General features: G+C 33.3%; 2 protein-coding genes across 2 annotated transcripts; one reads left to right on the plus strand and one right to left on the minus strand.

Annotated features, from left to right (window-relative positions):
- Positions 1-354: 354 nt before the first annotated feature.
- Positions 355-57,649, minus strand: LOC129220648 (RING finger and SPRY domain-containing protein 1-like). Its single transcript, XM_054855077.1, has 15 exons — positions 57,536-57,649; positions 54,771-55,272; positions 47,926-48,091; positions 47,715-47,841; positions 43,539-43,597; positions 37,180-37,246; positions 35,070-35,210; positions 28,043-28,053; positions 27,573-27,677; positions 20,068-20,211; positions 12,102-12,213; positions 8,278-8,380; positions 7,834-7,989; positions 4,038-4,142; positions 355-439 (listed from the first exon to the last, which is right to left on the minus strand). The coding sequence occupies exons 2-15, from the start codon at positions 55,007-55,009 to the stop codon at positions 355-357; spliced, it is 1,620 nt and encodes a 539-aa protein (XP_054711052.1). The 5' UTR covers positions 55,010-55,272; positions 57,536-57,649.
- Positions 57,650-58,091: 442 nt separating this feature from the next.
- LOC129220650 (ribosome-releasing factor 2, mitochondrial-like) lies at positions 58,092-60,275 on the plus strand. The gene has a single exon (XM_054855078.1). The coding sequence runs from the start codon at positions 58,092-58,094 to the stop codon at positions 60,273-60,275; it is 2,184 nt and encodes a 727-aa protein (XP_054711053.1).
- The last annotated feature ends 63,321 nt before the right edge of the window (positions 60,276-123,596 follow it).

Raw genomic sequence — 123,596 nt, forward strand, 5'->3', positions numbered from 1 at the left:
TATTTCAGGGGGCAGTTTTTATAAGTTAAAAAACTCAAGCGATATTTTTATTTTCAGATAAATATAATTTTTAACCATTTATCTTGAAAAATAAAACAGAAATTTTGTTAATAAAACAGGAAAAATTGAGAGAAAAATATCAGTTTACTTTTTTAGAATACAGTCGAATCTCAACTTACACGAGGGATGCGTTCCAAATTTCGCGTTGTGGACAAAGGTATGTATACGAACTTTTTGTAAACATATCAAGTTATTTCATGCTTTAGTAAACACCTCTCAATCTGTTTTATACCATATCTTAACTATATATTACCATTTCTTATATAAAGAATAGCTGGAAAAATGAACTTGCCTTCAACCTATTTCCACCCGTTCATCAATTTTACTTCGGCACATTGGACACACTTCAAGCTGCAAGGCACACTGGGTACAAAATCCGCTGTAATAAAAATTTGAAACAATTCACTTAACAAATAAATATGCATGAATAGATACACACTATACATTCAAAAGCATCCAGCATAGCCTCTTCATTCAATATGAAACTCCACTTACTAAATTATGTGACGAGTTCCATACATTTTTGTCACTAAGCTAAAACTATGCAAACATATTTTCCATGATATACTGTATACAGGCCTTGATTTACGTACAAGCTAAGCAAGCTATAGCTTGGGGACCCCGCTTTGCTAGGGCCCCAACTCCCTAAAATTAGCATGATTCGTTTTAAAAAAAAGGGAAAGTTCTTGAAAAAATAAATTTCATTTTCTAGTGCTTGAAAATTTGGAAAGGAGTGGCTAAAAACCACAAACGGGAAGGGGTAGGGAGAAGGAGTGCCAATATGGGTCAAATTCAGCTCCTTGCTACATCCTGCACCAAAAATGTAAAGACCATGGTTCTCACGTTTCTGAAACATATTACAAATGTTTGTGACTCACGTGTTCCATATCTTGCTATTTATATAATTCCGATTGCAGTATTTTGGAAATTATTTTGTTATTGCTTACTTTTAGCTTACTTCTTCTGCATATTGTCAATTTGCTTAGCACAGAACAAAAATACACTACCTATATTCCTTTTCATTTTCTACCCACTGGCAACTGAAACGAAGTTGTTATCATCATAAATCTATAGTTTATTTTTTCTTTTAAATTTAAAATAGCTGTTTCTTACAAAGTTAGAACAGGAATGTAAAAATTTACAATCAAGTACTAAATTTTCAGAGACTGGAAAGTATAAATTAAGTGCGTTAAATTATTTTAATTGTTCTGGAGTCCTTGAAAACAATTAGATAAGTCTTTGAAAATCCTAAACAAAATGGGCTCCAATTTTATTTCTTATCAAGTGCATAAATTATGAATTGTTCAAATGGGCAGTATGTTACTCTCTTGTTACCTATTTTCTAAAACTGCACATCATTTCTTTTAATGCATTTTTTGCTATTGATCATTTTATATTTAATTCATTGCTGTATTTGTCGGGAAGTCGGAGGGGTGATTAAAAACTAATTGTACTAACTAATTGTTGCCAATGTGAGCAAGTAACGATGCATTGTCTTTTTTCTTCCCGCGCTCTTTCTCTCTGTCAACTGCCGTCATTGATTTGTCGAATCAAAAACAATTCTTTACTGTGCATTATTTTAATTTCAGTCCTGATATTTTTGTAGTTCCAACTACATCTTATAAGGCTTCAAAATGCAGAATTTTGTATGGTTTTTTCAAAATTTCCTCCGGGGGGGGGGGGGGGGGGGCGGCCCCCCTACAGTTGGGAATATTCCATACTCCACTTAAAGGGGAGTCCTGGGTCACTCTCTTGATACATTCCCCCTCTTAAGTGCAAACCAACATAGGACATCAGGAAAAACTCATTAAAAAACGATCAACAAAGTAAAAGTATTGCTGTATGTATCAGAGGAAAGAGACAAACATGGTAAAGGGGAAAAAATTGCCTCTTACACCACTGAGAGAAACGTTGTTCGAACTACAAAAGGGGTCCCATCCCAGAAATAGCTTAGGGCCCCGGTAAGTCTAAATCCGGCCCTGACAGTACACATCAATGTAGCCATAAGATCTTGAAAGAGTTGAAAAACAAAAAAGGCCGAGAAGGTAGATTTTTCCTTTTACACACGAAAATCTCAACCAAAAACAGATAACAAAATAAAAATCTATAGTAAAGAAGTAAAACCAGCGGTAAGGGGGGGTGAAAACGGGAGTCTGTCTTGAAAAACCGGACAATTGGCTGGTATGCTTTACATAAAAGCATAAGGATTTCTAGCAGTATTCGTTAATAATTTCAAGTAAATGTCCCAAAAACATAATCTTTTAAACAGGGGCCTTTTTTTAAAACTTAGATATTCTTTTTATTGCACGGTAAAGCAAAAGTTTTTGGAGTTTGTAAAAATATAACACACTATATTTCCATACAATTTTACACCATATTAGTAGGCTCCCCCCCCCCCCCCCCCAATAATTTTTCTACTACTAAGGATACTGAAAAAAAAGTTTTAATTGCAAAATTATTTTTCAAAATAAAAGAAGTTTCAAACATATAGTAATGACGATGTAAAACTACTGGTAAACAGCAAAACATTTAGGCTTGATTTTTATTTATTTATTTTTCTTTTAAATATTTTTTTAAAATAACTTTTTACAAACAAATAATGAATCTACAAGTTATTATTTTTTAAAAAAGCAAATAGTTTTCGAAAAAATCTTTGAATAGCAATAATTTAGAAATTACTAAAATTAAGTTTACAGTAAATAGAATAAATAATTAGAAAAGAATACATTAAAATAAAGTACTTAATAATTAACTTACCAGACATACAGTGGCTGCTGCTTATATGAATTTAGTTTGTTCTAAACAGTTTTGATTCCATAAAGCAACTGATTCAAAAAAGCGGCGACTTCAATAGGATCTCGTTCGGTTTTTTGACAATTTGATTCATTAAAGAGGTTGATTCAATTAACCACTGATTCAATGAAGTGGCGTCCACTGTATTACTTCCAAAGTTTTAGGATAGACCATAAATATTGAAAATAATTCTCGAATTTGTGATTTTTACAACATTTTCGGACATTTTAAAAATTTTACCTTGGCACTCCCTGATTTCTGTCTTATATCAATGTCCTAAATGTCCTCAATTAATTCTACAGACCAATTTTATTTTCTAAAATCTTCATTAACCCAAGACACCACTGAAAATTAATGATAAATTTTATGGGTCTATTGAATCAACACCGATGCAAACGACTTAAAAATTTTCGTGTCTAATAAGAGTGGCAAAATTCAAAATCTACAAGTCCATAACTAGACAATTAGACACATTAGGAGGTTTAAAAATAACAATAAACAAATCATTATAAATGTCCAAATGGTAGAATCACATAGTAAAAAAGAAGCAGATGCAATCGGATTTCAAAATGTTTGAAAAATCACGAAATGGCTAAGATGCGTAAATTTGCACCTAGTCTCTGCAATTCATTAAACATGCATGCTCTTAAACTCAAAATCCATGACCAGTTGTCAGTTTCCATAACTTTTTGGCTGTTTTTCCTAAAATTATGACATTCCATGACCATTTCCTATTATAGTCGAATCGATGACTTTCCAGGTGTGCGGACACCCTATCTATTGCAGAATGCAGTGGTTGAGCTACAGGTTTGGGGTCGGTTTGAATGCATTTTTGAGGGCATCTTTGTCTATCCCACAGCTATGTAAATCATTTATCATGAGCGTGCTTTTATGAATCCCCTTTGGGGCCCCTCATAATTGTGACATGGTAAATTTACGACAGGCAGAATGTATAAAAATTCTTCTTTAAGGAAGTTTCTGGTATAGTTGTCATACTGCGCATATTCTTTTAGTAATTTGGGGTCCTTTGGAAGATCAAGCCGCAGTCTTTCGCCTAGTTAACCTGTACGGTGATCAGGCTCTGTGTACAACATCAAGTTACATGAATATTACAATTATGCTTAGTTTTTAATTTGATCAATGTTATCAGAGCAAAATATTCATAAGACAATAACAGTACTCACGTATGATGACAAGGATCTAATCTAACAGTGGCTGAACCATCAAAACAAAGCGAGCAAGAATCTTCTCTTACACTAGCTTGCCTTAATTTTTCAAGCCTTATATGTCTACAAGAGAATGAAATTTTTTCAATGTACAACACAAAAACAATGAAATAAGAGTAAAAGCATTTTTTTTTTTAATACAGTAGAACCTCCTTTAAGGGACACCTCTGTCTCTGTTGAAGGGACATTTTTTCTCGTCCCACTCTCTTTCAATATGGACCAACATGTATTTCCCTATCATTAAGGGACACTGGATTTAAAAGGACAGTCATTGAGAAAAATTACGAAATTTTATGTATAAATACATAAAAAAATATAGAATTTACTACAGTTTAAGGTTACCTTTATGTCTAAAAATGAACTGGTAAAAGTTTGTCTTGACATTAACATGCAAAGATAAAATATATGTGCTATTCTTGCTAAGACCTACATTCATGCCCTTTTAGTTATTTATTTATACGGGTTTAGCTCTGATGGATAATGTGCCGCTCGTAAGAAGTTTCGAATGAAAAACTAGAACTGTGACACTGATATTTACAATGTATAGCATTTTGAATTGCATAACATCAACAAATCCATGTAACAAATTAATGCAAATTAATTTTATAATTTACAAAACTTTGACGCTGCTACATTTTAAAAAATATTATCTTTAAAATAATATTTTTTTAACTTCAATAACTCTGAGTTTTATTTTATATATGTGAAACACATGCACTGTTAAATGTTATTAGCTGGCATTTACTATAAAATCTACTGAGTCATAAATCTATGGTATGCATCAGTTCATATACATCTAAGCTTTTTTAAAAAGTTATTGACTAGTTGACTGGCATTTTTTGCTGTATCCACACAAGGCAACTTATTTAAATCAACTTCTCTTCCCAAAAGAAATGAGTACATAAAGAAAAAATAATTGTATGTCTCACACCACTGGACTAAGCCTAATTTATTCAAGCAGCTGCTCCACAACGCTGTTAAAGCTGAACCGAGTTGACTCAACTAGTTCACTCGTGTATAGAGCGAAAGGTTGGCAATGTCTTTTAATCGATTAACTCATCGGGATGAGAATGGTTGGAGCACATGGGCCTGGAATACTCAAGGAGTTGACTGTTATGCGAAGGATTCCTTCACTTTTCTACCTGGTTACACTTCCTGTAACAGCCAGAGTTCGAAAGTTGATTCAACTAAGTCCGAACCTAGGTGTCAAACCACGTTTTTTTGGCTAATTTTACATGAAATGAAAGAGCAATTAAAATAAGGTTAATAAATAAATAAATAAATAAAATTAGTCAAGTTAGGATAGCAAATAATAAAACACTTTAAAACTTTCTAAATAACTGAACTATTTTCAGGATGCAAAAGAATTGAAATCTCAAACTAAACACGCAATTTTCAGGCTGTGGACCTGTTTCAATGTTGGCATGTTTCCAAAACATACGTTTATAGAGAAAATTGCAGTGGATGAAGATAGATAGGGGAAAATATGAAGGGGAACCAAAAATGATAGAAAAATCAGCTTTTTCAAATTTAGAATATGGAATTTTTGCAGAAACTGCCAATTTTTTACAAATAACTTCCAACTCAAGATGGAATTTTGCACAAATTCTGAAGATTACTTCAAAGTTCAAAGTAAAAAAATCTAAAGCTCTGACTTAAAGAATTCAAAATTTTTCGTGAGCCAAATTATCATAATTTCCAAGAGTTTAAGATTTTCTTCTAATTTAAAGAAATCTGCAGAATTTGCAAAATTTTATCTTGAGTTGGAAGATATTTGCAAAAAATCTGCAGTTCTGCAGAAATCTGTAGAACCTTTGTCTGAGTTTTCCTCTCACATTTGAACAGAAATGTTCTGCAGCTCATGCATCTGTTCTGCGACGTACGTCGCAAATTTAGTAGTATTCTGCTTTGGGGCTTCCTACTATATTATTTCAAAAAGGAAATGAAAAGAAATCAACAAAAAAGAATAATTTCAAAAGAGTGAAGAGGGAAAAAGGCAAATCAGAATGCAATGTATACAAAAGAGCGGTCAGAAGTAGGGAGCGTAAAATACAAGATGAATGCAAAATAAATACAGAATATGAAGAACACTTAATGAAATTTTGGCTTAAAACAAAAATCTCACATGTTTATTAGCATCAAGATGTTACCTAGTTGTTCACTGAAAAGGCCTGAAGCAAAACCAAAAACAAATTTCCTACATTTTTTAAATATAATTAGATATTTAAAAAAACGTTTTTACTATTTACAATTAGCAATTCTAACATATTTACAAATGTTAGAATTGCTAATAGTATAAATCCTTGAAAATAAAATTGTGCTTATACTTATCAGACTACCATTTTACTGTGAGTTAAGTAAAACAAAGACATAAATGAAGAAAGGTTCCCTAAACAACTTCTGATAAGCAATAATGTTGTGCTGAAAGAACTTTATTAAATGTAATAACACATTTTATTCAATTTTATGATTAAAAAAAACTGTTCTTGTCTGCTCAAAAGAAAATGTGCAAGTTCAAGGGAACATTTTAGGCCTAAATCATCTAATTTTAAACAACTATGTCATATATAAAACTAAGTAAATCAACCAACTTCAAAAGAGCAAATATTTAGCTTATTCAAAAATGTTGATAAGTAAATGGTAAATCCAATAAATATAGAGGCAGTGGTTTTAATTCTTGTGATGCTTATTTGCAGACAACTCATTCTCTGAATATAAATGACTTATTACAAAAAAATATGGTATAGAGAATGAACAAAGAGAGAGAACAAAATTATTTTTAATGAAATGCTTCAAAGAGCACTCTTTCCTCAGGATCCAAACTTGTACTAAATTCAGGGCTGGATTTAGGGGAGGGCAGGCGGGGCTACTGCCCCAGGGCCTCCACAACAAAGTGGCCCCCACAATAAAATTTTTACAAAATATCCTAACTTTCACGGTTAGCAAATTTTACGTTTTTTCTCCCTATTAATAATATTAGTAATATAAAAAAATAAATAGCAGTAACTTCAAGATGTATTTACTATTAAAATGCTGATTGAAAATATCGGATACATACATAAAAATCAAAATATTCGGATATGTATCAAAGTATAGGATATTTTCGAAAATATGATGATCTTTTCGAACCCTGATTAGGGGCCTCCACTCCTTCGTTGCCCCGGGGACACCACACTTCCAAATCTGGCAGTGACTAAATTTCAAAGCTTCAGAGCCTCCTGAAGACAAAAATACGTCCGTCCTGTACATTTGAAAAGTTGCTCTAAATTCGCCATCTTTAATAATTTTTACTCTTTAGCTCTGGCCTTGAATTGAGTTGAGTCTAGGGCTTTTGCTAAATTAGAAACTCTTATATCTACTGTTCTAATTAGTTGAGAAAATTGGAACAAGCTCAATCTGTTGCAAAAAAAAAGTTCTTTCAACTGACATAGGATGTTAAGGTGTGGGGAAAAAATTTTCATCCTTTCAATGAGCAATTTATGAGAAATTTTAGCTTAAAAACTTAGTTCTGAAAAAAAAAACACTCTGAAGTGCAAATCCCCAGGGTTTGAAATACTTTTGTACCAAATTTCAAGGCTGTAGGTGCTACGAGGTCTCCTGGACACAGGCCCGCCATAGACAGAATTTCGCAATTTCTTTGACGTTATTTTTTTTTTAATACATAGCGATTATTGAAAAGATCAATCTTTTGAACAAGTGTCCTATTTTCTTTTGAAATCAAATTGTGATGCAACAAATTGAAAAAAAAATCTACCTTGGCAGTATAATTTTCTCTTCTTCAGATAATGTGGCACAATTATTAAAACACTGGAAGCTCGTTCGTGATGGAGGGAATTTGAATGGTGATCGTCCAAAATTGAACTCGCATTGTTGGAATGACATGAAACTAGCAGCTGCAAAGAATCCTGACCTATAAAACAGAAGAAAATAAGCAATTAGTAGATGAATGGGGGGGGGAGTATTCTTCAATCTAACATCTGTAAAATTTCTTCAAACTTTCCAAAAAAAAAAGGGGGGTTACTACTGAACACTATACACATAAAAAATGTATGGGTAATAGCAATTATTAATAAAGTTTTTTAAATGCAAATCCACACCAAAAAATGTTAAAGAATTTCTTTTAAAAAAAAGGAAAACCTTCTGAGTATAAATTTTAACAAGTAATATCAGACAAAAACAGTGTTAAGACAAAACTTACCTAGCACTTTGAAATAGTTGAGTATCAGGAGGCAAGGGCTGCCCATTCAAATAAAATATAATGCAATAATTTTCTAAGTCTAATAAAGATCCTAAAATATCTCCTAGGGAATACAAAAATATTGTCATATCACATGGAAAACTTTATTGTAAAATTAAGTAATATGTCTCACTTAACATATACGAGGTCTGTAAATTAAGTAATGAGACTGATTTTTTTTTAACTTTTTATTCAAAAAGAATTACAATTCTATATTGTCTTTTTCAAAATAACTTCCTTCCGAGGCCACACAGCGCTGGAGACATTTCTTCCACTCCTCATAGCAGTGCTGGAACTCCGATACTGGAATAACCTTCAGCTGATCGGTTACAGCCGTTTGAATGTTTTCGACTGTCCCAAAATGATTTCCCTTGAGGTGATTTTTCAACTTTGGGAAAAGAAAAAAGTCACAAGGACTCAAGTCAGGTGAATAAGGAGGCTGAGGAGCCACAGGAATGTTTTTACTGGCCAAAAACTCGTTTATTAAAATTGCTGTGTGACAAGGAGCATTATCGTGATGCAACACCCACTTGTTCTTGATGTTTGGTCTCACACGAATGACCCTTTTTCGAAGTCTTTCAAGAACCTCTCAGTAAAAGTGTCGATTGACCGTTTAACCTCGTGGTAGAAACTCTTTGTGGACGATTCCGTGAATATAAAAAAAAAAAAAATCAGCATGCATTTGATCTTTGACTTCGCCATCCTTGCCTTTTTTGACCTCGGAGAGGTTGAAGTGTGCCACTCCATGCTCTGGCGCTTGGTTTCTGGGTCGTACTCAAACACCCATGACTCGTCACCAGTAATGACACATTCCAGAAAATTGGGGTCATTTTCAATTGAATTCAAAAAGTCCAGGCACCTTTCCTTCCTGATGTTCTTCTGGTCTTGGGAAAGGTTTTTTGGAACCATTTTTGTGCAGATTTTTCTCATCCCCAATTCATTGGGGTCAAAATTTGATGAACGGTGGTGTGAGTCAAATTTAACTCTTCTCCGATCATTCTGACTGTCAACCGACGATTTGAACGTACAAGATCACGCATTCTGTCAACATTTTCATCGGTTCTTGAAGATAAAGGCCTTCCGCTTCATGGTTCATCCTCAATTGACTCTCTTCCTTCTGAAAATACCTTAAACCACCAAAAAACCTGGGCTCTTGACAAAACACTATCTCCGTAGTCCTGCTGAAGTTTAAGAAGAGTTTCCATTGCGCTGTGCCCAAGTCTGAGGCAAAACCTGATAGCACACTGTTGCTCGAAATTGATGTCATTCATTTTAGAACACAATAGAAAAAACTGTTTCAAAAAAATAATCGCTACGCACAACCAAATGACTCAAGCGAGGTCAAACTCGTACTGAAGGTGGATAACATGTTCCTCTGATGCCCCACCAAGCCCTGCGCTTCCAGTGTTGCCAGATTGAATGCAATGTTGCCAGTCTCATTACTTTATTTACAGACCTCGTATATTAGGGTCTCGATTAGAAATCTCAATCCTGTAAGATTGAGAGCATAAACCTCTAAAGCTTCAGAAATCATTCCCCGATAATTATTGTGTGCAAATGCCAAACAAAGATTGAAAGGTCCACAAAATTTGTTCCTTTGTTTCTCTCCCTAAAGGTTTTGTTTTTATTTTTAAAACTCAGTAGTTAAAACAGCAAACAATGACACACACATAAAATGAACATATATTACATACATTGAAATTTCATCTTAAACATTTCCATTGATTTACATGATACAATACTGTCCGGAAAGGTAGCAAATAATGCTTTGATGAAGAAGGAAACTAAATTATCTGATATCTTGTAGTATCAAAGTTAGTTTTCATGTGGCGCAGCTACAGCTTCTGTCGCCCTCGGCGGTTCCTCTGTTTGCAGTCCTTTCACTGAGACATATCTAACACATTAAACTATTGAAAATTATCAAACTTAAATTTGAAAACTTCATTTAAGGAAGCAAAGGGATTATTTAATCCATATTCTTTCTACAAAACGGGGGGGGGGGGGGTAGGCGGAGAAATATACTGAATTTGTATCAAAAATTGCAGTTAAAAGTAACATTTTGGAAGGGGGGTGGGTTCTCAACCGAATCTTCACCAAAACTTAAGTCAGTTTTATCCTTCGGGGAGGGAGCCAACTTTTACTCCGTAACAAAGTTCCAACAATTTGTTTTCCCCACATTAACTCAGCACTGACAAAGAAACAACTTTCACAGAAATATATTTGATATTAATATACAGAAACAGATATTATGTCACAGAAAAATACAGTAGACCCTCGCTTTATGGGTTATGTTCCACGGAAATGCCGCGTAAATCGAAACCGTATAAATTGAGATCTAAAACTAGTGTTAAAATAGGGGTTTGGTTCTGTAGATAACAAAATACTTCATTCTAGTGATGACTAATTGTAGAATAAGTTTAACGCGTACTTATATCGACTTTTATGCACAACATGCATAAAGAAAATAAAATTAATTTCGTTTCCTGTTTATAGAGAGGAGCTGACTATGATAGTCTTTTGGCACTCATTAAGAATTTTTCACTTTAATTCTTTGCAGAGCATTAACGTATATATGATCACTTGCATTATTTCCATGATAGACTCTTCCTTCAATCAGAAAAATCATTTCTATTGTCTAGGAATGGCTCAAAATTTTCAATGTGAACGTTTTTGGTTGTGTGTCACCGACATTGGTATCCTCGTTGGTTTTGGCCTCCTGTATTACTCCTAAAAGCTCTTCTTCCAGTGAGTTTTGAACTGTGTGAGTATAATAACTTTACTTCTGGAAACAGCTCTGGAACCAATCTCATAAAATGTCTCCAGTGGCCCAAGCTCGATTATTAGCACGCCAAAATGCAGTTGATTACGTGTAATCTGAAATCTTTAGGAATTTAGATTTTGAAAGTGGGAAAAATGTTATCTGTTCGCATTGCCGCATCCGCGTAAAATCGAAACTCATCTACGTAAAATAAAATAAAGGTGTCAAATCTTAAACCTCGTACAATTGAAACCGCGTAAAATAAATCCGTGTAAAACGAGGGTCTACTGTATTTGATATTATGTGAACATTTTCCGAAATTTAAAATTTTAAAATACAACTTAAGTCTGTCTTAGAGGATGTTAAGTGAATAAGGAAGCTTCAGGGGCTCACTACGGAAATATTTCAACTTCGAACATTAAAATGACCGTTCAGTCATACCAAAACCTTACATTTAAAAGGGGTTTTTTTTCTTTGCCTCCAGTAATAGATTCAAAGTAAGATTCCCTTGTATAGTTTTTTTTTTTTTTACACACATCAAAATCGCTGAATCGACACCGCAAAAAGTATGCCGCCTAGAGCGGACCGCTTCCTCCGCCCTACCCTAGCTACGTCACTATGGACACTTACTCAGATAAATAACTATTTAAAGAGAAAAAAACTGCTGAAAAGTAAATATTATAAATATCTGAATACATTATTTCATGCAAGAAATTTCAAATATTTTTCTTTTTTTTAGTGGAAATATTCCCCTTTGGAAATAAAAACTTTTTCCCCAACATTTCCATTTCTTTTTCCGACTATACTAATCTTAAATTCTGGCCTATTTTGAATTTAGTATCTTCACACAGCTAGCAGTTCTATGACCAAAAAGTTAGTCAAGGCAGAGCAGAAAAATTAGTAGAATCAAGAAATTCAACAAAAATTTTAAAAAATAAAATAAAAGCAGAGAAATTTAACAATTGAAAAAAATATACATAAAGAGTGAATTATAATAACAAAATAAATAACCAATAAAAATGATTACCAGGCTTCCAGCATGGATGTTTATGAAAATGGCTTGCTGCATTATACCAGATAAGCTGTCGACAGCCGTCATATGCTAAGGAATACTCATCATCACCAATTCCGTATCCTTCCTAAGGCAAAAATAAATTCTAGTCACAAAATTACATTAAGTTTATATTTTGCGATTTTTAAATAGTTTATAAATTATATAAAAGAAAGTCGTGTTAGTTACACTATTTATAACTCAAGAACGGCTGAACCGATTCGGCTGAAAATTGGAGAAGAGGTAGCTTAGAACGAGACCCACGTGATAACAGGCCACACAACTCCTCTCCCCCCCCCCCCCCCCCCGCTTCGTTACGCCACCAGTCGTCGATCTTTGAACTTGAAACTTTGAAAGCAGTGCAGTTTGCAGGCACACAGTAGTGCTGCTTTCTCTGGTTGAAATAGATGAAATAGGAAATATGTAACTTCGGATGCACATTCTTGAACACAATACTGTTGGATTTATCTCATCCTTTAAACGTACCGGAATGTAGAGGCAATTAAAATATATATATATATATATATATATATATATATATATATATATATATATATATATATATATATATATATAATAAGTCTTGTAAGTGTCTGAGTGTCTGCTAAGTGAAAGGGAGTCAGCGATTTGCGCTACCGAACAGCCTGCATGAGAAGAAAAAAATCGGGCGGCTCATGGAATAATTTTTAAAGTTCGGAGGTAAGTACTTTTCTCAGATAAATAAATTAACATTTTATGCTTCATGCAGTTAAGGTTACTTAACTTTTCCTCCATTACACAAACAATTGTCAGTCAGTTTCCTTTCTGATAGCTTTGTCTGTAATTTGTAATTTCAGCATACTGCTTTAATATTTGAAACGGTTAACTTGCAACTTTTTATTTCTTTATTTTTTCAACCTTGTACACGCATTTATTCGAAATGGATTTTCCAAGCTGACAATATACATGTGTCAAAATTTTCTGCGAATATACTTGTTGCTATCAGAAGCAACGTAACTTGGTATTGATATTCAGTTAATATGTAAACAAGTTTATTGAAACAGGCTTTTAACTGAACTAATCTTATATTTTCGGTTTCGATTAAATTGTTTCATACACTAGCATGTGTTATTTTGATCAAAAAACATTCCTTGATGGGCTTCCATAGTTCTGAGGTAAGAAGATTAGCTTTGAACGCCGGAGGTGGTGGGTTCGATACTCAAACATTTTCCCCCAACTACGCCCCTGCAATGTTATTCAAACAAGCTGGTTCTGTGCGCAAATTTAAAAAAAAATATGTTTTTTTTTTTGGCACTGTTGTCTTTAAGTTTTATGATATTTATGTACAAATTGTGGTTGAGTTAACGGTATTCATTATTTCTGGGCTAGCGAAAGATTACTTTTTAGCAGTAGATACAACGTGTTTTTGCCAAATGCTCTATGCTTGTTTGTTATGCTTAAAAAAGGCAAAATGTCTTGAACTATATAATTTTTGAACTCCTTGGGGTTTTCTGTTAAAAAGCTTTCAGGAACTCTGAAACTGTAACATAAATTGAATTAAGGGGCTGTCCATAAAGGATGTTGCAAAATTTTGAACAAATCCCCCCCCCCTCCTTGTTACATGTAACGCTGTTCAACATGAGCATATTGTTATAAACAACGCATGATGTCACACTTCTTGTTATCCTCTCCCTCCCCCCTGTCACAAAAATGTCACACTGAATTCCTAAAAGAGCCTACTCAGCAAATTGTTGATCTAAATTTAACATATATGAAGTTTTAAGTATTGAAGAAAGTTGATAAAATGGTCATTCTATGAGAAGTTTTTTGAAAAAGGTTACTTTGTCATCAATTAATGCTCTTTAAAATAATGAACTATTAAAGCCCCCCCCCCCCTACACAAGAATCATTAGCAGCAGAAAAAGCTGAAAATGAAAAGTAGCCTAATTCCAAATAAAAAAAAAAGGCTGCTTTGATATTGAATACATTTTTTTTTTGATGTACAACATACAGTATTCATGATGTTGTATAATTCATTCTTTAATTAACGTGTTTCAAGTCCTGTGTAACTTTTCGAGAGTGCCCACCGAAGGGGGGAGGGGTAGGAATCATAGTCTCATAATAATGATAGCTTTTCAACGGCTATAGTTATAAATAACTGTGCCCTTGAAATTTTAAGGGAGATGGGGGAGATGTTTATGGGGTATTTTTCTTGAAGTTTTCATAATTGAAGGAGGTAGGGCACCGTTTACTTTGGGGGATGGCACCCAAACATTCATGTCTTTTTAAAAGCATAAATTTGCTAAGCTAAGTTAACATTAATAATCTGGTATTATGTATCCATCTTTGAAATCATCCCAAAATCTTTGAAACATATTGCAGTTATGTTTCTCGTTTACTTTAGTAAAAATGTTTATTTATATTTTAAAATTTCATTTTATTCTTATTCAAATACAATGGTAACATTATTTTTTGTTTTGATGTAATTGTAAAATGAAATTTTACTTATTTATTTGAATACTTCTTAAGACTCAATGTTTCGAAACATATACGAATAGTTAAAATGCGATTAGTGTTAAAAAAAAAAATTCAAATGAAAAATAAAACTATGTTTATTTATCACTTTGTTTTTACAAGATTGTAAAATAAAATCGTGTTTAGTTATTTGAATAATTTGTGAGACTTATAAATGTTTTTACGTGAAATACTATGAATTAAGCTCAGTGTATTTTTTAATGTATGATTATTGGTTCCTTTTTATGTTTTCAAATGAAAAAGTAGAAGTTTTAATACTACTAAAATAGTAGAAGACAATAATAAATAAACCAAATAGTTTAATTAAACCAAAATACTAATCAAAGCGCTCACTTCCCAATATCATTGAGGATCGACGAACGATGACGTCATTTGCTAGTTGGATGGCCTTCCTATGTCGAAGGCCTCGCTTAGAACCAGGAGATGGACACAGAATACTTTCTATCCTGTTCGAACTTGTTTAGTTCTATGAATTCCTAGTAGATGGTGGGGTAGGTTAACTGGAGAGGACGCTGGCGGATAGTGTCAATAGCTACACTAATGTGGGACTGTTGTGGTCAGCGACCTGATTTTTGAATGTCTTTTTTTTTTCGATATTCAGGAACATAATTTGATTTTATAGGATTTTTTTATTGGGTTTTGTTTTCCTTATTTCTACAACCTTTTTATTATTGTACTGTTTATTTGGCAAAATATTTTAAATAGCAGGAAAAAAAACTATTTCACTTGCTAAAGGGCAGGGTTACAGTAGCGTGGTTGTTTGGCGCGCTAAGTGATGAACTATACAGTTGAAGGATTATTTTGAGTTATAAAGCTAATGTTAATCTTTTTATGTGTTTTGGCGAATAGTTTTAAATTCCAAAGAGACTCTAATAGGTTTTCGAAAATGTGTGTACCAATTTTAGTTGAAGAAAAATGATCATTTCACATCAGGAGGATGGAAGGGATCGTAAATTTTTTTTATTCAATGGACTTCCTTTAAATTCTTAGCACGGGCATCACCGTGCGGGTACAGCTAGTCTTAATATATCAAAATCTTCTGTGTGGACGTTTGTCACCATAAGGCTTTTAAACGGCTGGGTCGATTTTGATCAAAATATTTGTGTGTAATTAAGCTGTGGCAAGCATGGTTTCGAAGCGTGATGGATCGAATCGGAAATTAATTAATTTTGTTAATTAATTAATTCAAACATTGGATAGTTATATCTCCCAAATGATTAATATTTATTTTAACCTATTGTTGAGCGAGAACTGAAATAAATATTTAACCCGTTGCCAAACTACAATAAGAAAATCAGCTCTGCTTTTTGTAATGAAATTTCCTACTGTGATGAATTGAGAATAGATAAACGTAGAGAGAGAGAGAGTGAAGCATTTTCATTTCTTAAAAGCAACGATTTTAGGTCCCGAGATATATTTTAAAGTACTGGAAGGTTCCCGCAAAACATGCGTTCTGTCGTCTTAGTTGAACCATGTGACCGGATCGGTGCTTTAGGTTTTCCTAACCAAATGATCAGAAAGTAACATACCTAGCAATATTTGTTTCTCGGCTCAAATCTGAGTTTTGGCACCTATGTCAAGAATACTTTAAGGATTATCAAACTAATCAGTACAATATTAAAGGAAAAGATGATGGAATTTAAAGACAAAACAAATTTTATTTTTGTCCAGATAAATTACAACAGGGTAGTTCTGTACACAAAAGATCAGTGCAGTGGAAGATCCTTATCTTTGGTGGAAAGAACAAATTAGGCAATATATGAAGTTTTAAAACTTTTTGTTCAAAAGATCGGACCGCTAATCCGTCGGAGTTGGCTTCACTCACTGATCGGCTGGATTACAGTAACGTGGTGGCGTGGCGACTTTGGGCTACAAACAATAGAGTTGCGTGATCATTTGTTTACATTTTAAAGCTACTGTTAATGTAATTTATTGTATTTTTTGCTTATTTGGCAAAATGTTTCAAATTGCAAAGAAGTGCTTTATGTTTCTAAAGAGTTTTTAGTCATTTTAGTTGAAGAATATGTTTGTTTTACATCATGAGGGGGGGATGAGTGATTTTTGCTTATTCAGAGAACTGTTTTTACCTTTATCATATTTTTTAAACGACATCCTTTTGATTGTTTTATTCTTTTTCATATGCGGGATTTCCCATTTGTTCTAGATGGGTAGTAGTTTTTTACACTTAATATCTGGCGGCGCTTTTTATCTTTTGAGTGTGGCTGAAGGAACAAACCAAATACGGAAGAAAAAATAGTTAATAAAACAACCGCTCAGCGGGCATTAGATAAATCAAGTTGTAATAAATATATGCATTCTGACAACAAGCAGCTTAAAACATTTTCTTTTTACCTAGTTTTTTCAATGAAACGGTTCAAACATTTGATAGTTTATTGATTTTTTTAACTTTTCAATTTTCTAAGTTTGAACAGAACAACGTCTGTTGGTTCCTCTAGTAGTTTATAAAAGTGAAGTCATAAGGTGCATGCCATTTCAATAAATATTTAATGAGCAAAGTTAACTAATTTCAAAAAATTTAGCTTACAAAATTTTACACCCGGAGAACTCCCTTGCAACATCAGAAATAACAACATGATTATTAAATATTCAGAAAAATCATCAACAAAATATTTCAGAAAACTTTGCAATGTTCCTACATTTTCAGGAAATCAATGGTCAGTTTGAGTTAACTTTTTTGGCAAAAGACCTCTTCAATGTCAATAGACAGAGGAGTAAATTGGAAGTAAAATGACGCAACATAGTTAAAAGTGCTAATAAAAATGATAAATGAAGAAATATTTCCACTTCCTTGATTTAATTTGAATAGATCCATGCATCGCCAATTACATGCTGATAAGCCAAATGTAAAAAAAGTAAATCAAATCACGCTTAGTTTATTAAACTAAGCAACAAATTATGAATGGCCAAGTTAGAGAGAAAGGGGGGCCCCAAACTTTAAATTTTGGGAAGGGGACAAATTCTCAATTTATTGAATGAATATTCAAATTTTACTGAATGATAAAATATGAGCATGCACATACCTATATCTAATGATAATAGACATCATCAAAAATATAAGTAATTTTTTTTTAAAGGAATTATTGGCTATACTGCAATTTTGTCTCTAAATTTTCCAAACTATCAGACTAATTTTGCTAAATAAGGAAATTTTTTGGGAGGTCAGCCTGTGTGACCTCCCCATCAGGGGCAAACCTAGGTCAGCAATGCTGTCTTTCAATAAATTTTTGAAACTGAAATCATAAAAATTCGATTTTAAGTTATCCTAAGTGATATTAAGGAAGAATCTGGGGACCTGGAACTATCACCCGAGGAATTCCAAAATTGAGGGCTTACGCAATTTTAGACTCACTTTGGTCTTGTTATGAAGGTTATGGCTCTCTTTTGGATTGTCATTTATGGGCTACAGTTTAACTTGTTGTCCTTAGAAGTTGCTGTGACACAGATCCCAACTTGCCTCACCATAAGGAACAAGAATTAGTTTTTTTAGAAAGTTTCTAAATTATTTCTAAAAAAGTAATGAAATAACTTTTCCTTGAGATGCCTGATTTAATAATACTTTTGCAAATACATTGATATTTTCTAGAAATTACAGCAGAAAAATCTTTAGTTTGAACAAGAACTCATAGTGTTACCATTAGAAGTCTTTCAAAAGCACATGGTAAACAAGTACCACTCACCCAAGATGTTTCACTTAAACTCTCTTTCTCACTATAATGCATCGTAAAACTACAGAGGAACAGCGAATTGAATCATTATATCTGAACTCATTTCAACAAGAGAAGTAAAAATAATAAAAATATTTGGTTGTAGCACTTTTATGTTATTCTTTTAAATAATTTTCCTGAAACTGATTTTTTACAGTTCTGGAAAGAAATAGACTGAACTATATCTCTCTATCTCTAATTTTCTTAGAGAATTAGGGGGTGCATGCTTTCCTCTCTCCTCACCCCCCTCTGCCCGTACCTATGAACGATACCATGATTAGACAACAACACATACAGTCAACTCTTGACAACTTGAACTTCCAACGGACCGGCTAAAACATTTGAGTTATTGGTAATTCGAGTTTTGGGAAGTTTCCACAACAGTCTCAAGAGTTTGGGACCCGATGAAAACTTTGAGATAAAGAAATATTTGATTTATAAGTTTTGAGTTATTGAGATTCGACTGTAGTAGCTTTTTCTGCCTTCAAAACAATATTCTGCCCAAGATACATAACCTTTCAAAAATTCAAGAAACAAACATATTTTGAAAGCTTTTTTCACGAATTATTTATTTATTTAGAGATGCAATATTTTGCTAATAACGTAGGAACAATAAGTTTTGTTGGTCTTCCTCTTTTTTTAAAATTTATGTGATAACTAATTCATCTAACATAATTTTCAAAGTGCCGCTCACATTTATAATATTAGATTCACGATGATAAAGACATTGGCAGGACCTTTCTACGCAGGTTAGAGAGCATAAATAATGTCAGGTTTTTCACCGCTTTTTCTTCAGAAAAAATATTGAGCACTTTTATTAAGTTAAAGGTTTTGAGCACGTTCCATAAGCTTACATAAGCGTTCCAAAATTGCATTTAGGCTACTCCAGCGTGTTTTGCAATTTATAATACACTTTCTTATTTTTTTTCTAAAGTGCAATTTTCTGCAATTCAAATTTTAGCGATGGTTTTCAAAAACATTTGTAATTTTTACACATATTTCCAATATCTGAACAAATGAAAACTTTGAATGAGAAAACCAATGCATTGTCAGAAAAATATACTCTATTTTTATTGTGTTCTTAAATGGTAAATTCACTGTTCATCATATGCCACAAAAAGTTTTCCCGGCTCTTCTTGCAAATATACAAGGAGGATGATTCAAATTTCAGATACTGTTTGTGAAAATATTCTTTTTATAAGGGGCAAAAGTTGGAAAACGCTTTCACAGAAAATTTTTGGGGGACTGGAACTTCTGCGTGATTTTGCTCTCGATCCTGTGGGATTAATCCTGCTAAATATCATGCGGGATCACACAGGATTCAGAATCAGAGTTGCCGGATAGGAAACCCTAGCTCTTTTAATGGGTTAGTAATTTGTATCTAATTAGAGATCTGAGTTTTCTAAAAAAAATTTGAAACATAAAATTTTCTGGAAACCTTTCCAAGTCTAAACTACAATTGTTTTGTAAAATTAATGCCCTAATCATGTAAGTTCTCATGTGTTACAGGTTTCAATTAAAAATCTTTAAAAAAGACCAGTTTTTGCAAAAATGGGCAGGAATGCCAAGATAATATTCAAATGCTGTTCCATCCAGCAGCAATTTTTAATATTTTGATGAATAGCAATACAATATCAGAGGAAATAAATAATTCTAATATTTAATAAATGTAATGTAAAATTAAAATGAAAATTCACACTTACATGATTCAGGAACTTGCTATTACGGGTAGCCCACCCTATTTGCATAACCCCGGAAGTGACTATGGTGACTTCATAGTACCACACACCAGAGTCAACCTGAAACGTACTTCTAACACTTTCAAAGGATGATGCATCACAACGAGCCTAAGAGAAAAGTTTTTTCATCAACCAATTGTCAATAAATAGTAAAAGAAAGTACAACTGTCAGGGAAAAAAATCCATTTCAAAATGGAACAATTGCTCACTTTTCCAAGTGTAACAAGTTTATTCAAAAACAAAAAAAGCTGAAAGTTTTTTGCAGAATTCCTTCAACCTTAAGATATAAAATTGCTAATTAATGGGAAAGAATTTATTTTATTAATTTTTAACTGTACACAAACTAACATGTTTTAAAAGAATATCAGTTTATCACCTGATTGTTTATGAAGAATTGCTTCCTCTTAGTTTACTTTCATTATTTTGTTTAAATGATTTGGTAACTTTTTATAGGAAATATGGTACATGTAAGTCAATAGACTAAAATTTAACGAAAACATTCAGATATTGTATTTATTTAGTTTGTAGATAAAATTTAAAAGTTCGTTTAAATGAAAAAAGCCTGATTTGTGGGTAAGATGCAGATATACTCCAAGCTAAAAACAACCTATGTGTTCTTTTGCAAGTGTATGAAAAAGGAGACTTTTGAATTTTATAGCAGTTCTGAAATTTAATAGCAATTCTGATATTGGTATATCTGCTATTTTTTATTTCTGAAACAGTGAAAATATAAAACATGCTGAGCAAAAATACTAAGTTATTTTCAACAACCATTGGTTTTTTCTAAAACTCTTAGTGCGAGACGAAATTAGAAAAAGAAGAACTTTGCCAATAGACTGATAACATTACAAGAATGTTATTAGAAAAATGAACTCCACAAAGCTACAGATATAGTTAATGGATCTTAATGTCTTTCTTTTATAACTGCAAAAATAATTATTTGCCATAAAAAATCTATTTTTATGGATATTCATGTAAAAGCAAACAAGTACTTAAATATCAGAGCTCCAATGTTTTTTCGTTTTTATACTTAGGGTGATTATTCAGCTAAAGGATTTAGGTCTAAAAATTAGAGCAAAAATCATCACCTGCAAATTTTCAGTGCTTAGCAGCTAGAAAGAAAGTCAATTACAAAGTGGGAATACAGTAAAACACTAATTTTATGCAACAAGTGATTGAAAAATACCAAGTGGGAAAACATAAAATCAGAGCAAGGTTAAAAATCTAAGCATCTTGTCCAAAAATGTACTCTTAGTCAACGTGCTAGGAGTAAAAATGTGTAATCTTTATTTTTCGCTTTAGATACAATTTCATTTATAGAGCAGTCTAAAGGAACAATATTTTAAAAATATATTTCTTGGTTGGTATTTGCGAATAAAAATTGTGAGTTTTTATACTTTGAATCATTCAATAAGCTGTGAAGATATCTCTCATTACTTCCTCTTTGTCATTATCATTATCGTTGGAAGGGGGGACGGGAATCAAATCCGATAGTGAATGAATTCGTGATGTGATGAGACGATACATGCGTCACTGACTTACAGAAGATAATCCAGAAGAAGAGTGTCAGTAGCTCTAGTCTTCAATTGTCCTGAAGGAAGATTGGACAATTGGAAGAAACTTCTCTCATAAGATAATGAGAGAGAAGAAAAAGAATGCCAGAGCAGCTTAAAAGTAAAGAAAAAGTTGCAGATGAAAATGTATTTTGATCTGTTTCTAGAAAAAGGTATCAAGTAGACTTTCTAAAAATGGTTAACGTAACATATAGAATATTTTCACATTATCAGTATAGCCATTTTCAAGGATCAGCAGAAAATGATGTTGGAAGAAGCACAACATATGAACCAAACAATGTAAAATCCAGCTTCCACTGCATTAACCCGTTCGGATTGAACAACACAAATGTGCATCACTGCGAGATGCTCTTCCAATGCGAATGACCCTAACTTGCGTTATAGCGAATCTTACTCAGCGGTCCAAATGAGGCTCATTTGAGTCCTCTTTTCGGAACGAAATATTGACTACCAGATGGTGTTACTTATCCATGTTCCATTCAAAAAATTACTTGCTCATATTAGTATTTCTTTCTCAGACTCAGAATGGGGTTTGTCAACTGTTTGTGATTTATTGGATTTTTGTGAATGTGAACATAAACACGTTCTAGCAGTTGAAAACCACACTCATTTTGAAGTGGTTGTTAATATTATAGTTTTGATAATGTTTTAGGACGGGATTTTATGGGCGATATTCTAGCATGGGTTTTACATTTTGATCCATTTGTATAGCTATGATTAAAATATCACGTTATCTTTCTGAGGAGGAAATATTTAAAGTTATGAATGGTTCATGTATGGATCTTTCCGACAATGAGAGTGAAACAGTTATTTATGTGTAATTTGCTCAAAACACAATAAAAGTGCCAGCACTAAAGAATCAGCGCTTTGAGATTTTTTGTATGCCATTGAAATATTAATAATTACAATATTCTTCAAGTATTTCATCATGTTTAATGCAAATATTTTAAATGATTTTTCACATTTTGTATCAACATTTAGTGTTCAATTTAGGTATGCTCATAGCATACCTAACCTTATAGTAAAATACAATACATTTATATTTTTATTGATAATTATAGATTTTTTTTTTTTGGTTATGATTAAAATTATGATATCTGTAATCACATAATTGAAAATGCATATTAGGCTTAGGGGGAAATTTTGCTCTGGCCTGTACATACAACCTGCGTGTAACAGCTGCCATCCTGAGTGAGCGCTATCTTCCGCGAGCTGCTGTGCCAAACGAGTTAAATTCCCAAAACTATTTGGATCATATAAAAATTGCTGAATGACAACAGATTATGCCATGTAGCAATTAATCACTTTTTGCAACAACACATAATGGAAAGTGTATATGGGTCATTCTCCTGCAATGTGAAATTTTGCAATCCAGAATTTTTAATTTTTGAACTTTTTAGGAAGAATGCAATTTGACATTTTTTTGAAAGACAAAATATGTGTCTTGGTAAAACTACAATAGTTCATTGAACATGTACATTTATTTTGTAGATAATGATGCTTTAGTTTGTAAAAAGGACAAAAAGTGTCATTACCATCCCATGTTAAAAAATCATGTAGAAATTCCAAAAAAAAAAAAAAATTTTAGTGGTTTTAAGGTTTACAATTAAGTACCAGCAATAGCCTGACAGAATATAAAGAACAAATATATCATTTTAAGTATTTTAATAAATTGAAAATAATTTTGAGATTCTTTGTTTTATAAAAATATGCTGAATGCATTACATCATTCATTTTCACTCGTTCAAATTAAGTTTTATAACCTAAAGAAAATATGTTTTCGAAAATACTAATAGAACTATTTAAAATACATTTATTAAAAAAAATTGAACATTAATAATTTGAAGACAAGCAATTCTGTAGCAAGGGCAGTAATGACTCTGGAAGGATGGTAATGATCGTGGCATGTTGGAAATGATGTATACATGCTTAAAATAACGTTAAGCAAACGTACAGTAAATTAATGTCAAAATACTATGTTGTTTTCAAAACAGAATACTATGACGTCATTATTTATGTATTTATTTTGTATTAAATACAGATGCTGCAAGTTAAACCGAATTATGTTCCTCTTTTGCTACACAAAAATATCTACGAGAAATAAGTACAGGAGGATCTTTAATAACGCAAAAAATGTGTTCTGTGGCTATCTGGTGCTTGTCCTCTTCTGTGGACCGACAAAATAAATTTTTTGTTTTTTATCTGGACATAAAGTGGATTTTCAGACTATTCCTTTGGTTTGAATCAACAACACCTGCACATTAAGGACAGAATTAGTTATCATCCTATGACAAAATACATTTAAAACCAATCGATTTAAAATATAATGTACTTTACAAAATGATAGTTAACTGGGAACCATTGACTATGAAAAATAACAGCAACCCACTGCCCAACAGGTACTTATAATATAATTTTAAAAAAGTAAGTTTAAGAAAATTATGTATCTAAAATATTAAAAACTATTCAATGTACTGAATTTGAAGGTAAAAATTTATGTAATTAAAAAAAACAACAAAGCAAATAATTTTATTCTATCCTCAGTCTGTCATTACCATCCAAATCTTTATACTTTGTGCTGGATGGTAATAATGTGGATGGTAATGAAATTTCTCTTCATTTTACCTGTCATGAGCTAAACTGTAGCTACCATTCTAAAAATTTTGGCACATTTTGATCAAAGGTTCATTTAATGTAAGCAAATAATAAAAAAAAATACATAATAATGTTTAAAATAACATTAATAGGTATGGATGGTAATGACAACAATAAAAAAGTTTCTACTTAATTTGATAGTTACACATCTAAGCAAGACGCATGAAGATTTCCACACTGTAAATTTTTGCTTTTCAAACAAACTTAAGGTGGTTGCTACTAAAACTGAATACTGTTTGGGGTTAATAGTACCACCAAGTGGTTATGAAAGAGTGTAAAAACTGTTGGATGGTAATGATGCAAAATATCAGTGACAAATTAAAACTGTTTCACTAAAATTTCAAAATTGCAATCAAACAAAAAAGAGACTTTTTTGAATTTGATTATGTGAGGCAATTATGAAGAATTTTTTTCAAGGCATTTTTTAGTTTTATTTGCAGTATAGTTAGATCACAAAAAACAAACATTGAGTCAGGTGACAGTGGATGGTAATGACTTTTTAGTACATCTTTTTAATCTCAACAAAAATAGGTATTGTCTATCACTGCTAAACCCATGTTATTTTGTTTGGTAGAAGGTAACAAATAAATAGTATTAAAAAAAATAATTTTAAAAGATTTATGAGGTTGCAGCGAACATGGGACGAAAAATTCTACATTTCAAGAGAATGACCCATATGCTATTGAAACCATCTTCCCTTACACGCAATACACTGACAGCCCAGTTACGACATCCAGAGACTGTAGTTGTATTCTTGTTATGGACTTATCAGTATAGAATAGTTAATAAACGAGCTCATCATCCCATTGGAGATGAAAGTGCTAACAAACTAGTAGCTAAACTAACTGCTTAATACACAAGCTTTGCCTTCAATTGATATGATGAGTTGGACCATACCATTACTGAGGACTCTCACTGGTGTGCTAAATACATTTTAACTACCAGTTTGTTGGTACTCTCAGCTTCAATGCATGGCAGATGTCAATGAGATATCTGCTTCCAGCTCAGTTATCGGCTATTGCAGACTAATGAGTCCATAAAAAAGGACAAAACTGCAGTCTCTGGATGTTGTAACCCGGCTGTCGGTACACTGCACATAGTTCTATCTTAACCCTAAAGTGGTAACTTACTGCTTAATACTCAAACTTAGCTGCCTTTCTTTTTTCTTTTTTTGTCATTAACTGCCACTTTGAGTACATACTAATTGAACATAAAGGGAAAAAAAACTATCTCTATGAATACAGTCAATATAACAATCATAATTTAATGAATAGATATTTTATCACAGTAAATGAGCAATGAAATGAAATAAAGATCAGTTTCATACAGTCTAATAACAGTTATTGTTTAATGAATTAAGACAGTATGCTTCCAATAACACCTGAAATAAAATAATCATTTTTCACATATAGTTTTGCCAAATTTTAGGCCAAATTAAGGATGTTTTCACTTTTATTACTGAAATATTTTTTTTTTCTCTCACTCCAAGCTTTTTTGACCCAGCTCTATTGGTCATTTCATGCTTAGATTAAATCCTACACAGTTCACCATCTCCCCTACATATATATGACAAATATTTCATATTGGCCACAAGAAATAAATTATCAGTGTTCGCGCTCAACTATCCGTAACATGGGTCCCAGGGACCCATTAATGAAATAGATTTGGGTCCTTTGGTGGAAAAAATGAGTCCCTTAAATTTTAAACAGAAAATCTTAGTGCATAAATGAATAATATAAAAATATTTATACTTGGGGGGGGGGCATGAAATAAAATAAATTGGTTTTTTTTGGCCCTATTTTTTTTGTGATTTTATCATTGTAAAATTATTTTCAAATAATACACTTGCAAGACTCAGTTATGTGAGAAACTATTTGGTCAGTTACAATGAGATTAACTCAAAATTTACTTTAAAAATGGGTTTTACCATAAAATATAAAACAAGTGCCTCTGATTGATCAAGCAAAAAGCACTCCCTTAACTTTTATTTTCCTGGAAATTTTTCTTAGTGAAAAATGCAAACAGACCCCCCACCCCTTCCCAATTATCATTGGCAATTACATAATAATAAATTGCAAGCGAATGAACCCAACGCAAAAATCGCGATCGCAAAAACGAAACATTTTCTCATATGAGTGTGAAAATTGCTCATTTGCAATCTTAAATCAGTATATTTGACTTTATTTTGACTTGTTCAAAATATCTGTTTTGATTTTTGTTCTATTCTTAAAATCGCGCCATTTTGAAAATGGCGCGATCGATTAATACTCGACTTTTGCAAGTCCAAATAAAAATAACCCATCAGAAAGAGATGAATTATTAGAAAAAGAACAAGGTTAAAGTGCTTTTGTATAAAATTCAAGTATTCATAAGCAATTTAACAAAAAAAAATGTAAAGTTCCGAACTCTTTGTGTTTAGCGCGATCTGGAAAATATTCGCCATTTTTTTCTCCCCTCTTTTTATTGGGGATGCAAAATGATGATTTTCAAAAGTAATTCTGGTTACATGAATACCAAATTGCAATATTTTTACTGTACAATTGTCTTGTATGAATCCTGAAGATTGCATTGAAAACCTCTCTCATTTTTAGTCTTCATTTCTGTTTTTAGGAATTTCCTCAAGACAAAAGTTGAGGGAAAGCTTATTCTTAGAATACAGTACAATGGGCTATTTGTGAACTTGCTCCCTGAGCTCTGCCCAGGAGGTCACTGTAAGCTCCAGTCTTATCACTAAAATTCCATTGACTGGTCAACAATTGGGTTGTGTTTGAATAGCTGATAAACAGATAGGGTCATTTTAGTCCCTTTCTGTTGATTCTCCTGGTCATTTTGAAGCTTAAAAGCATTTACTAAATAGATCTTTAACATTTTCTCCCATTTTTTTTCTGGTTCTTATCTTTTGGGTTTTCTGGGTCCCTGGGACCCGATTTTTCGCGGAAGTTGCGTCCCTTTCCTGTGAATTTGCGTAAAAAACCCGCTATAGCGCGTAAACGCGAACCCTGAATTATTGATAATTGATATGCATTACAAACAAATTAACTGAGCTGAATTCATTCAATAAATAGTCTCTTTCAGAGCCACACTAACATACAACCTTGAGATGATGAATAATGCGCTTTTTCCAAGGAGCACAGAGATTAATTTATGTCCCAGAAAGTTTTTAAAGGGGTCAGGATCACTCACAAAAGCTTGGAGGGAACCAGAATGCATGAAATAAAACTAAACTTAAGGATTACTTACTGTCAAGCCATCAGCAGATATCTTTAAATATTCACTAACATCATTACTATTGAGCATAGCATTTAAATTTGTTCTGTCAACATTTTCATATGTAAATGGTCTACCCTAGAGAAACAAATTGGAGAAAAAAAAATTAACTCAGAAGTTTTAAACAATTCATCACTACTTATTTTTTTATTATTTATTTATTTATTTTATTTTTATTTATTTATTAATTTTATTTTATTTATTTACTTATTTATTTTTATTTTATTTATTTATTTATTTATTTATTTATTTATTTATTTGGATGATCAAACTGATCACTGACAGCTGAAAAAGAAACAGTCAACACATTGATTCACTGAAAGTTAAATACTAAAAGAAAAAAATCCTTGCATGCATTTTTAAAATGACAACATTAATCATCTTGAGAGTTTGATTTTGATTAAAAAATTACACATAAACCAAAAAATAAATAAATCACTCACTTCTTTCACAACTGTTCAGAAAACACAGCATTACAGCACATAAAAGAAAATAAACACTTTTTTTCACTTTGAAGAAACAAATACATTAAAATCAATTCTTAACATTTCAGAAATAACACATAGATAATCATATTAGTTAAAAAATTCTGAAACATTTCATTTTCAAAAGTTACAATTTTTTTTCCTTTGAAAAATTTATAATTCAAGAAATACAGTACTTCTCCAACATGTGAATAATTTCTCTCTCATGCAATGAAAAATAAAAGGGAAGCTTGGAGTGCACACAAACGCATATGGATGAATGAGATACATAATAGTGTGTGTTTGAATTCTGAATTGATAAGGCATTGGGTACACTCTGATATACTGTGTTCTGGTATACACTTTAAACAGTATATTTTGTAGCATTATTTTACTAAATTAATTTTATCTGAAAGAGGACAAAAATGACCAAGAGAGTAATTAAAAAAATTAAAAAATGCTTCTGGGTACATAGTAAGATTATAAGTAGAAGTTTGACAATTTGACCAAAGCAAAAGTATACCTAATGATAAAATCCCAGTTAAATGCTAAACTAATTACATTATGTTAAGAAGGAGACAGTAGTGAAGGAATAATAAATGGTTTCTTATCCTTCTATCCAATCTGCAGCTTACACCTAATTTTGTAATCCAAACAAAGGAGGCACATATAAGTATATTTCTCAACAGTCAAGGTGACCCTTTTCCCTAAATGAAATTGTTCACTTAATTTTATTTGTCCTTCTGGTGTCCTTTTTATACAGGGAGATAACATTTCTCTTGTTCAAAATAAATATATTACTGTACTCCTTTCAATTTATACCGAAGGTTTTTATATAGGGTACACTGACCAATCAATGAAAGGACAATTTCATAACATTATTAAAAACTAGTATTTGGCACATGGCAGTAAAAATATTTTAATTTTACAGATGTACATATATATATACATAACAGGGTGGTCTTTTTTTTTTTTTTGAAGTTGCAGATATTTTACACGACGCCCCCTCAATTTGTTACATTATACAAATAAATGATTCTTGCAAAATTTTAAGTCAATCCATGAATATTAACACGTGCTCCTAGGGTCCTTTTTTTTAGTTTTGAAGAAAAAATTGCAGATTTTCTCATTTCTATGTAAAAATATTCTTAGGTTTCATATTTACAGTAATTTTGAACCTCAATATATGCTGCTACTTTCAGACGGACCATTATCTTACTTTCATTCTATAAAATTTTACATGTTACAGAGGGTTCATGTACACCTTGGGTCAGATATAATGCTCTTCTGAGCTCGTTCCAAACTAAGTGGCAAGGGAACATTTCTTGCCACCAAGATGAACACAAAGGATTCTAAAGTTCATTAATGAATGGTCTAAGCCTTAATGAATGATCTTTGACAACAACAAATTGCCTCCTCCAGGCTTTAGATGTGTTGATTTACAAAATTTCCTGTGTATGTAATAGGTGTGGTAAATAGGGTTGCTAGGTTTCAATGCTGTGAATATAAGAAATGACAATTATATTTTTAATTTTCTGTTCTTTAGTTATAAATATATTTAAATGTTTATGCAATTTTTACTTTTTAAAATATAAATTTTGAAAAATCCTTGATGACTAACATAAAAATGTACTATATTTTGCAAATCTAAAATATAAATTTAAAAAAATTTCAGATCGGAATAACGTAAAAATCTATACTTTAAATTAATTTTCTTCCATTTCAGTACATAATCCTTATATATAGTATCTATCCTAACCTATTGAACCTTTTTTCTACATCTGATCTACCACTACGCAAAAAAGCTTGACAATTATTGATATCTTCTCGCCTTTCATCACTGATCGGACAAATGTCATATTAGGGATATTAGGGATAAAGATGCTGTTCATTTATTAACAGCCTATATAGATGCAGTAAATTGAAATCCAAATGACCTTGTGATCAATCATACATGCCTTTAGAGAGCAAGAGAAAATCTTTGAGAAGAAAAATCAAATTTCATGTATTTAAATTCAGATTTTGTAGTTATTCACTGGGATACAAAGCTACATCAAGATGTAACCGTAAAAAGAATGCCCATGGGCTTACCGTGGTAGCTTCAGGTCCAAATGTTGAACAGCTACTCAGAATTCCAGAGATATTTTTTCAGTTGTATATGATATCTTAGATGATTGCTCTTTATTGCTAACTGTTCAAGCTGTAGTGTTTGATGCAATGGTTTGCAATACCGGCCGCATAAATGGTGCATGCATTTTTTTAGAGCAAAAACTGAATGGTGATACGAGGCTTGTTTTTAAAGTAAGGTCCGTTTAGAAATAAAAAAAGAACGAGTATAGATAGAGCAAAGACATTTATTGCACAAGACTCCACCACCCTGACGCTATATTTTGACATCGCTCCAGTGATTTTCCAAGCAATTGTCATAGCGTGGTACAGGTTTTTGTATACCTATTCGTACAAATTTGCCACCTGTGTAGATGACCATGAGAACTCTTACAGGGCTTAGGCTGGGACGTTTTTGAACATCCTCTGGGCTGCCCCCACCTCGCTCGCAGCAACTTTCATTTGTTTCGGCATCTAAAGTCTTTTCTAGGTGGTCTGTGGCACAACAGCAATAATGAGCTCAGAGAACATGTTACCCCATGGTTGACTACACAGGTGGCAATTTTCTACGAATAGGTATACAAAAACCACGCTATGACCATACTGTACCATGCTATGACAAATGCTTGGAAAATCATGGGAGCAGTGTCGAAATGTAGCGTAAGGGTGGTAGATTTTTTTTGCAATAAATGTCTTTGCTCTATCTGTATTCGTTCTTTTTTTATTTCGAAACGGACCTTACTTTAAAAACGTTCCTCGTATATTACATTTGGATTGCCATCATCATGCATTTAAAATCGTACTGCAGAGTGTGTCTCTAAGAAGTTCTTGCTTTTCTTAGTTCTAGACCCGATATTCCATTATTAAGCATTTTGTGGAGAGATCTTCACCATTCAGAAATAAAATTTCAATCAAGTACACAGACCACTTAAAAAATTCTTAAAGACGAAGTTGATGATATATTATTGTACGTAAGAAGGGGATACTGAGAAAGAACTTTCTCTGAACTTTACAAGTTAAGAGAATTCTCTTAACTTGTAATAATATTTCCTGGTAAAGACCCTCCCTGAGGGATATGCTTTTGGCAACCTGGAGCTTATCCTTGAGCCAGATGAGTGGCAACAGGGTCGCGCCGTCCCTATGTGCAAGGTTGTGCGTTGCACGAGGGTGCCAGAGTCAAAAAGGAGCCGAGCTCTGTTGGGGTATGGGGTAGAACTTATGATGTTGGAGTAAAACTTTAATTTTTTTTTTAAATCTTTGAATTCAAATTTTTCAATAGATACAGGTTATTGATCTGCTACTCCGCACCCCTCCTCCGTCCTATTTCTTTTCTTTTCCACTTATTATTTTTCTTTTTTCTAGTTCGTCTGAAATTAAGAAATTCCTCAAAATGCTACACCTCCGAATCTTCTCCCCCCTCCACCACCACCACCAAGAGCAGTATCTCAAATTTTGTTTCCAGATCTTCACTTTTGCAAAATTAAAAGGGTAAGCCTCCAAATACCTAACAACATTGCTTGAAACTGCGTTCAAAATTTTCTAAAATTGGGCTTTTGGAGCTTCAATTTCGAAAGATCATTGGCACGAATGTTATTAAATATGGTCTTACAATAGCATTTTTTACACTCCAATTTCAGAAAATATTCGAGCAAGTTCCTTAGAACCACGTTCCTTTAATATCACAAAAAATAAGTTTTTTATACATGACTTAAGAAAATTTAAGTGGAGTAGCCTTTGAACCTCTCCTCTCAATATCATAGAATATTGCTCAAGTTTTTAGGACTTAAATTTTGAAAAAAGTTCCAGGGAAGAGCTCCACAATCCCCTTCTCATAAAAATCTTCAAAGTTGTCTACAATTGCGTTTTTGGATGTTAAATTTCAAAAAATTGAAGAGAAGAGGAGAGAAATTAATTTTTATCTATTTAAAAAAAACTATCGGTGAGAGCAACAGAGTTCCATTCTAACGTCAGTAAATATGGCCTATAATCGTGTTTTAAGGCTTCAACTTCTACAAATTTCCACGGAGCCCCTCATACTTCTTCACCCCCATAGCTCAACCACTGGCCATCTAAAAACTCGTTTTTAAAACTGCGAGTTTCAAAAATTTTCGGGGGAGAAAATTATTCCCCCGGACCCCTCTTTTTAAAGGAGATTTTTTTTTCAGTGTGCCTCCCTAAAAGTATTTTCTAAATGTGCCACTGCTCCTGTTGTCATGATTTGACAGGCATACAAGTTTTATCAATTATTCATCATTTAAAGATTAGATAGATATTCACAGTGGCTTTAACTTGTGACATTAAAAATATTTTCCTTTTCTTTATTGTGTTTTAAAAATATTTTAAAACACAATATTAGCATATCAGAGGAACTGCTGAACTCGAAATAATTTCGAGGAACAAAGTATAAAATTGTACACCATATTCCAAATTTAAACATCCACAAATAATTTTTTGAATAAATCATTTTGCCAAACGTCTTCTTTTCCATTTTATATTTGTCTACAAAACCTCACTCCATCAGCTGTTTAGTATATTTTTCTCGAAAGCCATTGCACAAGGGTGCTCAAAAGACAACTGCACGACGCCACAGATCAGGCTTGGAGTGGATTTGGGTGGCAAAAGGGATTTATTACTTGAAAATTCATATATTTAGGAAACAATTTAAATTGACCTTACATGAAGAGAAAGGATTTAAATGCTGTTTTACAGTTAAATGCTGTATGAAGATATAGTTTTTTGCAGCAACCCAATCGAGGCTCCTTTAAGTAATATAATTTGCCAAAAACACTAGCAGCGTACAAAATGAAAACAAACATGCAGTAGAAGTAGCGATTGGAAAATTCATAAATCAATTGTGGTATTTGGAGGATAAACTAGTAGTTTTGTCCGTATTGGATGAAGGAATTGACTTTGAAGATAGTAAAAGACTACTCCAAAAAATGTTTTCTGATAAAGAAGACATGTCTGATGATTGTACAAAAAATTTCATATCAGGTTAGATGATTTGAAATACTTTCTTAGTAAAGATTTTCCTCTTTATAGAATCAATTACAAATCAATAAAACTGCTTGATAAGTTACAAATACCAAAAGATGTTTTTCTACTTGATCCTGATTTATGGCAAAATGAAGGAAGCTATTTAAATGGAAGAGAGATCGTTAAAATGCTGAAAGTTGTGAATGATACAACTGAAAGAGGAGCATAATTAATCGAAGAATTTCACAAACAATTTACCAAATATGAGTCACAAAAGCAATTTATTTTACATAATGTCCAAGACTATTGGAAAAAAATACACACACTCAAGATACATTGAGAAAAGCGTATGATTAATGTAAAGTTTCTAAAGCATTATTTCATTCTAATTCAATGTAAAATGCTTAGATGATATAAAGTAACTAAAAAGATCAATTTTAATGCTACCTTACTGTAAAAATATTTTGCTAACCTGGGAGAAACAATGAACTGGGTCTGAAGTAAAAACTCGAAGATTTGTGGAAAAATGATCAAAAGCGTTCAACGCCCTAGGAGCACGTGTTATTATCGACCGATCGAGTTCAAATTTTGCACACGTTACTTTTTATTATAGTGTCAAAAAACTAGGGAGCGTCACTTGCTGAATTCAGAGAAAAAAAATTTCTCATATAAATAAGGACCACCCTAATATATATATATATATATATATATAATATGCAAGCCAAATACCAAATATTAAACAAATTACATAAAAAATAATGGATGATAAAAAGAAAAATTGCAAACAGCTATTTCATAGGAAAAGACAAAGTATGAATCCAGAGCTCATCAGCCTTGGAGGATTTAATAAATATGGTCAAAAGATCAAAAAATTTTAATTATGAACTAAAAGAGAATGTTTAAGCTCCAGTACATGCAATATAGAGTAACATTGGACAAATGCACCACATGTTAAACTACAAAACAAGAGCTCAAACCTAAAACTAAAAGCAGGGGGTTTCGCCTCGACTAATTAGGAAAACAAGTTCCGATAATTAGCCATCCACAGGCTTTTGGTGTGGTCTTTTCAATATTTTTCACTTTTATTATAATTATTATATATATATATATATATATATATATATATATATATATATATATATAATGGGCGACCTTTTATGGTTCTGCATTATCTAGAGGAAAGAATTTTTAAAAAAAAAAACACCAACAACCCAGTAAATGAGCACCAATAACCAGTGGACAAAACTTTTCCAAATTCTGGAAACTGTTTCCAAAGAAGTTGCTGCGGCCAATTCACCCCAGAAAGAATATTTCGAAATCTTAATTTTTAAAATGAATTACTAGCCATTCATTCCATGGCGTGTGTTAATTCACTGGATGTCTATGCCACTTTGATGTACTCTTTTTTTTTTTTTTTTAATTTGGTGGGATTTTTTTACAAGATAAATCACACCATTGCTTGCGAACTCTTGCTGCTGTGCTAAATTTATTCTATCAACCGGTTTGAAGGTAATCTCAGCTTCAATGAGTTGACATCTGCCTCCAGCTCTGTTATTGACTATTCCAGACTGATGAGTCAATAACGAGGATGAAACTTCAGTCCCTGGATATCATAACCGTGCTGTCTGCACATTGCTTTTATAAAAAGTTTGATAATATGCTTAAAATTGTGCCAGAAGGTCATACATGAGATGGAGGTCAGAAATGATAGTTTGAGTAAATAAGATTTTATGGGAGTAAAACATGCAGCTAGTTTCTTTAAAATACTTTATGATATAGTAGAAAGATATTAATCAATTTTAAGCTAAATAAGTTGAATAAATTGACAAAATAAAGCTCATGGCACCAGAGGATATAAAATTATTTACTTATCAGATATTCACTCTATATGAATTATACAGGAGAGAAAATGAGGAAAACTTACATAAATTATCTAAGCACCACTGAGCACAAAATCCTACTTGTTTTTCCATGAAATTAGAACTATTAATCAATTTCTCTAGCCGTTCTAAAGGATTTTCAGGTTTGATTGCCAGTTGACGATTGATAGTGGATTTATTAACACCTAGAAAAAGAAATCAATTATCTAAGAAACAGGGGTCAATGATTTGAATTATAAATGATTTTTTTTTATTATATAATCATTGGTTAAAATCATTTTAAAACCAAAATTGGAGAAATTCATTTGAAAACTCTAAGTTCTACCACACTTAACCGTTTTTATCAATTCAAAGCCTTTCTTACTCTATGTGAAAATTCAAATGTTAAGTTAATAACAAGTGTCCAGTTCATTCTTTTAAGCTAGTAGTCATGTTTTTATTATCATAAGCCACTTTATTCAGGATTTTATTATATTACAACACTACGCTAAAAGGTGGGAGTGGTGGGGATATATACAAATGAGACATGAGGATTCACTGAAAACTTATTTATATAAAATAAGAAAAAAAAAAGAAACTTAAAAATTACTATTGCTATAACCATCAATTCTTGCAAAAATATGTAAAGCATACATTAGGGTGTTTCAGAAATCTACAGAAAATTATCAACTTTTTATTTTTGTGAATTTTACCCTTTTATTTAATGCTACTATATACAAAATAAATACAAATATGATGACCAGCAACAAGACCTGGGCCCAGCTAGGCTGGTCCCAGTCAGTCCTCAATGAAGATCAATGGGCCTCTTTAAGCTATCCAACCTCTTGCTCATTACCAGCTCTTTGGTAAGCTGTTCCAAGTGCCCACAACCCTACTGAAGTAGTAGTTTTTTCTTACTTCCAGATTAGCCTGAGATTTGAATAGGTTAAAACAATGGCCCCTCACCCTGCTTTCCGTGCAAAAATTTAATCCATCAACATCATTCATTTTGATAAATTTAAACAACTGAATCATGTCCCCTCTGGTCCTCCTTTGCTCCAGGCTATACATATTAAGCCTATTAAGTTTGGTATCATAATCTAAATTCGAAAGTCCCCTTACTAGTCTAGTTACCCTTCTTTGAACCCTTTCCAATACAGAAATGTCTTTCCTCAGATAAGGCGACCAAAACTCCACAGCATACTCCAAATGGGCTCTTACTAAACTCCTATATAAAGGCAGAAAAACCTTCTTAGATTTGTTTGAAAGAAATCTGTTGATAAACCCAAGCATTCTGTTGGCTTAGTTTCTTGCAATGCTGCATTGTTGACAAAACTTAAAAGATGACTGAAGAATTTTGATTAAAACAATAATGTTACAGTATAAACAAAAAGATATTGTTTTCACATTACATGAGCAAGAGTTCTGAAAGCGTTGTACCACTCTTAAACTGCGAAATTCTTAAGGTTTTTCTTTTTTTAAACATTTTATACAGACTGGTCATTTGTGGAAACTTCACTTCAATCTTTTTCTGTCACTGGAGCAAATCTAATATCAAAGTTTTCAAAACATAATCAATAATTGTATTTTTATTTACCAAATTTTCTTTTTCTTCCCTCACTTTCCTGCTAATTAATAAAATTATATATCTTTTAAAATTTAAAAAATAAAAAAATAACTATAGCCACAAATATTTTCAAAAATAGATAAACTATGAGAGATTACTACGATTTTTTGCTACTATATTTTTACGACTAGCAATTTGCTGCTTGCTAGCTGAGGAAATCCTACCTTGCTACAGATGGAATGTTACAGAGAAGATGGAAACATAGTACAAATCTTCATTTACCAAAATCTAAAAGTTTTTTCTTTTTCTAGGTGATTTTAAAATTTACGATTTATGTTTACACCTAGTACACCATTTAAAAACCTTCAGACATTAAGAGGGGGGGGGGGGCAAAAATATATACTGCTACGTGTATAAGTAGATGAACTAAGGAGGGGGATGTAATTGCTTCTTCTGGACCACTCTAAATGTTTTTCTTTTCAAAATATTTTTGTTTTGACATTTTAATAACTGTGGAGGAGTAGACCAGAACAGCAGAATTAGAATATATTTATTTCGGGAGAACTTTTAACGGGTAACTAAAGTTAGTAAATTACTGCTTCACTTACTAGTTTGTGCAAACTTTTCTAAGGCAATTAGTGAGAAAAGGATCACAGATGTATTTATAGAAGGATCCTGAAAAAATAAAATATGCATATAATACATACATGTAAATGTGCATTCAGGGTTGGAAAAAAATCATGATTTTTTTTATCAAAAAAAATTGGATTTTTTAAAAATTTAAATAAGATTTATTTGATTTTTTTCTATTATATTTACATACTTTTTGGAAAATGCGTGGAAGGGATTGTTATAAGAAATAAACTTTAATATATGGAATATTCTACTCAGATAGAATCTACACAAAATATTCTATTTAAATTTAAATATTTATTTCTATACTTTAACCTAAAGGCATTCCATTTTTTCTTTTTTGTTATTGGATAATTTAAACTAAATAAAAGGAAATTTTAAAGAACAAATTAAATGATTAAAAGGAAAAAAATCACAATTCATACAAGAAAATAAATTCTCAGGATTTAATTGTTTGTATAAAAACGTTAGTTTTGATGCTTTGTCCACTCGTAAATTGTTAGGAAGGCTAGAATGAACAAAACCAAAAGATGAAAACTGTCTTTCTATTCCAGTAGATGAAGCTACAGTATTGTTATATGGTGTATAAACTGGATTTCTGGTTCTGTGATGCTCTTTCTAGGCTACCTCTCATTGCATAAAATGAACTCTATCAATCATAATTGGTTATTGTTTCTGTTACACTTTTATCAATCAATGCTGATTTTTTAAATGGACCACTTCTTGTTTAGAAATTGGCTTCAATGCTGACAAGGCTTAGGCATATTTCTTTAATAAATTCCAAACCTTGATCATTTTCGTCCACACTAATTGAAATTTCATTTCGATTTAAGACAGAGGGGCTCAATAAAACTCCTGTTCAATGGCATGCATAAATAGCTTGTTTGTATCTTTTGTGGAATGTATTTATACAGCTGATTCTAATCTAGTTTCATAGAAGTTGAATTTTTCATTAACACTAGAACCGCGGTAGGGGTCAATCTAATCCAAATCAAATTTCACTTCCATTTTTTCAGAAATTGAAGTTGACTTTTTCTTAAATTATATAAATATTAACCTGTAAAAGGATTAGCCATTCAGAGATTTTTATTTCCGAGACATTAATTCTTATACCTAAAACTCTGGTAAGGGTCAGAATGACCTTTCGCTTAGTAGATGCAAAACGAAACGATTCTTGGAATGGGTAACATTCAAAACTGATCCCCAATTGGTATGAAAAGGACCTACAGACGACACTGAAGGTTAAATGGGTCAAGGTCATAGAACAAGACAGGTTACTGGTAAGAAAAACTAGCTATTTTTCTTTCTTTTGTTATCTGACAGAGCTGCGTTTATACTGTTAGTTGCAAACCATTCTTGGTCTCGGCAGAAAAATGTCAAGAAAACGTTGTTTGCTTTCGGTCAAGGAAGCTCTTGAATACATGCAAGAGCTGTCGGAAAATGAGTCCGAAGATGAAAATTATGACCACGATTTATTCAGCGAAGAATATGCCTCGTCATCGAACAAAGAATGTGAATCGTCAGATGATAATTTATCTGTTGATTTTGCGTCTCAATCTGACAATGATACGAATCACTAATCCGACAACCAATGTGTGACATCTAAGGCAAGAGGAAAAAAGCGTAAAGCAAAATCTCCAAATATAACACCAAAATTGATAGAAAATGAAGAAATTTTTGGGGTAGACCGATCAAAATGGAAAATTATTTCTTCTGAAACTAACGATTGTGGAAGAATTTCACAACATAATGTTTGTAAAGAAGTTTGCGGCCCGACATCATACGCAAAGCGGATCATTGACGATGAAGCGTCCAGCTCGTGGAGACTATTCATAAATGAAAGTATGCTTCATCACATAAAAATGTGTACAGAAGAAGCTCATAGACGGCTGGAAAACGATGATTGGTCCATAAAGAAGAAATTGATGCGTTTATTGCAATTTTATATGCTCGAGGTCTATACTGCGCAAAAGGACTAGAACTTGACAGTTTAGGGTCAACTGTTTGGAGTCCTAATTTTTTTCGTGAAACACTGGCGAGAGACAGGTTTAGAGATATTTTGAGATTTTAACGCTTCGATCAAAAAACAACCAGATCGGAACGTTTGAAAACTGACAAATTTTGTCTAATTTCAAAAATTTGGGACATGTTTACTGAAAATTCTATCAATTGTTATAAATCCGGACCCTACATTACAGTTGATGAACAATTCTTTCCCACAAAAGCCAGATGCAAGTTTACGCAATACATGCCAAATAAACCTGACAAGTTTGGGATAAAATTCTGGATTGCCGCAGATGCTGACACAAAGTACATAGTGAATGGTTTTCCATACCTAAGAATCGTCCTACAAATCGGAATCTTTACAAATATGTTGTTCTGAATTTAATCAAACCGTTTGAAAATAAAGTAAGAAATGTCACCATGGACAATTATTTTACAACTCTGAACCTAGCAAAAATTTTAAAAGAAAAAAAGACAAGCTTAATTGGAACAGTAAAACGAAATCGTAAAGAAGTGCCTACCTACAATTGTAAAAAAAAGGAAGACACCGTTGCATGAAACGACATTACTAAAGCACGATGACATCACTATGACAGTTTATCAAGGGAAGCAAAAGAAAAATGTCATACTACTTAGCTCATTGCATTCAACTGTTCATATTGACACTAATAATAAGAAAATGTTACCAGAGACAGTATCATTTTATAATTCTTCAAAATGTGGTGTGGATGTCGCAGACCAAAGGGCTCGAAAGTACACCGTAAAAGCTAGGTCTAGGAGATGGCCTGTTCACGTCTTTTACAATATTCTTGACCTTGCGGGAATAAATTCTTGGATTTTGTATAAACAAGCCAAAGGAAAGAACATTTCAAGGAAAGAGTTTCTTCAGCAGCTCGTCGAAGAACTGAGAGCAACATACATTTCAACAAAACGTAAAAGAACATATCCAGACATATTGCAAAGTCGGAATTGAGCCACACTGACACCCGTATCCGAAAAAAAATATGTCAGTAGTTCCAAAGAGAGTGCGTTCTCATGTCCTAAAATGCAATAATAAAACTGTTGACATCTGTTTTGACTGTAAAAAACCAATATGTGGCAAGTGCACTAAGTGCATAAAAAGGAGCTGTGTTGCATGTAACGCACGAAGAATGTATCCATATTACTGGTAAGAGCTTTGTCATTTTAGTTTAAGAATTTTTTGTAGATTTATTCATAAAAAATAAGCAAGCAATACAATTAAAATAAACCACGGAATGTTTCCATCTTCCTAAAATTACAGAATTTTCTTTAAAATATTAATGTTTTTAACTAAAAAATTGTACTCTACAAAGTGAAATAAACAAATGATTAATGGGAGAGAATTTTATATCTTCCTATTATATTGTATAATCTTAGTATTACTCTAGTTCATAAAAATATTTTTTTTACCCCTTTCTAAACATCAAAGAACCCATTTCAAGCTTTGGATCAAAGTGACCCGTGTCCACAGTACGTACTGGTATACGGAGTGGTATACGGAAATTTCCGCGGTTCTAGTGTTAAACATTTCAATTTGTACGCATGAGATTTTTTTTTTCTCTCCCATAATAGTTTAACTAAATTTTTTGACATTTATGCATGTGTGCAAATGAAAGTGTTCAAAATATAGTGCAATAGCATACTTAATGAATAAACATAAATTTTTGAACTGAAAGAAACAAATATATATATTTGAGAGTTTTTTTACAGCTTTGTGAACATTTTCTTCTTTTATCTATGGTGCCATTTCATGATCTAAAACTAAATTATCACCAAACTACTTTAGGAAAATGTCAATAATTTGTTTCTAAAAATTGTCAAGCTTCTATATGTCAAGTTTTTGTTTATTGTAGTTACAGAATGTATTATATTAAAAGTATGAATCAAAAAAAGAAATTGGACAAGTTTTAAAATATAAGTGCAAAGATTTAATCATCATATCTTTGTTCTTTAATTTCTGATTAAAAAAAGAATTTTCGTTAAAACACCATGTAAAACTCTTATGCAGAGCATTAAAAACAAAATAAGCCTTATTTTGCACCTAAATATTGCACATTTCCATCCATTCACATCCTTTCAGTTATAAACGCAGTGTTCGCGCTCAACTATCCGTAACCTGGGTCCCAGGGACCCATTAATGAAATAGATTTTGGGTCCTTTGGTGGAAAAAAGGAAGTCCCTTAAATTTTAAACAAAATCTTAGCGTGTAAATGAATAATATAAAAATATTTATACTTGGGGGAAAAAAGGCATGAAATAAGATAAATTGGTTAATTTTGCCCTAATTTTTTTGTGATAATCATTGTAAAATTATTTTCAAATAATACTCTTCAGAACTTTGTGTTTAACGTGATCGGGAAAATGTTCGCCTTTTTTTTTCTTCCCTTCTTTTATTGGGGATGTAAAATAGTGATTTTCAAAAGTAATTCTGGCTACATGAATGCAAAATAGCTATATTTTTACTGTACAGTTGTCTTGTATAAATCCTGAAGATTGCATTGAAATCACTCTTACTTTTAGTTTTTATTGCTGTTTTTAAGAATTTCCTCAAGATAAATGTTGAGGGAGAGATTTTTTCTTAGAATACAGTACAATGAGCTATTTATGAACTTGCAATATTTTGCTCCATGAGCTCTGCCCAGGAGGTCACTGTAAGCTCCAGTCTTATCACTAAAATTCCATTGACTGGTCAACAGTAGGGGTGTGGTCAAATAGTTGATAAAGAGATAGGGTCTTTTTAATCCCTTTCTGTTGAATCTCCAGGTCATTATAGCTTAAAAGCATTTACTAAATAGATTTTTAACATTTTCTTCGATTTTTTTTTCTGGTTCTTATCTTTTGGGTTTTCTGGGTCCCTGGAACCCGATTTTTCGCGTAAGTTGCGTCCCTTTCCCGCGAATTTGCGTAAAAAACCCACTATAGCACCTAAACGCGAACCCTGAAACGGAACTGAAATTAGTTGCCTTGGTAGAATTATTGGCAATTGTTTTTAAGAAAATATTTTTTTAACTGAACATTTCGGAGAAAAAGTATTATCAAATATTCATTAATTAAAACAATGTTTTTGCATTACGAATATTGCAGTAAATACGAATAGATTATATTACATTTCTTCAGCTTTAGCATACTTTTGGACAGTTTACGACACTTTCAAACAATTTTTGACTGTAAAAAAAACCACCTGCAGTGTCCTAAACCAGTTTTTGGAAGTCCAAAACCCAACTTTGATTAAATGTTTCTATTACATTGTTTATTGCAAAAAACATATACTGTACCAAAATTACATTTTATTGTTAGTCGTACAAAAATATTTAATATAAACCTTAGCTTAAATATATAACTATAAGAGGCATTTAGTAACAAAACTAACTAGCTTAAGTCATGAATTTCCTCGGAATAGGATGGCACGGTTATCGCGGATAATCCAACTAACAGGTAAAAAACAATACTACTCCATACAATTGCTAAAAATATAACACTCAAAGATGCATTTAAATTATAGCTAAAAACAATGCTATATTCCATCCACTAACACTGAATGAAAAAAATGTGTAAAAGCTAAAAACGAACAGTAACACAATTATAGGTTTAAAAAACATTTAATGACTGTTAAAAAAATTTAGTGAAAAGACCCACGGATAAACCGACCGCTGATAATCAGGAGTTTACTGTATGGTCATGCAAATTTATGTATTAAAACTTCAGTTCATCAACTAAATTTGAAAATTTATGAACTTTGGTATTTTTAATTTGGAAAGAAAAAAGAAGCACCATACTCGAAAAGGTATAATAATTTTTAGTGCTGCTTTTTTTATAAGTGCTAATAATTAATAATTATTTATAATGAGTCAAGCATTCTTAAAAAGTAAGGGGGGGGGGGGGAGACTGAAAATTGCAGGGGTTTTTTTTTTATATTTCTTCATCTTTTTCTTTTCATTTGAAATTTTGCGACTTTGTTGGTAACTTGAATTCTCTGGTGTTTTCTAAACAGCAGAAAATTAAACATGCTATTAAACACAGTCAATCAACAAATTTTGGAAGAAGTGAAAGAAGTAAGTTTAATTTTCAACAAATGGTACACAAAATAAAATACATGTTATCAAATAATACAGTATCAAATAATGTAGTACGAACTAAATAATAGTATTACATAAATGATCATACGTCAAATAATAAAATAAAATTCTTCAAAAATTTGAAAATATTTTTTAAAATATAATGTTCTATCAACTTATACAGTAGCATTTTTATTTATATTTTTTTAATAAAATGCAAATCAAATATTAATCACAGAGTGGCAATAACTTACAAAATTTGTAAAAAGATAATCCATTGTATCTTGTGTCAAAAGAGTCGTACTGCTAGGACCTATGATAAAAGGAATAAAAGTTCAATAAGAAATGAATATATAAAGATGATTCACTGCTTAAATTAGTACAGTGATCTAATACTTGTAATTTTCTTTAAATTCTCCAGAGCACATACACCAGTTTCTGCATCTTTTTATCAAGAACAAAAAGCAATATTTCAAATTTAGGGAAAACTTTTCACCCATTGTGGATACATTTCTTTTTAGAGGTATCAACATAATAATACAATGTGAATAAAATATGTCACATTTCAAATTGAAGGAAACTTTTATTATTTAACACTTTTTTTTCTTTTTTTTTTTTTTTTGGTAATATGCAAAAAAAAAAAAAAAAAAAGAAAATGAGCACTTTTGCATAGACAAGAACATTTTCAATTACAAAAAAAAATTCAAATACATCCCTTTCAAACATCCCCTTCATACATCCCACTCCCCCTCCCCCCTACTCGCCTTCAAATAACCCTTTGGAAGGCGAATATCGTCAATATCACCAGTTATGTGGTGTAAACTACAGTATTTATTTAGAGTAAGTTTTTCAAGCTGAGAAGAAAAAAAAAAAAAACAATAAACAGCTTACTAAAATTGCATTCAAAAGAATGTGGCGCTTTTCATTTGAAAGAATTTTTGCGAGAGTTTTCTGAAAAAGAAACACCAGTACATAAAAGGTGTTGACTTTTGTAACATGACTGAAGAAGATTCAATACCTCTCTATATTTACCTTCCTGGAAACACTGTTCATAAATTAAAACCTCATTTACAGTGCAGTGTTCAATCACTGCACTGTAATGTCTGTAATGTCCTTCACATCAAGGTTAAACTTATTAGCAGGAGTTATTATTTGAAATAACAAATTTTATGACAAAAGAATGTTTGCTTGATATAGAAGTAAACTGACTTATCTAGACTCAGATATAGTGAAAATATTTGTAGCAAGTTTTAAAAATTTTTCAATTTATTTTATCAAGCGATGAAACTTTACTCCACTCAGAAAATATAAGAACAATGTTGAAAAAAATCTTATTGGATAAAATTCCTGATTTAGGCATTACAGAAATGTGAAAAATGCAGCAGGACAAAGGTAGAACACAGTAAAAAATTCATATCTGTTTGCATTAACGTATTTTTTTACAATTATTCGAAACTAAAATATAGTAATGCAAAATTAAGGAAAAGGCAAAAAAAAAATGGAAGTTAGAATACGTTAGTGCATTTTAGCAGTAATCTTCAAAACAAGAAACTATGATTACTAACAGATACGTTTCAATTATTCTCAGATTAGAGGAGACTATATAAAGGTTTAACCTATAAAATAGAAAGAAAAGTTAAAAAAAAAGAAAAAAAAATAGATTTATAAAAGGGAAAAAAACGTCATTTGCGATGCAAAGTCCAACCACACCTCCTTTTGATGCTTCTTGGTAAACACTGGTTTTGAAAAAATCATATGGCTGATGCGGCTCTGGCAGTTTTATACTAAACCTATAACTATTTTTGTTAATACCCTTCACAGTTATTTTCTTCTTAGGAATAGTTGAAAAATATTTTTTTAATAAGTAAGTGCTTTTATTTTAACCTCTTGATAGCAATTTTTATCGCAAAAAAACTTTTAACTCTTAATAAATAAATAAATGTACATCAATCATGATTAAATTATAAATATGAGTTAATTAAACACAAACCTAAATACAGTAAAACCCCTCTTAATGGACACCCCTCTTATGCGGGAAATTTTCAATTCCCCAGTTCCAATGCAAATAACATTATTAAATCCCTGTCCTGCACACAAAAAAAATTGTCCCGTTAGTGTCCGCATCAGAGGAATTTTGCTGTACAAAAAATCGTTAACATTTGAGCAAACGATACAAGACAGCACGTAAACATCAATTTCGGTGAAAAGCAACCATCGCCTAGTGGTTTTCGTTTCTACCCTGCTCCAGGCTCACTCAAAGGAGTATCATGGAGGCCCCGGTCAGTTACCGTATCAAGTGTGTCAGTCAGTTACCGAGGAATTTTCGGTGTTCCGGATGTAAACTTCCAATTCTACTTTATCAGCATTTAAATACTCCTGATGAATTTGATGAATGAGGATATGAATTTTGGAAAGATTCCACCAATTATTTTCATTCTGAGGGAAAAAAGTTGCTTTTTTATGGTAACTGAGTGACATTCATAAGCTGATTTTAATATTGTTTCTGAATGAAACACTATAAAGATAATTTTTGATATAAGCGTGGAGTATAAAACTTTATAATGAGTATACAGGGTTCGCGTTTACGCGCTATAGCGGGTTTTTTACGCAAATTCGCGGGAAAGGGACGCAACTTCCGCGAAAAATCGGGTCCCAGGGACCCAGAAAACCCAAAAGATAAGAACCAGAAAAAAAATGGGAGAAAATGCTAAAGGTCTATTTAGTAAATGCTTTTAAGCTTCAAAATGACCAGGAGAATCAACAGAAAGGGACTAAAATGATCCTATCTGTTTATCAGCTATTCAAACACACCCCAATTGTGGACCAGTCAATGGAATTTTAGTGATAAGACTTGAGCTTACAGGGCATCACCTGGGCAGAGCTCAGGGAGCAAGTTCATAAATAGCCGATTGTACTGTATTCTAAGAATAAGCTCTCCCTCAACTTTTATCTTGAGGAAATTCCTAAAAACAGAAATGAAGACTAAAAATAAGAGAGGTTTTCAATGCAATCTTCAGGATTAATACAAGACAATTGTACAGTAAAAATATTGCAATTTGGCATTCATGTAACCAGAATTACTTTTGAAAATCATTATTTTGCATCCCCAATAAAAAGAGGGGAGAAAAAAATGGCGAATATTTTCCAGATCGCGCTAAAGACAAAGAGTTCTGAACTTTACATTTTTCTTGATAAATTGCTTATGAATACTTGAATTTTATACAAAAGCACTTTAACCTAGTTCTTTTTCTAATAATTCATCTCTTTCTGATGGGTTATTTTTATTTGGAATTGCAAAAGTCGGGTATTAATCGATCGCGCCATTTTCAAAATGGCGCGATTTTAAAAATAGAACAAAAACCAAAACAGATATTTTGAACGAGTCAAAATAAAGTCAAATATCCTGATTTAAGATTGCAAATGAGCAATTTTCACACTCATATGAGAAAATGTTTCGTTTTTGCGATCGCGATTTTTGTGTTGGGTTCATTCGCTTGCGATTTATTATTATTATTATTATGTAATTGCCAATGATAATTGGGAAGGTAGGGGGGTCTGTTCGCTTTTATCACTAAGAAAAATTTCCAGGAAAACAAAGGTTAAGGGAGTGCTTTTTGCTTGATCAATCAGAGGCACTTGTTTTATATTTTATGGTAAAACCCATTTTCAAAGTAAATTTTGAGTTAATCTCATTGTAACTGACCAAATAGTTTCTCACATAACTAAGTCTTGCAAGTGTATTATTTGAAAATAATTTTACAATGATAAAATCACAAAAAATTAGGGCAAAAATAACCAATTTATTTTATTTCATGCCTCCCCCCCCCCAAGTATAAATATTTTTATATTATTCATTTGCACACTAAGATTTTCTGTTTAAAATTTAAGGGACTCATTTTTTCCACCAAAGGACCCAAATCTATTTCATTAATGGGTCCCTGGGACCCAGGTTACAGATAGTTGAGCGCGAACACTGAGTATAACAAAATACACTAACCTGTTTTCCTTTTAGTTAGAATTTTTTTTAGGAAAAAATTTTATTACTACATACTAAATTTTCCCCAAAAAATCCGGAAAGGACATAGGCATCTGTTACGGCTTATTTTCAATACGAAAAATTATGAATTAAAATTTAACTTTGTACACTTTTAAAACATATATTTCAAGCTTTTAAATGATATGCAATACTTCTAGTTTTGTTAACATTGTTGATGCTCAGCTTGACATTTTCCGGGAATTGCCCTACAGTATATTTTTGTTTGTTTTTCTTCTATTATATTTAAGCCTAATTGTTGAACAAGCGTCACTTGACCCAACTTTGTTTTCAAGGTAGACCCTGCAAAGCTGGGCAAAGCAGCAATAAGTAACGTCATAAAACAAGCATAAACTTGCAAGGATTTTTTTAAATAAACATGGAAAAAAAAGGATACCTGCTAACTTTTCAGCAATGCAACCAAGAATAACACAAATATTTCTATGTCGTGTAGGAACTAGCTTTCCTTGCATAGCCATTTCAGATGATAGTTTAAACATTTTCGATAATTTCGCTATGGATTCCTGTTGAAATAAAAGCATAGAAAATGTTAGTATTAGCAAAAAGTGCTTGAAAGTTGAATCAAATCCTTTTTTTTTTAAACTTACTTTTGTCGGCAACGGACAATCATCCAGCAACAGTGTTATGACTGCTGGTCCTAAAGGATCATTCATTGGTATAACATTTGCCATTGAATTGACAACAGTTAACCATCCCTTCTCCTTATCAGCAATGAAATGAAGCTTCGTCATTGATGGTGGTGGTTCAAGGTCACTTTAAAACACAACAAAAATAATAAATTTAAATTCCTTTTTTCTTTGGCAGTTTTTATATCTGTTTTTTCATGTCCTTAAGCTTATCCAACTAGGCAAAGTTTATCCAGGACATTAAATAAACAGCAAACAATGAATTACATAACCAGTATTCAAATGCACCCAGAGAGTCAATAAATTACACACAATAAATGAACAATGAAACTAAAAGCACGTTCCTACAGATTAGTTTTAGTTTTGAAGAAAAGATTAAGTATTAAAACGTGCAAATTTTATTTGGCTTCTCTTCAATACTCACCTAATTTAGCTATGAATATATGAGGCAATGAGAAGCAAAGAGATGTAAGTGGACTTTTTAAAAGTGTGAGTAACAAGTGTTTAAATTTCAGATCATAGGTAGGCTTGCATTAATCTTTTTTTCCTAATCATGCTGTATAGCAGCACCCCTACCAGGCCTACAAGTATAATCTCTTATACCAAAATATAGAAGAGGTTCTCCTTCCATTTGTACCAATTACCTTCAATTTTTAAATTTTGGCACTTACATTCCTTTGCTTCTCACTGCCTCATATGTACATTAGGGTGCATCGAAAAAAAACTTTTTTTCGAAATTCAATTTATCAAGTTGATAAAAAGTTGCCTTCACCGACCCACATATTATATAAAAAAATTTATTCAAATCAAAAACTATTTAAGTGTCCTGCACGAGGCATAAAGTTTATAATTTTCTTCAAAAAATCAATATTTTTCTAAAATTTTTTTGTCTTTTTGAATAACAGAAAAGAATGCTGAAATTTTTTCAAGTTGAAAAATGCACAGTTAAGTCAGAGAAAAAAGTAAGGGGAAAAAACTATCATGAACATTGTACAGGTCTCCTGCACTTATTTTAAACTTTTGTGATTTTTACAAAAAAATAGCATTTAACAAGGCTTAGTTAGAAAAAGTGTTTCCAATCCCAAATCCTGCAGGATGCTGCATATTTTGCGGGGTTAATCCCACAGGATTAATCTTGTGGTTAGTCCCGCAGGATTGAGAGCAAAATCCCACAAGATTTCCAATCCCACAAAGATTTTCTATGCAAACGTTTTCTAACTTTTGCCGCTCATAAAACAAATATTTTCACAAGCATCATTTGAAGTTTAAATCACTTTTCTTGTATTTCTACAAGAAAAATTATGTGTCTCACATGATGAATGATGAAAGTGAATTTGTATTCTCATTCAAGGTTTCAGTTTCATAAGTTCAACAATGGAGAAAATGCGTAGAAATTATAATCGTTTTCAAAAACCGTCACTAAAATTCACCCTGAAATTTGCTCTTTAGAAAAAACTGAGAAAGTGCAGTACAGATTGCAAAACTAGCTAGAGTAGCCAGAATACAATGTTGGAACGCTTCAGTAAGCTTAAGGAAAACACTCAAAATCTTTAACTTACTAAAAATGCACAATATTTTTCTCCAAAGAAGAAATCAATGAAAAACCTATCATTACTTATGCTCTCTAAACTGTAGAAAGTGCCTGCCAATGTTTTGTCACCAAGAAGCTGATATTGTAAATGTGGGTGGTACCTTAAAAATTATGTTGGATGAATTAGCTGACAAATCTCCAATATATATTCGGCAAAGAGGCAACTGAAACTTATACACAACCTCTGTTATACATGTTTTTCACTTATCCGCGTTTTTCTCACGGGCCCGGCCAGCGAAATAGGAAAAACAATGTTAACTCTTGTTCATTTATACAGGAAACTTAAAATATACATTTCACTTATGGGCAATAAATTTTTTTTTAAGTTTTAGTTAAATCACATATTTATGCTTTGCTTATCATAAGATTTGTACCCTTCTTGTTCTGCCTCTTGGAATGTATTCACACACCTTTATTCCACACATTTTTCGGATTCTACCGAGTTCTTTTTTGCATAAGTGTGCAATTGGGGGTGTAATTAGTCTTGTGATTGACATTGAGAGGGAAGAACAGGTTACATACGAAAAGGACAAAAGGTTGACGTCACTAAAAGTCGTGGTCAAGCGGTAAGCATTGACATAGCCTATCGAGGATCTTTAGCATCCTTGTAGAATGTAGATTATAGCTTTGATCACGCGACATTTTTTAGGTTTTGGGAAATTTGCTTACATACGGTACAGTAGGTGGGCCAAAAACAACTTATTTTATTTCGATGATGGGTAGTGCGGAAAAGGTGCTATTGGTGGAGCAAAGTGCGCAGAAAAATTTTTAATTTTTTCTAACAATTTCTAGATTTGCCGTAATTGGGTTGAAGTTTCAAAAAATGCTGTTTTTTCATGTTTGTAGCCAAAATTAGTAAAAATAGTATGTTTCTATTTCTGATGATGAGTTGCACGGTAAAAGTGCCATTGGTGGCACTAAACTCCTATAAAAATTTTGAGGTGTGTGGTAAAATTCTTTCCTTTGCTACAAATGTTTTGGCAATTTTCAGTTTTTTTAACGTTTTCAATAAATTTTCTCAAATACTGAAAATCTTTTTTTAGCCATAATTATAGTTTTTTCCCCATGTGATGCATTTTTAGATGCATGGTGTGTTATAAATCAACACCTTATTGCGTATAAATTTTTAAATTTAAAATATGCTACTAAAAAACTTAGTGCATATCTCTGATTTGTGTTCAAAACCAACAGGATTAACGCAGAATTCGTTCTTAAACACTGGTAAATCTTTTTAAATAAAAACAAAGTTATTTATTATCTCTTAACTAAAAACAGTTGCATGAAACGGCACTTCCGTAAGAACATGAAAATAAAAATAAAAAACAACAGTGTCATTTCAGGTGTTAAAAAAAAGAAGGAAATAAATAAAGAACTGCAACATTTGGTGTACATTTTTCACCAAATGTTGCAGTATCATTACTGCTGGTCTAATAACGATAAGTACTATAAGATGAAGTACTGAACCTAAGAACTTTCTGGCCCAATCAAACCCAAGCTGATGGCATGCAAAACCTACTTGTGCTATCATTCTAGGTTATCTGTGTCATATATTTCTAAATTGGCAAAAGAAAAGGAAAATACTGAAAATTTGAGCACAGAACAAAAACATGTAATTGATAGCAGTGCAACTGTTTCATCTGGACAGTGCTCTCCTTAGTTCAAGACTAGGGCCCATTACTTAATCTAGGTGGCTCACGGCTGCCTACAGAACTCCTTGCTTGCACTTAAGTTTCTCGAAACCCAAAGATGACTTACGACGTCTCGTACTCTTCATAATATGAATTGATTTGCCCGTATGATTTGCCTCAAGAAAGGACCAGGGTAGGCAAAAGAGATTTTAAAAAGTAAATAACTTGGCCATCCTAAGAATTCACAACAATACTACCACTGCAATGAAAACAAGAAAACTAAGGTATCAAAGCATTGTGATGAATATTAATTGAATGAATAGATAGCAATAGAAGAAAGATGAAAAGAAAAGAAGAAAAAGGATCAAGAAATTCGAGTGTTTAAAATTTAAGGTTCCAAAATTAAAATTCAGGTTAACTGAATAAGACGATATGCTTGATTTGGTTCTCAACCAATAGTAGCCAACCTCAAATCACAAAATGTCTTTCGTCGTAAGAAACTCGAATAAACGTAGTCTGAAACAATTTTAGAATTCGAAGTCCTACGCTATGTGTAGTAAATAGAAATACAGTAAACTCCCGATTAATGGTGGTCGGATTATCCGCGGGTCCTTTCACATTTTTTTTTTTTTTTGAAACTTGTGATTGTGTTGTTTTTTTTCTCTTTTAGATTTTACTTATATTTTTTATATTCAATGCTAGTAAATGCAATGTAGCAATGTTTTTAATTATAATGTGAATGAATGTGTGAGTGTCATTAATATTTTTTATCTATTGCATATACTAAGTATTTTTTTCTGCCTATTATTTGGATTATCCGCGGTTTCGTTTATCCGCAGTTACCGTGCCACCCTATTCCGCGGATAATCGAGAGTTTACTGTACTACTAAAATAGCACAGGATTTGCAGACGGCCACGAAGGAAAAGATGTTTTTATTGTAGCAATACTGTAACAGAAGTAAAAGCGCTAAAATGCAGAAATTCAACACGAAAAAAGCTTTTATTACCTAAACGGTGTAGATAAAAACTCTGTTTAAATTATAAGCAGAAACTTTCTGTACATCTACACCATCTTTAGTTCTTTGTTGAGTTCTGTGCTCTTTAACCCCGCAGCTGCACAAAGTTTTCGAATAGCACATTTCAAATTTTATATGCAATGAGTAGTTAATTTATGACACAACACACATCTAAAAATGCATCACATGTAATAAAACTATATAATTATGGCAGAGAAATATGGCAAAAACAAAATTTTTATTATTTGAGAAAATTTATTGAAAACGTTAAAAAAACTGAAAATTGCCAAAACTTCTTACTCATTTGTAGCAAAGGGAAGAATTTTACCACACACCTCAAAATTTTTATAGAAGTTTAGTGCCACCAATGGTACCTTTTCCGCACAACTCATCATTGAAAACAGAAACATATTATTTTTACTAATTTCGACTAAAAACATGAAAAAAGAGCATTTTTTTCAAAACTTCAACCCCATTGCGGCAGATCAAGAAATTGTTAGAAAAAATTCAAATTTTTTCTGCGCACTTTGCTCCACCAATGGCACCTTCTCTGCACTACATATCATCGAAATTAAAAAAAAGTTGTTTTACGGCCCACCTATGTACAGTATATAAAAAATGACAAAACGTACAACTTCAAATTTTACATTTGTATAAAATTAAAAATGTTAATTAAATTCAATGCATAAACAGAAATGATGTGCATATATATTCATTAGTATTAATAGTATACTATTAGTATTACTATAACTGATGTTAACTTATTGTATTTAAGCTTATTTTTGGGTTTTTCATCTTCATACGTCTCTCATTTGTGCCCGAAAATTTCGTTGTCCCCCTTTGGTCACCTAAAAGTGAGAGGTCACTGTAGTTAAATTGGATACAGCAGTACACAAATTAAAGACATTGTACTTGTCCGAAATTTGCAGTTCTTGCGCAAAAGCCAAGCATGACTCCCATAAGAATAGAAAAACATTAGAAAAATTATTAGAAGGTCATGAGGTTTGTGGAGATCTTTTGCTAAATGTCAACAATTATTTAAACTCTGTAAAACTAACTGCTGTACAGCCATAGCACATTTTTTCATCAATCGCATTATTTTTGGGGAAAAAATCCCTTTTCATCCCATAGGAAGCAAAGGGCACACTATTGTGTACCAAATGATAGTTGCTTATTATTATATAATGATAGTTGCTATTTATGTGCCTTACTGAAAAAGACTCCAGCAAAACTCATGCATCTTTTTAAAGCTTTTGAAAAACAGAAGTATTGAAAAGGCTTGATATAATATGATAATACACAAATACACATAATCTTCTACAGATGTTTTGGTGTCTAGTTTTTTATATTTAATAACATACTTTTATGCAATAAAATGAACAAGATGTTTGCCAGACTATTTTATAACCTTTATTTTATTTATTTATTTTTTTAATTTCACAAAACTAATCTTACACTATAACCAGAAAATAAATTCAAATAATTTTTATATAAAACATAAAGAAATGTTGTAGTAAAAATTCTTTATTAGCAAAGAAATTTTTAAACCAACATTCGTAAAAAAAAAAAAAAAAAAATTTAAAGCTAATACATTTATATTGAAAATTCTAACTTGAACGTTAAAAAAATCCTTATTTTTGCATACCATGCAGGAACCTAAATGCTGCATGAGAGGAAAACCTTTTATTTGATGATAATTCCCGTCTTTATTACTCAGTTTTCAACTTTAAATAATTCTAACATTTTTTCTGTTCAAAAATATTTTAGAAAAAATTGATTTTTTGAAGAAAATTACAAACTTTAAGCCTTGTGCAGGACACCTAAATATTTTTTGATTTGGATAAAAAAATTATGTAAGATGTGGGTCAGGAGGGGCAACTTTTTATCAACTTGACAAATTGAATTTCAAAAAAAGTTTTTCGATACACCCTAATCTAATGTACATACTTACAGTAGAACTTGGTTATCGAAAATGGAGACTAAATGGGACCCAAGGCCTTAAAAAAACAGAGAGTCCAAAATCTGGACAATAGGGATAATAAGCAAAATAAGTCCTTAAAAAAACAGATTTACCATTTAAAACAATGTTTTGAACAAAATTAGATAGAATTGCTTACTGGCATTCACAATGTAAAAAACCTGGATCTTCTTCCTAAAAAAAGAATTAATCCACTGTCATCAGTGCTACATGTGATGCTATCTACATGGGGTGTTTGAATTTGAATGAAGTGTAGGTCAAACAAGAGCTTTATCATTAATAGTTTATAGGGTCCAGTGGTGTTGAAATAATGTTTGAAGCACATTATGATGCTTGTTTGATTAACATCATTTATTGTATAATTTCCGCAAGACCTTTAAATTTAATCAAAGTAATAAATGAGTTTTTGATGTAATTCAAAATGATTCTTATGATCATAACTTTAAATTGTTATTTACGTGAAGAATATTTTTTTCATAAGTTCGCAAATATGATCTGGATTATCTGAAGAAAGATCCACTATACTTAAGCCGGTAAATTTCAAAGAATAATACGTAAATGATCCTTATTTTATTATAGAGAAAAAAACATACTTATCGACTAAAGTTCTAATAACTGCAAGTGTCTGCAATATAAGTTTATCAACGTTAGATGATAGTTTATTCTCCATGGCATCCCATGTTTGCTGCACTGGATCATATTGAGTTTGGTGATTTGCTGCATGATTATGATCTGATGCAGACAATGAATTCACAGATGTCCTAGGCATTGGTCGATTAAATGTTTCTTCATCAGAATCAGACTGTCTTTTTTTACAACAGCAAATTCCCATTCTTCTGTTTTTAAAGTCACATTTTTAAAATACAGCACACTTTCTCAAGTAATGTGTAGTTGTGTTATTTTGCATTTTTGAGTGAGAAAGTACGACTTGTCAATAAAAACTTTGTAGACCACATGTTTAAGACACTTGGAAGCCAGTGAGAAGAAAGTAAAGGTAAATTTGAAGATGCAGACATCATTTTCACAATAGAAAGAGTGAACTTCCTCTGATTCGATCCATGGACACTATTTCAACATTTTCATTTATCCAATAGTCTGTAAAAAGTAACAGAATTGTAAAAAAATTACATACAATAAATAATACCAGGCCCAGATCTACATACCCACAGACCCTGCAATGTGTGTCTGCACACGTCACGAAAGGGCCTGCAGCGCTTAGTGGTGTAGAAATCCAGTAAGCAGTTAGGGGCCCAACTAATTTTGTACAGGATTGCTCAAAATTTATAGATCCAGGCCTGAATAATACGTACCTATATGTCCTTGATTTGTCAGAACATTTAAAATAAATACTGTAGAAGTAACAGAATCATGTACAATATTTAAAAGATAAAACTAATTTGGCTGAAATTTTTAACAATTGCAATGCAAATGGAGCATCACTTGTTGCTGCCCCCTACTTTAAACAACTGTTTTTTTTTTTTTTTTTAACTGCAAAATACCAATGAAGCCAACAAACTATATATATATATATTCAAAACAATTAAATACAATCTTTAAAAATACTGGGAAGATACACAATAATAACCATGTAAAAATTTTATATAATATCACATTATGTCATATCTTTAAACTGCAAACTTATATAATAACTACAATAATTAGAGATTCAAAATTTCTGGAAATTTTGAGAGGGCAGAAAAAATAGTTTCTTTCTCATTTTTCTTCTGGACTCCGACTCCACAGCCCTGGTAAAATTGCATTCAGAGGCAGCGATTGGAGCTTATAAGTGTGTGTATGGGCGGAGGGAGCAAAAAAAACCTCAATTAAAAGCCATAGAGAACTTTTAGCAGCAGCAAAAAAAAAAAAAAAAGTACAAGATTTTGTTAGGGCTGGTTTTAAGAGTAGATAAGTGGTAGTTGATGTAAATCTAACAACTAATGTTTTTATTAAGATTTTGCTGATTTATGTACACAATAAGTTCCCCTGAAGTAGCACTAAGGCATGAATTAGACTTACATTCAAGGGCGCCCATATGGGGAGGGGGGCAAGTGGGAGTTCAAGCCCCCTTATAAATTAGAACTTTCTTGGTTTGAGGTATTTTTTTTCCTTGCAAAGATGTAAAAACATTTCACCTCCAGCCATTAATGATTAAGTCATTAAAAATGTCAAATTTTAATAACTCTAACCTGTACTGAAATCAGTTTCCAAGGGAAAATATACTGTTAAAGCATAGAGAAAATATCTGAGCCCCTCCCCCCCCTTAAAATTTTGCATATGGGCGCCCATGCTTAAAATATTTACCCCAAAGTATTCTGAGATGTCAAAAACACTTGGTAGTAATTTCATTCAACAAGTATAGCTTGTTTAAGTAAAACAATTGATTGACTTTGAAAACAGATAAACAAGGTAGAACAAAAATTGTTCCGCAATTTTTGCTACTTTAATAATTTATAGTTTTGTTCCCAAATTAGAAAATAAAATTAATTAATTAACCATAAAAGTGGGGGTAAGGCAGTTCAGCCCAAATCACTGCCACTGATTGCATTCGTTTGAACTTGAAAGATCTAAAATCGATCCATAAAAAATAAGTGTGGTAAAAAAAGCTAGTTCGCTAAAGTGGCTAATTTGAAAAATATAGTCTTCAGTCTCGAAAGTTCGAGGTTTCACTTAACCCAAGGTATAATTCATTTATATTTTTAGTTATTTTTTTAGTAGTTAAAAAAATTAATTTTCTTAAATTTTCTGAAAATAGAAATCTTTTGCTACTGTATAACTTACTATGTACAATAAATAGTAAAAGTACATTGAGAGGCTTGTTGTGGTTGCCTTGCACATATAAGCGCAGTGATAAAATTTTTGTGAAGGCAACAGTTCCTTTTCTTTATACAAGGAAGTAAAAGGTGTTCTTATGTCTTCCGAGCAGTGTAAATTTTAAATCTAGAAGAATTTTGAGGATAATCCGAATTTTCAGTAATTCGAGGTGAGGTCAAATATATTTTAAAACATTTAATTTTCCGAAAATAGGCATTAAAATAGTTACAATATATTCATTTTGCCCACATGAGCCTAAAAACATTTTTTCCCCACAAAAATCACATTAGCTTTCTATTTTAATTTCAAGGCTTTTTTTTTTTCGGAAAATTTTGTTAAACGAGTTTTCGATCAGATATGAATTAGATTTGGCCCACGCAAAATAGAAATCAACGAATAACGCATAGCTTCAATCTTTGAAATAACATCAATTATGTAGAGAAAAGTATGTATAAATTATTGAGCATGTAAATAACAATGTAAACATGACAAAGATAACTTCAGTGTGCGAGAGCAAAGAAACATATAACACAAGAAAATTGTTTACTTCATAAAATTGAAATTCGAGAAAACTATGGTCTGGAAATGTTGAGGGTTTTTTTTTTCAAGTGGTGGCCTAGAATAAAATTTGATAGCTTTTAATATTGAATCAAATCAAGAATGCATGAATTAAAAGAGAAATATGACAGTATGCAGGAAAATCGGAAAATGTAATAGTGATGCCATTTTGATTCTTATAGTCACTAATTATTTTGTATTGGAACATTGCTCCTTTTCTTCTTTCATTTGTAGATAGGTAAAAATATCTTCAAGCTGTATCATCCCTGTTTATAAATATTGGTTAATCTTCCATATAAAATATTTTATGCTAGTAAAACTGGGTCATTATTGAAATTTAAATATCTGGAAAGAAATCTGGAAACGGAAGTTGAGAACTGTGTTTGTTTGTAAATAAAGCACATGGTGGAGAGTGAGATCGTGAGTTTGTCATAAATGTTTAGTTTTGTTGAGTTTACAAAATCTACAAAAGTGTATTGGGGAGGATTGCACAAAAAGCTTTTATTTGCTTCAAGAAAATAGAATAAAAATTCTATGTTCATAAGATGTTTTGCTGGCATACACAATTTACTATATTACGCAAATATTTCATCGATCGGTATTTTCAAAATTCCGTTCAGTTCCGGTATGTTACGAAATTAGTAAAAGATACGGATATTAAGAAAATACGCAATATAGGTATTATAGCTCATATAGATGCAGGTAAAACGACAACGACAGAGAGAATGCTTTATTATTCTGGACTAACTACATCGATGGGAGAAGTACATGATGGTGACACAGTGATGGACTATATGGCCCAAGAACGAGAGAGAGGAATAACGATAACTTCAGCAGCAGTAACATTTAATTGGAAAAAACATAAAATTAACTTAATTGATACTCCTGGTCATGTAGATTTTACCTTTGAAGTTGAAAGATCTGTGTTTGCATTAGATGGTGCAATCACCATCTTAGACTCGTCAGCTGGTGTTGAAGTACAGACCTTGAAAGTTTGGGAGCAAGCAAGAAGGTATGAAGTTCCCTGCATTATTTATTTAAATAAAATGGATAAACCTGCTGCTGATTTAGACATGTGTTTAACATCTTTAGTGCAGAAGTTGAAAGTGCAACCTTTGCAGCTGCACATTCCAGTTGGATGTGGCAAAGATTTTAGAGGTGTAATTGACGTTTTATCAATGCAAAAAATTGTTTGGGATAGTTCCAATAGCGATGGAACCAACTTTATTGTGCAAAATATTGGAGAAGGAAAGGAATCGTCTCTGCTCAAGGAGAAACGAGAGCAATTGATAGAGACTGTTGCGGATTTAGATGATGAAATTGGAGAAATTTACATAACTAAAGGAACTGATGCTTTGTCATTTGATGATCTCTGCTCTGCTATTCGCAGAATCACACTGAAGAGGTTAGCAGTTCCTGTCTTTTGCGGGAGCTCGTACAAAAATAAAGGAGTGCAGTTACTATTGGATGCTGTCATCACTTATCTTCCCAATCCTTCTGAGCGCAAATTAAATTTTACTTCCATGTACAAAGATACATGTGCTCTTGTATTCAAGATAATCCATAGCAAGAACAAAGAACCATTGACTTTTGTCAGAGCCTATTCTGGTCAGCTAAAAAGTGGTCAGAAAGTGTATAATGTAGATCATCAGTGTTCAGAAAAAATTGAAAAGATCATGGTAGCTTCAGCGGATGATTTTCATGAAGTGTCTTCCCTATCTGCAGGAAACATTGGAGTGATAACTGGTTTCAAAAATGCTGTAACTGGTGATATTTTAACAGCATCTGCGTCTTCTCTTAAAAAAGATCCAGAAGCATGTTCTACGTACTCAGTCCAAATACCGGATCCTGTGTTCTTCTGTACCATTGAACCCCCTTCTGTTGGTCAACAGAAGACTTTGGATTTTGCCCTGCAGTGTTTGCAAAGAGAAGATCCTACCCTTCATGTAGAGGTTGATGAAGCAATTGGACAAACCATTTTGATGGGCATGGGGGAATTACATATTGATGTCGTAAAGCAAAGAATTAAGACAGAATATGGAATTGATGCCTACTTGGGCCCATTACAGGTTGCCTATCGTGAAGCTTTGCGCACTAAAGTATCTAATATTCATGTGCTTGATAAAACGTTGAGCGGCAATAAGCAATTTGTAAAACTTGAGCTTGAGTTGTATCCTTGTAATAAAACAGAGCTGTTGAAAGAAGTCAAGATAGTTGTAACTAAAGAAAATAATTTGGGCAAAATAAGACCCGATTATTTGAAAGCAATTAATACTGGGATGAAAAATGCATTTCAAAATGGACCACTTTTAAATTTTCCTGTGCTTGATGTTGCAGTAAATCTACTTTGGCTTGAAGTTGGTAAAGGAACGTCATTATCGATGATATCTGCAGCTACCTCGCAGTGCATTTCCTCTGCATTACGTAAGGGTTCTGTCCACCTGTTGGAACCAATCATGTTTTTGTCCATTGTTGTGAATAAAGGATATGCTGGTCAAGTTATTAATGACTTATCACAAAAACGAAGCCAAATTTTGAACATGGAGTTGAGACAAGACGTTGAAGTCATTGAATCAAAGACGCCTTTATCTGAACTAAGAGGTTATTCTTCCCATTTAAGAGCTCTGACTGCTGGTACATGTTCTTTTACAATGGAGTTTGATAGTTATCAAGAGATGGAACCTCAAGAACAAGCTAAAGTGGTTCAAAATTTAACTGGATTTTATTGAGATACATAAATGAGCATACATTTACAGAAATTATTTTGATTACAATAGTGACAGGATGAATAAGTTAAATATCTTAATGTTATGCATACTATTGTTTCATGACAGCTGGTTCTTTTCATCATTCTCAAGTGCAATGGTGTGGTGCCCTCCTTCAAATGTAATGGAGCACTCCATCAACAAGACACTTTCCCTCTAAGTGAGACCAAAAATGATGTAAAATTGCCCCCCCCCTAAAAATTTCAGTGCAGGATGTGCCCCCCCCCCCCCCACACGCCAACACACACACACACATATACCTGTTTCAATCAGCCATTTATCGCTCAAAAACTCCAGAAAAAAAATCATTAAGATACAATTTCTTATCAGAGAGCTTGAGAGGTAAAGAGTGCAATATCAAAATAATGCAATCATTTATCTTCCCATCAACTGTAATATTAAATTAATAAACTGCAATATTCAACTGCCTATCTTTGACCAAATTTATATGCGGTAATCAGCCCTGCTCAGGCATAGTTGGGGGAGGGGGGGCTCTAACATTGCTAGAAAGGGCCTTTGGTTTCAACAGTCATAATTTATGTGGTAGTTTATATACATGTAAGAACTGTTATGACTTGTGACTAGTAAATACAAAATTTCTGCAAATTTTGAAGGCGTGGAAGAAAAAAAGTTTTTTCCAGTTTTTTTCTGAAGAAAATAATTAAAAAAATGATTTTTACCAATTAAACTGTAGTTTAATTGTTATATTTTCCTACAAAACTTAAAAAGTACTAAATATTTAAATAAGCAGTCAAAATAACTTTTCCTTCTTAAAAATATGCATACAACTTTTACTATTAAAACTCTTTCTGTTCTCAGTCAGTTGATCTCTACATTCAAAACACAAAAAATTAGCCAACTAAGTAATTAACCTTTTTTTTTTTTTTTTTGTAAATTGAGATTTTAAACAAGTTAATTTTCTTTCACTATTGTTACATACATGTGTACATGCTTAGGGGAACCCACTGGAGCTAGCTGGCAACCAAGTTGAAAGTCTATCAAAAAATATCTTTGTCCCAATTAATTCAAGCACTATTGTACAAATTTTAAAATTTGTAGCAATAAAAAGGCATTTTAAACGATACATTTTTCCCAGGACCCTCGCCACTCCCTGCCATGGAGTGAATCTATATATATAAAAACGGATGTTGGTAAATTTGTGGGTGTGTGTGTTCCCTAAGATATCAGAAACTACCTGTCAGATTTGGCTGAAACTTTCACCGTCAGGGCCTGATTACCGCACAGGTCTACTGGGCCTGGGGCCCCCTCTTACTAAGGGGCTCCAAATTATTTAAAGAACTACGCATAGCACTACAACTATATAAAAAATACACACATTTTTAAAATCATAGCCTTCAGGGGGCCTCCAAATTTTTTTGGGCCTTGGGCCTCACTTTTAGTTACTCGGGCCTTGTTCACCGTTTGTTCTTTTTGGTACTCAGAAGGTTTATAGACCAGTTCGGAAAAAATCTGATTAATAGTTCCTTTTTTATTCCAATTTAAGTCCCAATTTTTGCATAAATGCCCCAATATGGGGGTGAAAGAATGTGTGTTCATATTAAAATTATGTGTCCACAGGGGCGGACTCTGACCATGTGGGAGATGTGGCAAATTCCGCATGAGCCGTACCTAACTTGGGCCGTTTTCTTTTTTTCAACGTGTACGTACCGTTTTCCTCAATTTTATATCGAAAAAAAAATATTTTAGCTGGGTCGGCCGTTTTAAGACCCTGGGTCGTTCAGTCAGAACTGTAATTGGGGGAAGAGGATGATGATAGATGGTTTTCCTCTTCCAGTGGACACTCCTTTCTTGCCGAACTATTGCTGTATCTTGTTACGAAGGGAGGAAACAATGACTTCGTGGGTTGGACCTTCGTGACAAAGTTCAACCAAAATGATGCCCTAAGGGTATGCCCTGCTTAAGAGGCCGCATCAGACAGATTCCCGGTTTTCGAATCCCTATGTTAACCTACGGGGCAGAATGTCTTCTCATTCTTGCGATAGCTCATCGGGAAATTGAGATTTTCAAACTTTTCTTTTTTTGACTTAATCTGTAACGACTATAGAGTGCTTCTATTTTTGCGGTTTTTTATTAAAATAATTCAAAAATTTTTTATACAAACTTGAAGTTGAATTTTGACAAAAGGTGATTTTTTTACGAACCAGGAGGAGTATTCGGATATTTAAAAAAAATAGAAGCATAGCATATAATCTCAGCTTTCTAAAGATGTTTAAATATTTTCGATAGCTTTAGTAGAACAACAGTAATCAAATAAATGGTGTGCCTATTCCAATTCACAAACTAAAAATTTCTATCCCCCTTTACGAAGGTACGAGATTCGCCTCTACGCAAGTGATTTATGGCCTTTTCGGGGAAACGGTCAGCACCCCACGTGTGGGCGTGTTTCTTCTCCACCTGCTGTCCACAGATCGACTGTCCTATTTTTTCCTTCACTTGAGAATTGCAAGGAAAAAACCTGGCAAAAATAACGCTCTTAAATAATTTTAATTTTGATAAACTTTTAATAAATAATTGCGTATTTTTTGTAAAATTATGTAAATGAACACAAAATTTAAGCTTTAAAAGTATTTAAATCACGATTTAAATGCAGTTGCAAAGATTTGGGGGGGGGGAGGGGAGATTGAAAGTTTACGTGCTTCTCTCGAAGGGATAAAATTAACTGAACTCACCCATTAATTAATTTATAATTTATTTTGTCACGATGTAACTATATATATTTTTTAATTATTACATCATATAAAAAGGAAAGAATATTTGAATATACCTAGAAGAAAATTTGAACTTACCCTTATCACTTTTGTTTGCTTTTCGAGTATTATTGGAATTTAAGGACTGTGCGAAAAAAGATATGTAACTCAATGGTTTTAAACCCAAGGGTATATATTATCGCGATTTGTCTATTACTTCTTTTTTCATTGAATTAGTAATTAACATTTAAAAAATACATATGTATGTACTTGCCTAGAAGAGTTATGTCGGGTCAGAAAGCAAATCATAAGTTTATGATCAATAGCGGATTTTAGGGGTGAGGCAGCCCCCGCAAAAGGGATGAATTAATTTAACTATTTCATTAATTATTTTTAATTGAATTGTTTTTTGCATTTTTTATATAGGTTATTAACATAAAACGCACACAGCATATTTCGAATAAAAGCATTCTTGTTTGCTAAAGAAGCAATCTCTGGAGTCAGAGGCACAGAGTGTCAAAATACATTTAACTCACTGATTTCGAATTCTAGGGAACGTATTATCGCCATTTGTCTACTAATTCTTCTTTTATGGAATCAATAATTAACATTTTTGAAAAAATGTGTAGGTTCACCAAAAAAAGTAATTTTGATCCAGGCAGCTATTTGCCAAATAATAGATTTCTTTTTCAGCTCATAAAAAATGCAAAATGATAGAAATCGCATGATGGTAGTTTCTTGGAAAAATCATGATTATTAATGGAAACGACATGTAGTATCAATATGTTATCTCAACTGTGTCATGACTTTAAAAACAAATCAGCAACTGCTTTGAAATTCACACAAGAATAGTTTCTGAATTCTTCAATAAAACTTATGTTTTATGAAGTTATGATTTTCTTACTAAAATAATATTTTGTAGTTAAAATATAAATGAATTTATAAAAACTCAAATGAGGGATATTAAACTCAAATGAGAATTTATTTAATAACATTGCCTTCAATGTTCCTAATTAAAACCGCTCATTGTATAGCATCTCGGTGACATTAAATTGGGTTTAGTATTTAATTGGCTTGAAACGTTGAAGATGTTTTCCGTCCACATTCAAAATATATTAGTGCATAATATTCCTATATTTAGAAGTAGATTCATTGACCACAAAACCATTTAAAAATAAAGTCATTAAAACTCTTGTTAAACATCGAATAGGCGGGGGGGGGGGATTCAATTTTGCGTGCCTCCTCCAAAAGATTTTTCTGTATCCTGTCCGTTTTTAGCTTATACGAAACAGCATGGTAAATTACAGTGGTCCCAAATAGGCCTTTTTATTATTTTTTATTTTATTGGTTTTAATCTCCCATTTGGTTTCACCTATGTAAAAAATAATTATTGTGAAGTTTGAGCTCATAATTTTAACATTTATAGAGAGGTAGCTTAACAGCCTCGAAGTTCTTCGTTTTTCCATCTTATGCTACGAATGTAGGTAGAAATAAAACAGATGCTAGGAAAGGTATGTAATTTCATTTCATGGCAAATACACAAAACTTTCCGATCTTTCAAAATCCAAACTTCTAAGATTGTAGATTAAACGTAATAAACTGGGGTTATAATAAGTGAGCTTGGGCCACAGGGGACATTTTTTTGCGATTATTATCCGAAGTGTTTCCAGAAATAAAATTATTAAACTCATACTTCATACTGTAATAAAAAATATTTTTGATGATTTTTTAATCTCTTATGGCAGCGGCGCCAAACCTTTTTCTACTTGAGACCGCACCTCATACTAAAATGATTCTCGCGGTTCAGAACATAACTAAAATTTGAAACTGTTCAACATTTTTTAAATAGCATGTGAAAACGAGGAAAAAAGTGAAAATTAACAAGAAGTTCTGTCTAGAACTAAACGAGCCTACTTTCCCGTATACCAATATCGACTTTCTAGTACCTGATCAGTATTCTCAAAATTAGCTAAAATCGTAAATTATTTCAAACATATGTTTTAATATTTTAAGCTCATTTCGAGAAATAAAGTATGCCTCGCTCATCTAAAGAATTAGATACGTAAAAAATAAATAAAAGTACAAATAAAATAGCAGCACCTTTTAAACACAGCAGCTAAATACATTTTTTCCATCAAAAAAAAAAAACTTTTGATCTCTTTCAAAAAGGGAAAAAAAAAAGAGAATTCAAATTAAAAGCTCATTAAAATAATCACATCAAAAAAAAAGAAAAAATTGTTCGTTTTTCTCCTGTTGCCAAAAAAATTTTAAGAATGAATTACTGTACTTTCAAAAATAAATAAAAACAATAAAATGTCAACTTAAAAAAATAATTTTCATCGTCAAAAAAAAAAAAAAAAAAAAAAAAAAAAACGTCTGCGCATATCTTTATGTAGAAACATAAAGGATTTCTCTGCCAAAAGATGAATACATAAATTAAAACTTTAGCTTGAAAATAAAATCAAAATATATTTAAAACAATTATTTCACAGTAAAAACCATGGCTGTGGAGTCAGAGTCGGAGTCCATCTGATTTTGGGAGAAAAGATTTAGATTCGAGAGCCGAAAGTTTTAAATTCAAAAACTCGAAGCTGAAACCGGTCATTTCCCCCAAAAAGTCCGCACGTCTGCCAATATTTGCAGAGACGGAGTAGGACTTATTATTTGATACAGGAGTCGGTGTCAGAGTCGAATTTCCAAGAGACGAAGTCAGCCATTTTTCCTCCGTGCATGAATTTTTGCCAAAGCTACGAAGTCAGATTCAAAGTCGGGAAGCAGAATCCGAGTAATTTTCGGGCACAGGAGTCGGAGTCAGGAGCACCAAAATTGTCGGAGTCGGGAGTAGGTCGTCAAGAGCTATTTCCAACAAAGTTTTTTTGAAATAAATCCGCCTTTAAGTTCGGAATCTATATTGACTTTCAGTTTTCCCGTAGGCGCTAATGTTAAGAGATTTGAACTGTTCAAAATTGAACTAAAACTTGTTCAAATTAAAAAGATATTTACGATACATGTTTTTCATCAAAAGCTTTTCCCTACAAAGTTTGTTTGGAGCCAAGCGCCTCTAAGTTCAAGATTTATTTTTGCTTTGAATTTCCCCGTAGGCGATAATGTTAAGTTTTTTTGAACTGTTCAAAATTGAACAAAAAATTGTTCAAATCAAAAAATGAATTATGGGAATGAGATGTCCTCGCCGAGATCTTTATAGCAAAAAAAATTTGTTCGAATCGGACTATTCATTCAAAAGTTATTAGGGGGGGGGGACAGACAGACAGACATATTTCCCCATCTCAATACCCTACTTTCCAATTTTTAATTTTTCAATATTTATCGAACTATTTTATTTATTTTTGACTTTTTTTTGTTTTTCGCGATATTTTTAAGATGCATTAAGCCTTCTTTCATGCTTTTTTCTTCTTTCTCTGACTTTTACTGAGAAAGTAGGCTAAAAACCAATAATTGATATAATCATTACTTGATGCATCTTTTTTTAATTGCATCAGTTTATCAGAAACCAATTCTGAATATTTAGCTCAATTTCTGACGTTCTCATTAAACGTGCTTTTCGATTTGTCGATTTTAAAGAAGACCACGGGCCACACGTATCAACTTCACAGATCGTATGTGCCCCTCGAGCCGCAGGTTGGGTGCCACTGTTCTTATGTTATAACTTTTACACTGTTCCAATTCATTAGTATTCTTTTCGTGAAACATTCAGCGTAAACAAAAAATCTGAAAAGAAAACCTGAAATTTATTCAAAACTCTTTGCTCTTAAAAACATAGATAAATCAACTACTACGCACAAACTCGAAAAGAGAAAAAAAAAGGACATTGAAAAAAAAAAGTAATTAATGATCCAAGACTGCAATCTTTGATTAAAAAACTTCAGAAACAAACTTGATTTTTTTTTCGAATGCTTTGCTAATTCTAAAATTTACCCTATGAATTAAAACAGTATGTTTCAAGTCCGAAAAATACGTTCCCTGATAATTCGCATTGAGAGGTGGCGTGGGGAAGGGGGGGGGGTAAGGATTCAAATGTGGGTTTTTTGTGTTTTTTAGGGAAAATGTGGGGTACATGTAGCATATTGTAGCGTAAGCATATAGACAAAGAGTACATGTAGCATATTGTAGCGTAAGCATATAGACAAAGAGTACATGTAGCATATTGTAGCGTAAGCATATAGACAAAGGGCAAAAATTGTCTTGAGTTAAAAAAAAAGCTGGAAAACTAGTTAAAATTCAATGTTTTCTGAAGAAAAGTATAAAAGACGAAGAAACCCAAGAAAGGTGAAGTTTCAGATTTTTTAGTTTCCATGATTACCAACAGTTAAGGCAAAGTTATTTCTTGAGTGATAAAATCTACTATTCGTTTTTAATAATTATTATTATTATTATTTTATTATTTTTTTTTTTAATTATTATTATTATTTTTTTTTTTTTTTTGCATTTTACTTTATTGTATTTGTATTTCATTTTGTTATGCAAAACTACTGTATAACCTCAAGTAGTTGAAATCCTTTTTTACTGAATTCCAGCTTAATCAAGACATTTCTTTGTATTTTATAATGCCTGTTTTTCTATTTCTGTGTACAGAGTAACAAATGTTAAACTTTTTCGTAAGATGATGAAAATACTGTACATCCTATTCGGTTTTCTGTTCGACCGTTTGTAAACCTGTTAATTTCTTAAAAATATACCTTGTTTATTCGAGATTTGTGAGGTGTTGGTTTGCAGAAAATAATTCACATGAAAGCCTTTTAGCTAGAATATTTTCCTCTGTACAATATACAAATATTGAGAAAGACACACGTGACAGGACTTAGTCAAGATAATTTGAGTTATTTATTGACCAGTTCAAGAAAGAAGTTAAACATATTTATTTAAAATCTTTCAAGTGTTTTTATTGCAGTTAAAGTTCAAAATTCATTTTTTATGTCCATTGTCTGTGATGAAGACCAAATAAAAAAGAAGTTTAAATTGTAAAAATATTTAAATTAATCAATTTTTTTAAAAACTTCTCAGAAAATTTAAAAAATCCAAAAGTGGGCTAAATAATGTTTTTTTTAAATTGATTTTTTCAAAACAAATCCCATTGGGTCCAACCTAATTGGGTCCAATCCGGCCAACTCTGCTTAAAAGGGCTTATCAATTTTTTTCCCTGTGATAGACTGTCTTTTCTTTTCGAAATTCGAAGGAAGTGACTGAACTTTTTGGGTATTTTTTGCGGGCTTTCGAATGGTGCCAAACTCGAACTGGTCGTGTAGTTATTTTTGGTAGAAAGAGCCGTTTAAAGCCATTGACGGACTTTAAAATTAAAATTCGAACGGTTCGTTTCTTTTTTGGCGTTCAAAGCCCCCCCCCCCCTCTACGTTCCTTCTCAGGTGCCTAAGTACCTCCAAGCCAACTTTGGTCGGGATCCGACGTAAACTGTGAATTTGTATAGGGAATACACACACACACGTGGAATTACGTCTGTTTTGAATCAAAAATGACAAGAAAACTGCTTCGTGGTAAGTTTACTATTTTTAATCATCATTGTTTCCTAAACTTTTGTTGTTTTCAACACTTTAAATAATATGAACTTGAAATGATTATTGCTCCAAATTAATTTGTTTTCGTTTATTAAAGTTCAAACTCAGAAAGATACAAACGGTATAAAGCCTTAAAATAGTGGTTCCCAACCTTTTTTGGTCCATTGCATGCCTGTAGAGGATGACGGGACGGACAAATCGCTCTCAAAAGCATCAAAGGTTGGTGTAACGGAAAATCGAAATTCGGATAATTTGAAAGCTAAATAATGTAGCAATGTTAACCAGTAATTCTCCAACTTAAAGAAAATGGGGAAAAGGGTAGTTATTATGTTTTTGTTTCCCAAGAATAACTGATTTTTGAAGGGAGGTAATTAACTAGGATAAATGATGTACTTTTCAAAGACAGCAGTCAACACTTCATTTTCCGTTATTTCTTAAAATTAAGATTTGAAAGAATAGAAAACGTTGACAATTTAAATGTGAAAAAAATAGCTAGATGAGATGTAATACGTTAAGCGGAGCTTAGTTCTATTCTTGATCAAGTGTACAAATATTTAGTATCTATGCCTGTGACACAAGTATCCTGTGAACGGAGCTTTTCTACTTAAAAATTCATCAAAAGCAAACTAAGATGAAGCATTTCCCAAGAAAATTTAGAAGCCTTCATGTTGATGTCAGTAAAGGACATTTTAAATCATATATTCAAAGTGTATCACTGATGTTATTGCTTAACAAAGTAGACATTTGCATGAAAAATTAATGTTGTAGACAAGTCTCTTTTTTGGGGAGAGGGGGGGAAGGGTAATTTTTTCCAATTTCAGATTTTGAATACATTTTAATGTACGCAGTGAAAAAAAAAAGGTGAATAAAGTGATTTTGATCAAGGTACGTTAGTAGAGCCAAAGAAAAGAAATATAACGCTAAGGATCGTAAAATCACGGGACGCTGAAGCGTCCAGGCCGCCAAGAAAACCCAATGCCTACCGCCAAGGAAACCAAACGTCAGCAGCCGACGAAAGAAAATAAACGTGACTAAGTACAGTTTACACGACAGAACAAGTTGGGGTTTTCTGGGTTTTTCACCCCTCTGTATATCAGCCCCATGAATACCCCGGAGTTTTTGGTATACTCAATCTCTAGGGGCCCCTGACGGCGTAAACCAAAATACAATCCCTTGGACCATTGGGGGAGGGGGAATTTAAGTTAGAAAATCGCTGTTCAAAAAACTTTTCGCTTTCTTTAACATGACTACAGCCCAGACGAAAAGACGAATCAAGCTGAAATTTCGCACACAAGTTCCTTGTACCTTACTGATGTGCCATTTGACCCATTCCCCCTCCCCCTCATTTTTACCCCCCAAATTGTACCTTCCCGGGGTTCTGTCACACACACCCCCCGGGGGGCTGTGGTAATGATTTTTTGTGTACATATTCTTGGAGGGCCATTGAGTACATATACAAAAATTCAACCCCCAGAGACACCATGGACTGGAGTAATTAAAGTTTGAAAATCAATAATTTCCCTTAAATTCTTGTGTACTTACTCAGGGCTCATAGGGTTTGTTAATCACTGACTGCAATTGCAAGGGTAGAACAGATCCAACAGTTATTCAAAAGTTGTCTTTGGAAATGAAATTCAATCAAGACTAAAACAGATCCAACAGTTGCAATTGGACGTTAAATCATGGATATCAAATTTGCCACAGCGACTGCGTATGCGCGCGGACTTGGGCGGACTTGGGCTATCTGTTTTAAGATTCCATGTTGTTTGTTTATATTTAAGCGGAGAAACAAATTAATGATTGAGATTAGAATGTTCTCTCCCTCCCCCCCCCCCCTCCCCAAGTTTTGCCGATGCGAAATTTCCTTTCTCCTGTTTTTCAGTTTTAATATATTTAAGGGGAAAGAAATTTTAAATGTCGGCGAACACTGGGGTTAAACTATTAGAATATTTTGCATGACATATTATATGAAACTATACTCATATGAATATGACACATCTAACTTTATAATTGAAAGCGAAAAATAGCACTTTTTTATTTGTTTGCTTATTTTCTAAATTAATGCATTTTTCACAAACATAACACATTATTTCATATATGTATTGAAAATATATCCGTATGGGGCTTCGAACGTGTGGATATCCGTATTTCGCAGTAATTTGTTTAGAGACAAAATTTTTTTAATTAATTTTAGCAAGACTTTTAATGAGCTAAGACCGCGCTTCATGCGCAGTCTCTGTGGCAAATTAGGGATATCCGCGATTTAACGTCGAGTACAGTTGTATAGATCTTCTGACACATTTAAATTAAAAATATTTGATGGCTTAATTTTTTTTTTTTTTTTTTTTTTTTTTGCTTGGTGTTAACATGCGTTATTTCGTTTTTTTAATGAACTTTTAAACAAAACTAGGCATTGAACAACACAAAGACTTCCATTGAAAGAAAGATAAATCACCAAACAATTAAAATCATCCCATAAAACGTAAAATAATCCAAGATTTAAGAAAAAACGTCATTGAATAAAAAGTGAAAAGCTAGATTAATATAGCCCGCAAGCTGTAGAACATTTTTAAAAAACCTTAACGAAAATGTTGAATAATCCGTCAAATAAAGAAACTGTAATAGAATTTATCGTGAAGTTGTAAAATACTCGAAAATAATATAATTTAAAATATTAGCACTTTTAAATTTAAGCACTTTTATTATACTTGGCCTGATTATCACGGAGTAATCTGAGGCCTGCTTTTGCTTATATTTTAGCAACTAGATCACTTATAGAGACTTCTGGATTTCACTAAATGATTTGCTTAATCTTAAGGTACAACTTAACGCTGAAAAATTAAAATTCTGAAATAAAATTATTATTTCGGTTAGGATGGAAAATAGCCAATTTCATGTAATTTCACAATTGAATGTTTAAATATAAACGCCATTGTTAAAAAATTTGTTGGGCTGCAAATGTAATGCTTATAGTAATCATAGTGAAAATTTTGAGTCAAGGCTTCTCTGGAGCAAGAATGGACTATATTCACTGACGTTGCTTTCTTCATGTTTTTATCCTCATCTATGCTAATAATCGATAACGGGGCTAAGTAAAGAGACATACTAGGATCTTCATCACAAGTAAAGGCTGTGAACCATTCTTTTGCTTATATCTCAGCAACTAGACCGCTTAGAGACATTGGAATTTCACTAAATAATTTGTTTAATCTTAAGGTAAAACTTAACGCAAAAAAATTGAAAATCTAAAATAAAATTGTGTTTGAAAACAAAAAACTTTAAAATAAATAAAATTAAAAAAAAATACCAAGCACTTTTCATAATACACTGAAAAGGATAAAATAGCTTTTCTGGGTCAGAAAGGACAATTTAAGTATTCCTGTAGTTTTCAATTATTCCAAGAAAAGTGCGCTCAAGTCATTTCAAGCCGAACTTTCCCATTAAGAAAAATATGCATGCTTCAACACTCAAATTTATGATTGAAAGCCAGATAATGATAAAACATTCTCTACATGACTTGAGCTGCACTTTTCTTCGTTTGTGAAGTCTTCCTTTCTGACCCAGAAAAGTTATTTTATCCTTTTGAGTGCATTTGTTCGGTGCTTAGTATTTTTTAAAAAATTCTGTTATTTATCATCCAAGAAGTTTTCTTTGCAACAGAGAGGATACAGAAATTGTAATAAAATTTAAACGGTCCAACTCTCGCAAAACGAACAGAGAATCTTAATGGTCAGAAAATAACTCGACGTAAAATTTGGCTTTCCATTTTTGTTCCTTAAAAACACAAAACAGTGTTGTTTCAATTGAAAATTTTCTTACTTGAAGTTCTCAATTCTAAAAATACAGACGAAGTAATAATACCAACGCAAAAAGATGTGATATATCATCAAAAACAATCCTGTTGTAAAAATTTCCCCGCCAAGAAAACCTTTAACTTTTCCGCACAAAAAATGCCTTCATCCTAAACTCAAAAACCCTCAGCCTTAAAAAGTTATGATATCTAGTTTGCCCGCCAAGTATCTCTGCCAAACTATCATAATCCCTCTTCTCCTCTTTCATCACACCTACTTCCATTAGAACCTCCTCCCCCCTTCAACTCCTCAGAAATATGGATAGATCCTTTATATTGTTTATCTTGTTTGGCGAGAAGCTTTTTGCTCACCAAGCAACCACTTCATTTTAAAAAGCTTCCCGCCAAACAGGATAAACAATTTAAAGGATCTATCCATATTTTTGAGGAGTAGAAGGTGGGAGGAGGTTGTAATGGAAGTAGGTGTGATGAAAGAGGAGAAGAGGGAAGATGATAGTTTGGCAGATAACTTGGCGGGCAAACTAGATATCGTAACTTTTTAAGGCTGAGGGGTTTGGGGTTTAGGATGTGTGTGAAGGCTTTCTTTTTTGAGTGGAAAAATTAAAGGTTTTTCTGGCGGGGAAATTTTTTTAACAGTGTTGTTTTTGATGAGATTAGTTTTACGTTACGTTACGTTAGTGTTAATGTAAAATTCTCATCGTCTGAAACTGAAGACCTCGAGTTTCCCAGGAAAAAACCCCATCCAAATAGACTTTATGTGTTATTTTCGAGTTTAAAAAAAGTTTATGGCATTCATTTTTATCTGTGCTACCAAGTAGTCTGATAATGAATATTCATAATTAATTACATTTAACAAAAGAGATTTTTATTAAATGTTTTGAGGAAACATTGCGATTAAATAAAAAAGGAATCTGAAATAATTTAAGCAACTATCTTTCAAATATTATGAAATTTCGTTTCTCTTTCTTTTAAAGGAATGCACTAAATTTTGGAAGAAAAGGAAAGAACTGTTTAGTTTTCTTAAAACCATATTTTAAGCTAGTTTTTAATAAAAATCCATCAAGTGTTTTTTTTTTTTTTTTTTTTTTTTTTAAGTTTTTTTCCGGTTAACTTATTTTTAATGGTTATTTATAAAGGTTTCCATCTATGAAAATGTTTAATTTTTGGGCAAACAATATTTAATGTAAATCTAAACTAAAGCAAAATTACTTAGTTATATATATTCATAATTATGAGTTTTCGAAAATATCAAAAATATATGCAATATTTTAATGATTTTTGAATCGGTGCAAAGAAATTAATACGGATTGTTAGCTTTAAAAAATCAGAATACACGTTTACTTTTTGAGATGGTTTTGAGTTTTGTTTCTTTATTTTTCTTTCTATGAAAATGTTTTCATTTTTATTCAAACGATGTTCAATGTAAATCTAAACCAAAGCAAAATTATTGGTTAATTATATTTATAATCATAATTTTTTGAAAATATCTAAAAATATTTTAACGATTTTTAAATCGGTGCAAGAAATGAATATGGATATTCAATTAAAAAAAAAAAATCAATGCACACGTTTATATTTTTGAGCTAAAAATGAATTTTGCTTTCTATGACATAAAAAGTAAGCAGAAAATAATGTTCTTGAGACCGTTTTACAAAATTTTGATAGTAAATTTCAAAGAATGTTATTTTAGTATTAGGAACTGCAGAATTTGATGAGAGATCCAACTTTAAAATCGATTAGGGATTTAATTTTCTAGCGACTGTACAAACAAATTTTAAGAAAGAATTTAAATAATTGATGCATTACTGAAACATAATTTGCTTTTTTTTTATGAATCATTTATTACATTTTATATGCATTAAGCTGGGGTTTGGTTAGAAATAATTTAAATTTGTTCACGAATCTTTCAAAAAATGTTTTATAATGAAAACAGAAATCTGCAGCAAATAATATTATTGAAATCACTAATTCTTTTCCATGCAAAATATTTTATTATAGGCAAACTTTTCACAGTATTTTTCATTTTAAAATAAGGCGTCTTAGGAAATTCTCCAAAATTAACTGGTCTCAACATTTCCTAAACAGTTTCAAAAGAAGCTTTGTCCATGTATCGCTTTTGACAGCTCTTAGTTCAGATTTCAGAAAGTATCTAGAAAGTTATAGATGTGTTCATATCTACTGGAAATACACGTATTAGGCTATTCATTTTAGTGGGAAATAGGTTATCTAATTTTACTGGCATTTGTCATGTTACAAATTTAAAAACAAATCTAAAATTTCCGGGCCTAAAATGCTTAGCACGAAAAAAAAAAAAAAAAAAATCCCACAATACTGCCGTGCTAAGCACAGATGTGGTATCTGCACATATTATCAAAATTGAGTTATTGTCACCTGGTGGTCGTTAGTAATTTATTTTACCTAAATCTCAAGTTTTCTGGCGATTTGTAAACGCGAAATATTAAAAAAAGCTTTAAGAAAAAAGTCGTAACTGCAAATTTACTTAGTTTGCTAAGGCAATTTGAACGTAAGTGACAAATACTAAGCCTTTAATGTGGTATCTGCGCAGTTACCACTTTTTTCCTTAGTAATTTGTAGATACGACTTTTATACAGTGGCTCCCAAAAGTGTTCGTACACTTTGAAATTTTTTAGTAAAACCAAAATAACTCAAAACTGAATTCGAATATGAAGTCCAATATTTTTTCACATCATTCCTATGTCATTCTAAATACAACTCATTGGTTTTTTCAAAATATTGACGGATCTTTTCTTCGAAATGGGTCAGAAAACGAAGAGACAGAGAAATAACACGCCACAAAAGTCATCATACACTCAAATATTTTCGAATAAATTCATGATTAAAATTATCATATGTCGTTTTATTAATATTTTTGCATTGTGTTGACCCTTATAAGTCATTTGGGTTTAATTTTTTGTTTATTTATTCCTTAATATTGTGCTTATTACTGTAAAAAGGCTTTTATTCGTAAAAAACAGCAAACACCATTCAAAATTTGAATTTTTTTCCCACAGTAGTGGTGAATTGGTTTGAAACGTCTCTAAATTAGTTAATTTATTTTTTTTATAGTAAAGTGCTTGATAAAATGCTTTGAAGAAAGGAATCGGACCGAAAACAAGGTAAGAAAAGGTCAACCGGCAAAGTTGACAAAACGTGATCGGAGATTTAAAGTTAAAAAAATTATGAAAAATACACATTTGAGTGTTGTAAAAGTTTCTGAAGAGTTAAATGAAACATTTTACATTTAATTTTCACCTAAAATTGTTCGCCAAGGTTTCTGATTAGCTGGAATAAATGGGACCTCTTCCCGCAGAAATTTTTTTGGTCGTGCGTAAAACAGAAAGCTTACGCTTTTCATCGCAAAATCAATGATAAATAAGCTAAAATCGTTTTAGAATCATGTCTTACTTACAGATAAACATTAATTCAACATTTTTGGTTAAATTGTTGTATAACTGTAAGTAGAAGAAAAAATTAGGAACTTAATCTTAAGAACTTATTTGGATCAGTTTATCAGTACGGCGGAGGTGTTCTAGCATGAGGGTGCATATCAGCATCAGGACTTGGTAGTTTGCAATTTTTTGATGAAATAATGAATCATGCTATTCCTTTAAATATTTTAAAAACCAATTTTGAACTCTTAGCCAAAAATTTGGTATTTGGAAACAACTTTGTTTTTTATCAAGATAACGATAAGAAGCACACGGTTTTCAACGTTTGCGTCTAGTGCTCTAGTGCCTCGAAAATTGTCCTTAAGTTTAGAAAATACTCCCTCCATCTCCAGATTTTAACTTAATGTAACGTATTTAGAGATATCTGGAGGCTAGATTACGAAAATTGGGCTTTAAGACGAAAATAGAGCTAGAAACAGTGAGACTCGAAGTGTGGTTGAACACTTATTCAGAAATTACGCAAAAAAAAAAAAGAAAGAAAGAAAAAGAATGAAATCTATTCCCAGACGTTTAAAAGGTGTTATGAATACTGTATGATATTCTACTAATTAATAACTTAATCAAAAGTTGGATTATTCAATAATATACAAAAGTGTACAAAGACTTTTGTGAGATAAAATTTCCGGCACTTTTTGGTTTTTGATTTTTAAAAAATTAAGTTTTAATATTTTTAAAAACTTTTCATGTAGTTTTGTTAAAAATTGATCATAGATTTTATAATTAAATACCTATTCCGAAATATTAATTCTAACCAATGGATTGGGGCCATTTTCGTTGAAAGTCGTAGGTGTACGAACACTTTTGGGAGCCACTGTACCTTAGTGAAGCAGCAAATTTAATATTGTAGCAGTTTATTGTAACACAGAATATTAAAATTAGTTTACCGTTGAATAGTTGATACAGGTTGATAATAAAACTAATACAACTTTGCATAATTGTTAAAGTAAATATTCAGCTTTTTCTATTTAAATGGTTATTTAAAATGCGAATTCTAAAGATGAAGTGCATGTAAAATATTCACTGATTCTTTCATGCAAAAAAAAAAAAAAAACGCATTTCATTCTACGGCCAGTAATATTTTTATTTAAGTATCGTCTGCTGCCAAAATTATCTTCATGCTCGGTAAAAATGAATTCGGAACTCCAGCGATCGAATACGCTACCTTGCGGTGATTTACAAAACTGCAAATGAAACTAAAACATTGCCACGTTGCGTTCCATGTGTGTCTGTTGACGTAAACACAGGCAGTTTGTTCTGAGTATTTATTAACGCAATCGATGTGTCTTAGTTTGCTTTCAGCTGCAGAAATTAATTCGTCCCTTAGTAGTATTCTCGAGCTCCTCAAAATAATGTTAGTTTTCATTATGTCCTTAATAATTGGTGAAAGCGAAAATTCTGGATTAACAAACTTGGATAACGTTATACAAGGTAAAAAATTTTATTGTTTTGTATGAATTTGTAAGAATATGGGAGTTTTTTTAATCTTAAATTTATCAAACTTACCATATTTTACAGCAGCATTTAGTTGGAATGGACAGTATGCAAAATATTTTCTTGAATATATTATCGTAGAACAAAATGAATAACCGAGAAAGAATTTACTTTATTCCTTTTATTCGCAACTCCAACGAACTGTAGGGGGCACTGAAGTCACTGTCTAATGGCGGAATTGAAAACTAAAACAAACGCACATGGTAACGAAGAAAATGCTAAAAGTGTTGTGATTTTTGTTCGTACGTATGATTTTTTCGCTTTATTCTTTTTAAATTAATTTTCAAAGTCTTGTGGATATTCTGGCCCACGTAGAAAGAAATGAGAATTCAAGAAGCATTACTAAACGTCAAAGATTAATGCAAACTACGTAGTTCGTAGTTCTAAGCAGCTATTTCCATGATGTTGAATTCGATATTTATCAATTCTTGATAAAACTAAATAATAATTGTGGCCTGACAAGAACAACAATTAATGCTAGAAAATTCAATATGACATTACAAATTATTATCGAAAGAAGATGATACTTCTTTGCCTTGCTTGGCTAGCGCTTATTTTTTTTTCCATTTGTAGCTGAGTTATTTCTCTCGAATTCCCGAATCGGTTCATTTAAAAATTTTCTGTTTCGATTTTTCTAATTTCTGAGTTACGATTTAATTGTGTCATGTTATGCAAATCATCAACAAAATTCTCACGGATATATGGTGGTAGTTTTCTTTTCAGTTGATTGACCATTATTTCTTTTCACTTATCGAATTCTGTAATCTTACTACCATTTTATTCCACTCATGATAAAAGTTAAAAATGGTTTAACTAAACACGCGAAATCTCGCCAAGGCTACTTTGCTCGCGCAATACCAAAATTATAATCCTAAACAAATTTGGCGAAACCTTTCAGCTGAGAATAAAAGGAATAAAGTAAATTCTTTCTAGGTTAAACATTTTTCATTTTGTTCTACGATAATAAATCCAAGAAAATATTTTGCATACTGTCCATTCCAACTAAATACTGCTGTAAAATATGATTAGTTAAATTAATTTAAGATTTAAAAAAAACTCATATTCTTACAAATTCATACAATAAAAAATTTTACCTGGTATAACGTTATCCAATTTTGTTAATCCAGAGTTTTCTTGTTTACGCGTCCACCATTTAATACTTTTTTGAAAGAAATAAGGAAAACTAACATTATTTTGAGAAGCTCGAGAATACTCTTAGGGGACGAATTAATTTCTGTAGCTGAAAGCAAACTAAGACACATCGATTGCGTTAATAAATACTCAGAACAAACTGCCTGTGTTTACGTCAACAGACACACATGGAACTAAAACGTGGCAATGTTTTAGTTCCATCGGCAGTTTTGTAAATCACCGCAAGGTAGCGTATTCGAGCGCTGGAGTTCCGAATTCTCAGCTGAAAGGTTTCGCCACATTTGTTTAGGGTTATAGTTTTAGTATAGTGCGAGCAAAGTAGCATTGGCGAGATTTCGCGTTTTTAGTTAAACCATTTTTAATTTTTATCATAAGTGGAATAAAATGGTAGTAAGATTACAGAATTCGATAAGTGAAAAGAAATAATTCGCAACTCCAACGAACTATAGGGGGCACTGCAGTCACTGTCTAATGGCGGAATTAAAAACTAAAACAAACGCATGTGGTAACGAAGAAAATGCTAAAAGTGTTGTGATTTTTGTTGTTATGTATGATTTTTTCGCTTTATTCATTTGAAAAGATTTTTCAAAGTCTTTTGGTTATTCTGACCCATATAGAAAGAGATTAGAAACCAAAAAGTATTACGAAAGTAAACAATTAATGCAGAACACACAGTAAGTTGTTCTGAAGCAGCCATTTTCACGATGTTGAATTCGGAATTCAGAAATTTTTGGTTCGCTTCGAACGGCATTTTCATTTTGTACCGTTTTTTCTATACATTAGTACATATTAAGTTCAGTTTCGTGACATTTCCGGCATTTGTTGACATTTTTGTCACATAGTGCACATACGTGACAGACTGTCAAGAGTAACATTTAAAACTAGATAATTTATTTCTATGACTATATGATTGGATATCTAAAGAGATCATGCATTTAATTCATTCGTCATGGAAATGATTTACCTGATATGCGAAATCTTGTCAAGATACATTATTCTTTCACACAATTTTAAAACCATAACCTTATAAACAGATTTTTGGCGAACTTTTATTTTTTAGTGTTCAAATTCTTAACGTTCTTTCTGGATTTTTCAATCTGTTCTGCGATAAATATTTTCAAGAAAATTTATTTGCATACTTTATATTTCAGTAGGATACTGTAGTAACAAAGGTTATTTAAATCATTTATGTGGAATTAGGTTAAGGAAAAGTGTCCAGTCAATGTTGTTAAGTTCGTTTTTTTTTTCCTTCATCGAATTGAAAAACTGATATTTATTCAAATTCACTCAGAACAAAATAAATAAAATGTGTACTCACAGTTTATATATGGTGGTAGTTTTCTTTTCAGTTGATTGACCATTATTTCTTTTTACTTATCGAATTCTGTAATCTTACTATCATTTTATTCCACTCATGATAAAAATTAAAAATGGTTTAACTAAAAACGCGAAATCTCGCCAAGGCTACTTTGCTCGCACAATTCCAAAACTATAACCCTAAATAAATTTGGCGAAACCTTTCAGCTAAGAATAAAAGGAATAAAGTAAATTCTTTCTCGGTTATTCATTTTGTTCTACGATAATATATTCAAGAAAATATTTTGCATACTGTCCATTCCAACTAAATGCTGCTGTAAAATATGATTAGTTAAATTAATTTAAGATTAAAAAAAACTCATATTCTTACAAATTCATACAAAACAATAAAAAATTTTACCTGGTATAACGTTATCCAATTTTGTTAATCCAGAGTTTTCTTGTTTACGCTTCCACCATTTAATACTTTTTTGAAAGAAATAAGGAAAACTAACATTATTTTGAGAAGCTCGAGAATACTACTAAGGGACGAATTAATTTCTGTTGTTGAAGGCGTTCTTAAACATGTTGAATGCGTTACTCAGAACAAACTGACCGCGTTTACGTCAACAGATACACGTGGAGCGCAACGTGGCAATGTTTTAGTTTCATTTGCAGTTTTGTAAATCACCGCAAGGTAGCGTATTCGAGCGCTGGAGTTCCGAATGGTCAATCAACTGAAAAGAAAACTACCACCATATATCCGTGAGAATTTTGTTGATGATTTGCATAACATGACACAATTAAATCGTAACTCAGAAATTAGAAAAATCGAAACAGAAAATTTTTTAATTAACCGATTCGGGAATTCGAGAGAAATAACTCAGCTACAAATGGAAAACAATAAGCGCTAGCCAAGCAAGGAAAAAAAAGTATCATCTTCTTTCGATAACAATTTGTAATGTCATATTGAATTTTCTAGCATTAATTGTTATTCTTGTCAGGCCACAATTATTATTTAGTTTTATCAAGAATTGATAAATATCGAATTCAACATCGTGGAAATAGCTGCTTAGAACTATAAACTACGTAGTTTGCATTAATCTTTGACGTTTAGTAATGCTTCTTGAATTCTCATTTCTTTCTACGTGGGCCAGAATATCCACAAGACTTTGAAAATTAATTTAAAAAGAAAAAAGCGAAAAAATCATACGTACGAACAAAAATCACAACATTTTTAGCATTTTCTTCGTTACCATGTGCGTTTGTTTTAGTTTTTAAGTTCGCCATTAGACAGTGACTTCAGTGCCCCCTATAGTTCGTTGGAGTTGCGAATCTAGAAAATAAAACATTATTAAAAAAACACATTCTTTGAATATAAAAAACAGAAAATTGTTATGGATTACAGATTTAACTGTCCGGAGTTTTGAAAATGGTATCTTTCAGAAGATAGATTCTGTTAGATTTGTATTACCAAATAAAGCGAAACAGCTAAGTCCAAAGAAAGCAAATGTTTTCAGTATTATTTAATGATAGGGTAACATCCCCAATAATTGGCACGGCACCAGTAATTGGCGCTTCCAACAAAAATGTCCTAAAAAAAGACTCGTATCCAATTTTTTTGAAAAAGAAGGCTATATACCAACTGAATGTACATTAATTTTAAAGATTATAACTTCAATTCATGTTACTAAATGACAGCAGTTAGTAGGAAAAAGAAACAATTGTGGCTTGTATCAAATCAGCCATTTTTGTTGCAAAAGCTTCTTCTCTGGCTTAAGGGAAGCATGCACACAAATCCATTAAAATCTGACTTAAAATATATTTTAAATTTTCGTTGTCAAAAGTTTTGTTTAGTTGAAAGGTGTTACTTTAATTGTGTAGAAGTATATTTTCGTCCCTATTTGGAATTTTAAAATAATGATGGGTGCCATTTACTGGTGCTTCAATTTTGCTAGTCTCCAGTAATTGGCATGTGTGCCAAGTACTGGGGAAATAGCGTCATTTCCGCGATAAAGCTGAGTGAAGTGTCATTATCTTGAGTTTTTTGCGTAGATTACGAATATTATAAAGCGGAAATTGAAATCGATAGCTTTTGTACAGTAATTGTCAAAAAAAAAGCATCAAAATCATCAATTTTTGAAGTTGCGACTTTTTGTCAATTGGGGTGACTTTCACCAGAAAAATATCCAAATGAAAGTTAGTCAGTAATTAATTTTATACTGGGGCTCCGTCCTCTGCTCGATTCGCTCGCTAACCCCCGTTCGCCACCTACGGTATCTCAATGCCGCCTGCAGAGGGTGGTTTTTCAAGAGAAAGAAAACCGACTTGTTGCATTTGATCAATAAAAAAGAGAAAAACTTATGCAAAAAAGTATGCTATATGAGTTTTTAACTACACTTGGGACAAACCTAACTTGGTAGCATTCGTAAAATCAAAACTGTAAACCGAAGGATGAAACAGCATTAATTTCAATATCTTTTCCATGGAACATTCCAAATTTATGCTTTTATTTCTCTAAAATACTTTTCCAACATGAAGAAGAGTGATTTAGCATTAGTTTATATAAAACTAGTGGTACCCGCACGGCTTTGCCCGTAATAGAAAAATTAAAAGGTCTTTTGGTTCGCCTGTGTGGCGAATTTTCTCTCCAATTGGCTTGTGCCCATGTTACGGTTCTACGTTATGATAATTTCGTAATTTACTCGTCCATCTTATGATAATTTTGTTCTTAAAATTGGAATAGGAAAAGAACTACATCGAATTTTTGAAAAATCGCTTCGAGGTGTACACCCCCATGCTACAAACTAATTTTGTGCCAAATTTCATGAAAATCGGTCGAACGGTCTAGGCGCTATGCGCGTCACAGAGATACTGATAGACAGACAGAAATCCGGACAGAGAGAGAGCCGGACAGAGAGAGATCCAGACAGAAACTTCCAGGTTTATTATTAGTAAAGATAAAGGAGAAGAAAGATAAACACATTCTTCCCCATATTATCAACTTTATATGAAAAATGGGCTTAAAATTGGAATAGAAAAGAACAAAATCGAATTTTTGAAAAATCGCTTCGAGGTGCACACCCTCATGCTACAAACTAACTTTGTGCCAAATTTCATGAAAATCGGCCGAACGGTCTAGGCGCTATGCGCGTCACAGTGATCCTGACACACAGAGATCCAGACAGAGAGACTTTCTGCTTTATTATTAGTAAAGATTACCTGCTTTACATTATCATTACTCATGTTTCTTATGATGATAAAATTTGTATGTAATTTAAAAGTAAAAAATAAAGTGATTTTCCAGTTCTATTAACATGTGCCAATTACCTGAATCACAAGGTGTCATACACTGGGGTATCAGGTGCCAATTACTGGGGATTTTGGTAACTTTTTATATACATATTTTCATAAAAGTATCGATTCAAATATTTTTGATTTTAGTGAACCAAATAGATGCACAGATGTGCACTCTTTGAGACAAAAATATTTGCAAGAGAGTAGTTTTTTTCTAAGTACTGAAAACAGAGGTAAGTTTAAGGACAAACTCTTAAAGTGCCAATTACTGGGGTCTTTACCCTATACATTGAGCACGTTTTTCTAAGCTACTTTTGTCGTATCTGTGCAGATACTCCTAAAAATGCCTAGCAATTGTCACTTACGGTGCAAATAGCTTAATATATGGAAAGGTTTTGAAAAGAAAATTTGTCGTAACTACATTTATTAATTTTAAATTAAGATTTTTACAAAAATACTCTCTTACAGTTTTTAGATAAGTTATTTACAAAACAACTACCGCAAGTTGAGCATTTAATTAAGTCATAAATCAAAGAAACGAGTTGTAAAACTTTATTCATCAATTTCTCATTTTGAGCTTTACTGCAGATACCGTGCTAAGCACAGATACTACATCTGTGCTTAGCACGGCAGTATACCTCTATTTTTTTTCGTTTATGCACTACTTGTGATGGAAAAAAAGTTGTACTGAGAAATCTATAGTTTGTTTTTTCTTTTAAACCTAAAATGTCTGTTTCTCAAGGGCGCCCATGTAGGGGGGCAAATGGGGGCTCAAGCCCGCCCCCTAGAAATGAGAACTTCCTTGCTTTTAATGCTTTTTTCTTTGCAAAAATGTAAAAAAATTTCTTTTCCAGTCATTAATGAATAAGTTATTAAAAATGTCAAATTTTTATATCTCTAACCTGTACTGAAATCAGTTTCCACGGGGAAAATATTCTGCTAAACCATGGGGAAATTTTTTGAGCCCGCCCCCCCCTCTTTTAAAATTTTGCATATGGGCGCCCTTGCTGTTTCTTACCAAGTTCTAAAATATCAAAGACTGGAAAATGCAAATGAAGTGCCTTAAATAATTTTAACTGCTCCAGAGTCCTTGAAAATAACTAGATCTTTGAAATTCCTAAGCAAAGTATGCTTCATTTTATTTCTCATCAAGTGTTTGAATTATGAATAGTAAAAATGGGTAATACGTTATTCTCTGATTCCCCATTTTTGACTGCACACCATTTCTTTTAAAGCATTTTTTACTATTGATCGGTTTGTATTTAATTCATTGTTGTATTTGTTGGTGGATTTAAGAGTGATCAAAACTTATTGTACCGAAACCCGTTGGAGCAATTAACAATGCATTATCTTTTCTCCTCCCTCATTCTTTCTATCTGTCGACTGCTGTTATTGATTTGTCGAACAAAAAGCAAGTTTTATTATCTTAATTTAAAAAAGAAACATAAAAAAAGGGCTGTTCGCCTCTTTTTTAGCCTACTTTCCCAGTAAAAGTCAGAGAAAGAAGAAAAAAGCATGAAAAAAGGCTTAATGCATCTCAAAAATATCTGAAAAACAAAAAAAAAATCAAAAATAAGTAAAATAGTTAGATAAATATTGAAAAATTAAAAATTGGAAAGTAGGGTATTGAGATGGGGAAAAAGTCTGTCGGTCCCCCCCCCCCCCAATAACTTTTGAATGAATAGTCCGATTCGAACAATTTTTTTTTTTTTTGTTAGAAAGATGCGAGGACATCTCATTCCCATAATTCATTTTTTGATTTGAACAATTTTTCGTTCAATTTTGAACAGTTCAAAAAAACTTAACATTAGCGCCTACGGGAAAATTCAAATCAAAAATAAATCTTGAACTAATAGGCGAAGTGACTCCAAACAAACTTTGTAGGGAAAAGCTTTTGATGAAAAACATGTATCGAAAATATCTTTCTGATTTGAACAAGTTTTCGTTCAATTTTGAACAGTCCAAATCTCTTAACATTAGCGCTACGGGGAAACTGAAAGTCGATATAGATTCCGAACTTAAAGGCGGATTTAAACTTTGTTGGAAATAGCTCTTGACGACCTACTCCCGATTCCTACAATTTTGGCGCTCCTGACTCCGACTTCGACTCCTGTGCCCGAAAATTACTCGGACTCCAACTCCCCGATTTCGATTCTGACTTCGTAGCTTTGGCAAAACTTTATGCACGGAGGAAAAATGGCTGACTCCGTCTCTTCGACATTCGACTCTGACTCCAACTCCTGTATCAAATAATTAGTCCTACTCCGTCTCTGCAAATATTGGTCGACTTGCAGACTTTTTGGGGGAATGACCGATTTCAACTCCGAGTCTTTGAATTAAAACTTTCTGCTCTCGAATCTAACTCTTTTGTCCCAAAATCAGATGAACTCCGACTCTGACTTCACAGCCATGGTTTTTACTGTGAAATAATTGTTTTAAATATATTTTGATTTTATTTTCAAGTTAAAGTTTTAATTTATGTATTCAGTTTTTGGCGGAGAAATTCGGAGTCCTTTATGTTTCTACATAAAGATATGCGCAGATGATTTTTTTTTTTTTCGACAATGAAAAGTATTTTTTTAAGTTGACATTTTATTGATTTTACTATTTTTTGAAAGTACATTAATCCATTCTTAAAAAATTTTTTGGCAGCAAGGGAAAAACAAACGATTTTTTTTTTTTTTTTTTTTGATATGATTATTTTAATGAAATTTTAATTTTAGTTCTTTTTTTTTTTTTTTTCCTTTTTGAAAGCGGTTGAAGATTTTTTTTTTTTTTTTTTTTTTTTTTTTGATGGAAAAAATGTATTTAGCTGCTTTGTTTAAAAGGTGCTGTTATTTTGTTTGTTCTTTCATTTATTTTTTACGTATCTACTTCTTTAGATGAGCGAAGCATACTTTATTTCTCAAAATCAGCTTAAAATATTTAAAAAATATGTTTGAATTAATTTACGAGTTTAGCTAATTTCGAGAATACTGATTAGATACTAGAAAGTCGATATTGGTGTATGGAAAAGTAGGCTCATTTAGTTCTAGACAGAACTTCTTGTTTCCTGATATTTCTTCCTTCCAATTATCCCTTATAAGGCTTCAAAATGCAGAATTTTACGCTTTTTTCAAAATTACCTCCTGGGGGAGAAACTCTCGGACCCCTAAAATTGGCGATATTCTATACCCGGGGCAACACACATTAAAAATTAATTTCAGTCGATCCCGCTTATTAGAATATCGGATAAAAGAATATCCCGCTTTGTATAATACATTTATAATGTACCAAACCAATTAATGTGTTATTTTGATCCCGGTTAATCGGATATCCCGCTTATTAGAATATTTTTTTGTGGCAAAATGGCTATTCCATTAAGCGGGTTCGACTGTATTACAAAAAAGTAAAAGCATGACTTGAAACAAAACTAAATATGGCCCCCTTTGCCAGCAAGAGAAAAATTGTCCATACTACAAAACGAGGGGGGGGGGAGGGGTTAAAGACATGTAGTTTTTAAAAAAAACGTGTTATTTTCTTTTAAATGAAAAATCCTACTAGAAATTTTTTGGGTTCGGAAAAATACAGCCAAAATTTTTTGGGTAGGGCCGGTAAAAATATTTTTCCACATAAAAATTTTAGGGCCAGTTCGCCCCTGTGTGTCCATCGAAAGCGCTAATTTTCTGCTGAAGATGGATGGCATATGTTCGAAATTTCTAAGTTGTATAAAAAACGAGTTATGAGCTTTTTTGTTCCATGTTCGAAGACTTTGATCAACCCAATTCATAATTTAGTGTATCATCTCAACTCCCAGTTGATAGTTAGAATGTTGTTGCATTGGTTGAATATTTTTGCGTTTCGCCTGACTGTTCGAGGCTTTTCTCAAGTTAAATCTTAAAGTAACGTTTTCCCACAAGCTTGGTTAATCTATATATATAATAAAATGATAGTTTAAAAAACTAAAAAAAAAACACGCTTTCGTAGCAAAATGAACTAAAAAGTGAAAAATAATCTTTGGATGATAGTAGTTGATCAATCACTTAATTTTAATGTAATACAAAAAAGCGTGGGGTGCTGTCTATTTACATTTTTGCTTGGACAACAAATGGAAGAAATCCAAGACAACTGATAAGAAGCCCCCCCACGCTTTTTTGTATTACATTAAAATTAAGTGATTGGTCAAATTATTTTTCACTTTTTAGTTCATTTTGCTACGAAAGCGTTTTTTTTTTTTTTAAGTTTTTTAAACTATTATTTTATTTTTCTGTTTTTTAGTCTTATGTTGGAGAATTATCAGGCGACGAAATTATTTATAAAATGAGTGCGAGGTAATATCTTAAAAATAAGACAAGGGCACCACGATTGGAAGCTACTGTGAGTCATCGATGTATGTTTGCGGAAATCATATTTATATTACTTTGAAAATTTGAGATGTATTTGAATAAAAGTTTTGTTCAACAATGGTCTGATCAGCAATGAATTTCCAATTGAAGGCTCACCTAAGTTTTGGCACGAAATTAGTTGAAAACAATTATATTTCATGTTCTAATTACCTTGGAACATTGGAACAAATTTTGTCTGATGCAGAAAAATTAAAGGTTTTTGTGGATATTTTTAAATAATTTTTGCGAGCATTTTTTAATGTATATTTTTAAAATTTTCCTTTTTCACATTGTTGGATTTATGCCAAAATATTGATTAAAATTGGAGGAAACTAACAATTAAAGAGTTAATTAATTAATTTGATTATAGAATATTGCATTGTCATCAGGTCTGAGGTCGCGTGCCAAATTTCAAAAGAATACGATCGCAGGAAGTGGGCGAAATTTGAGCTGCAAGATTCCGTTACAAGATACATACATACATACATACATACAGGTGAAGCTAATAAAAGCGTGTTATTAAAAATGGATGTGGTAAATTTGTTGGTTAGTTTGTTCCCTAATATCTCAGAAACTACCCGGCATATTTGGCTGAAACTTTCACCGTTTGTTCATTTTGTTACTAGGACGGTTTATAGACCAGTCGAAGAAAATCCGATTGATAGTTCCTTTTTTATTCCAATTTTAGTCCCAATTTTCGCATAAATGCCCCAATATGGGGGTGGAGAAAAAACGTGCACATATTAACATTATGTGTACATCAAAAGCGCTAATTTTTCTGCTGAAGATGGCAACTGTTAGAAAGTTCTAAGTTGTATAAAAAACGAACTATGAGCTTTTTAGTTCCATGTTCGAAGGCTTTGCTTTCATCAACCCAATTTATTATTTAGTGTATCATCTCAACTCCCAGTCGATAGCTAGAATTGTTGTACTGTTCAATATTTTTACGTTTCGTGTGACTGTTCGAGGCTTTTCTCAAGTAAAATCTTAAAGTAATTCTTTTCCACAAGATTGGCAAAAAATAACTGGATTTGGCTGATTATTTTTCATTTAAACGGAACTTTAATGTAATTAATGGTTTTTTATTATTATTTGTGCTGATTGGACACTTACTCATTATTCAATCAACTAGCAGAAATCTCGCCAAAATTTTAGCAGAAAGATTTCAGTAGCTGATGCATTTGGCAGTTTTTTCAACTGTCGCGGTTTTTGAAGCCAAAGACTATGTAATAATGTTTCTCAGCTTTCACCATGTAAACAAAATATCGCCAGTCAAAGAATCCTTTAAAAAACTTTTTTTGATGTATAAAATAATCCACCAACTAAAGTAGGCAAATCCATTAAACAGCACAAAAACTTCCATTAATTTTTCTTTTTGCACTATTTCAAACAATCAGCAAATTTTACTACTTATTTTGGAAACATTTCGGATGAAACTTGTTTAGCGCCATTTTATGGTGAACAAAAGAATTTCAGCATCTGGCGACAGTATCTCTGTAACGAAAATTAGTAACATATCGTTTTACGAAGTAAGGAGGGGGAACATTATCGAAGGTATCCCAAAACGATTCCTGCAAATTTGGTAAAATTGTACCAAAAGCCCACAATGATTGAAATCCCCCCCCCCCCAAAAAAAAACGAAAGCAAGTACAATGGGGCGGGTACATTCTTTGAAACAGTTCATACTTCAATTGACTTACAGAGAAGGTTTTAGACTCCATGTTTAAAGAAAAAAAAAACGGGGTACTAACAGATAAATCTTTTTAAACATGTGAAGATTAATTTAATATTTTTGAAATTCTGCAAATTTGTATGTGCTTAAATGTCGTGTTTTCGTTTCTAAATGTTTCGTTTCTATTTTGTTCTTTATACTTATTGCTATTTTAATTTTGTGAGTAAGGAAGAAGCTCGATTTTTAGTCACGTCAAAAAGGTGTGTTTTGAATTATTTCACTTAAAACAGAAAACAAATGCAAGTAACGATTGCTTCTCATAATTATTACTGACCCAGGCAACGCCGGGAATTTTTGCTAGTAATAAATAAATTTGACTGATCATTTTCCATTTAAACGGAACATTAATGTAATTAATGGGGTTTTTATTATTATTTATGCTGATTGTAAACTTACTCGTTATCCAATCAACCAGCAGAAATATCGCCAAACATTTTGCAGAAACATTTCAGTAACTGGTGCATTTGGCAGATTTTTCAACCGTCGCTGTTTTTGAAGTCAAAGACTACGCAATAATGTTTCTCAGCTTTCACCATGTAAACAAAATACCGCCAACGAAAGAATCTCGAAAAAACTTTTTTTTACTGTGTAAAATAATGCAGCAACTAAATTAGGCAAATCCATAAACAGCACAAAAACTTCCATTAATTTTTCTTTTTGCACTATATCAAACAATCGGCAAATTTTACTACTTATTTTGGAAACATTTCGGATGAAACTTGTTTAGCGCCATTTTATGGTGACCAAAAGAATCTCAGCATCTGGCGACAGTATCTCTGTAACGAAAATTAGTAACATATCGTTTTACAAAGTAAGGAAAGGAGAGCGAGCATTATCGAAGGTATCCCAAAACGATTCCCGCAAATTTGGTAAAATCGCACCAAGAGCTCACTATGATTGAAATTTCCCAAAATAACTAAAAAGCAAGTATAAGGGGATTACGGGCGGCTACATTTTTTTAAACACTTTGTACTTCAATATCCATAAGGTTTTAGACTCCATGTTTAAAAAAAAAAATAGTATTAACAGATAAATCTTTTTTAAACTTGTGAAAATTAATTTCATAATTTTTAAATTCTTCAAATTTGTACATGCTTAAATGTCATGCTTTCGTCTCTAAATAAATAATATTTTGTTCTTTATACTTATTGCTATTTTAGTTTTATGCGTAAGGAAGAAGCTCGATTTTTAATCACGTCGAAAAGGTGTTTTAAATGCTTTCACTTAAAACAGAAAGCAAATGCAAGTAACAATTGCTCATCATTGAACATTCTACGAGGCTATTCCTCTTCTCATCATGCCCTCTTAATATATGCTCATTGTACGTTCGTAGTTGTTAACAGTGTCGAAATTTTAACAGGGAGAACCCTCAAACCCTCTTGCTTCCCGTAACGTCATCAAACTTAGCCTAAAAGTAAAAGTGCATTATTAGTAGAGGAAAAGGTGTAAATATGGGCACCCCTCCCTAGTAGCTAAGGAGGGGGGAGGGGGTACTGAAGACTGGTAATGAGGACTGTTGTTGGAATATTTGAAACATTCTTTCTTTCAAGTAGTGTGAATAGTTGGTGTTTTTTTTTTTTTTTTTTTTGGACTACAAACTTTTAAGAAGTATGTGAAATAGTTTTCCTTTCATGTTTTTATGTTTAGTTAAACACAGTTTCACAGTGATATCCGGAAAGAGGAGATTTTTAAGCTAGTTTTCAAAGCAGATCTTTAACCACGCACTCTTTTACGTTACATGTGAGATTGGCCATCTTTCTTAGGTGTAGTTGCTTTAAATATGAGCACTCCATTTAAAGAGCGCCCATAACTACAGTACCTCTTTTTAAAAAAAAAAAATAGCTAACATTTTTCTCAAGCGATGCAACTTGCATCTTTCGGGATGGAAAGTTATCTGATGACACTCAGGAAGAGGTGTGGGTGAAATGAGTGCCCCACATCCGGCACAATCTAAATGTGCCAAATTGTGTGTGGGCATACTTAGATTGTGCCGGGGCTGAAAAAGCCAGTTATATTTGCGATTTTTCAGCAAGTACATATATTTTTTACCATGTACTAATTAAATTCTATACCATTTTGCGTAGTTTTATCCTGTTTTAAACTATTTTTGGTAACTTTTTAAAAACATGCCCATATTTACATTCCCCCCCCCCCCCTTTTTTTTGTTCTTAAAGCTTTTTGTAAATCGCCATTTCTAAAGTGAAATCATTGATATTAATCATTGCTTCGCCTTCTCGCATTTTGGATACTTGTTTTAGTTGTTAATGAAAGTCAAAAATCTAGAATTTTTCGAATTAAAAGTAACTTTAAATAAAAAACAAAAAAAGGTGCCCATATTTACACCTTTTCCTTGACTTCAATTTCGGAAAATTTCCAAAAAACAATACCCTTTCCTTTCCATAGCGACTAAAGCTTATCTCATTCTGTTTTTGAAACTTTATCATCAAAAATTCTTCTGAGAATAGTCCCCGGACTCGAAATCTTGTCTTGACATCATTAAAAATAGCCTAAAATGCCCTTTTAGAATATCAATTTCAAAAAAAAAAAATTTCTCAGTCCCCGAACTGCCACTTTTTCCCTAATATTAGACCCGAACATAGCCTGAAAATGCGCTTTTATGATTTGAAATTCGGTAAATTTTCAAAGGAGATAACTACCACTCCCTTCTACTTAAATAACGTCTCCAAAGATAGCCTAAAATTCCACTTTTTAATCTTCAGTTTCAAAACACTTCCTGAGAGTGAAACCCGTTTTTACTCTCAAAGATGTGCAATAACTGATTTCAGTTTGAAAAACGATTTCGGGAAGGAGCCTCGATCCCCCTTCCCCATAATTCTTCTACTGTTGTCAAACAATGGTTTCTCTTTTGATGACGTAAGGCATCCAATCCCTATAACGACAACAAGAGAGCCTAAAATTCAATTTATCAGATTTCAATCTCCAAAATTCCCGAAGAGAGAGCCGCTGATTCTTCCTCATTCCCTTAACACCACCGAAAATAGTTTAAATTTCATTTTTAGCAATTACCATTGGAGCAATCGACTTCAGTTTCGAACAACACATCCGGAGTGAAACTCTTCTTGTTTCCTCTATGACTACCAGTAGATACACCCTCATAAGCGGATTCAGGCTGTAAATTCTGGGGGGGGGGTGCAAAAATATCGAGCGTTTGAGGGGGCAGGACAAACAAGGGGTCCCGGTTCCCTCCTTCGGAAATTTTTGAAAATGTAGTTTAAAATGCTGGTTTTCAGTTGATTTAGATTTTATAGCTCATTGGAATGATCTGCAAGAACTTGCAACAGTTTATAGTTTATGGTTTTTGAAAAAGTATATTACAATATAGCCATGTTTATTTCTTGTGTTTATTAGCCATGGTTGTTTCAAAGTAAAAGAAATTGTAGTAAAGATATACCAAAAAAAAAAAAAAAAACCTTATTACAGAATGTACAATTGTTCTACAATACAGAACTGAATTTACAAATAATTTAAGAAATGGGTTAATTAGATGTATGTAATATTTTATCATCTTTTTTATGAAAATTTTCTTTTACATGGCACAATTTCTCTCGCACTGGCCATGTGCGGTGACACACAAGGATCACACAATAAATCGCACATTATTTTATTTTTGGGTTTGCTTTGAAGTAAATTAACTTGCATTGTCGCCGTGAAAAAATATTCGTTGGCTTCCAAATATTTCCTGATGAAATAGTCGAACCCGCTTAATGGAATAGCCATTTTGGCAAGAAAAAATATTCTAATAAAGCGGGAGATTCCATTAACTGGGATATTCTTTAAACCGATATTCTAATAAGCGGGCTCGGCTGTACATTTGATTTCCTTTTTGTTTTCAAAATCCCACCAAAAAGATGCCACTGCGCACCCCCTGGCATCCCTGTAAATCCCCCTATGTGCATGTACAACACCGTCAAATTGAACTCACTTGCGTTCAATAATGGGAAATTTTCTGGGGAGAACCACCAGAACTTCTTGAGCAAAAAAAAATATTCTAAAACTGCATTTTATGGACTTTAATTTAAAATTAATTATAGCGCAGTTTTTGCGCTATTCCCTCCAGATCAGTAGACGGCCTGAATCACTCTCCAATGTAAATCTGGACTCGTCTGTAAACAGCACAGAAGCCCATTGCTGCTGGGTACAGGCAACATGTTCTCTTGCCTAACATAAGCGGATCCTTCGCTGTGGTTCGTTGAGGGGAACGCACACACCTGGTCGTCTTGCATAGAGACCTGCATTGTGAAGACGATTTCGCACCGTAATAGCAGAGATTCTTCTTCCTGATGCTACAAAGTGATCTGCAACAAGCTGCGGCACAGTAGTGGTTCTTCTACTTCGGGCCGAAAGAACTAGAAAACAGTCTTCTGCAGGTGCTGTAGCTCGTGGTCGGCCTGGAACAGGTCTTCTGGACACAGAATCTTCGAATTGGTATCGATCCTAAAGTCGCTGAGCATTACTACGAGAAACATTGAGAAGTCTCTAGCATCATCAGTCACCGACAATCCCATTTCCTTCCATCAAACTGCCCTCCACCTTAACGAATCTGGTAAATGACGTCTCTGAAACATTTTCTAAACTTTATTGACTACTAGTGGCACCCGCACGGCTTTGCCCGTAATAGAAAAATTAAAAGATATTTTGGTTCGCCTGTATATTTACAAATAATGTATGGTGAATTTTCTCGCCAATTGGCTTGTACCCATGTTACAGTTCCATGTTATGATAATTTCGTATCTCGCCAATTGGCTTGTGCCATGTTACGGTTCCACGTTATGATAACTTCGTAATTTACTCGTCCACCTCATCATAATTTTGTTCTTAAAATTGGAATAGAAAAAGAACAAAATCGAATTTTCGAAAAATCGCTTCGAGGTGCATACCCCCATACTACAAACTAACTTTGTGCCCAATTTTATGAAAATCGGTCGAACGGTCTAGGCGCTATGCGCGTCACAGAGATCCAGACATCCTCCGGACATCCAGACAGAGAGACTTTCAGCTTTATTATTAGTAATAAAGATTATCACCGATACTGCCAAAAATAGTTGAAAATCAACACAATTTACACACAAAAGTACGAAAGTTCGATATTTGCATATTTTCTACCTTTTTTTTTATAAATGGTTTTAAAGTTCGTTGTTATCATTCATGCAAACTATGCATTTTATTGTTACTGCCATTTTTTTTGTGGTGAGCTTCGAAAAACATGTTTTACCTTAACTTTTTGAGACCAGTGTACTTCAGTGGATTGTGGATTTCAATCAGACATTAGTGAAATGTTTCATCTTAAGGGTCAAAAATAGTGCTTATAATTTGGTTGTTCTAAAATTTCCCAGCAGGACAAGTTAGAAAAAGAACTAGAATTTCAGGACATTTTCAGAACCAGGACAAGCTTTTAGAAATCAGGATAGCTGAACGCCCTTGATATAAATATTATTTTGATGAATGAGGTAAAATACTTCCATATTAACGATCTGAAGTTGGCAAGATGGAGATCAATATTGTAGCCAAGCTCTTGCAGGTAAAATCTCAAAACAAAAAATAATAACAACAATAATCCTCATATATATAATAGCAAATGATCGAGTAACGCTGACGTCATCAACAATGAAACTTGCGCCACCGCATGATAATTTAATAATATTTTTCGGTAATGTTTGACAGACTTTATTGTGACAGGGCGGAACTGGATCAGGTAACCTAACTGTTTTACTGATAAGACTGGCATTTTATTAGAATGAAGAAACGAAAAAGCGGTCAACAATGAACGCTATCGACTGGAGCTTAGGGTCAGCCCACTGGAGTTAGGGTTAAAATTTCAACCATCAAAATATCACCAAACAGGCAATTGCTTCGTTCAAATGTAGAAGCAATTTTCACCCGTCCTACCTTGACGGTCAATTTTCTTGCAGTAGTAATAATAAGGAATTCTGTAAAAGTTTTTCCGTTGTCAACATCGTGTCAGTGTAAAAAAAACAACCTGCCATATCTGTGATTGATACAATTTTCTGCATCTCAAGTGCATATAAATGTGGCAACGGACCACGTATTACTAGCGACGCTTTATACTGAGAGATGCGACACAGGCGTACTGCGCGCTGATTGGTCACTGGCAAAAACCGTCCAACGCTCAAGTTCCCGTCCATAGGATTTGAATTGCGCGCAACATGCGCTCAAAGAAAAAAGGTGGATTCCTTTTAAAATACGGAAAACTGTGCAATTTAATTTTGAGTTTTACATTCTTTGACGTGTTGGTTACTTATATCTTGCCTTCACTAAAAAAAAAAATTTCCCCAGGAATTTGTGAAAAATTGTTTTGTTTTGCCAGGCTTACGTTTAAGGTTTTGTTTCTTGTATCCTAAGCGATATTTTCGACTTTGATGGCAAACCAATACATTTAGGATATACTTTTATGTGTTAACTTACTTTCTTTCGAAATTCATAGTGTTTTCTTTCCTGTAATATTAGTTTTAATGCTGGATTTTCCGATTCATGAAAAAAGCATGCTTTGGCGACATTCGGGATTTAAACACGCGCCAATCAGGTTACTGTACTCAATGCTAAAAAGTTTGTATTTACAAACAAACAAAGCTGGATAATTGAAGGATTCTCTTTTATGTGATTTTATATAATAAAGTTGTTGCTTTAAAACCATTAGCAAGTGTACGTTTGACCTTTTTTTTTTAATTTTTAAATCTGATAGCATGAACTTCTGAATCAATTGGCTTCTACATTCTAAAAACATTTTAATTCTTTTTATTTCTTCCTGTTTTCGCAGGGTTTGCTGCTATATTAGTACATATAAATCCGACGTTTGTTTTAAAATTTTCATGATATCTGATAATTTCGATATTTATTTTTGGAAACACGATGCTTGCAGTATCGTATATGAACATTACCAAGGCCGTATCCAGAAATTTTTTTCGGGAGGGGCACGGATTAGCACACTGCCCTAACACACACACACACACACATATAGTATATATAGACACACCAAACGAATAAAAATGTTAACATAGAAGACTTTTTGTCTCGATTTTTAATGATTCCACTGTTTGGACTGTTTTTATTTTAATTTCTTATTATTTTTCTTATTCACCTTGTAGTGGTAAGGATAACAGGAGAGTGCCCCTTTAAGTCGGATGTAGAACATCCATAATTTCAGGGGGTCGGGGGTTTTTTCCTGTAAAATTTTCGAAAAAAAAAAAGCTGTATTTTGAAGCCTTATATTAGGTAATTGTGACTACAAAAATATGAAAAAAAAAGGCAAAGTCTTTTAAAAGTTATAAATTCTTTTGCAAATCAAGATCAAACAAAATAAAAACTGCTTGCTCGACAAATCATGGAACTTCATGGATAGAGAGGAAAAACGAGAGAAGAGAAAAGAGAAGCACTTCGTCATCTGCTCATATCGGCTTTTAAGTGAAGTTTGTTTTTGATCACTCCTCCTACCCCATTTTTTTTTTTTTTTTTTTTTCATTAAATGCCCTACAGTATGAAAATTGTACAAAATAGTTTAAAAGAAATGGTGTACACATTCAGAAAATAAGAACGGAAGAATAATATTCTGGCCATTTGGACAATTCATACTTTATTTTCTTGATAAGATACAAAATTGAAGAATTCTTCAGGGAATTTCAAAAACTTAAATAATTTTCAATGACTCTCGAACAGTTGAAATTATTTGAAGCTCTTTATTTACACTTTTCAGAAGTTGATTGCACAGTCTTACAAAATGATTATAACTTCGTAAGACACACCCGTTTTAAGTTAAAAATAAATGCAAGGAACTATTTCTCGAAATAAACCTTTTTTTTCAATCACAAGTAGTGCAGAAAATGAAAGAGAGTAGAGTAAGTGCTATTTTTTTTTCTCATACTAAAAATATTAACAGTATGCAGTAAAAGTAAGGAAAAAAACAAGCAATAACAAAAGAACTTCCATGATACTGAATTCAGCATTAAATAAATGCAAGACAAGAAACATATCAGTCACAAAAATGATCTTGAAAGTTATGCTACAAACACGCGAGAATGGTGATTTTTGCATTTTTTACTCAGGATGTATCAAGGAGCTGAATTTGTCACATCTTGGTAACAAGATACTCGCCTAATCGGAAACTAGGGGCCCAGCCTTTGAGGAGTCCCCGGCTCGAAATCAGTACGGTGTAAGTTTTATAAGAGTTTTAGGGGAGGAGGGCAGGGTCGTGCACAGAGGGGAGAAAGGACACCTGTTGGCCCGGGCTCGAGCTTAAATGGGGCCCAATATTTTTAAACCTAGGGTTGAAAATATGGGTAAGCAATACGGAGGGGGCCCAAAAAAAGCATTTGTGACAGCCCCAAAATTTCTGTGCACGCCCCTGGAGGAGGAAGTGCACAGAAGTCAGTTTGGTAGACTTGAAAAATCTACCGAACTGACAAAGGGCCTGCCTCAACCCTGGACTGCCCTGAATTGAATTGGGAAAGAGAGCAGGAAGTCCTAATTCAAGGTCTAAATTTCAAGTGTGCCTCGCAGCTAATGAGAACTAGAACTGCTTTTTCTGTATTTCTTCAAAATTTTATAAATTTTGAAGAGTAGCAAAATTAAGAATTAAAAAAAACATTGTTATTTTCCTTTTCTGACATTAGAAATTAAAAAAAAAAAAAAAAACTTTCTGTTTTACGGTGCAAAACATTTCGGGTTTCGGGGGGGGGCCCGGGCCCGTCAGGCCCCCCCCCCTCTGGATACGGCCCTGAACAGGGGCGCCGACTTGCAAAAATTATTGGGGGGGCCGGACATTACCGGGGGTTTAGGGTGTTATGTAATCCCTCGGAGGTCCCCCACCCCAAATAAAGGTCAGATTTTTGTACCTTGAAAATGCCATATTTTCTAGTGCGTATAATTTTAACAAATAAACAGTATGTGACACGGCGTTTTCGAAGTAAAAGAATCTAAAAATTGGTTTACAAATTTTCTGGTTCAACTTTTAAATCATATCACTTGTCTTAGTAAGAGATTTTTTTGTTCTATTTTATGGGGAGCCGTGCAGTGCCGTAGCTAAGCATTGATATTATAAGGTAGGAAGGACACTTGACTTGAATGGAAAGGCATTCCCAGAGACGCAGACTTTTTAAAAAATGGGGGGGGGGGGGGTAACCGGGGGAAAATTTCTAAATTTGAGATGAAAAATAGTGAGTTTTAAAGTTTTTTTAAAGCATTTTAAAGTCATATAATCAACATTAGAAACCCCAAAACTCGACAAGCCTGACACATATTTTTTGGCTTTGAAAAAAAGGAAAAAATAAATACAAACACGCACAGTATTTTCGTAAAAAGGTAATTTAATTTACGCATGTTTTTTTTTTTTTTTAAGACCAGTTTTTTCATTAGTTATACCGGCTAACATATTCAAGTGTAAACGCACTCTCTCAATATCTAGGTTATTTTAGAAAACTCAATTGATTTTTTCAAAATTTGTTTCACCTCTGTTTAATAAAAGCAAGCACTCTTGTTCAACTGCAATGATCTGTGCGAGTCAAGTTGATGTAAACCGCCCAATAATGCAAGATTTCACCATTTCACAAACCTCAATGTAAAGTGCCTTTGGGATTTTGAAAGCATGCAGTGAGCTGGCTTCGTTGTTTTCATACTTTGGTATACGTCGATTCCGAGGAAGCGAAGGATCATCATTTTGTGAAGATTTTTCTTTTAAATACAATTCCCAAAAGTACTCAAAACTATCACGCCTCCCATTTTATATACAAATCAAACCCTCATATAATTTTTCCAGATCAGCAACACTTAGATGAGCTCGCCGCAGCGCTGCCCACCGGCAACGGATTTGACCCGTAAGTTCGCGCAGTGGGACAAATTTTAAGTGTGCTTGCAGCACTATAACACCATCATTATTCACACTACTCCTTTTCAGTTAACCTGCTTACTACCGTAATAATTATTTGTTTTAACTCTTTACTGAATGTATTTTACAAGGTAAACTATCTTCAAGCAAGGAAAATAAAAGATAAATTTATGAGTTTAGAAAACATAATATAACTAATACTTTTCTTGATTTATTGGGGGGGCTCTGCCCCCTCAAAAATACTTTTGAGGGGGCTCGGGCCCCCTCAGGCCCCATGGAGTCGGCGCCACTGGCCCTGAACATTACTTAGTTCTTCAGTTTTCGAGGCTATGTAGCAGGTGGATAAGGGACGCGCGTAGAGGTTGGGAGGGCGTCGGTTCGATTCCCGGTGGAAGCACATCGTTTTCGTCAGCGCATTTTAAACTTTTAGTATTATCACTGCCATAATTAGTTTTATCACCAATTAAAATCCTATAGTAATTTTTTACTAAATAAAAATTTGTAAAAAAATAAAAATAAATAATTTTTTTTTTTTTTTTTTAAGTAGAAATTTTTTGAAATGACTTGCACAAATAATGCACTCAATTATTCTTTTACAGAATTTAATTTTAATTGAGCGAAGAAACGATTTTCGTTGTAATTCAGTTCGACGGGTTTTTTTTTTTTTTTTATTTTTTTTTTATTAATAGAAATTTTTTGAAATGACTTGCACAAATAATGCACTCAATTATTTTTTTACAGAATGAAATTTTAATTGACCGAAGAAACGATTTTCGTTGTAATTCAGTTTTACGGATTCTTCCTCATACGATATTAAAAGCTAATGTGCTTGAATTCAAAATGCTCCTGTAAAAAAAAAAAAAAAAAAAAAAAAAAAAAAAAAAAAAGTTGAAACTTAAGTAGTTGAAACTTAATTCATCACTGAAATTTATTTAAAATTTCATATATTGATATTAATGAATTTTTAATATGTTAAATGTGTTTAATACATGTATAAAAAGTTCTATGGTTGGGGTAGTAAACATAAACTCGCAACATTGGCAGCGGCTACGCACCGCTGCCGTGTTAGGTTTGCCTCAATATTATTATTAAAATCTTAATATATAAAAATCAATGTCCTGAGATAACATATATATATATATATATATATATATATATATATATATATATATATATATATATATATATATATATATATATATATATATATATATCAACGCACAGCCGAAACCACTGAAGCTTCAGACTTGAAATTTGGCAGGCATGTCCGCATGATTACAAAAGTAACCACTAAGAAAGGATTTTTAGAAATCTCAATTAGTTCGGGAGAAATTCGCAACTCCAACGAACTATAGGGGGCACTGAAGTCACTGTCTAATGGCGGAATTGAAAACTAAAACAAACGCACATGGTAACGAAGAAAATGCTAAAAGTGTTGTGATTTTTGTTCGTACGTATGATTTTTTCGCTTTATTCTTTTTAAATTAATTTTCAAAGTCTTGTGGATATTCTGGCCCACGTAGAAAGAAATGAGAATTCAAGAAGCATTACTAAACGTCAAAGATTAATGCAAACTACGTAGTTCGTAGTTCTAAGCAGCTATTTCCATGATGTTGAATTCGATATTTATCAATTCTTGATAAAACTAAATAATAACTGTGGCCTGACAAGAATAACAATTAATGCTAGAAAATTTAATATGACATTACAAATTATTACCAAAAGAAGATGATACTTCTTTGCTTTGCTTTGGTTAGCACTTGTTTTCCATTTGTAGCTGAGTTATTTCTCTTGAATTCCCGAATCGGTTAATTTAAAAAATTTCTGTTTCGATTTTTCTAATTTCTGAGTTACGATTTAATTGTGTCATGCTATGCAAATCATCAACAAAATTCTCACGGATATATGGTGGTAGTTTTCTTTTCAGTTGATTGACCATTATTTCCTTTCACTTATCGAATTCTGTAATCTTACTACCATTTTATTCCACTCATGATAAAAATTAAAAATGGTTTAACTAAAAACGCGAAATCTCGCCAAGGCTACTTTGCTCGCACAATACCAAAACTATATAACCCTAAACAAATTTGGCGATACCTTTCAGCTGAGAATAAAAGGAATAAAGTAAATTCTTTCTCGGTTATTCATTTTGTTCTACGATAATATATTCAAGAAAATATTTTGCATACTGTCCAGACCAACTAAATGCTGCTGTAAAATATGGTAAGTTTAATTAATTTAAGATTTAAAAAAACTCCCATATTCTTACGAATTCATACAAAACAATAAAATTTTTTACCTTGTATAACGTTATCCAAGTTTGTTAATCCAGTATTTTCGCTTTTACCAATTATTAAGGAAATAATGAAAACTAACATTATTTTGAGAAGCTGGAGAATACTACTAAGTGACGAATTAATTTCTGTAGCTGAAAGCAAACTAAGACACATCGATTGCGTTAATAAATACTCAGAACAAACTGCCTGTGTTTACGTCAACAGACACACGTGGAACGCTTCATTTGCAGTTTTGTAAATCACCGCAAGGTAGCGTATTCGAGCGCTGGAGTTCCGAATTGATTAAAACCCCTTAATTTCTGCGAAATTAAAAACCTGTCATTGAAATTCAAATCCCTTATTTTCGAAGGTTTTCCTCCATTCAAATCATTATTCAGTACTTCATCTCAACTTTTGGTCGATAGCGAACTATAAATTTGATATTGTATTTGTTTCTCACGTGATTCTTCGAGGCTTTTCTCAAGTCAAATCATAATGTTTCTGTCTTTTGCTTTTATTTTTTCAAAACTAGAAACGAAGTTTTTAAGAACATCATCACAGGCGGACTATCCTTTTGAAGGGTCAGTCACGCTTGAAGGACAACTACCATCTTTTACGGCAAGACAGATTCTATACAAATATTGTTGTTCAGTACTTAATTTTTTTATATTGTTACAAATCCTGTAAATAGTAATTATTGTAGTAACGTAACCTGTAAATAGTTTCCCGTAATGAATATACAACCCCTTTTTCATATGGCTAAAATATACGACCCCTATTCCCTTTTTGTTCATTGATAAAATTTGATAACGGTCAACGCATTTCGAGAAGCGTGTGGAATATTTGAGAAAATTCTTTTCGGTGTATTTAAGCCGTTAGCGATGGATAAACAGTTAGTTTCGATTGAGATTTCGAACTGAGTGCATTTTTGCTCTGTTTATTGCGAGGCATTTTCGCTGTGTTGTTTTCGTATTTGGAAGTAAATACGTGTGTAAACGTTGAGTTTACGGTGTTGTGTGATAATTGCTTAATTGCTGATGAATAATTTAGCAGTTGTTGAAGATCTTTCCTGTACATAGTGTAAATAAATTTCCTGTGTTTTTATCAAGAACTGTGTCTTCATTTCAAGAAAGTGGAAGTCGCACCGAATCCGTTACAATTTGGCGCCCAACGTGGGGCTACTTCAGGACTTTCTTGCAGTAAGTGTGACTTTGGACATTTTTTCATAAAGACTTTTTAAATTTGGACTTTATTTTTATGGTGATTACTCGCGCAATGGATGAACAATTAAAACAACTTCTTGATGCAATCAACTCTGTTAAAAATGAATTGGCGGCTAATCAAGACCAATTAAAAAGTGATTTGACTGCAAGTTTTACTGCAAATCAAGAACAATTAAAAAATGATATGGCGGCTAATCAAGAACAATTAAAAAATGATATGGCGGCTAATCTAGAACAATTAAAAAATGATATGGCGGCTAATCAAGAACAATTAAAAAGTGATCTGACTGCAAGTATGTTGGCAAATCAAGACCAGTTAAAAAGCGATTTAACGGTGCTGAAAAAGGACTTAGCGTCTAACCAAGAGGAAATTAAAAACGACCTTATTTCGGTAAAGACTGTGATGGAAAATAAATTTAATGACATAGAGCATCGAGTTGATGCTATTGAAGAAAAATTTGATACCGTTGAAAGCCGATTCAATGCTGTAGAAAATAAATTAGAAGAAGAAGATAGAAAATTTCATCAACTTAAAGAAAACATCTTTAAAGACCTGGAAAGGAGATTGGCGACCGCGGAAAGCAGCTCTGTACAGTTTGGCGCTCCCACATCAGTTGCTCGACCGTCCATTAAACTTGCCACATATGATGGGAAAACTTCGTGGCAGGTTTACAAAACTCAATTCATGATAGTGGCGGAAGCGAACGGATGGGACTCTGCTACCAAGGCCTGCCACCTTGCAGCATCCCTGAGAGGTGACGCAGCGGACATTCTTCAGACCCTTCCGGACAGCCAGCGCCTGGATTTCGCCGCCCTCACATCTGCGTTGGAGCTTCGCTTCGGTGAGAAGTGCCAGAAAGATTTCAGCCGACTCCAGTTGAAGTCCCGTTTTCAGAAAACCGGGGAAACCCTGCAAGAGCTAGCGGCGGACGTCGAGAGACTGTCTCATCTTGCTTTTTGCGACTGTCCTGCGGATGTTTGAGACAACCTGGCACTCAACTACTACATCGACGGGGTTCGAGATCCGGAAATCCAGAAAGCTCTACGGATGGCGGATGTCAAAGACCTGAGTTCTGCTGTTGTGTATGCGATGAAGTTGGAGGCCGCCCGGCAAGCAACCCGCAAGGATCGCCATTCAATCCGCGGCGTGAAAACTGATGAGCCTGATCCGGTTTCGTCACGCGTTGCTGAACTGGAAAAGCAAATAAAAGAAATTGCAGGAATCCTCAAAAGGACTTCGGCTCCCAAGTACCAAAATGGACAATCACTTAAGTGCTGGAAATGTGGCGGTGAGGGTCACTTACGAAGAAACTGTGAAGCTCGCCAAGAAACCAGAGGGAAGAGCACCTCTCCCTCCCAGGTCCAGGAAAACTAAGCCATGGCAATCTCGCGGGGCGGAGGTCGCCAAATTGGAATGAGCCCCATCTTAAAGTTTTCCAGATTTCATCGACGAGTGGCGGCAGTAATGGACTGTTTGTTTACGCATACGTAAACGGGTTTCCCTGCGAACTGATTATTGACACTGGAGCCAATGTTACAATCATTAGAACAGATGTGGCTCGTCAATTTGGACTCAACATTCTATGGACGCCGCCCTGCGTTACCCTCCAAACTGTGACAGGTGACAAGATCGAGATTGAAGGTAAAGTAAACTTAGAAATTGTGTTTGGAAATGCCACTTACCATCATACGGCATTCGTTGCTGCTATCACAGACCCCTTCATTCTCGGATTGGACTTTTTAAAGAAGTATGACTTCAACCTCGACTTCAAGACAAATGAGCTGCACTCGATGAGAGAAGACATAGCCGTTTTCCCCGCAGAAAGTGATGTAAAATCCGCTCATCAAATAATAGCCCAAACAGATTTATCGATTCCCTCAAGGTCAGAATCATTAATACCTGGCTCCATTGAAGAAAGCAATAGTTTTCGATTTGGACTCATTGAATCCCCCAACCTAAACAATAATCTAAAAGGAGTAATGATAGCATCTACGCTTGTGGACCTTTCTAAAGATGTAATTCCTGTAAGAGTCGCCAACGTGAGTGAAAGGCCAAGGAATATTCGGAAAGGTGAAGTGTTAGCAACTTGTACTCCAGTAAACTGCATCATTAGAAGAATCAATTCCCCCGAGACTGTGTCTTCTGAGTCCTTGACATCGAAGTTACTTGGGAGTGCGCCATTATCGAAAGATCAAAGAACTGCTGCGGAACAATTGGTGGAGGACTTCAAGCATCTGTTTTCATCTACATCGGAGGATGTGGGCAGGACGAATTTAACGCAGCATAGGATCTACACTGGAGAACACCTCCCTATTAAACAGCATCCAAGACGACTACCGTTCGCCAAGAAGGAAGAGGTTGAGACCCTCCTGAAGGAGATGAAGGAGAACGATGTAATCGAACCGTCATCCAGTCCTTGGGCGTCTCCCATCGTCTTGGTCCGAAAGAAAGATGGCTCCACCAGATTTTGTGTCGATTACCGGCGGCTGAATGAAATCACCAAGAAAGACAGTTACCCTCTTCCACGGATAGACGACACCTTGGACACTCTTTCCGGACACAAGTGGTTTTCGACCCTGGACTTGAAGAGCGGCTACTGGCAGGTTGAGATACACCCTGATGACCGAGAGAAGACAGCGTTTACAACTGGACAAGGCTTATGGCAGTTTAAAGTGATGCCCTTCGGCCTCTGCAATGCACCAGCTACGTTCGAGCGTCTTATGGAGACAGTGTTAAGAGGACTTTCCTTCGAATCCTGTCTGGTCTACTTAGACGATATCATCATCGTGGGACGCAGTTTCGAAGAACATGTGGCAAATCTTAGGAAGGTGCTGCAAAGGCTTAAGGAAGCTAATCTGAAGTTAAGCCCGTCCAAATGTAATTTGTTCCGCCGGGAAGTGAACTACCTTGGTCACATCATCTCTTCTGAAGGTGTACAAACCGATCCAGAAAAGGTATCTGCGGTCAGGAGTTGGAGTCGTCCCGAAAACATCCATCAGCTGCGAAGTTTCCTGGGGCTCTGCACGTACTACAGGAAGTTTGTGAAGGGTTTTTCCAACATTGCACGACCTTTGCATAAGCTGACGGAGAGCAAGCAAAAGTTTGAATGGTCCAAAGAATGCGAAGATGCATTTCTACGACTGAAGGAGGCTTTAACATCAACGCCTATCCTCGCCTATCCTCAGCCTGAAAAATCCTTCATCCTGGACACTGATGCGAGCAACGAGGGCATCGGAGCTGTTTTATCCCAAGAAATTGACGGAAATGAACATGTCATCGCTTATTGGAGCAAATGCTTATCAAAGTCGGAGCGAAATTACTGCGTCACCAGAAAGGAGTTACTGGCCATAGTGAAAGCTGTAGAACACTTCCATCATTACCTCTACGGCGGAAAATTTCTGCTTCGGACAGATCATGCCTCATTAACTTGGCTTTTGAACTTCAAAAATCCGGAAGGTCAGATAGCCAGATGGATACAGCGGCTCCAGGAATATGACATGGAGATCAAGCATCGAAAAGGGTTATCTCACGGTAATGCTGACGCTTTATCCAGGAGACCCTGTCCTGAGAACTGCCACTATTGTTCCCGAATCGAGAAACAGTATGGAACGACTAGCCCTACCGCCTATCAGGTGACAGTGACTCCAATATCATCAGAACCTGACCCATGGAGTGACGACCAAGTTCGAAAAGATCAACTTGAAGACCCCGACATTAAACCAATTTTAGAGTTCATGGAAAGTGACAGTCAACGCCCTAGCTGGCAGGACGTTTCCATCTTCAGTCCTGCAACAAAAAGATACTGGGCTTTATGGAACTCACTCCATTTACGGAACGGCGTGCTACACCGGAAATGGGAATCTGACGACGGCAAAACATCTAGGTGGCAGTTACTACTTCCCCGATCAAGGATTTCAGATGTTCTGAAAGAAATACATAGTAGTGCGACTGGAGGACATTTTGGTGTCTTGAAAACCCTCAATAAAGTTCGGGAGAGCTTCTTCTGGAGCAAGGCGAAGGATGACGTGGAGAAGTGGTGCCATTCTTGTGACGCCTGTGCTGCTCGTAAAGGACCGAAGAAGAGAAGCTAAGGGAAGCTACATCTGTACAACGTTGGAGCTCCTTTCGAACGAATTGGGATCGACATCCTGGGTCCTCTTCCAAGAACTGCCTATGGGAACAAATACATTCTTGTTTCCATCGACTACTTCACCAAATGGCCGGAAGCATATCCCATTCCAGATCAAGAGGCTACTATTGTAGCAGAGACTCTAGTCCAACATTGGATCTCGAGATACGGAACACCTTTGCAGATTCATTCCGATCAAGGGAGGAATTTCATCTCTGCTGTGTTTAAGGGCCTATGTCAAATTTTCGGAATTGAGAAAACTAGGACAACACCACTACACCCACAATCGGACGGCATGGTGGAGAGATTTAACCGCACAATCCTGAATAATCTCTCGCTTATGGTATCCAGAAATCAACAGGATTGGGACAAGAAGCTACCTTTGTTCCTGCTGGCCTACCGCAGTGCTGTCCACGAGACTACCGGATATGCCCCATCTCAGATGCTCTTCGGACGAGAGCTTCGGCTACCTTGTGATCTCGTCTTCGGTCGTCCTCCGGATGCGCCTTCATCCAGGATCTCCAGGCCCGGGTGGAAGACGTTCATAACTTCGCACGAGAGCGAATCAACATCGCGGCGGAGAAGATGAAGACCCGATACGACACAAGGTCTACTGGACATGAATTCAACGAAGGCGACAAGGTTTGGTTATGGAATCCCATCCGACGGAAAGGTCTGTCACCCAAATTGCAGTCGCATTGGGATGGACCCTACAAAGTCCTTAACCGACTAAATGACGTCGTAGTGAGGATCCAGAAATCACCTAATGCAAAACCTAGGGTTGTACATTATGATCGGTTAGCCCCATACTATGGCCATAGTTCATGAGTATTACGTAAACAACCATGGTTGATAACATAAAAGTTGTAGATAAATTTTTGCTTTTAATGTTTAGTAATATTTCTTGTTATTATTGTATTTTCTGTATCTGTTAGTTATTAATTAATGTGTATATTTGTGAACATGTGATAGAAGTTTGGCACCCTTTCTGGGGATTGTACTGCCCGGGACGTGCAGTCCTTAGGAAGGGGGCAATGTTACAAATCCTGTAAATAGTAATTATTGTAGTAACGTAACCTGTAAATAGTTTCCCGTAATGAATATACAACCCCTTTTTCATATGGCTAAAATATACGACCCCTATTCCCTTTTTGTTCATTGATAAAATTTGATAACGGTCAACGCATTTCGAGAAGCGTGTGGAATATTTGAGAAAATTCTTTTCGGTGTATTTAAGCCGTTAGCGATGGATAAACAGTTAGTTTCGATTGAGATTTCGAACTGAGTGCATTTTTGCTCTGTTTATTGCGAGGCATTTTCGCTGTGTTGTTTTCGTATTTGGAAGTAAATACGTGTGTAAACGTTGAGTTTACGGTGTTGTGTGATAATTGCTTAATTGCTGATGAATAATTTAGCAGTTGTTGAAGATCTTTCCTGTACATAGTGTAAATAAATTTCCTGTGTTTTTATCAAGAACTGTGTCTTCATTTCAAGAAAGTGGAAGTCGCACCGAATCCGTTACAATATCTTCCATGTCCAAAACCAGAAGATTGCAAGTCAATTTTATCAAATTTGACCACCGGATTTTTTTCACAATCTCTAAGAAGTTGTTCGATAGCTCCAGAATATGAATGTGGCCACTTTGTGCAACCGTCCAATTCCAGTATAAGATGCCTCAGTGGCAACTCATTGTGGACATTGGACAATAGAGAGTACCCCTTTAATTGCTTAATTCCCAGCTGTGGAGGTGTAGAATTACAGCATTTCTTGTCGGGGGGTTTTGTCTCTTAAGTGGGTATAAAGTCGAGAGGAAGAAATTGCTTGAGAAAAAGAAGAATACTTGCGTTCTATTCATTAATCAGTTTAAAGGACTTCAGAGGATTCACATTTTTTTAATACTCAAGGGCTCTATTTGTCAAATATATATAAAATAGTTATAAAATAATCTTAGGAATAATAGAAGTAGTTGAGCGCCGTTTATTATCCAGGAGAAACAATTGGAACCGAAGATTAAAAAAATTAGCATCTTATGCAACTATTTTTTATTTGAGTGTGCGCATTTTTTAAAATTGGCGTACAAATGTCGCATAAAATTGATTGAATTTTCACTGTTTTTTCTAAGTAACGTATTGCGTAACATTTCAGTACTTACTTATTTCAAAACTACTTTTAATTATTTATTTATTTTTTATTTATTTTTTTTTTTTTTTCATTTTTCCAATGTTTCAGTCTTAAAGGAGCGTAGCTAAATATTCTACGAAATGTATAAAAGTCTTTGAGGATTTCAACTAATTCACTGACAGATACTTCTAATGTTTGCTGAAAATAGCTTCAAACTTTCGACCCCCCCCCCCCCCCTATTTTTTTTGAAAAAAGTGTATTTTTGCCCTTTTTTTCAGTTTTTCGAGGTCAAATAGCGCCGGCTAAATATTAAACAAATTTAGCGAAATTTTTTATGGGTAATAACGGTGCCCCTATAGCAACTTTTCCGCACTATCCAAAAACAGATTTCCGAAAAAAGTTTTTTCGGCCCACCCTAATATATATATATATCAACGCACAGGCAATACTGCTGAAGCCTCAGACTTGAAATTTGCCAGGCATGTCCACATGATTATAAAAGTATCCACTAAGAAAGGTTTTTTCGAAATATCGATTAGTTCAGGGGAAATTAATTAAAACCCCTTAATTTCTGTGAAATTAAAACCTGTCATTGAAATTTAAATCCCTTATTTTCGGAGGCTTTCCTCCATTCAAATCATTATTCGCAACTCCAACGAACTGTTGGGGGCACTGAAGTCACTGTCTAATGGCGGAATTGAAAACTAAAACAAACGCACATGGTAACGAAGAAAATGCTAAAAGTGTTGTGATTTTTGTTCGTACGTATGATTTTTTCGCTTTATTCTTTTTAAATTAATTTTCAAAGTCTTGTGGATATTCTGGCCCACGTAGAAAGAAATGAGAATTCAAGAAGCATTACTAAACGTCAAAGATTAATGCAAACTACGTAGTTCATAGTTCTAAGCAGCTATTTCCATGATGTTGAATTCGATATATATCAATTCTTGATAAAATTAAATAATAATTGTGGCCTGACAAGAACAACAATTAATGCTAGAAAATTCAATATGACATTATAAATTATTATCGAAAGAAGATGATACTTCTTTGCCTTGCTTGGCTAGCGCTTATTTTTTTTCCATTTGCAGCTGAGTTATTTCTCTCGAATTCCCGAATCGGTTCATTTAAAAATTTTCTGTTTCGATTTTTCTAATTTCTGAGTTACGATTTAATTGTGTCATGTTATGCAAATCATCAACAAAATTCTCACGGATATATGGTGGTAGTTTTCTTTTCAGTTGATTGACCATTTTTTCTTTTCAGTTGATAGACCATTATTTCTTTTCACTTATCGAATTCTGTAATCTTACTACCATTTTATTCCACTTATGATAAAAATTAAAAATGGTTTAACTAAAAACGCGAAATCTCGCCAAGGCTACTTTGCTCGCACAATACCAAAATTATAACCCTAAACAAATTTGGCGAAATCTTTCAGCTGAGAATAAAAGGAATAAAGTAAATTCTTTCTAGGTTAAACATTTTTCATTTTGTTCTACGATAATAAATCCAAGAAAATATTTTGCATACTGTCCATTCCAACTAAATGCTGCTGTAAAATATGATTAGTTAAATTAATTTAAGATTAAAAAAAACTCATATTCTTACAAATTCATACAAAACAATAAAAAATTTTACCTGGTATAACGTTATCCAATTTTGTTAATCCAGAGTTTTCTTGTTTACGCGTCCACCATTTAATACTTTTTTGAAAGAAATAAGGAAAACTAACATTATTTTGAGAAGCTCGAGAATACTCTTAGGGGACGAATTAATTTCTGTAGCTGAAAGCAAACTAAGACACATCGATTGCGTTAATAAATACTCAGAACAAACTGCCTGTGTTTACGTCAACAGACACACATGGAACTAAAACGTGGCAATGTTTTAGTTCCATCGGCAGTTTTGTAAATCACCGCAAGGTAGCGTATTCGAGCGCTGGAGTTCCGAATTCAGTACTTCATCTTAACTTTTGGTCGAAAGCGAATTTTAAATTTGATATTGTTTTTGTTTCTCACGTGATTCTTCGAGGCTTTTCTCAAGTCAAATAATAATAATGTTTCTGTCTTTTGCTTTCATTTTTTCAAAACTTGAAGCGAAGTTTTTAAGAACATCATCACAGGCGGACTATTCTTTTGAATTTAGAAGAGTGCAGTTTCCTATAAAAGTTTGCTTTGCAATAACCGTTAACAAGTCAGAAGGACAGACATTAAAAGTAGCAGGGATCGATTTTAGAGAAGACTTTTTTCACACGGCCAATTTTATGTAGTTTACTCCAACGTCAGTTCAGCAAGCAGCTTAATAGTTTTAGCAGCAGGAAAAAAAAAAAAAAAAAAAAAAAAAAAAAACCTAAAAATGTTGTATACAAAGAAGTTCTTGCTTAAACATAGGTATAACAATAAACTGTGGATGGCCAGGGTTTGCAATGATAATCAATACTTAAAAAAAATCGTTAATAACAGTTGAAGATCGGTTAAGGACAAAGGCATACATATATATATATATATATATATATATATATATATATATATATATATATATATATATATATATATATATATATATATATATATATATATCTATATGGAGTCCAGGGGCCCCGGGATCCTCCAAAAATTAGAAAAAATTATAGATAATAAGTAATTATTATAGGGGATTTTCGAAACTAGGTGCACCAAGCATTGCTAACCCCTGTTAATTCCATTACCCGAGCAATGCCGGGTACGGGAAGCGAATTTAGAAACACAACCGCGTACGCAGGTCGCACAGATGGCGCTACGATCGATTGGCGAGGAGAAAAGTTCGGGAAGGGATTCATCGCCAACCTTCGAGTCGCACGCGCAAGTCGCGATTGCCGCAGGAATGTTTGCTGCAGGATAAAAATGGACTTATATTGCCTAATAGTACCAGACTTAATTATATCGATAGGCATGAATCAGCTAAAATTGCTTTAGGTTCCAAATGTCCAGCTCCTAATTTTTTTTCTTGACTTAACTGAAACATCATCTCTGAGATGGAACTTAAAAATGTCATATTAGACAGTGAAGTCAATGAAAGCAGTGACACTCTTGACTATAAAGAAATCAAAAACGAAATACAGGCTCCCTCTATTAGTTCTCAAATTATTAATGCTTCAGCTGAAGATAAGCAGTTATTTGTACACGAATTAAAAAGACTTGTGTCATATGAAAATATTGACAAAACAAAATTAACAAAGTTGACTATTTGATCAATATCATAACGGGCACATAATTGAATCAAAAATTAAATTTAATAAGTAAAATTTTTCACCCAGATGGAAAGGTAGAAAAATAAAACTTAAACCGACATCTATTTCAAGAAAGGAATGCCTAAAGGGTCAAACAGAATCCCCGCAGGAGGACCCTTTAAGTGCAAAGCACAATATAAAGCCAAAAGAAATCGTAATCTAACTCAAAAAATAAATTTTAATAGAGGGTAATGCAAAAAGCCACAGCTTTTTGTATTATTATTATTATTATTTTTAAATAAAAGCTTGTAGTAATACAATTATTTGTTTCTCCTTTTTAGTAATTTTGCAAAACTCTAGCTTGTGCACCGAAAAGAACATTTTTCAAACATTTTTTCCCATTTAGAACTACAGATCATAATAAAAACAAAAATATACATGTGTTATGACTTAAAACGTAAACAAATATATTAGATACAAAAGGCAAGCAATGTAAGAAGAATTTTCTAAATCATAATTAACAATTTCTAAAAGCACTTTTTAATAATCTTGCAAGATATATGCAGCATTTAAATCTTTTATGTGCAATTATTACACGGATTTCAATTAAAAATTCAATGGAATTATAAAATTAGCATAATAAATTAAACAATACATTTCTCCCTCTAATTAAATAATCACTTCATTTTTAATACACTCTAAGACAGTTATTTTTCCTTTCTCTCTTAGAACCATTTTGTATGAGATAAAGGGAATATTGTTTTAAGTGTAAATTCTACTAGATGTAGGTTTCTAATTGATATCTATTATTTGAGAGTAGATAAGTTTAAAAAAAAGAACTATTTTATCTTAGATGCACAGAAGAAAAGAATGGGATCCTCATATCATAGGATGCAAGAAACAACTTGCTAATTTTGTTCAAGGTTAACTGCTAATGATATTTGTGTGTGTACACCCTCGACTATGACTTCCAAAGACAATGAACACAAAATTAATTTGGTGACCTGTTCCGCTTATGCTAAAATAATAAAATGTTTTGATATTTATGTATTGATGCACCCAAATTAAATTTAGGGTTATAGTACCTGTACCTCTGAGCTAGACTATCGTTAGTCCATTTTCGCTACTTTTCAAGCGAGAGCGAAAACGTTTGTCTGAGGCATAGAAAGGATGGAACTTGCGCTCTTTAAATGCAGCTAAATATTTGCGAAGGAATATCTTTCATAGAATTAGGATCTCATATGTTGACACAGAATGATATTCTACATTCAATGCAGTAATAAAGTGAGCATTCCAAATTTTTGGACTCATGTTAGTCTGGCTCTGAGGTGTAAAGTTACGATACAAGATATACGACATACAAGGTGACCAAAGAATATGGAAAAGCTTTGAAAAGGGTCAGAAGGGCATATATAACAGCATCACAGTCCAGATATGCGATATGAAAGAGGTAGCGGGCGACATTGTGTAGGACAGTTAAAACACGAAGGCTTTTTGTTGGTGGGGATTCATAGAGCATGCTGTACTATAGTATAAACATCTTATTACTGTTCAATAGAATGCAATCTGCATCAGCATAAACAACATGTTCTGCATTTCTTTAACAGTATTATAGCACTATGTGCTTTGTAAAATCTCGATGCAGACAGCTTCTCAGTATATTTCTTCGACTACCCAGCAAAGTACCCTCTACAACTTTCAGCCTGTCTCAGCACACCACAGAAAAATACAAGGGAGAGGTACATCCCCACTGGTAAATTTCTAATATTCAAAAAAGTTCAAGAAAGTCCTTTTTAGGCTATCTTTGATGCTAACAGGTCAAGATATGTAGTAAAGGATACGTAATGAAATCAATCGTCCCTCCCTTGAAACATTTGTCCTTGCAACATGCTTTTTATTGTGCAGTGTTCTCAGTGCTCGTTTCAAGCACCCCCTTTTTTCCCTTCACACTTCATTCAAAACTTCGAGATAAAAAAATATTCGAGCAATAAGTTTCGAGCTATCGAGACTATATGATATTCTTACAGCCCATTTCTAACCTTGGTGATGATTTTCATTTTATTTACTGTCACTGTGTTTGGTCATTGTCCTATCGAAGTTACTCACAGTCGAGTCTCGATAATTCGCAGAGTTATTACTCGAATACACCAGGGGTGCCTACCTAGGCGGGGGGTGGGGGTAGTCATGGCGCAGAGTGCGACATTAAAATTTTTAGGGGGTGGGGGCTGTTTTGAGGGGTATTTTCAACTTTTTTTGGGGGGGGAGGGGGGGCTTCCCGATATTTAGGGGGAGTGCGCCCTTGCTCTTAGGGGATGGGCACCCCTGTATAACCTTCACCTCAAACTTTTCACTGGGCCCCAAAATCTTGAGAATACTGTAGGAACCTCTTATAACTTGAGCTACCAATAACTCGAAGCTTTCTACCGGTCCCTTGAGACTTCGATTTATCCAGATTTGACTTTACTTAAAAAACAGTAAAAAAAAAAAAAGAAAGCAGTTAAAAATACAACTAAGGGTTTTAATTCAATCATTTGAGGCTGTTGCTGTATACGATATACATAACCAGTTGAGTACCTTTAAATACTAATGAAGTATGTCTACAAACTAGATTGAGATTTTCTTTTCTTTTTTTTTTTTTTTTTTGTTGATACCTCAATTATACTTCAATTGCTGAAAATTCTACTTTCAGTTGACACTTTAAACGTTTAAAATCACTACTTTTGATAACCAATCATGAATTAGAATCAAGAATTAGAATTTAATGAAATATCTCCAAATAATTATTTATTGCATACATGCAGTTTAAAACGTGGTTTTGAAGAATTAATTTCTAATGTTAAGCAATTTCCAGTTTAAAAACTGAAACATTCTTGATTTTCATCGAAACGGCAATCCAACCCAAAACTTTCCGATGCAAAGAAGAAATTCCCGGAAGAATATTACAATGTCAATAAAGATATGTCCGCAGGTCAAAAAAAAAAAGTAAATGTTTGTAGCAAAATAGCTCATTTTGACACCACATCCATTCAAACGTGGTTTTAAAGAATTTTAATTTCTAATGTTTTGTAATTTTCAGTCGAGCAAATTGAAACATTCTTAAGTTTCATCTCAACGACAGTCCAACACAGAACTTTCACATGCAAAGAATAAATTCACAAAAGAATATTTCAGAAATACAATGTCAATAAAGTTTTGTTCGTAGGTTGAAAAACATCAAAGTTTGTAACAAAAAAAACAATTTTGACCACACACCCATTCATATCACATAATCAACGAAATACCAGCAACAAAGGTAAAAAAAAAAAAAAAAAAAGACATCACATCATTGCGCACGCGCAAGTACCTCAAAAGCGAAATCGCTTTCTTGGCGCATTTACGCGAGGAGTCGAACCGCGCCAAATGAAATGCGCTCGTAGCGCCATCTGTACGACCTGCGTACGCAGTCGTGTTTCTAAATTCGCGTCCGGGACAGTCCCGGTTTTCAAACAAAATCCCGGTGTCCCGACAGGTTTACTTCACGTCCCGGAAAAAGATAAATTTGACTACAAATGAACAAAAAGGTCTAAAATTAATTAACTGAAGGATTATTTAGGATAATTACTTTAGTATTTGTAACATTGACTTGTAAAATTAATACCGGATTAGCTAGTGAGGTTTTGTACAACTAGATTAAAAACAAAAAAGACTTTCTAAAAAAAGTCCTATAAAATGAAACGTATCTCTAAATACTGTTCATTTTTTTATTCCTCAGTCAAAGTGTTTTTTCTATCTAAAATAAATTGTTAATATTTACATCATCTTGGAAGTGAAATGTTAAAATTTTATCTGCTTGTCATTTTTTGTTATCCTTGTTTTAGGTTCATAATTAGTAACCATTTATTCATAGCATTAAGAATAAACTGCCGCCTATAAAAAAAACTCAAAAATCAGTCAGGGGTGTGTACCTCTTTGAATACTAGCGACGCTGGGGGGTGGGGGGTTGCATTCCGGTGTCCCGGTTGAACATTTCAGAAATCTTCCAAGCCTAGATATGAACATCAATATTTTTTGAAGTTTTGCTCGAAGCGTCATTTAAAAATATATGCTAACTTCAGTGAATTGTGGTTTCTAACCAGACACAAGGGAAATGTTTTATTATAGGGATTAAAAAAAAAAAAAAACACTTTTAATTAGATTGTCCTAAAATGTTACCGAAGTTCAGAACAAATCAGGATTAGAACTAGAATTCCAGGACATTTTCGAATCCATAATAAGTGTTTTAAAATCAGGACTGCTGAGCACCAGTGGCGCAGCGAAGGGGGGATTTAGGGAGTTAAACCACCCCCCAGAGGCATTGGTTGTAACATAAATGCAAATTATAATACAGTAGTTTATGCATATGAAAGGGCTGTTTTGTTTTTAAAAAACCTTTCGGAAGGTATTTTTGATCAGAAAATCCCCCTCAGAAGGTGTTTTTGATCAAAAAAGCCCCTTTAGAAAATATTTTTGACCAAAACCCCCCTCCAGTAGGTATTTCTGACTGCGCTAGTGCTGAACACCCTAGAGTTAAAATATTAATAACATGAACGAGGTAGAATAGTTCCATATTAAGGCCCGTTTTTCCTACCTTCATTTGCCAACTTTCAAATGTAGATGGCGCAGAATTTCACTCGGTTTAAAGGGGGGGGGGGAATAAAGGTCCCTCTCTAAACAGCTTCACACAGAGGGGAGTAATTAGGCGTTGATAGCTGTCACGGGAACCGAACCCCTCTCCCTTGAGGCAAATGCAAAGACGAAGACCGGTTTGCTCTCTCAATATTTCTCAGGATATAGTTGAGGAGCAAATTGTCAAAACTTAGCTTCTGAGAGATTTTTGTGATGCAACTATGGGAATTAGTTTTTCTGAAAGATTGACAGTCAAAATTTTCTTGGCGGCAAATTTTGCTTTAACCACACATTTATTTAAATTCTTATTTTATTCTTAAAAGTAAAATATTAACATTTTTTCAGTTTTCACAGTTACAATTTTTTCTTGTCATCTAATAATGATTACTTTCACACATCTATGAAAATCAAATGTTTTTTAATCATGGTAATTGATCAGCATAAAATAGTAAGGGAAGACGAAAAGAGGGTGTCAATTTCAGAAAGTGTCGTTGCGTTTATCCAGAAGTCGCAACAAGATTGGAGTTTGACTAAGATTTTAGTGTTATACTTAAGTTTATTCAGGGCTGGTTTCTTGAGTGATTGACGTTTATTTTTTTTACATTATTAATATTAAAAAAAACTTTTTCTGTTAATATTAAGTCTCGGAGACAAATAAAAATGAATGACGAGCGAAAAAGGCTAACTGCTTTTAAATAAAGGAAACATGCTAAATTAAAAACCAAAGAACAAAAAAGAGTCATTAAAATTTTTTTCAACATATGTTTTTTTTTTTTTTTTTTTTTCAAATGGGCAGTTTTCGAAAGCGGAAACTTTTGCAAAGTAATCCAGTTACAATTTACTAATGAAATACCATTGAACAGTGAGGAGTGGTAAGACCACAAGAGAGTGAACGTAATAACAGAGTAAATTATTCAAATCGTTGATTCGTAGATGAAAAAAATAAAAATAGAATAAAGATCCTGCTATAAATAAAGATAACAACTGATAAAATGGTTAACACACAAGACATTAAAGTTCAGTTATCATCAAAGATTCAGAGATATAGATATTAAATAATTAAGCTAGATTTGATTTCAAAACAATTTTGATCAAAAGAGCACGTAAACGTAACTTTTTTCCAAAAAGTAACAAAATTCATTCGGAATGTAATCGTGTTTTTTTTTCTTCTAAATTCAAAATGTTTTTTTTGAGCAAACAATGAAACAATAAAGAAGTTAGTTTTTTTTCTTCTGAAAATAAAGGTGCTGTCTTATGTGAAACATACTAACATGCTCAGCATTCAAGAAAAATCTCAGTTGCTCTTTATCTCCCCATTTTTTATTATATTTTTCCCTTATAGGTCTAACGACGAGAGGCCATGCCAGCCTAATCTGAAACTAGGGATCCGTTCCTTGACGGGGCCCGGCTCGGAATCGGAGTAGTATAAATTTGGCCAGTTTTAGGGCTGGAGTCGGTCCCGGCGACCAAATTGGTTTGAGGCACGCCTCAGCTCTCGGCGGCCCAGAGTGCAACTGCGAATCTCTTAGAAAGATTTAAAAAAAAAAAGTCGAGATTATCAAGGCTTTAAAAAAAAATACACTAGTAAATTTCACAATTGCACACCTATACACTGTAAAAACGGTTCAGAAACGTTCTAGGAAAATAATGGGCAGCTGATGTGCCAATTACATATCTTGCAAATCTAGGTACTTTTATCGCTAAAATTCAGTACCTGATGATTTTATATTTACTTTATATCCGATGAACCGTTTCTAAGAGAATGCATTTCGAGTATTATTTAATTATCAATTCCAGTTGAGTGAAACATTTTCCTCTTTGTATGATACTAGAAAAAATACCCGGCGTTGCCTGGGTCAGTAATAATTATGAGAAACAATCGTTACTTGCCCTTGTTTTCTGTTTTAAGCGAAAGAATTTAAAACAAACCTTTTTGAAGTGATTAAAAATCGAGCTTCTTCCTTACTCATTAAACTAAAATAGCAATAAGTATAAAGAACAAAATAGTATTCTATTAGAAACGAAAGCACGACATTTAAGCATACGTATACAAATTTGAAGAATTTCCGAAATATGAAGTTAAACTTTACATGTTTAAAAAGATTTATCTGTCAGTACTTTTTTTTAAAATCTAAAACCTTCTCTGTATGGCTATTGATGTAAGAACTGTTTTAAAAAATGTAGCCTCCCGTGTTCCCCTTACACTTGCTTTAGTTATTTTGGGAAATTTCAATTTTTGTGAGCACTTGATGTGGTTTAAAATCTTACAAAACTTACGAGAATCATTTTGGGACACTTTCGATAATACTCCCCCTCCTTACTAATTTTTATTATAGAAATATTGTTGCCAGATGCTGAGATACTTTTTGTCAAAAAAAAAAAATTAATTTGGATTTTGACATCTTGAATTCAAATTATGTTTTTCGCAATCACGAGTGTGTGTATATAGGCGTGTGTGTTTGTGTGTGGGGGTATGTGTGTTTGTGTGTATATGTGTGGGGGTATGTGTGTGTATGTGTGTATGTGTGTGGGGGGTATGTGTGTGTAGGCATGTGTGTTTGTGTCTGTGTGCTGGCATAAGTGTGTGGGTAGTTGTGTATATGAATGTGTGTGGGGGGGGGTATGTGTATGTGTGTGAAGGCATATGTGTTTGTGTCTGTGTGCAGGTATGAATGTGTGGGTAGTTGTGTGTATGTGTTTGTAGGTGTATGTGTGTATGTGTGTGTGTGTGTGTGTGTTTGTGTGTGTGTTTGTGTGTGTGTAGTTGTGTATGTATGCGCGTGTGTGTAGAACATGGATGCAACCTGGAAACGGCTTTCGCTAGAGGAGCAGCATCGTGAGGATCCGGTCGACGGTGATGGTGCGGAGGGTGGCGGTGGGAAAATAAAATCAAAGGACATCAAAACATTCAAGTGAGAACAATAAGCAATCGTGATTGCTCAAAAAAAAAAATGGCGCTGAACGGTTTCATAAGAAATGTTTCAAAAATAAGAAGTAAAATTTGGCGATTGTTTGAAATCGTGCAAAAAGAAAAATTAATGGAAGTTTTTGTGCGGTTTATGGATTTGCCTAATTCAGTTGTTGAATTATTTTACACAGTATTTTTTTTTTAAGTATCTTTGATTGGCGATATTTTGTTTATATGGTGAAAGCTGAACATTATTACGTAGTCTTTGGGCTCAAAAACTGCGACAGTGGAAAAAACTGCCAAATGCATCAGCTACTGAAATCTTTCTGAAAAAATTCTGGCGATATTTCTGCTGGTTGGTTGGATATAGTGAGCAAGTGTCGAATCAGCATAAATAATAATAACAAACCATAAGCTACATAAGTTCCGTTTAAAAGTAAAATGATCAGCCAAATTCATTTATTTTTAGCCAATCATGTGGAAAAACGTTACTTTAAGATTTGACTTGAGAAATGCCTCAAAAAGTCAGACGAAACGCAAAAATATTCAACAATACAACAATGCTTGGGAGTTGAGATGACACACTAAATAATGACTTTGGTTGATGAAAGCCTTCGAACAGGGAACAAAAAAGCTCATAACTCGTTTTTTATACAACTTAGAAACTTCGAACAGATGCTATCTTCAGCAGAAAAAATTGGCGCTTTCGATGGACATATAATGTTAATATGTGCACGTTTTTTTCCACCCCATATTGGGGCATTTATGCGAAAATTGGGACTAAAATTGGAATAAAAAGGGAACTATCAATCGGATTTTTTTCGAACTGGTCTATAAACCTTCCCAGTACCAAACTGAACAAACGGTGAAAGTTTCAGCCAAATCTGCCGGGTAGTTTCTGAGATCTTAGGGAACAAATTTACCAAACTCCATTTGTACACATTGCATTGTGTACAATCCCTTAGAGTAGTTCTAAACAGAACTAACTTACTTAGTGCATGGTTCGAAGGAATCCCATTTCTAGTTTGAATGTATGAGCTTTAAGATGAAAAGTCAGCCGATAAAAGTGTTAACTCATCCTTTCCGTGTCATTGCAAATCACGACTGAATCTGTTTTAAATTTTATCAAGTTGGAGAAGGGGCTACATCCCTCTAACCCCCACCCCTCCAACATTAATATGTCGCTAAACATAGCACATATATTTATATATTTCTCTCTGAGTACCGACTTAAATTCGAAAAGTATTGCAGTAATTAGAATCTCCGGAATTTCGGTCTAATCTTTTGTAAGTTAAACGGCGGCTGACCTTTTAAATGGCGGCGGGAGGGGCGTGGGGGATACAACCCCCTCATCCTGGGAACAAAGTAATCTATATTTGATTGATTTAATTTAAAGGTAATAACTTCAGATAAAAATACCTCCACCTTTTACTTCCTCCAAACCTTTCCATACCATTGCAGATGACTGTTTACTCTTTTGTAAGTTTTGACTACATAGGAGAACCCCCCCCCCCACCCTACCATATTTATAAACTATTATACATTACCTGGTGTATGTTCAGATCTGGTGTATGTGTGAGGAGATAGAAGGTTTTAGCCCTTTGCCCCACCTTAAATCCGCAATGCCCATGTAGCATGGGCGCTGACTTGCAAAAATTATTGGGGGGGGGGGCTGTGCCAATCATCACCGGGGGTTTAGGGGGTATGTAATCCCATGGAGGTGCCCCCCCTCCCAAATAAAGGTCGATTTTTGTGCCTTGAAAATGCCAATTTACATATTTTCTGATGTGTATAATTTAAAAAACAAACAGTATGTGACATGGCATTTTCAAAGTAAAACAATCCAAAAGTTGGTATACAAATTTTTCTGGTTCAACTAGATCATGTCACTTGTCTTAGTAAGAGACATTTTTTTGTTCTATTTTATGGGGAGTCATGCAGTGCCGTAGCTGGACATGGAAAAGGTAGGGCGCTTGACTTGCATTGAAGGGCACTCCCAGAGACGCCGGCTTAAAAAATATCGGGAGGGGGGGGGAGGGCATGCCGCAGGAAATTTTCTAAATTTGAGATGAAAAATAGTGAGTTTTAAAGTTTTATTTAAAGCATTTTAAAGTCATATAATCAACATTAGAACCACGAAAACTCGACAAGCCCGACACATATTTTTTGGCTTTGAAAAAAAGGAAAAAATAATCACAAATACACACAGTATTTTCGCAAAAAGGTAATTTAATTTACGCATGCTTTTTAAGGCCAGTTGTTTTTTCATTAATGATATCGGCTAACATATTTAAGTGTAAACGCAGTCAATCAATGTCTAGATCATTTTTGAAAAACTTAGTTGATTTTTCAAAATGTTCTCCTCTCTTTCACCTCTGTTTAATAAAAGCAAGCACTCTTGTTCAACTGCAATGACCTTTGTGCGTCCAGTTGATGTAAATCGCCCAATAATGCAAAATTGCACCATTTTACAAACCTCAATATATATTGCCTTGTAGTGCAGTCGAGTTCCGACTTACGCGAGGGATGCATTCCAAGACCCCTCGCGTAAGTCGAAATTTCGCGTTGTGGAAAAGGGTATGTGTAATTTTTTTTATAAACGTACCTAATTATTTTAGACACTTGTAAACACCCCCTCAAACTGTTAAAAATCATTTCTTAACTAACTGTAAATTACTGTTTCTTACAAAAAAAACTGAATGTTTACTTGTATTTAAAACAAAAAAAAATGTTTTATTCAATATAAAATACTGCTACGACGTATAAAATCAATGATCAATGGGAAAGAAAGAAAAAATAAACCGGTATACGGTAGGCACAGTATATAGTAAGAAAAGCAAATACATCTTTAGTTGTACTATACAGTCGATCCATTATTGACATTTGTACACAATACACGAGCAGTTTCCATTTTCATAAATTTTTTCATTTTACTAAGACACTACTCGGTGAATTTTTACGGACTTCCTTTTCTTAACTTGTAATTGTATGTATGGAAGATTCACTCATACCTAATTCTCGTGCTACCTTCAACGCATTTTTTAGTTGAGCTTCAGCTTTTCAAGAAGCTCTAACTTTTCTTTAATTGTCAGAAACTTTCTCTTTTTATCTTCATAAACTTTAGATGAAACAGCGCTCTTAGGTGTCATTATATTTCATTAACGAATTCACATTTAAAATGAAAAGAAAAATTTCACTCTCAGCGATGCTGAAAGGATGAAGATCCATTCATGGAAAAAACATTTTTTTCGTAACCAATAATAAAGCCGATACGAACACACCATGATTCCCTTCCGAGAGTTTTCGTGTTGCGGGTGAGGAATTCGCGTTAGGTCTGAATACAGGAGAAAAAATCACGTTATAGCCATATCGCGTAAGTAGCGGGAGTCAACTGTATTCCTTTGGGATTTTGAAAATGTGCGTTGAGCTGCCTTCGTTGTTTTCATGTTTCTTTGGTGTACGTCGATTCCGAGGAAGGGAAGGATCATCATTTTGTGAAGGTTTTCTTTTAAACACAATTCCCAAAAGTGTTCAAAACTATCACGTCCCCCATATAATATATCAAACTCTCATCTATTTTTTTCCCAGAGCAGCAACACTTAGGTGAGTGTGCCGCAGCGCTGCCCACCGGCAACAGACTTGACCCGTAAGTTCGCGCACTGGGACAAATGTTTACAGTGCTCGCAGCGCTGTAACACTATTATTATTCACACCACTCGTTTTCAGTTAACCTGCTTACACAACCGTAATAATTATTTGTTTTAACTCATTACTGAATGTATTTTACAAGGTAAACTATCTTCAAACAAGAAAAATGAAAGATAAATTTATGAGTTTTGAAAACATAATGTAACTAGTAATTTTCTTGATTTATTGGGAGGGGGGCTCGGGCCCTCTCAGGTTCCAGGGAGTAGGCGCCACTGTCATGTAGTTATAGTAAATGAATAAGAATGCCATCCACGAGAATCTGCACTGGATTTAAAATGTAAAAACTAAAATTTACAGTTATGTGCTGAGTAGGTATTTATTACGGAAATACTGAACAAAAAGGAGTCATAGATGTT

Source organism: Uloborus diversus, chromosome 4 (assembly GCF_026930045.1).
Source record: "Uloborus diversus isolate 005 chromosome 4, Udiv.v.3.1, whole genome shotgun sequence".
NCBI classification, from domain to species: domain Eukaryota; kingdom Metazoa; phylum Arthropoda; class Arachnida; order Araneae; family Uloboridae; genus Uloborus; species Uloborus diversus.

Excerpts from the sequence above, each read along its gene's own strand:
- LOC129220648 (XM_054855077.1), bottom strand. The coding sequence starts at position 55,009 with ATGGGAATTTGCTGTTGTAAAAAAAGACAGTCTGATTCTGATGAAGAA. Across the intron at positions 47,842-47,925 it reads ATTGTCCGTTGCCGACAAAA|GAATCCATAGCGAAATTATC; the intron begins GTAAGTTTAAAA and ends TTATTTCAACAG. Across the intron at positions 7,990-8,277 it reads CAACTATTTCAAAGTGCTAG|GTCAGGATTCTTTGCAGCTG; the intron begins GTAAGTTTTGTC and ends TCTGTTTTATAG.
- LOC129220650 (XM_054855078.1), top strand. The coding sequence starts at position 58,092 with ATGTTTTGCTGGCATACACAATTTACTATATTACGCAAATATTTCATC.